This window comes from Gouania willdenowi, chromosome 5 (assembly GCF_900634775.1).
Source record: "Gouania willdenowi chromosome 5, fGouWil2.1, whole genome shotgun sequence".
NCBI lineage: Eukaryota > Metazoa > Chordata > Actinopteri > Blenniiformes > Gobiesocidae > Gouania > Gouania willdenowi.
Genome location: NC_041048.1, coordinates 10,889,186 through 11,021,148, shown reverse-complemented (window position 1 = coordinate 11,021,148; position 131,963 = coordinate 10,889,186). Strand labels below are relative to the sequence as shown.

At 37.4% G+C, this 131,963-nt stretch overlaps 5 protein-coding genes across 7 annotated transcripts; 3 read left to right on the top strand and 2 right to left on the bottom strand.

Annotated features, from left to right (window-relative positions):
• Positions 1-10,269: 10,269 nt before the first annotated feature.
• On the top strand, positions 10,270-22,323 carry LOC114463934 (protein CBFA2T2-like). The gene is made up of 10 exons (XM_028447831.1): positions 10,270-10,452; positions 10,542-10,783; positions 10,872-10,961; positions 13,243-13,430; positions 13,539-13,792; positions 15,743-15,828; positions 16,030-16,222; positions 20,049-20,123; positions 20,285-20,475; positions 21,660-22,323. Exons 1-10 carry the CDS (start codon positions 10,320-10,322, stop codon positions 21,984-21,986), a joined length of 1,779 nt encoding a protein of 592 aa, XP_028303632.1. The 5' UTR covers positions 10,270-10,319; the 3' UTR covers positions 21,987-22,323.
• Positions 22,324-26,508: 4,185 nt separating this feature from the next.
• On the bottom strand, positions 26,509-47,073 carry LOC114462763 (N-terminal EF-hand calcium-binding protein 1-like). The gene is made up of 13 exons (XM_028445735.1): positions 46,941-47,073; positions 44,000-44,024; positions 42,187-42,295; positions 40,768-40,793; positions 40,159-40,256; positions 36,653-36,792; positions 33,938-34,047; positions 33,741-33,817; positions 30,972-31,022; positions 30,305-30,417; positions 30,103-30,180; positions 29,100-29,191; positions 26,509-27,142 (listed from the first exon to the last, which is right to left on the bottom strand). The coding sequence occupies exons 1-13, from the start codon at positions 47,043-47,045 to the stop codon at positions 27,114-27,116; spliced, it is 1,053 nt and encodes a 350-aa protein (XP_028301536.1). The 5' UTR covers positions 47,046-47,073; the 3' UTR covers positions 26,509-27,113.
• A 2,516-nt stretch (positions 47,074-49,589) lies between these two features.
• Positions 49,590-65,503, top strand: LOC114463766 (ranBP-type and C3HC4-type zinc finger-containing protein 1-like). Its single transcript, XM_028447545.1, has 13 exons — positions 49,590-49,769; positions 49,845-49,898; positions 51,434-51,578; positions 52,610-52,706; positions 54,655-54,853; positions 56,843-56,985; positions 59,272-59,445; positions 60,323-60,483; positions 61,053-61,149; positions 61,588-61,767; positions 61,865-61,963; positions 63,935-64,078; positions 64,205-65,503. Exons 2-13 carry the CDS (start codon positions 49,853-49,855, stop codon positions 64,283-64,285), a joined length of 1,566 nt encoding a protein of 521 aa, XP_028303346.1. The 5' UTR covers positions 49,590-49,769; positions 49,845-49,852; the 3' UTR covers positions 64,286-65,503.
• Positions 65,504-69,335: 3,832 nt separating this feature from the next.
• LOC114463456 (TBC1 domain family member 20-like) lies at positions 69,336-76,739 on the bottom strand. Its single transcript, XM_028447012.1, has 8 exons — positions 76,354-76,739; positions 75,509-75,694; positions 74,773-74,853; positions 73,506-73,692; positions 73,297-73,398; positions 72,821-72,962; positions 72,447-72,625; positions 69,336-71,109 (listed from the first exon to the last, which is right to left on the bottom strand). Exons 1-8 carry the CDS (start codon positions 76,427-76,429, stop codon positions 70,845-70,847), a joined length of 1,218 nt encoding a protein of 405 aa, XP_028302813.1. The 5' UTR covers positions 76,430-76,739; the 3' UTR covers positions 69,336-70,844.
• Positions 76,740-78,204: 1,465 nt separating this feature from the next.
• On the top strand, positions 78,205-109,076 carry znfx1 (zinc finger, NFX1-type containing 1). Of its 3 annotated transcripts, none has more exons than XM_028447548.1 (18): positions 78,205-78,465; positions 82,670-83,617; positions 84,729-84,963; positions 86,004-86,356; positions 86,473-86,652; positions 90,034-90,140; positions 91,160-91,398; positions 92,306-92,437; positions 93,833-93,981; positions 94,093-94,236; positions 94,321-94,438; positions 95,271-95,503; positions 95,664-95,803; positions 96,832-96,964; positions 98,803-98,970; positions 104,913-105,023; positions 105,118-105,213; positions 106,284-109,076. In XM_028447548.1, the coding sequence occupies exons 2-18, from the start codon at positions 82,697-82,699 to the stop codon at positions 108,711-108,713; spliced, it is 5,889 nt and encodes a 1,962-aa protein (XP_028303349.1). In that variant the 5' UTR covers positions 78,205-78,465; positions 82,670-82,696; the 3' UTR covers positions 108,714-109,076. The 3 variants fall into 3 exon arrangements, with proteins under 3 accessions (XP_028303349.1, XP_028303347.1, XP_028303348.1); XM_028447546.1 differs by having other exon boundaries at positions 95,268-95,503; XM_028447547.1 differs by having other exon boundaries at positions 78,205-78,469; positions 95,268-95,503.
• The last annotated feature ends 22,887 nt before the right edge of the window (positions 109,077-131,963 follow it).

Below are 131,963 nucleotides of genomic sequence, written 5' to 3'. Positions count from 1 at the left end.
TTTGCCAGTCTATATAGCACTCGATACAATAGAGGTCAGTGAAAGGAGAAGAATGTTGAGGGAGAAACAGAAGGAGCAATCACAGAGACCTGGCCAGTGTCACACCAGGCCAATCCTGTCCATCAGGGAGATAGGAGAGAGAACTAGGGTCAGCTGCACAGTCTCAAATCAGAAATCTCTGTCTGCCCTCCTGGATTCTGTCTGACTGATAACAACCTTCACTGGCTTGTATCTGTGTGCTAATGAGTCTGTGTTTGTGCAGGAGAGCCGTTTTAGCTGATTGGAAATGCCTATCTATCTATACTATCTATACTACATGTTTATTCAGGCCTTACAATCAGTTGCATTTTCATCCCCCATGGCTTGGACGTTTCCTCTGCTTTACGCAGCAAGGATGAGTTTAAAGCGGTGAGTGTATTTCCGTGTGTGTACCAGATGTTTCGCAGCCATTGTGTCTGCTAAACTACAAGGTTGCTTGACTCAAAGTGTTATACAGCCTTTCTTTTTCTGACCTCAAACACAGCTATGAGTTTCACGTTACAGAAGGATTTGGTAAAACTTAGCAGTATACAAGGCTTACAGTGTGTTAGTAAATGAAAAACTATAATAAAATATAATTTAGAAAATACTTGACACTTGTATTTTATTTACTGACAGCCCTGGTTTGGGGTTGTTAGTATTTTTACAAAATGTTTTTGGATATTTCCGATAATTCCACTATATTTCAGACCATTTAAAGCAATGGCGTAAAGAAGGATTTGGTGAAATTTAGCAATACATAAGGCTTACAGTGTGACAGTAAATGGAAAAACTATAATGAAATATAATTTAGAATATACTAGACACTTGTGTTATGTTAACTAACCGCCCTGGTTTGGGGCTGTTAGTATTTTTCAGATATTACGATATATCGCAGCCATTGTGTCTGCTAAACTACAAGGTTGCTTGACTCAGTGTTATACAGCTTTCTTTTTCTGACCTCAAACACAGCTGTCAGTTTCTCTGCTGAAAGAGTTTTGATTTTAAAGCAAAAAGAAAAAAATGACCACCATGACCCTTGTTCACTATGCAATTATCTTAAACATTACATTCATCCTTTTTTGGGGGGATGTAGATATACAAAGTGTAGAGCAGCTGCCTGCTTTAAGGGTGTGCTACAGCAGGAAGTGCTCTATTAGTTATAGTAGTGTGGGAGCTGTGATATGTGGCCCCAGGGGTTAACCAAGAGCTTGTTGTGCATTTTCAATGTTTGTGGTTGTGGACTTGAAAGGGCCTTGGTCATTAATTATACAAAAACCACTAATTCACTTCAATAAAATGATTGGATCGTAATGGGGAAAGATGTTCTGACTGAGTGGAGTGTCTGCGTTATTGAATGAGCACCATCCACAGTTCTTGATCTCCTCTGTCACAAGCCTGTTGACATGGTGGCTGCTCTACTTGTGCTAAGTGCATAAGCCAGAGGTCTCGTACATGGGTCGATTGACCCTTTGTGGGCCAGAAAGACCCACTCCATGGGCCAACTCAAGCATGTCATCAACTCTTTTCAAGTTGCAACATGATATTAAAGACCCTCCAGGAATTTGCACTGTTGCAATCGCAACTATTAATGCAAATTCAGCCAATCCTTCGCAATTCTGTCCAATCACTGCAAATTTACGTAACCAACCTAAGCCCACAGTATATCAGGTGTTGTGATGCATTCCGTGACCCAACAAAATGTGATTCTGGTCTATTCGGCGGCACAAATTGGCCATCTGCCTTGTGTAAGCCACTATCAACTTTCGAAGCCGGCAGCCACCATCAGCCGCTGGGAGTTCCCTGGTACAACCGGAATCATCATCTAGTCTGGTTACAGACTGTATCGCAACAGCCATACTGACTCTTTTGAGTAAAATAGCTGGAAACGTGTTCCACGAACGCAAGTGTTTAATGATCTCCTGCTGCTCAAGAAGGACTTTTAAAGAAAATAACCTGATTAAACCTCTACTATTTTAAAATATCTTTAAGATATTGATAGAGCTTTATTGCAGGTACCGTCTAAAACGGTAGCAGTGGCCAATATCATGTGATGGAAATAATCTATATCTTGTTAAATTATTGCGAATCTGAGCTTTTTTCTGTATTGTTGTGAAATAATTCAAAGGCAATCCGTTTTTTGGGCAAATTGACCAGTTTAGGCAATGTTATAAAAAATAATAAAGCCTCAAAATGTCACAACTTTTGCCGCAGTTTTATGACAAAGCTGCCACAAAATCAGGCATTTTAGGCCACAACAATCACAAAAATTGGCCGTGAAATCCTGGAGGGACTGATATTAGTAGGAGCCAAAGTTAGCCAACACCTCCCACAAATGTTAATCTTGATTTAATTGTGCTATAGTTTGAGCAAACTGTATTTATATTCCACAGCAGTCAATGCTAATACAAAGTTGCAGAAATGTACTGTGCAAATGTAGCTTAGCACTAACTTTTTCAAAAGGGGCCACAAAACAAAACAGATGTGGTGTATTCTAACTTTTCATAGAAAAAAGATTTTCCCCCCAAAGCAGGCAGGAAGTGATATAATTTAAGAAACTTAAAAAAAGGACATCTGCTGTGTTGTGACTGTGTGGGTGTATATAGTCAGAAACTGTCCGACTCATATTCTATTAAAATGTAAAAAAGAACCGTAATTGGCTTCTTTTTTGTCTTAATTAAAAAAGATGTGGAGAAAAATTGGATCATACTTGCTAGAAACCTTCATTTCAGGAAATACAGAAAATGAACTGTGCTTGGTTAAAAGGAGATATTGTCCTTTTTCTTTCCCTTAAAGAATCCATAATCCTCTGTATTTCCAAACATTATGTGTGCTGCGATAACAGCCAACACACTCACCAACGTGCACTCATTCCTCCACATCTTCCTATAGCTCTGTTTCCCCAGATTGTCGGAAGCACAGCTGGCCTTTTGTTTGACTTTATCTGCTTCTCTCAGCATGTGTTTTCTTTTACGCTGCTTTTACTCAATGCATCACCAGAGTAGGACACAGATGCAAATGTGTCTCATCTTCTACTGCTTGGGAATTTCACTCTACTGGTAATTTAGTGTTTTCCAAATAGTGTTTTAATTAAATCCTTTTCAACTTTGATCAAGGACTGCTGTGTATATATGCGTCAGCATGAGTTTTGCTGCTGGTAACATCTGTTTTGGACCTAAACCCAAGGCCTGTTGCGTTGTAAAAAACCTCTGACCCTGGCATGTAGCAAGACAAGGCCCTAATGTTAGCTATAGCTTGGGTTTTCGTTTGAAAGAATACTGTTATTTTGAAAAAAACAGTGCATTCCCTTGCTTTAAGTTCATCGTCTAGAATGTATTCCTGGTTATATATACGAGACACCAAGTGATGCATGGTATATATTATTAAGATTCATAAAGGGGAACTATATAGGTCTTTTCCCCATGAGCAGAAAGGACCAGATTACTTTACGTCTGTTATACATCTATAAATGTGTCGCTAACGGTTTTCCACCTTGTGACTTTGCATTTACAGCAACATTAACTCATATTGATTGATGGGGGGGGGTGGCTAATCAATTAGTTACAGCAAGGTGAGAAAGGTTGTAACCAGATAGGCAGATAATCCGTTGACCACAGAGAAGGAGAGCGGGTGAGAAAGTCTGTCTTTTGTGATGGTAGATGACGTCTGACAGGTTTAATCTGCTGTGTTGTTTTCTGTGTGTGTATGCAAAGCCCCGGGCCAGGCCACTTCACAGGTGTGTGTGTGTGTGTAATAGGATATTTCAGGGATATGTAGTGTAGTGGTAGTGTGTGTCCTCGCTGTCTACTCAGCTGATGACAAACTCAACACCTGGTAAACGGGACCAAGCCATGATGACGTGCGTCCATTTGGAGCTGTAACCCAGCTGTTGTGTGACGGAGGCTAAGTGCCTGCCATACATTCCACACATTCATTCAAAACCCTTGACTTACTATTACATCAGTTTAATGTTAATAATTATATTAATGATAGATTCAATTTAAAAGTGCCTTTCATGTCACCCAATGACACTGTACAGAACAAGATAAAATACAAGTAGGATAAAAAATAAAAGACAGCAAACAATACAGAGGGTGATCGACACAATGATGGCGTTATAGTGAGTAGGATTTGTTTTTTATTCATAAAGAAACTCATGTTTTCTAAAGGGTTTTTTAGTTGCGGAATCATTTTTCTGGTAATTTTTATTTTATCATTAAAATTATTGTTATTTATTTGATATTCTGTATTTACTGAGGTACACTTTTTATTGGTTGATATTGGGAATGTTACATTCTTCTCTAATTATGGTCAGAGCTTGTCGTTAAGAGGTGATGGGAAGTTCAAAGAACGCACTAGTTAAGAACTGCCACATTGCTCTGAAGTAAACATGTAAAGTCATCAAACTCAGCTCCACCTGTTTGTGTTGCAGTCTATTGAGATCTTTTTTTTTTTTACCTACTTTATTGTGTCATATATTATGGTTTTACCTTTCTGTAAAGTGTCGGAAAAAGGTGCGTTTTAATAAAATGTGTTTAATGTTATTTACAGACTACAGAATAGGATATGTTTATTTCATTATATGTTGCTTTTTTTTAACTTACCATTCTTATGGGACATTTTTTTCTTGCACGTATGTTTATCCTTTACTCCTCTCAATTACTAAGTGCATGTCCAGACCTGCGCTTGCATTTTCCAATATGTGGCATGCTAGATTACGGTCGTGTTTTTGTAGTTATCTCACTGAGGAAGCGATGAGGTTATGCAAAAGGTATTTTCAGTTCTTGTTTTGTCATTCAGAGACACAACCTGAAGGACCACATTTGCTTCATAGTCAAAAATAATAACTTTGTTGTCCCTACTTCTCCAGTCTCGCCGCGTAGTAGGTATGAAACTCTTTCTCTCCCTAGTTTTGACAGTCCAAACCTTGCACCTCAACTAGTCTCCCCTTCCAAGGTGAATGTTGACATTGGTTTTTATCCAAATAGGTAGCCTAGGGAGCTCGAAGGTGGTAATGAGAGCCAAGAAAACAGCCTGGCCCTGAGTCCTGACACCAAGACGCCTTTCTCATGAAACTAAATGAAAGTTCTTTCTATCCATGTCTTTCTCCATCTAACGCCCCGCCTTTTTTCCCCCGATGCATTAAATTTTGCACAGTAATTTATTTTCCTGCATTTTTGCATAAAGCTCTTATATGATCTGTGAATGTGGTATAAGAAGAAATTGCATTGTGATCAGATTTTTTTTTTCTTTTCTAGTCATGAAAACAACCATTATGATGTAGAGGTTACCATCATTTCCTTCTTTATCAGAATGATGAAGTCATAAAAATAAATTGGAGAATGCCATGAACTCCACGAGAACGGCTTGACTTTGATCGCCATTTACCAGGGGCTAACGAAATAATCAGGACAACTATCAAATCCTGAAGAATTTGGTGAAATTTAGCAATATGCAAGGCTTACAGTGTGTTAGTAAATGAAAATATAATTTAGAAAATACTCAACACTTTTATTTTATTTACTGAAAGTCCTAGTTTGGGGCTGTTAGTATTTTTCCAAATTTTTTTCTGATATTTCTGATAATTCCAATATTTTTCAGACCATTCAAAGAAACGGCGTAAAAAGAAAGATTGGTCACATTTAGCATTATACAAGGCTTACATTGGCCACGGTTACCTGATGTTTTTTAATTCAAAATTAGTTATTCTGAATTAAATCATTCGGAATTAAAGTGTTCTGCTTCGTGTTTACATGGAAATTGTAATTCCGCTTTAGGTCTGGAGGTTGGGAAGGCTCGGATTGGCCAGGGGGCGAACATGACGTATCGCGCCAATCAAGTCTATCGGGAGAAACACACAACAAACATTTTATTGTTGGCTGTAACACAGAAGACCACACATGAGAACTGTTCTCACCTTATTTTGACATTTCAACACAACGTCAGAAATCGATTATCACACAAATCATAAACGCTCAAGTAATCGAAGCAGTACTTCAGCTGCGAGGTTACAACACTGATAAACCGTGCACTGTTGACTTGTCTGCTTTCAAAGTGTGTGTTTGTGTGTTTTGGTTAGAGTTCAGGAGGGATCGCAGGAAAGAGGAACAGATGTGCGCTGTATTGTGACTGTGTGCGTGGACGGACGGGGACCAGGTGCAGCCTTTGTCTCTTCAGCATTTAAGTCCACTCACTGGCTTTCAGCTGCCTCGTGCCTCCCCACCCCTCCCCTCTGTGCTCTACCCCCCGCCCCCTCCCTCTGGTTGGAGGGAAGGCATGTGTGTGTGTGTGTGTGTAAGCTGAGCTGCAATAGTTAGAGGAGGCTTCAGCAGTCCTCTCCCCCCGCCCCCACCCATCCATCCTCCCTCCTGTGCCTCACAGGTGACTGTTGTGGAGGTCCCAGCTGGCTAACTCTTGGCTGATTAAATCCGTATGGTGCAGGAGGACTGAAGAGAACCTGGTTCATGTTTCAGATTTGTCCATCTTTTATTATATCGTATACTGAGGATATCAGTGTTTTATACTCAGGCTTTAGTTTGGACCACTGGCTTTTATCAAAGTATTGGCGAGGGGGGCCGAGTTACGAGGTATTAGAAGCTCTTACGAAACGTAAAATTTAAGAGGAGTGTCTGCTGCTTGTTTTTCTTTGTTACATTAATTGAAAACAGTCACAAACAAAAGAATAATAGCAGCTCTGGGTTTTTTTTCCTTTCAACTTGGCATTATATGAACCTGTTTTTGTCTTTGTAAAAGCAATGTTGCTTTAAACTGCTAAACTCTGTCCAGAGGAATAAAACCACAATGGATTTAATCAGTGTACCAACATTAAATCACCTTTTAAAGAGTTAGTTGTCATGGCTAAACTTTAACTTCATCTTCTTTTAGGTCAAAGAAATAAATACATACAGCACCAGTCTGAAGTCACAGTAAATATTACCGCATGAACATATTAACACGTTAATATACAAAACTGTACAGGTACAATTTTAACAAACCTAAATATTTTCAGTTACAAATTAGAAAGTCACAGTCTGTTGGTATTGAGAAACCACAATTCAGGATTTTGTTTTTGCAAAGTTTTGTAAATTTTTTAATATACCGTAGATGTTTTTTTCTCAACAGTTTTTTTCCCTCCCTTCATTTAGAAAGTGTGAAAACACCTTTAGGTCAACATTTGTTAACATTTAAAGCACAGATATAGCTAAACAACAAAGAAAACTGTAAAAAAATAACGCATTTCTAAACTTTTATGCAGATAAGAGTTCAATGCCAAGTGACTTATTATTGTTATTGTTAATAAATGTAGTCCAAGCTCTTCAGAGCACAATAATTCCTTCAAAATAAAGCTCACATTTTAATTATCTTGGTTTTACTAAACTAAAATAAGCAAGCAGGCAAGTTTAAGAATCGCCGTTGTTGTTGGGTTGACTTGTCTTTTTGCAGCATTGGTTAAGAGTGTGGGAGTATTGCTCATGCTTTGAATTATCTTTTAGCTCAGTGATAAATATGTCGTGTCTGCGTTAGATCTTCTCTCACCTCATCTACAGTGACAAGGCAGAGATAGCACGAGTGCACACACATGTCTGCCCGACAGCTGCAAACTGTTGATTTAGAGTTTGGACCTTTAGAGTTAGCAGTTAACGCAATAATAATAACCTACAACACTGAACACTGTTGAATCCCATTCGTTAATTTGTGATTTAGTTGAATTTTTTTTATCGTAGAATGTCCATTTTAATTCTATTAAATGAGGTGTGAGTTGCAAAGTTTTCATTTTACTGTAAAAATTTGATTCAAGAAGAAAAACTCATCATTAGCAGCCATATTTTTGCTGCTCTATCAAATGCTTTTTCTGATTTTTTGAAACCTCATTCTGAAAGCTCACCTGCAGAGGTTGGGGTAATTAATACTGAATGGATTGTGTGATGCAGATGAGTGTCACCTGAAGCTAAACAAACAAGGAGCACCTGGTTGGCAACAAGCAAGGCATGAACACACACTGACTTATGGTGTCCTCTCTGACACTGTGATAACAAATGGTAAAGTAAGTGAATATGTAAAGTCAATGAAACATTTCTTTTGTCTTTTTGTGAAAGCGGATCATAATTTATTGAGAAGTAGGGCAATACTGCTATGTTTGCATTAGTGTATTCCAGTTTAATCTTGTTGATGTGGGATACTTGTGTACCTTTCCCTTGTTTCTTCTTCAGTCCAAGGGCGACAGGTGGCATCGAGAACTAGACAAACACATCCTCCACGACCGTATTCACCCTAGCTAACATTAAAGCACTTAGACCATGTACGTTACTTTTCATTGCTGCTAGGACAGCTGCCACCCCCTGGCAGTCGCAGTCCTTCTACCATGAACTCAGGTGTTTGGTGAGTCAGATTAAGCCATCCAGCTATGAGCAGTGTGTAATTGATAAATGCAATTCTCTGTGGGTTGGCAACAATACATGGCACATGCAGCTGAGGTCTCTTGTTGAGGCCATTACCTCTGGCACATGGAACAACAGAACATCTTAAGATGACAATGAACACAGCTGCAACCTAATTTCACAGATTCATTCAGAATCGGGTCGGAGATTGAGGCGAACATGGAAATTTGTCACCGTCTTGCGTGTTTATGCAATTTACCATTGCAGTGGTAAATTGTCAATTGGCTGTCAATTGGACAAGAAACCACTTAGTCCCAGTCTTACTGCCAGCAGAGAACTGTGATAGTGTGTAGACAAAACAGCAAAAAACCTTGTGAATGCATTTTCACACAAATTGTCCAAATCGCAGTTCATGTGAATCCATTCAGAAAGTTGTTTACATGGAAACAGTAATGACACAAAGGCCATATGTCCTGTGAATCTCATTATTGAGATGTCAGTGTAATTTCCTGGCTACGGGTGAAGTATTTGGAGTTTAAGTGTGTTTGCGTGTACGTGTGTGTGCGTGCGCGTGCGTGCGTGTAGGCTTTGAAGGCTCCTTCCTGTGGTGCAGTAGTAGACCATGCAATCCGGTGGGTATCAAATGCCCAAAATGTCTCAACGGATCCCTCCTCCCTTCTCCGTATTGTGAACAGGTGGAAAAGGAAGGAGATTAATTGCAAAACAGGCTGAGAATATGCTGAAGTAAAAACGTTCAAATGTGTTATTCAGTCGTTGTCTAAGAAAGCTTTTACTTGTTTCTTTTTTTTCACTCCATGGAAAAAAGTGTATTCATCCAACAGTCTTTTAGGTTTCCCGCCGACAGCTTAAATCTTCACACACAGGCCTTTATAAACTACGACCCGGTGGCTCAAGGCGGTGCAGAGTTCATAGCTGTGAAAAAGATATAAAGAGCGCTATTGAAGGTAAAGCCCTAAAACCATGAAACTGCATTTAAAAGGCTGCTCTCAGTTGACCCATGACCTGTGAGACTGCGCTTGTCTATTAATCGTCAATTCTCGAAGCAGTTAGAAGAGTCTGATCCACTCTAAATGGAGACGGGACCCGGGCGTCATGGATCTCCGGGAGACAAAGGCGGCTTCTGATCCCACATTTTGCCTTCACCACACCCCCCGTTGCACTCTCCATACCCCCTTATCTGGTGGTCTCATTCATCGTCAATAGCATATTGAGAAGTTGCGTTTAACATTCAAAAGCTTTGCCGATCTTGTTAGTAAAGCGTGAAATAGCCCCGTCCTTTTCTGTCTGTGTCTGTCCTTTCTTTTCTCTGCCCCCCATTTGCTGAGGAGCTCAATGAGAAGGCATTCTACTCCCACACAATAGACTTCTTCAGCATTTCTTCTGTTATTGATCTGAATGGGCGAGAGTGAGGGTCTAAACTTTAGACATCTGGTCCTTTTGAAGGGGGCCAGGGCAGTTGATGCCCTCTGCAGAATGTGCTGCGTGATGTAAGTGGAATGTGAATGGTGCTTTGTTTTTTTGTTTTGCTAGTTTTGAGCATTAGACATTAAGACACCGCACTGTTTTAAGTGCCGGGGTAAATGGGAAGGTTAGAGCAACCTTTCTGTGTTCTTTCTGTTTCTCATTTTCATCACATGAAAGCTTCGAAGACTGTTTGTTGTTTTGAATGGAGAAAAAAGTCTTCATTTCTATAGAAAAACATCTGCTGCTGTAATGACTCCATATACAGATTGTCTATCAGTACATGTGCGGTTGGATGTGAGCAGTAAAAACCTGGGTTGAATTATCCTTCTGTGATTTTGCACAGAGGACAACAACATTTTGAAATTGCTCTGGTTTCTGGCCCACAACTGACCTCTTTCAACTTCCTCTGCAGACAGTAGAGAGAAGAAGAGCCCTGCCATGCCCGGTTCTCCTGTGGATGCTAAGACTCATTCCAGATCAGCCCCCAGCAGCAGCGCCAGTTCCATGATGCCACCCCTGCCCTCCATCAACCCCAGTGGCCCTCGTCCGGCCTCATTTTCCTCCACCACACGTAAGTATTTTAATAGTTCTCTATGCATTGATCTTAAAGACTTCACATTTCTCATAAAATCCTCATGATTTGACACCTCTTCTCTCCAGTGACCAATGGGAATCATCATTCCCCGCCAACCCTGAACGCAGTCCCGTCTCCACCGCAGCGCTACAGCAACGGACCTTCGTCATCCTCGTCATCATCCTTGGCGAACCAGCAGCTGCCGGCCACCTGTGGGGCTCGCCAGCTGAGCAAGCTGAAGCGTTTCCTGACCACGCTGCAACAGTTTGGCAACGACATTTCTCCTGAGATGGGAGACAGCGTTCGAAGCCTCGTACTCGCCCTCGTGGTAAGTTCTTGGTTCGCCACGTGTTAGATGAGGAAAAGGATCAAATCTTGCAGACGCAGTTTTTTTAAGCATCATTTTCTCTTTGCAGAATTCCACAGTTACGATTGAGGAGTTTCACTCGCGGCTTCATGAGGCGACCAACTTTCCATTACGGCCTTTTGTTATTCCTTTTCTCAAGGTAAATGTCCTACTTGATATTATTGCAGTGTGTAATACTGAGCAGTCTTACATAATATGTAAGACCAGTTATTCATTGGTCAGTAATAAAACTTCAAAGTAAAAGGGATTGCCAAATAGGTTACCTAAAAGTCACCTAGGAATCTGAGTAATTGCAGCTTTAGATTTGAGGGAATACAAGTATCACTAAATTGCGTACTTTGCGCATTTCACATAAACTTAAGTGAGTGATGTAACTCAATAAATGGTGTGGAAAAAGTGTAAAGTAACTTCTAGTTGACAATCATAAGATGAGTGTATATTCAACAGTCTCCTGAGCTCCTTTGTAAGCAGGGGGGTCTGAAGGAGTTTACTTTTGAAGGAGCTTTCCACAGTAAAGTTGCTCATAAATCTTCAGTTGGTTGTAGCGCAGTACGGTACTTGTCAAAGAAGCTGAAATCTCTTTTTCCACTCTTGGCTCTGACACTGCTTTCTGACCCTCTAGTCTGTCTACCAGAGTTGAGACTCAAACTCCTGTCCCCTGCCCTTTCTACTTTTTGCGAAATTGTGTGGGGTGCCCACAATTTAAATGCTACTCTTGTTGAGAGTCAAGACGGAGAGGGACTGATGAGACTACATCTGCGAGGAAGTGGAAAATGAAGAGGAACAAAGGGAAAGTTAGAAGTCGGAAGTGTGAAACATGCCTATAAAGTGCTGCCTCCTCTTGTTTTTATGGTATACGGTGGACCATATGGAGCTGCTGTCCTGTTAAAAGAGCATTCAGCTGCCAGGGTGCCTCCGATCTTGCATCCGCCCCACTGAACCCCTGAAAGCTCTGTGCTCCACTGACACACACACACACACATACACAGCACATGTGTCCGCTAACTGGGGCCCCAGGGAACGAACGGATGCAGAGGAGCATAGGCAAACAGACTGTTAAAGCTGGAACTTCAGCATCTTTGGGGAAAAAACGTGTTTGCTTCAGCTAACAAAGACAATTGAAGAAAACGTCAATTGGAAACGAGTAGAGGTTTTTCAGATTTGGCTGGATGGATGTTAAAAGGTGTAAAAAACTAGGAACTTGCACGGTTAGTTGGGTAAAGAACTCAAAAGAGGCATAGAAGGAGTGTTGTAATTGCAAACACATTGAAGCCTGGTGTCGGTTAAGACGAGATGGAAAAGTTTGTTGGAGACGAACACAGATTTAGCAACAAAACAAGAACTAAGGACAACTTATTTTGTTTCTGTTCTTTTTTTAAAACCCATTTGGTATTCTGCATTTGTGGTGGCACTTACTCATGTCTTGTGGGTTGTAGTTGGTAAAAACAGCAGCACCAGGTTATAAACCCAGTCATTTTATTTGAGGCAGCCACAGAGCAACACCCACATTGATTCCAGAGCCAGACCTCCAGGAGTCATTACCCCCCTTCAAAACCTTCTGCACTGTCTCTTAGCTTGTCTCAGACACTTCTGGACTCTCCAGATTTCTCTCTTTGGTCTTCCAGGGCATACTGATTCACTTTCTGTCTGCCCCATCTCTCTAAACAATAATGTATAGCAGAGGTGGGCAACTTTTATTACAGTGGGGCAACAAAAGTGATTTTCTGATCCGAGGGCCACATTATCAACATTCATGTCAGCATTTAGAATAATGACCAATCTGAGCATTAATACAGGAAAGAACAACACGTTTGTGTTGTCATTTTATGTGTTTTTGGTGTAATTTATGGTTTTGATTTGTTTAGTTTTTTTTGTGGTTGTTTTGGGTCATTTTTGTTCTTATTTTACGCTTTCTGTTGTGTGTTTTTATGTGTTTTTTAAGTCACTTAGTGCATTGTCCTCTCATTTCCTTTGTTTTTTTGTTGTTTTGTGTGTTCATGAATCAATTTGTGTATTTTTGTTGTCATTTTGTGATTTTAGAGACATTTTTTGTGTATTTGTTTTGTGTTTTTGTTGTTGTTTTGGAATTTTATATATTTTCTCTCATTTGGTGTATGTTTTTGTTGTTGTTGTTGTTGCCGTTGTGTGTTTTTGGAGTCATTATGTGTATTTATGTTGTCTCGTGTATATTTCTGTAATTTTGTATGTTTTTTACTCATTTTGTGCATTTACTTTAGGGGCCACTCAAAATTAGAGCAAGGGCTGCCAGTTGCCCATGTCTAGTCTAAATCATAGCAAATATTCAACATATTCTAAGAACTGAAGTTTCTGTAAATCAGCACAAGTGAATATTTCTTCTGACTAGTGCTTTTCTGTGAATTGGTTTCGAAACTCACATGTAATGTTTTGTCTTTTGCCAGGCCAACTTACCACTCTTACAAAGAGAGCTGCTCCACTGTGCACGTGCAGCCAAACAGACCCCAGCCCAGTACCTGTCGCAGCACGAACACCTCCTGTTGAGCACCTCCACCCTGGCGTCCTCCCCGGACTCCTCGGAGCTGCTGATGGATCCTCCTGAAGCAGGAACCAAGAGACACAGTCCCAGCAGGTTAGTTAGAAGCGTATGTGTGTGTGTGCGCGCACGCGTGTGCTTCCTGTTTAACTGGGTGAAAATCAACATCATTAGAGAGATAACTGTCTGCTACGTCTTCCTTAGGGCCAAAGAGAACGGTGTACACGAGCGCCCACCGCCAGCCATGGAGCCTGCATCGAAGCGTATTTGCACCATAAGTCCCGCCCCGCGGCACAGCCCCGCCCACCCGCTGCCCCTCACTGCCCAGCTGCACCCCACGCCCCCACCTTTGCAACACTACGCTCTGGACGACATCGCAGCACCACACATCCTTCACCGCGAGCATAGCCAACGCGTGCTGGAGATCCGCGACCTCAAAGATCGACCCAGAGTACCTGGTATGTAACACAAATGTATGACTGGAAAGCTTCTGTTAGAGAAGTGGTTCCCGAGCTTTTCACAGTCCCGTACCCCTTTAGACATTAAACCTGAAGCCATGTGCCCCCTACTTCTGCATAGAATTGAGTAAAAAACTCGATTTAATGATCTTGAATCGATTTCATTGAAGTTTTCCAAAATCGATTCATACAGTAGGTGCTGAAATCAATATTTTTCGAATCAGACAATCACATTTTTGTGGCCCCGCTGTGATAAAACTTGCCCACCTCTGGTCTAAATGTTGATCTTGTCTCTGTGGTGCAAAGTGTTTAAATGATAAAATGTGAAGTAACTCTCTAACCTGAAACGGATCCATACAAACGGATGCATGCACACATCATGTTATTAAAGCAGTAATGGGTGGTCTGTGTGTTTGTATAGCTAAGCTCAGTATTTCCTTGGAATACACATGTGTGTGTATAAACAGAGCCACACTGTCCCTCGCTGGGGGAGGCCTGGATCTACTCTGGTGCATATCCAGCCGCCAATCGGGGCTTGTCAGCACTGGGTGGAAGCAGCAGTAGCTTGTGGACATTAAAACATAGACACACACACACGTACATGCATGCACAGCACCTTGATATGTTCATGGTAAGAGGTGCTGTGTTTACGAGGCCTCGGTCCCTTGTCTGACAGCCTCCCGCCCGCCTGCCGCCACTTAACTTACAGGCTCCCACACACACATAAACACACCAGTCACACACACACACACACACTCATGGCTTTGAACTGTTTGAAAGCTAATGAGAAGCAGAAGTTGAGATGATGCTGGTGAAAAGCAACGTGTGTGTGTGTGTGTGAGAGATTATTAGCATTCTATTCAGTGTGCAAGTGGCCTCTTGTTGGCTACTCCTTAGCCTGTTTAATGAGATAGTGGTTTGGTTCATTGTGGGATGTTTACAGAGTGCGTGTCTGTGTATGAACATCCTAATGCTGTGTGTTAGCATAGCGACAAATAGCAAGACGTTGTTGCATTGCTTCTAATTGTATCTTGTTTTTATTGCTAAAGATGTTCAATAATGCCAAAGATAACGTGTAATGATTGATCAGAACCGTGTGTGTGTGTGTGTGCGTGTGTATGGTTCACAGTGAGTGTCAGAGCGGCTGGTTATGTTTAAAAGTGGAGCCACTCCACTCAGCCTGAGTGTCTCCCTACTGGAATGCTGTGAGCTCCAGTAGGGGAGGTGTGTGTGTGTGTGTGTGTGTGTGTGTGTGTGTGTGTGTGTGTGTGTGTGTGTGTGTGTGTGTGTGTGTGTGTGTGTGTGTGTGTGTGTGTGTGTGTGTGTGTGTGTGTGTGTGTGTGTGTGTGTGTGTGTGTGTGTGTGTGTGTGTGTGTGTGTGTGTGTTGGTGTGTGTGTGTGTGTGTGGTGCGTGCGCGCGCGCGTGCGTGCGTGCGGTAGGGGGGTTTGACAGCTGACTTCCAGATGTGCGCCGTCTCTGGGTGCTCTGAGCATCTGTTTTGCGTCTTTGTTTTTTTCTTTTTCTTTTCCTCTCTTCACCTTTGTTCTCTCTACCCCTCCATCTCCTCTGTATCGTTGGTTATCGTCACGCTTTAGCTCAGTGTCTCCCCGTCACTCCTAATTCTTAATGTAGCCATGAATAGGCCTAACGTTTGGATAGCTTATCTGCTAGCATGTGAGGGAAATGTAAACAACGTAGTGCTGGGAGGTTCCCTCTCAAACTTACCATATAGACTTAAAAACACAACTTCATCTTTATTTCTTTTTTCCCCCTTTTTTATTTATTTATTTTTCTTCTTTGATTTTTTTTTTGTTAAAAATTCTCTTTTTCCCCCTCATTTTTTCTCTTTTTTTCATTAAAAAATTAATTTTTTCCCCTTTTTTTCTTATTCTTTTTTTCATCTTTACATTAGGTAAAATCTAAATCTAACTGTCTTGTATTTGATTCAGGCACTAACGGAGGGTACCGAGAGGAGCCAGTGGATCACAGACTGACAGACAGAGAGTGGGCTGACGAATGGAGGCATTTGGATCATGTAAGTTAGCCCAAAGACAGACTCTTCAGCTGCTGATTTGTGTGATACACAACATTTGTTGTTGTTTCACTGCATTCTTTGACAGAGGTGAAGGTACATCAGTACCACAGTATGAGTAGAAAATATGTACGTTTGCATTTTTCAAAAAAGTCTCCAGTTTGATATATTCACTGAAAAAGCTTCTTTTCCTGTTGTTTCCAGGTGTTGAACTGTATTGTCGACATGGTGGAGAAAACGCGGCGGTCTGTGAGCGTGCTCAGACGATGCCAGGAGTCGGACCGCGAGGAGCTGAACTACTGGAGGAGACGATCCAGCGAACAAGAAGACCCTCGTAAAGGAGGCTCGGGGTCTGCTCCTTTTTCCAAAGCACACAGTCCTCACTCAGCAGAGTCAGGTGAGTCACTACAGATGTTCAAACAGACAGAAAACATATCTATTAAAGTGATAGGTTTCATCATCTTTGTATCTTTTTTATTTGGAGCTCGAGCCATTGCTCCTCTTGCTGGAGTCCACACCCAATACAGTTGTCTCATTAGTGCAGTATACAATTACATGTAACACATCACAGAAACAAAGCAAACAACAACTAAAACTATTTACAAAACAAACCAAAAACAACATTCATACAGTCGGACCTATAGTAGTTCCAATTAACAATTCCTCCAACATGTGGCTTTTAACATCAGATGATTGATTATTTAGCCATATACATTGTACCAAACAGCTACAGTTGGTTCACAACGCTGCAACTCGGGTCTTAACCACAACAAAAAGGTCAGAACACATTACTCTAGTTTTAAATCTTTACACTTGCTCCCAGTCAGCCTCAGAATAGACTTTAAAGTTCTGTTGCTGGTGTATAAATCTGTGAATGGGTTTAGGTCCAGAATACATCAGTGAGATGTTAGTCAGATATGAGCCCAGCTGGTCTCTCAGATCTATAGACACAGATCAGATAGTGGAGCCTTGAGTTCACATCAAAGGATTTTAAAGTCCGTGTAAAGCAGAAATAAATTTGTGTTATGACTTTGTTACATCACAGAAACGTGTCATTGATCACTGAGCCAAATTTGAAAGATGAAAAAAATTGCTAAGTATATAAAATTAGGTCTCAAAATCATGGAAAAACAAGCACTTCTCTCTGCTCTGAGACACTGGGGGAGTGTCAGTTAGAGGCGCTGGAATGACGCCCACACGTGGGAAGGGCGCCGCCTCCTTACTATATATCTATAGGAGAGAGCAGTGTGAAAGCTGCTCCAGTGTCAATTGTGCATCCAAAAGTGCTCGGATCGGGCCAAACAAGATGTCAGCAGAAAGGTCTGCTTCGCCCGAGTCCTGATATGTGCATCCCTCCTGGGTAGAGTCAAAACTGCGCCCACTAGAGGCAAACAACAAAATCGTGGTGTTTAAACGTGCTCATTTTATAGAAAATGTGGCACCGGCGTTGTTTTCGGCTAGGGGCCGAATTATGTCCGCTGGAGGCCGTGGAAGTTTGGTGTGCTTCAGCAGCAGGATTAGGTTTATGCTAATGATGGCTCTGTTACGTGACGCGGCTAGGATTTCTGACCCGCCCATTAAATCCGGAACACAGAAATTGGAAATACAGTTTTTGAAGCCTGGCTCCACAATTACATTATAAATGATTGAATGGCTTTGTACATGTGTTAAGGAATATATTCATGACCTATTTAATGTGTCCAGAAGAAAATAGTGAATTTGCTTTACACGGTCTTTAAATGTTTTTTTGCTGCCGATTTTAATGTTCTAATGTTTTAATGTTCTGTTGAATGTTTTCTGTTGCACTTTTTGATCATGTAAAGCACATTGAGTTGCCTTGTGTATGAAATGCGTTATACAAATAGTTTTGCCTTGCCTTACATTTAAATATATATACATTTACAATATATCAATATACATTTACAGTTATTTATCAATATACATATACATCATCCAAGTAATGTTTTTTTGCTTATCAAAGAGGAGGATCATTCATCCTTATTTGTAGAGAACAAATAAAGGATTTTATTTGCAAGAGTCATAATCAAGCTAGAATTGAAAACAGATGAGTGTCTCAGACATGTAATCATTGGAAGTTGGCTCTGAGTCGAAGGTTAGATAAACAGTCCTCAGCCACGCCCACTTGTCTGGAGCCGTGTGTCTGCTCACGTCTCATGATAAACACGGAGGGAAGATGCATCTGTTTCATCCAGGTGATTTTATTATTGAACGTCCCTGCAGTAAAAGCCAAATCTCCATCCCTATCCAGTCTGCTGTGTACTAGCAGTGTTCCCTGTGTGTGCCAGCACTGCTATCCTCCTCCTGCTGCTCCACAGTCACAGACTGGTGCCAGCACTGGCCTCGGCCATATCGGCCACAGAAGGCCCGTCCTGCCGTCCTGCAGGCTCTGAGACCCAAAGCTGACAGAGTCGCCAGAGCCAGAGCGCCATCTGGGCCTCCAGCCGGAGAGCCAGGCTGCTCGCCTCGGCTTGAGCTGCTACAGTGGGAGTGGACTGAAGGCTTAGTGGGAGAGAAAATACAGGATGTAGTAACTGGAGTCAGTGATGGGAAGAAGAAAAGGAGCGAGAGCTACAGAATGTAGAGCAGGAATAAAAAGTCTAGGCTTGATCAACTGCACTGCATCATATTCAGTTCTCACACCATTAAACCAACATATACTGATATTCGGAGGTGAAAGTAACTGATTACAAGTACTCATGATACTGTAATTGAGTTGCTTTTACTTGTACATTTTTGAATATTTTTCTAAATAATTAATTTAACTTGAACTTAGGTGCAGTTTGCAACTTTCAGATCCCTCCCTCCCCGCTGGTCTCTTACCCTGCCTCCAAAGTCCCTCCATCAGAGGAGCTAACAAGCTAACGTGAAACCGACAGCAACATCACAGTCATGTAACATGCACTGACTAGTGCATATTATTGCAGCGCTTCTCTCTCTCAATGTGCACATACCAATCTAGCAGCAGCAGCAGCAACAACACAGTGTCACTCACAGCAGCCCACACAGAGGCTGCTGCGTGCACATGAACAACACATGCACTACAGAGTTTTAACAATTACAAATCAAATATCATGTAAATCAAGAAGCAGTAATTAGCTTTCAAGCAGAAAAGTCGCCTCCAAAAATATGGCGCTCCAGCCCCCGGAAAAGAGCAGGGTCTATGAGCAAAGGCTGTCAGACAGTCCATCAAACAGAATCCTGACTCTGATTAGTTCTTTTTGCTTGGTTGCGGTGCATTCTGGCAATCTGCCAAAGGCAGCAGGAGCAGCAGTTTTTTTTCACGCAAACTACTGGTTTCATGTAAGGCTGTCCTTACATAGTGACAGCTTTAGCAAATATGACAAAAAGTCACTTTTATAAGAGTTACGGACTGCACCTTTAAAGAGCAACTAAATCCCTGCTATCTCCTGACCTGCCACTAGGGAGGGTTTAGTTACTCTTTTAGTACGTTTTAAAAGAAGTAAAGTAATTTGTTACATTTCTACAACCAACTGTTACTAAGTAAACTATTATTATTATTTTTAAAATGATCAACGGACATTGTGAAACCACAAAAAAATTAAATGACCAGACAATAATTAAAAGCGTCACATCATAGCCGACCAGTCAGATTAAATGCAGTGCAGCGCGCCAAAACAGCATTAAATGCTGGTTATTTTCTAAGTTTTAGAGTTCATAAATTTAGCCTGAGAATTGTTTCATTTTGAATTGAACTCATTGGTCTATTTTTTTAAAGAATTGTACATTTTGACAAACTTTTTATTTTAAACTAAGGCCTTTGTGGAAAATAAATTAAGTTCCAATTGTGTAAGATTTGGTGTTTTTTTTTTTAAAGTTTATACATGAGATGTTTACTGTATGCAAGGGAAACGTGGCAAGATTTATTACCACAAATATAAACATGGGGGTGAAAGTAACTAGTAACTTTTACTTTGAGTATTATTTAATTGAGAAACTTTTTCTTCTTCATCTTTCTTGCTTATTGGCGTGTTGTAACCAACTTGAATAGGTGCATATCGCCACCTACTGTACATGTTTTATTTCATTATTTTCAACGACTACTAGTCCGAGCTACTTTTTACTTGTACTTGAGTATTTTATGTATGACGTACTTGTACTTTTTACACCTCAGCTGATAGTATTCATAACATATATCATTGTTAGTGTGAGCTAATGTGTCCTTTTTCCACTTTGTTCTACAGAGACACAAAGAGATTTTGCACCTCGTTCTGGTTCTGGTTCTGCATTCGTAACTGATGAGATTTGGAGAAAAGCAGGTAAGCTAATAATAAAAAAAAAAAAAAAAAACATAGTATCTGGTAGAACCTTTCAATAACTCTACAAAGCTACATGATTTTTGTTTAAATACTTTATGCGTGTGTATTCTATTCAACCAAAGTGAGCAAACCTTCCAATGTCATTCTCCTTTGATTCGCAGAAGAAGCAGTGAATGAAGTGAAGCGTCAGGCCATGGATGAGGTCCAGAAAGCCGTGGCCGAGGCAGAGCAGAAAGCCTTTGAGATGATCGCTGCTGAGAGGGCCAAGATGGATAAGACGCTGGCAGACGCAAAGAGGAAGGCAAAGGAGGACGCCATTATGGTCATTAATGAGCAGGAGGATTCCAGCGAGGTGAGAAGGAGAACTGGTGAAATGTTTTAAATGATGTTTTACATTTGATCTTTTAACTCACCATCTTAGCTGAATGACCATGTGGTGTTATATACATTAACCTTCTTATTTCTAAAGCACTTCAATTGTTTATCCACCACTTGGTTGTCTGAGAGACTTATTCACATATTTCCCATAAGAAAAGAAATCTAGGCATCTGGAAACATACACAATTACAAATAAAAAATGCACAAAAGGACAACAGAATGACACAAATAGTCTCCAAAAAACACATACTACATATATATATATATATATATATATATATATATATATATATATATATATATAAAAAATGACTGAAACACAAAATGACTCATAACATACAAAACGCAGAATGACAAGAAAATATTTAAAAAATACACATAATGATTCCAATACCACAAAAAATAAACACAAAATAATATATTTTGAACATATAACATTTGAAACACGAAAAATACACAGAATGACACAAAAATATACACAAAGCGACAACAGAAATATACAAAACAACAACCTGTGTTATTTTTTAGATTGGTCATTAGTCTAAACCAGTGTTTTTCAACCTTGGGGTTGACCCCATGTGTGGTCGCCTGGGGAAAAAAATGGGGTCGCCTGAAATGTCTACTAATAATAAGGTGAAATACTGGATAAAATTGTGTTTTTAAATTGTTTTAATTCATTACATTTTTATTTGTTAATTTTTATTTATCTATTTTGCACAATTTAAAAAACAATACCTAATATCACAGAAATGGAAACAGTGCAGGAAGAGGCAGAAAGTTCAAAGAGCTTAATTAACTGTTTTTCTCCAAATTAAAACACCACACACAATCTCAAACAACTGTATTGCTATACTTTCACTTTCTGCACTATAGATCTAGTTAAAATAAAATGCAGTATAAAAATATCTGAACTGGCATTTATTGTTACTTTGTGCACTGATACTGGCCACTCTGTATTTGTAACGCAAACACGATCAAAAAAACTCATTTTAGAGAAGAAAAAAAAGCGTCTGGGGCCGCCAGAAATTTGGAATATAGAAATTGGGTCACGACAAAAAAAAAGTTGGGAACCACTGGTCTAAACGTTGAGATGATGTTCTGATATTGTAGATGTTGGACGTATAGAATACTTACTGTCCACTCTATCTTCCCCTGCAGTGTTGCTGGAACTGTGGGCGTAAAGCTAGTGAGACGTGCAGCGGCTGCAACGCTGCTCGCTACTGCGGCTCCTTCTGCCAACACAAAGACTGGGAGAGACATCATCTTATCTGTAGTCCTGGACTTCAGGCTCAGCCCAAACCAGTTTCTGCAATCACTGCAAACAGATCCGCCACAGCTGGAGCGTCTCCTGTCGGTCTACCTGGGGCCAAAGCTACTGAATGTGGCCCTTTGGTCTCCAGTCCAGGTGCAGAGAAGACTTCAGTCCCGTCTCGTTCTTCCACACCGTCCACCCCTGCCTCGGCCCCAGAGACCAACGGACACTAAGAGAGGATTTAACTCTGCAGCATTAGGAAACTATTTGTGGGTTATGTTAGGATAACAGATTATTATTATTATTTTTTTATCCTACTCTTTGGCAGATAAAAGAAAAGGACATATTATGGAAGACTGTTTGAGTGATATGTCAACTGGGACTTTGGCTTTGGCAAGCAACAGAAGGACTCGTCTCAGATGCATCAGTTGGACGAACAGATCTCCCTAACAGATGGAAACGTGTTTCTCATCATCCAAAAAAGCCCAAAATCTGGGATCTGTGTGTGTGGGGAGAGGGAAACAAAAAAAAAACCACAACTAATGATGGATTTCAGTTCATCTTTGGCTACATGTAGAAAGTTATGAAAGGAAAGCGTTGAAACAAAGACTCTTCAGACTCTGATGTGTATACATTTTAGCTAAGGAGGTGGTGGGAAATGTAAACAGTGTAATAATAATTATAATAATAATAATAGTACCAGCTTCAAGCTTCACTTTTCATCCCGTAGAAAAGAACTGGTTCGATGTGTCGGCAGCTCCCCCCTTTGTAAAAAAAAAAAATAAATATTTGCTCTGCAACTTTTTTCGTCAGGATTTTATGTGTGTGTCTGTCGGTGAATAATTGTTGTTAACTATATTAATGTTTGTGTTAAAAAGCAATATGAAAAGGAAATGTTCAGGTATGTCACACGTTTCTGCGTCACCAAAGTGTTCCACATTCACTAAAGAAGAAGAGATTCATCGCCTGCAGTTGTTTGGTGAGAAAACTCGCTGAATAGACATAATAATAATAAGACGGTAACACGTTAGTCACTTTTTTACCTGATGTTTTTACCTCCAGGGTTGGTTTCCTGATCTGTGGTTACCGTGGTTACTGTTAATCAGAGAGCAGAGGAACCGGTGCAGATCATTAGCATCGAAGCATTAACTCTATAAATGCATTTGTTTACTTACCTCTGGATGTCAGGGTCAAAGGTCACTGCAAACTTTCTTTAAATAAAAAAAGAAGAGAAAATAGGGCTTTTTAAATATATCACCATTTAAAAAAAAATTAAAAATGTTGTTTTTCTACGTGTAAAAACATGTCTGTGCCATTGCCCTGTTACACTTTGTCTCACCGAGAATCTCAGGAGCAAAACTCTATTTGTATGTGTACAGATGTTGTGTCTCCGTTAGATTAAAGTTAGTGAGGATCTATGTTTTTTTAGTTCTCTGCGGTTACCATCGAATTGTTGTTGCTCTGTTTGCTGGACGAAGACTGTAAAATACTTTTGAGAGATTACTTTTATTTTTTGTGACCCACAGTTTTTTTTCCTCCCCCCCTCCTTTCATTCTTGTAACATGTTACTTTGTTAAGAGGCATAACTTTATCTGGAATACATATCTTTACCTAAAGTAAGAAATAAAGTAGTTGTGCTGGGTGAAGTTTTTTTTTTTCTTTTTTTTTTTCTGTGCTTCTATTTACAGGTAAAGCACGAGTCCAACTTGAATCATCATCATTGTGTAAATTAAACTCGATATTTGCAGGGGCTTAGAGTTTTTCCCAGTGCTTATATCACATGATTACAGTCATGTTTAAGAGTTGGGAAAACTTGAAATTATTACAAAATGTTTCTATTTTCCTGAAATTGTGACATATTTCCCTTCATTAAATAGAAATCAGTCACAAAATCGAGGAAATTTAAAGTGAAGACCCTGTTGGGACTGATATCTGTCACTTATTGCTTGGATATTGTCAGTTTCTCACATATTTTGTAATTTATGTATACGTAGAAGTGTAAATTAGGGCACAATAATGTTGAAATTACTAATTTTCCCACATAAAATCTATGGCCCACTTGAGATCAAACCACTCCATATTTGGCCCCTGGACTAAAATGAGTTTGACACCCCTGGGTCAAAGCTTGCAAGGATAATTTAGTTATCAATATTAAAAAATATCAATTGAAAAATGTTTAAATAAAAGGTTATTGGCTACTAAAAATGTAAAAAAAAAAAAAAAAACTCTTCAAACTAATAATGTAAACTGAGTATTGTATTTACAGTGTTTATGTTTTTTTTAAAAAATGAACACAACTCACTGGAACTAAAGTATTTCAAACATTTGTAGCAGTGCACATATTATGCATCCTTTTTTAAAAAAATAAAGTAACACAAATCATTCAGTGGCTCTTGATTAAAAATGTAGATGCATCTTTGACTTTAAATTAGATTAATAAGAAAGGCTTTGATGAGATTTTATCTAAAATAGAGTATTTTACTGTGTAATTTATGACGTGTTCCTTCTATCAATCAATAAAACAAACTTTATTTATATAACACCTTTAATACAAATTCAATTGTAGTCCAAAGTGCCGCTAAAGAGACAAAAAGTAAAACGATAAGAAGGTTTAGAGACTAATGCACGCAGAAGTAATTTAATAAAATAATCAAAAAGATGACTAGATAAAAATAAAGCAGAGAAGGGAGGAATTCACAAAATATAAAATATAAAACTAGCATTGAAACAGTACAAGTTAAATCTAATGTAAAAATTCTAGGCATAAAAAAAATCATAAAAACATTATATTGAATTATTCTGCCTAGTTTCACCGTTACTTTACCAAAGCAGAAAAATAATTATCAGGAAAAGTACAGTATAATATCAAACCTGTCCTACCGACAGACGCCGCATGGTGTCAGTGTTTGACAAATATTGAGTAGTGAGGTTCGTCCTTCATTTGAGACAAAGATTAGCAACAGTATCACGTTTAAAAGTCAACCTTTCTCGATATTGGTGTTGTTCAAACTGTCATATTTAACCTCTAATTACAGTAAAACCTTATGAACATTGACAAATGTGTGAAAATGTCAAAGGTGTTGCCTCACCCTGTCTGTTTGACCTCCTACTGCTGATATTTGAACACTATAATAAGGACTTTAAGATGAAACAAAAACTCATTTTCATTTTCACTAGATATGAAGCAATTTTAAATATATGTAATAAATAGTAATGATATGCAATAATATGTGGTTATATGTAATAATAAGTAATTATATGTAATAAACAGTAGTAATTTGTAATAAGCAGCAATTATATGTAATAATAAGTAATTATATAGAATAAGCAATAATACCATGTAATAAGCAGTAATAATGTCTAATAAACAATAATTATATGTAATAAGCAGTAACTATTTGTAATAAGCATTAACATGTAATAAGCAGTAATACTATGTAATTGTATGTAATAGGAAGTAATTATATATAATAAGCAGTAATAATATGTAATAAGCAGTAATAATATGTAATAAGCAGTAATGAAACAACCTGGAAAGGATTTTGACAAACTAATGTAACATAAAATATTTAATGTAACATAATATAACTTAACAAAAGTGCCAATAAACTGCAAAACGACCATTAACATAGGAGCTATTAACTCTATGAGTAGAATTAATTAATAAACTATTCTGACTTTATATAATATGGAAGAAAAAAAAATTGGTGATAGTTAAAGTTACAATAGGATGAATATTTTTTCCACATTTTCCAAGTTTTACTAAATTGTCATGAAAATGTCAGACCTAATGAGTAAACAATTCAACGCTTTCTAATTTGGTTTTCACACTGATACCGAAACAAAAAGGCAGCATCATGTTTAATACAGTAATTGGTCAGTTTTTCCCACGTGGACTTTTCTGATCCTTCCCTGCTTAAAACCCTAAAGTGAGTTACTGCTTCCACAGTATTATTTCTGACAAAAAAAAAAAAAAAAAGGATCAAGTGGGCTTAAACTCTTAATCCATTTATCCATGGGTGAATGGATAAAATGGTGCCATGCACCCTAGTTTTAGTGAAAGGGACAATCAAATACTGCAGAGCACAATAAAGCAATGCGGTGAAAGTGGAAAAATCAAACACATTATAAATCATTTGGGAGTGATTTGGGATAGTTTTTATTTAGGTTACAGTATAAGTCATGAGGTGGTGTACAACAACACTAAAACAAAGCACAACAGAAACAATCATCAAACTGGTTTGTAATCACAAAGACTTGTTTTTAACATTTTAAAATCAGCTTCCAATGATACAATAAACCAAGAAACTATTCGGTAAGCCTTTGTGCATCTGTCAATGGAGCTGGAGTTTAAAGCATTTCAAAAACAGAAATCTCATTCTGCAAACACAACCAACAACAAGACATATTAATAACATTACATTATATTGTACATTAAAATTAAAGCTAGGGTAGGCGATTTTCTCCAGATACACTTTTTAAGTTCTTGATTGAAATTGTCTTTATGTTCTGACAGAAAATAAGATCTGATGTGCTTTGAAAAAGGAACGGAGAAAATCTGTCAACTGTAGCAGCTGTAAATCTGTAAGAACTTCGACGAATGGAAAAAACATACCGTTTTTTTTTTTTTTTAACCAATCACGTCTCCCTGTCGACCCCTCGTATGCACAAGCTCACACTGAAAACGCGTCACCGCTGACAGAGTAAAAACAGAGTTTTTGGTCACGTTTTTTAACATATATAATGGTAAAGTTTATTGTTTACTTAGTGCTGAATGAGACATGAGACAACAAAGTTTCTACACAATACATGCGATGAGCTGAGCTCCTCTTCTGCAGCAGCTGTGCGCATGCATGTGAGTGAGACGGAGCACAGATGGGAGGGGCGAGAGGGGTAAAGTGGAGCCGTCGGGGAGGCTACATTCAAAATCATGCTAGCTTTTGAAAATCACCTACCCTACCTTTAAGGTTTAAGATGCAAATATGTTTTGTTAGTCCATGTTTAAGCACTACTTTCCCAATTAAAACTTTAAACCCAGTCCTGATTGGGGTTCGTCAGCTATTCTTTGCAATTGTCGAACAAATAGAGGAAAAATTGAATCCCTGGTGATCATAAATGTAAGGTCTGTTGGTTGGTTCAAATGTCAATTGCAACCCAAGACAGAAGCATTGAATGATGCTGCTGGAGAAAACTGGATGTGGGCGTTCCCTTCATCTCACATTGCTTTCAAACACATTCTTCTTCTTCCTCTCTCTGTGTGTGTGTGTGTGTGTGTGTGTGTACACTAATGGGTGAGTAGGTGGATAGATGCGTCATGTGCAACAGTGTGTGCACTATCTGTGAGATTCCAGCTTAAGTGACTAGTTGTATGTGTTAATCCACCAGGAAGCTGAGGAAACAAAAGTCAAAATAGTTTGGGTCACCTTCAAATTAAAGTACATAGTCAGCGTTAACAGCAATCCAATCAAAACAAGGGTTCTCAACTTTAAAAAAAAAAAAAAAAACAACAACTGGAAAATAACTGATGAAGGTATGACTTTTTTAATAGAGGTGAATAAAAAATGTTTTGCATGTACCGGTACATGTGACATGTTGTGTGTTTATTCTACTTCGAATTTAAATGAAAATGTGCATTTTCCAAAAATGATAAAGTAATAATAAAAAGTGAGTAAACTGATAGTGGTTCAATTAAAAAGGTTTAAACTTCATGATATTTTTTATTTTTGAGGGGCATCTTTTAAATTAGAAACTGATTTTGTTGCGCTTAATAAGCCACAATGTTTTTTATTTCTTGTTGTTTTTTATCGATTTTGTGTTTAAAGCGTCATTTACCACAAAGATAATATTACTGTCAGGTTCTGTTTAGTTTTGTTGCTCTTTCAGTTATTCTGTGTTTTTGTTTATTCTGTTTGAGTCTGGCCTCCTGTGTTTAACGCTTGTCTTTGTGTTTCAGGTATTCCTGCTTGTGGCTCCACCCCCCAGTGATGTCTGTGTGCTTGGTTTGTGACTGATTAGTGCCCTCATGTTTCCACCCAGGTGTGGCCCATTCCCAATCAGGCCTCCTTCAATATTTAGCTGAGTGGTTGAACACAGACTATTTGCTGGATCGTTGTGTATTGTCTACCTTCATCGTGTCTGGCTGCGTTTTGTATCCTGCTCCCAGTTTTCCATGTGCTTCCTTGTATGTTTTGGGATTTTATTAATAAAAATGGACGACTACCAACGCTACACCTGCCTGCAGTACCTGTATATACAGTATTTATATATACAGTACATTATTTATACTTATTACAGTGTTTCTGTTTTTGTTTTTTTCTGCATCGTTCACCAAGTCACATTACTTGTATTGTTTTTAAACTGTACTTGGCCAATAAAACATTCCTGTTTCTGTTTTTTTGTTAACTCTGATATAGGGTTTTCTATCTACTTATGTTATTGTTGGTTTTTGAGTCGGAGTGGTGATGTAGGGATGAATGTGTATTTATGTTTTACTTTGTATGTAAATTTTTTGATGTTCTGGAAGAATAGCTGCAGACGTGCAAATGCTAATTGGGATCCCAATAAACAATAAAACTCTGGGTCACAACCCAAACATTGCATGTTATAGGCATTTGTCTGAAATTTTAAAAATGAATAAATAAATCTGCGTTTTAAAACAACAAAAGAACAACTGAAATGAGAACTTTATATTACCAGAAAAAGAAAAGAAAGTAAAAAAAAACAATTGTCTTCCAGAGAATTGTTTGTTTCGGCCTGCGTTTGTATAAAAACTAAGCCAGGGTTTTATAATTTGCTTATAAACAGTGGTGTTGCATGTCTCAGTTTCATTGTCATTGCAGATGTGGAAATAAACAAGCATGTTGGTATCCTAGCAACTAGCACTGCCCATGCAGCCCACACACTCAGGTCCCCATCCAAACTGTAGTTAATGCTCCTGCTTTCAGTGGTCGGTTCTGGTGTTAATTACTTTGTTAAAATAAAATGCTTTAAAATGAACCTTTTGTTTCAGTCATCGTGAAATTCTTATTTTCTTGCTGCATCACAGATTGTGTTTGTCTTTCTGAGCTGAGCACATTTTTCTTCCTTTTCTTGTTCTGTGGGAACTTTGTTTTCCTCCTACATTCTAGTCTGTAAGTTGGACTGGAGAAGTAAATAATGTGTCTGGTTATGATTGCTTATGTGCCTGCTGGTCTTTCTCACTGTGGTAAACACACCACCTTAGAAAAGATCAAATAAAGTAAGAGCATGAATGTAAATTTAGGTTCATGTTAAATGAAGATATTTTAGATAAGTCTGAGAATTATGCAATGACGTATGCATTATTGAGGTATATTTTCAAAACAAACCTGGAAGCAACATTGTAGATACAAGCTCAGCTTCCTCCAGCATGTTGATGATGCAGTGCTGGAAATCTTTACTGCTGTTGGACTGGAGGTAGCTGCAAATAGAGACATCATTTCGAGGAACTTTCAGTATCAGCACTCAAGAATACAACAAAAAGAGACAAAATGAATGCAAAAGTACCCATAATTGTTCCAAAAAGACACAAAATGAAGGCAAAAAATACCCTCAATTGTTCCAAAAAGACACAAAATGAAGGCAAAAATACCCTCAATTGTTCCAAAAAGACACAAAATGAAGGCAAAAATACCCATAATTGTTCCAAAAATACCCATAATTGTTCCAAAAAGACACAAAATGAAGGCAAAAATACCCTCAATTCTTCCAAAAAGACACAAAATGAAGGCAAAAATACCCTCAATTTTTCCAAAAAGACACAAATTGAACACAAAACATACATAAGATGACCAAAATATATATATATAGAATATTATACAGAAACGACTCCAAAAACACACAAAATGAGTCTATACAGTTAAAACAACAACAAAAATACAAAAACAAACTTCATAAAACCTCCAAAAACAGTCAAAACAACAACAGAAAGACAAAAGATGAAAATAAATATACAAAAAACCAGTCCAGAAAACCACCAAAATGACAGAGAAACACAAAATAAGCTCAGCTGAATGCATCTTTGTATCCGTCGACAATTTACATTTTTGATACTTGTATTTCCACATCAAATATCAGTCTGAAAAAAAAAAAAATCAAACTGTATGTATTATAGGCTATATTGTGCCAATCTGTGCATGAGTCTTTTTTTTTTTTTTTTTTTAAACTCGCAGAATTTGTGTAGCTCTGCGTGCCATCTGCTTATCTTCACTGCTGATAAATTTTCTTTAAAAAAAAAAAAAACTTAGGGAATGCTAACAGAGGCATCTAATAGAGCTAATAGGGCTAATAGGGCTATTAGCTCTGACTCAGGCAGGTGGGTTGAGCACTCACCTCATCCAGGAGACTCGATCCTTCCAGAACTCATACACCATGAAACATGACTTGAAGGGGAGGCTCTGAACAGACATGCTGCAAATAAGATAGAAAAGAATGATAGTGTTGGACGATCAAACTGTATTTTACCCAACTTCACTCAGTCTGACGCAGCCTTTCAATAATATTCTGTTTTTCTGTGCCTGGAGGCTGTACTCACTGTAGGTTGTCAGGGTTGGCGGACGTGGCATCAATGTATCGCTTCAGAACTTTCTGGAAGTTTCCCAGATTCTCATCAGTCACTGTCATCTGTCTCTGAACCAGCAGGATGTTCTGTTGGGAACAAGTCAGAGACGATCAGAGACTCACTGTACCATCTGTTACACAAATCTACTAATATTATACTAATAAATAACGCAGCATTTCATCCGACAAATATACAAATACACTCTCTCATCCTGATTGCAGTGAAGGGAGTGATCATCAAGCACAAAGGCAGCATTTCCTGCCCTCATCATTTTTTTAGGAAACAAAAACAAAACACAACAAATTAGGAAAAGTAATATATTTCTGATATTTCGATTCCTGAAATTGTAATTAGTCATTTTTTAGGTAACAAGCTTAAACTTGAAAAAATGTTTAATAAATGTTCTCAAGAAAAAATGAAGGGTCTTGAATTTAAAGGAAATAATTTTCTGTTTACTTAGATGATTAACTGGAAGACATTGGATGATGTAGGGAAATCAATGGCTGATTATTTTCAGTTTTAGCTCCAGTTTAGCATAACATTATACTGTATGTTTTCAACCAGCAAGTGCAATTTCTTTAACATATGATCGGAACTAAAGTAAGTATAGAACCGCTAATAAAATTAAGTTCAATCTTACAGGTGTGCACGTGCTCAGTTGGTCGTCTTTACACGGCTCCAGCTTTGGACCCTGAGAGAAGAGTTTACAGAGAACAATTAGAGAAGGACTGATGCTCAAACTATATCATCCCTGCATTAGCAAAAGGAAATTACCAGTAGTAAGGTACCCCATCCCCAACAAAGATTAGGATTTTGTTGCATTTTGTTAAAAACTATCATATGGATTCTGTCAGATTACTGTGTATAGTGTAAGCTAAATGGTATTTACCAAAGTTTATTTAAAGTCATCCTAACTTGTGTTTAAATGTTGTGCTGTCATCTAACCTGATTCTCATTGGAAACTTTTTACTCTGGAAACAAAATTTAACCTGCAGCTTAAAGGCACACTGTGTAACTTTTGGCCACTAGGGGCACTAGAGCTGTAACTTTCACGTCAAGCGCCCCTAGTGGCCACAAGCGTTGCAGCACTGTCGCAAAAATCAAGAGTCAGTCAGTCGGGGCAGCCTTCTTTCGTCTGCTGATTGTGTATGCAGACAGTAGTTGACCTGTAACTTCAGGATAAGGATTGGCTCTAAGGGCTGGGGTGCGAAGCGGGGCTGGGCTCGCGGCGCGGCTGGAGGACCAGCCGCCGCCGCCGCCCTCCTTTTCCCGCCGCCAGAGGCCCGGAACTCGGCTCTCTTTGCTGAGTTGGTGGCGCTCCCCCCCTACTCCCTGGCCTCACCACTGTCGTCGCCCCCATTTGCCGGTGGTTGGCGCAGCAACCGGGGTCGGAGCGGACGGGGGACGGGTGACCTGCATGGCCGTGTCCAGCGCCAGGCGGAAGGAGGGTCGGCAGAGGGGGCTGGGTCTCGACGGCGTCTTTTTAGCGTCCTCAGAAGTAGTTTTGACCAGGAGTTGATCAAGCAGAAAAATACTAGCAAAAGCCTTAGCCTTAATGAGTATATCCGAGCCTGTGGTCACGTGACTGCCGTAAAGTGAAACGTTCTCCAGGTCACATGATCTGGCCAAAGACGGTCCGTCTCTTCAAACTGACATAGTCTGTATTTCAAGATGATGATTGAGAAAGTATAGACGAATGCAACATTTCAACCACGCCGTGTTGTGGGATCAGGTTGAAGGTCTCGTGAAACAAAATAAATATTGCAGGAAAAATAGCAGACACTAGAAAAATACAAAGTAGTGAGGATTTCAACCACCTGAAAGTGCAGCAGTTGGAAAAAAAAAAGTGTTGTAAACAAAGAGGATTTACAGCGTGTCTGATTTAACCTTCCAAAAAAGAGCAATACAAACGTTTCTATTTCCTGTGGCTATAGTATAGCTTACCATCACAATGACCGATGTCAATAAATAATGGTTTCTGTGATGCTCTTTGAGTCTAATAAAAAAAAGAGCGCTACATAAATCCAAGCTTATATTATTATTATTATTATTATAGATAGAGTTTGATTACAATGACCTATGACCAATTCTCACACAAATGCGTAGTTGAAATGTTAATTTAGTCGATTAGGTTTACATATGCATGCATAACTATAGGCCACATTTATGATATCACTGATACTTGAGGGGAGGAGGATTTCAAGCTAGTCATTGTTAAATAAACTGTAAAAAGTTATTATCTGCAATCGCATTTAGAGAAAGAAATAAAATTAAAAAAAACAAACAAAACACCCACAACTATACCTTCTTGTGTGTGTGTGTGTGTGTGTGTGTGTGTGTGTGTATATGTGTGTATGTGTGTGCAATCACAGAAAACACAACCTTTGATTCACTCAATAAAGCAACAAATGGAAACAAGATGGACAAATGCCATGTACAGCGGCTGTTGTGGAGTTATGGTGGGTGGGTGGGAGGGGGGGGGGGGGGGGGGGGGGGGTGATGGATATTGCGCCAGGGAAACACAGAGGTTATGAACTGCTTTGATATTGCTCCCTGCATCTCTCAAGGCTGGCAATAAGAAAAACGAGGAAGGGGAAGTTCTTTGAAGAGAAATGAGAAGAAAATAAATGAAAAGCAAAGAAAAAAAGGAGTAAACACGTAGAGGACATGGACAGGAGGGAGGAGGTGGAGCCTAAAAAAAAGCTTTGGTTTTTGCTGTTCATTTTAATGAAAAAGGTTCACTGATCCTAATCCTGACTGTTGAGACACAAGGAACACACAGCTGAGCAAAAGAATGACGTGAAAATGACCCAGTACAATTCTTTTCAGAATATGAGAATTAATAAACATAAGCACAGCCTTTATAATTAAATTGACAATACCTCAAAATATTTAGCACCAGAAAACAACAGATTTTACTTTGATTTCTTCTTTTTTTTTTTAAATTGCATTTTTGGCACAATTTATTGCAAATTCACACATTCACAGATAGTTTTCACCTCCTGTTTCCTGTGTCCTAACTTCATCTGTTATTCCTTTTATTGTCTATTTGAATGAACTATTAAAGTGGAAGCTGTTAACAAATCAGGATTAATGAGAAAGAAGACGACTGTTCTATCATGTCCCACCCTAACTCCCTCTTCCCTGTCCTTTTCCCCCTAACCAGAGTGTAGCACTGCCCTCTGTTTTTCATGTCTTTTCCTCTAGTAAAACTAATGTTTCCTCTTCCTTAGGGAAGGGCTGGTGATGGTTACAATCAAGCAACAAAATAAATGTATTTGTTTCATTGCAATTATAAAACAGGCAAAAAGGTTGCACTATATGTAGTGTTGACCTTTGATAGCATATGCAGACATGGTGGGAAAAAGGGGAAAAAAGAGCTTGTGTTTAAATATCATTAAATTCGTACGTGAAATTCCAGTTTGTCCAAGAGTTGCTGCAGCCTGTTGATCTGAGAATAATCCCTTTTGTCTCCGATGTTGAAACCTGTAGACAACACAACACAGGAAAGATCATAATAGAAACAGTATGATGGTATACGCATTAGAAACTCAAACTGTATGAATCATTGAAAGCGTAAGAAAAGAATTGTTATTCTCCTCCTACCTGAGGTCACAACACCGGAGCTGGAATCTGACAAGGACACAGCGAGGTTATGACGAACCCTGCTGTTATTTCTCTGAGCCGCTGACAGCTCACATCCCTTTGTCTCCGTTCTACAGGGTCAACAGTTGAGATCGAAGGAGACAAACAAACATCAGCTATAAAGACAAGATATGGCAGGCCACAGCAGTCTGACAGGGGAAAAGAAGAGGCTGTAGAATTAATAGGAAAAAGAGAGGGGCTGTGACTCAGGGGATGCAGGAACAAAAAGTGTGGACTGGACACACGTGGGTTAATCATTGGTTAAAATCAGAAATTGAAGTAGGCACAGATCAATGGTGTGCAGACACACCATTGCATTAAAATTCAAATATTCGCACACACTTTTCTGTTAGTAGGTGTTGTGTGTTCACCAGGGTAGGGCTCAATTATAATTGTAACCATGTAATTGATCATTAATTCAGATTATGACATATTTATATTTGTAATTGTAATTGGGGAAAAATATGTTGACGTTGTAGTCATAATTGAATTGTAATTGAGTTAGATAATGGACTTTATAATTGTAATTGTCATGGAAATTCTCAAAAAACTGTCTCATACAATTTAATTAAAGTCAGTTCTCTTGATTTAATTAAACACAACGTTTCCCACTACCTGTCAGTTCTCGTGAGGATCATTTTACTATTAAAAAAAAACCCAATTTAAATCTAGGGGTATACTGACAGAAAAAAGACTTAGAAGCCCACATCAAAAATACAACTACAAATTTTTTCATAGATAAGAAAGCCAAACAAGATAACCAAGAGATTAAAAACCAATTAAATGATAGAGCTAGAGATATAGCTGATATAAGACATAGGTCAAAACTGACCAGTTATCATAAGAGATGTTAACAGGAAGCTAACATAAGAGGAAAGTTATGTTTTATGGGGTTATTTATTAAAGACGTAGGCAAAGTTTGAGCAAAAATAAATCAGCTATCCTGGCACGGTGATAAACACAGGCACATTACGCTTATGTAGAAAAAGCTCCGGAAATGTATCTATAGTCCGGGGGCTATGGCTACGTTTAACGTACCTCCAGACACTTTCTATTTAATAATGCAAAAATGATTTGTAACATAATTGATAATGTTGACTACAAAAATCTGTATCAAAGCATCGTTTAATGTTGTAAAGTCACGATAAAATCAAGCCGGGGGCCACTACCATATATGAACTGCTGGGCGCAGTGTTGCTTCACCATTTACATTGTGAAGAAGAATTGCGCTGCAGAAGAAGAACCAACCTAAAGTCTCAAAGGTTTGGGACCATTTCACTGAAAACTTATACTACCCACTTGAGGTAGATATACATTTTGTACAGTCGCTGTGTTTTATGGTACTTAAAATGTTTGTATATCGTTCACATTATATTAAAAAAAGCATTTTTTTTAATTAATTTGGAAAAACTGTAATGAAAACTCCACATATGATTAAAGGCTCAGTAATTGTAACACTTCCACTATTGTACGTGCATAACAACTGTGTCCTGCTCAGACAGACTCTCTAACAGCCGGAATAAGAAGAAAAAAAATCATTTATTTGAGCAAACTTGTCAACTTAACTAGCGTATGTCCTTCATTTGTAGCAAGCAAAACAACTTTGCTAGCTTCAGTTCACTAAATCTTAAATTGGTGCCAGTAATTGAAATCTCCTTTTATTCCACATGAACAGGTAGGATTTTCAAACCACTTCCATTCCACTGTGTTTTGCACTGAAACGCTTCAACAAACGTCCCCCAATGATTGGTCTGACTTTCTCACTGCTCTGCTGCACACTTCACACAAAGCGTTTTACCTTTAATTGCTATCTGTTGGCTCATTTTATGCATCATTGACTTGTTTTTTTTTTTTTTTTTAACGAGGAAAATATAACTGCATTATTTATGACACTTCTTGTTTGGTGAGGATTTAAAAGTGTTTTTGAAATTACATTAGCTCGTAGCAGATTTAACAATCTTCACACATCTTCGTTGTTAAAAACATCTGGTTGTTTTTTAGGCTTTCACTTATATTTAATCTACTCCAATGTCAGTATATAAACAAAGGTATTTTCAAACTAAAAATAATGGTAGTTAGTTGAGATTCAGTTATTTTGGTCAATTCAGTTTTAATGTTTTTGTACAGCAGGGGTGTCACACTCATTTTAGTTCAGGGGCCAAATACGGAGCAGTTTTATTTCAAGTGGGCCACAGATTTGATCAGAATCAGAATCAGAAATACTTTAATAATCCCAGGGAGAAATTATTTATGCAAGAAAATTAGTAATTTCAACATTATTGTGCCATAGTTCGCACTTCTACGTATACATAAAATACAAAATATGTAAGAAACCGACCATATCCAAGTAATAAGTGACAGATGTCAGTCCCAACAGTATATTCACTTTAAAAGTCCTAGATCTTGTGACCAAATTCTATTTAATTAGGGAAATGTTATGTCATAATTTGAGGAAAATTGAAGGATTTTGAAGGAATTTTGAGTTTTTTTCCACTGTTTAACATTAGAAATTACTGCAATCATGCAATATAAGCACCGTAAAAAACTGTGACTTCATTTCATTCATAGTTTGACACATATTGTACAGCCTTCATGTTTATTGGGGCTCATTTTAAACTGCATACATAACATGCATTGAACAACATGAATCACACCGTCTCTTATTGTATCACTGACCGGGCAGGATCACAAGCTTGTTCATCCAAAGCCTCCATGGCACAGTGAAGGGATGTCTGCAGCGATAGCAGCTGATTGGACGTCTCCCTCAACATGAACCTGGTCACAAACTGGCCCAACACGCTTGAGTCCTCATACTCCTGACAGAGATAGTTACACACAGAAAATGATTGGCAAGTGTACAAATAACATTTATGGTTCTTTGAGGGAAGTCAGTGGATATAAATTAGATTTATAAATGGACTGCTGTTGCTAAATGGTTCAATGTCTACTGCATTGAATGTAAGACCAAGCTTGACTTGTCCCTCAGCTTGTAAGTTGTGGCAAACCAATGGCCTGTCCAGAATGTGAGCAGTACTTCTTGCGTTGAATCAGTTAGATTGAGCTCTAGCTACAACTGCAGAATGTGGGTTGAAGATAAATGATGACAGATCTCAACTTAAGGATTGTACGGTATACAAACACAAATCCAAATTTTGTTGTACTGAGGAAAGACAGCTAATGCCTCACCACCAAGCAAGCTATGGTGTCTCAAGAAATTCAGTTTGCCACACAGTTGAATTGGTCTCGCCTCATGATAACGATAATTTTCGGAAAGGAAAAAAAAAAAACATGCATTACTTTTGGACATATTTACACACTTATACTGGGTATGACCTTTTCAACTCAATAGGAATATAAAAAAATTTAATTAACAACAAAAATCTGGTATGTAGATTGTACAGATAACTCGTACCTTTAACGATACATCTTGTGACGTTTTAATATCGCAATATTTTGCCGCACACTACATCGTCCCACATTAATCAAATATTATCCTTAAGGTGCGTTCGGACTTTGGCGACTCTGGCGACTCTGGCGACTAGATTAAATTCAAAATCAATGTAAATGTCGCAACGTCAAGCGACCTTCCTTCAAGTGACGCAACTCGCGCGATTCCAGCAACTCAATCGCAGAATCTGAGTCACTGGAAGTCGCTCAAAGTTGAACATTCTAAACTTTTCAGGTGACTTCAAGTGACGCTGTGTCACGACTTCCAGTTGGCAATGAGTTTTGTCACTGGGGTAGATGAAGCAGGTATGAAGCGCAATTATGTTCAAGCGACTCATCGTGGCCGATTTAAGCAACTATAGTTGCTGAAGTCGTGTTCGGTGTGAACACACCTCTTTAGAATATGTATAATTTGGTTGGTTGAGTTTTTGTTAGCTGGAGTGTAAATAAATGGATGGATTACAGAATAGATGAAGAAGGTGGAGAGAAGATATTTCTTTGCTTAGGGCTACAAACACCTCATTATTTCTTCCCAAGCTGTCGGCAAAACAGACCTCGGGAAAATAGTGAGAGAATTAGATTTTTCTGTGCAGTGAAGAGGCCGAGTGTATCAGGGGAAGGTTGTTTGTTGTTCTGTGTCCGCGTAATATAATATCAAGAAAAATAATGACTGGAATTCAGCCATCAGTCATTGCCGACACATTATGATGTGAAAACATGGCAGCTATCAGATAAGCTTTTGTTTTTAAAACAAAATAAAATAAATGTGTGAAATAATTTGTTAAGGTTTCATTTATTCAGACAACTGTTCCTCAGTTCCTCAACTTTACTTCACTAAACTTGGCTCTCAGAGAGTTAAAAAATTTCCACACCAATGACGCTCGCTTGCGCCATGCTGCGGAAAATTCCCGAGAACCCTGACAAGTTCTACTACAAGCAAACGCTAATTGCCTCTCAGCTAAGGCTGTAGATTCAAACCTCTACCTTGATTTTTGTCAGCTTAGTTTACTCTGTATTGGATGGACGTCCTTGGTGCATATATGACACGACAGCCTAAGTAATTACTAATAAGCTCAGATAAAGCCTTCATCAAGATATTGGAACTCAGAAGATGAATAGTGTTTATTGTTTTATAGAGAACAAATTATTCTTTGCAAACTCTTGAATCATTGAACTTCACTTTTCTAATCTTTCAATGACTTTTTTCAATTGATTTTTTTTTTTGTTTTTTGTGGCTTTTAATTAAACAATAAAACACTCTTCTGGCCTGTGAAAAAGTATTGCTGTGGATATATTTTCAAAGAAGCTTCACACATTGCAGTGAAACAAAAGTCTGAAGACGACCTCACAGCAAACAAAAGACTCGGGCACAAAAATTACGGATGAATATTTATAGATTTCATAATCGTTATGATGCTGTTTTCAGGTTCAAAACCAATAGTGTGAAAAGAGGAAGAAAAAAAAAGTGATTTCCCCTGAGGTGCAAACACAGCCTGGCGATCTATCAGGCTCTTTGTGAGTGAATCATTTTTGAAAGTGAGAAAGAAAAATAAACCTATTTTAGGAGAAAAAAATGCCAACTTTCCTCAAAAGCGTTTATACATCTACTGAAGATTTTATAGCTTATTTAAGTAGAGTCAGAGCACAAAACTAATAACTGCTGAATGATGCTGTATAGGATGTAATAAACTCGTCACTTTTTCTTGTCACAAACTTTCCTTTTTAATGTACTTAATGTGTTAATGATGCGTATTAAGGATTTTAACTTAAGAATTTATGCCAAATATGGCATATATTTAGAGTCATTTTAAAGACGTGGCAGTTGCACCACATGATGTAAGACATATAAGTAATTAGTTTTATTTAATTCAAAGTGAGTGCATATACTGTATATGATAGGTACTACATGTACTGTATCTTTTTAAGCATTTTAACCTTTCTTTTTTTAACAAAATAAATTAAATGATATAAATATATTATTTTCAAAAGATATAGTGAGGACAATCTCTAACAGTACATTTCTATTTGTTTAAGTTATATTATTCTGGTGTTGTTTATTTGTAAAACTGTATTTTGGTATGTTGACTGTGAATTTGTGTTTTTTTAAAGCATTTGAAAGATTTTGTAAAGTGAAATGAAGAGTTTATTCTGTTCATTATTAAAATGAGAAGCCAGTTAATGAACAAAAAATGAATTTATGGACATGGGTTGGGATTTAAGTACAGTATGTACTTCTTCCCAATCCTTTTTGGAAATGTAGATTGAATTGCAAAATTGTGTTGACAATCTTTTTTGTTTTCTTTGTTTCTTATGATATTCTGGTTACATGTAAAAAAAAAAAAAAAAAAATCAAAAATCAAATCAAATCAAATACAGCTGGACAGAAAATACAGGCATCACGTCATTGACACTAATACATAATGAGGCACATTTAAGCAAAAACAATGCGTACACTGTCATAATCTATCACTAAACGAAGCTAAAGACATTTACATTACTTAATGTTTGATCAATTATTCTTTTTTTTTACTTATTAACATATTAAATTCTGAATTCAGGGTGCAGGAACTTTCAGGCAGGTAGAAAAGTTACGAAAGTGGATCCTCTAAATTGCAGGAGATATAAATGTGTAATGTCCATGTCTGGATAAGTCAAGTTGGTACAAATAATTTAACCACAGTAATTGTCTACAAAAACAATAGGACACAGGGATAGAAGCCATATTATTGTCTTACCTCTTTAGTTTTATCCACTGCCTTTGAAATGGCAACATTCAGGCTTTCCAGAGCTGAAAAGACATTCAGATACTCCCCGAGGTGCTGAGAAAAATAATCTAACCAGAAATAAAACCATATCAAATACTTGCATGCTATCATTGACAGATTAAAAACAATCACAAGGACAAGAAAAGTGAATAACCTCATGAAAAAGTACATTATGTAAATTAGACACTATTATCTGTAAAACAGTTTTTATTTGTTGATGGAGTAACTTACTGATGACAAAAATAATATAACTATAACATGATGGGCACATCCAAGGTTAGAGTTTTATTTGATACTCCTTTCACGGCCACATATTTTGCTCCTGCTATTATGGTGGTATCATGACATATGTGACCAAATATCAGAAATAGTTGAGAAAAAAAATCAGTATTTCAATTGAATAATTATACAAAAGATCAATTCTGGGTAAAACTGTTCCCTAGCTCTATCTGTTCCCACCGTTTATGTATCTAGGGTATTTGACGTGCGTGTTAATTGGAATGATGAAAATAGGTGAATTGGGTAAATGGAGCAGACTGTCATTTTTTTTCCTGTCCTAAGAAATTATTTTCCACCTACCTGAAAGCTTCTCAGTGTCCAGATTTCTAAAAACAAAGGGAAAGAGGAGGAAAGTTGGAGATTTACTGAGAAAGATCTGGAGTTCAACACAAACACACAACACTAGCTTACACACACATTTCTACAAGGCTGAATGATCTGAATAATTTTGTTACTGTAATAAAGATTAAAATGCTTCCTGATGGCAATAAATGAAATGTGACTTTGCTCAAAAAGTGTACCTGTAGTGAGCTTTGTTCAAAGATCATGTTGGGTTCATTTCTTTACTTTACTTATTTTCCTTGACTAAATGTCTGACCGACTAAGAAACAACTACATGTGAACGAAAACTATATCCAATTTAATGATAATTTTGTTAACTAATCAAAACTAAACTATAATTTTGTCACATGGAAGATTGAGATGACTTGTCTTGTCATTGGCGCTATATACATAAAGTTGAATTGAATTGGAACGGAATCCAATCAGAATCAGTGTATTTACATACATCGGGGAAGCTGAATGCTTGGCTTGCAAGTTAAAAGGCCACCTTATTGGATTACTGCTGGAGACCAGAACTCAAGGCTATCGAAATTGTGCTCGAAAACAAGTCGCTTATCATCATTGGCTCCCCCACAGCCAGCCGTCTAAGGCTGTCTCATCTATCCACCAGGATGTTGTGCAGAAAGACGCTCCGTCCTCCTCTTCCTCTCCCCCACTGCCACCTGGAACTTTGTTTCTGAACCAGATCGACTCAAGGTCGTCACATGTCATTTGACTGTATCAGAATGAAGTGAAGGGATTATATTTCAACGCCTTCATTGGCCCTCTCTCCGTGCAAGCTACAGGAGGGCGGGTGAAGCGCCCACAAGAGGCTGCTTACACGGCTGGCTGCAATCCTTTCCTTTTTTCCTGCCTAGCCCCTAACTAAGTAGAATTTTAGTAAAAAGACTATGGCTAAATCTAAATCAAAATTTCAGTTCCCCAATGTGTACTTCTTCAATGTCCTCCCAAACTCACAATAACAGTTCATACACATCTAAAGTAGCTTCAACACACATGCTTGTGTTTTCCATCTTAAAAAAATCAGACAACAACTGAAGAAAATGTGGAGATAATCACTACAAAAACTGGAAAAAAACACCTCGGCGTCACATCTGGTTGAACATGGCTACTCCCCATAGATTGTATTGTAAGATATTAAATTGTTAAAAAAAAAAAAAGTACCTCAAATGTGTCTTTTAAAATATATGTACACATATTTTGTTTATTGGTAATATATTAGCCATATTTCACGCTTTATACATGTCCAGTACAGGTACCCTTAAAAGCCTCTTTGAGTTTGGTTGCAGTAGTTTTACAGAGAAACATATTTTTCTGTTTTTCTGTCGTAGTGACACAAAACAGCTGACAGGAAAAAAAACAAAAAAACAAACATACTTGTTCTGTTGCTCATCGATGGAGTGGAAAAGCTCTTTTAACTCTTCAGTTGTCAGGACACCATCAGCAAAATAGGCATTAAACTCTTCAAATGACAACTTGCCATCATCTAAACACACAGAAAGTACACAACTTATTGCCTTTTTTTCATACAACAATTTCAGACAAAGAATGAGTAGAAACCATAAATACGTTTCAACAGGCAGATCTGGCTTTGATGAAAAGGTGTATCAAGAGACCTCTCATGTCTAATAACTTATGATTATGGCGTGATAATGCAATCATCCCAGAGCTCAGGAGCTCTGTAATACTTCTCATTTGATTTTCATGCCTTACAGATTCTCAAAAATATTATGAGTAATACCACTTTAAAGCTTAATCCAAATGCCCAGCCTTTGAGGCCTGTGTTTGTGAGGTGCGTGTTATTCTTTTGGGGCTTGGCATAAATGCATATTGGGACGAGTACCTGTGTGAAAGCTCCTAGAATCTAAGAAAACCAGCACTAACCAGCATTCACTCTTTGTACCTACATCTACACGCTGAGGTGAAATTAAAGGATTACAAGTACTCACCCACGTTACTGTAATTAAGTTGCTTTTATGGGTACTTAATTAGTTTTTTTTTTTAATGATATTTCTAAATCAGTAATTTTACTTATACTTAAGTACATTTTAAAAGAAGTAAAGTATTTCATTAAATTTCTACACCCAACTGTTACTGAGTAAATTATTATGTTTTTGTTTTAAAATGATCAACATTGTGAAACTACAAAAAATGAAATGACCAGACAACAATCAAATGCATCACATCATAGCTGACCAATCAGATTAAATGCAATGCACGGGGCCAAAACAGCATTAAATCCTGGTTATTATACCTGTTTTAGAGTTCATAAATGTAGCTTTGCTTAGAGGCTGAGAATGATTCTATTTTGAAATGAATCATTTGGTGTTATTTCATTTTTTTAAATAATTGTACATTTTGACAAATCTTTTATTTTAAACAGATGCTTTTGTGGAAAACAAATTCAGTTCCAACTGTGCAACATTTCATCTCTGCCTTTTTAAGTTTATACATGAGATATTTACTGCATTTGTCACGATGTGATAAGTGGGGGCTTGTCCAGGACACACAGCAAGCCTTTTTATTGGCACATTGTTGGCTATGAGAAATCACAATGTCCTTTAATTACTTTAAAAGTAATATAAAGATAAAAATGCAACACACCCACTTAAATGACACAACTACTTTGTGTGGTTTAATTAAAATTCTCAATTAATTCTTAATCCTTTTGTTACAGAAGTCCAAGGTACCAAACGAACAAACTTTCCACAAGTTATGATGACATTCATTCAGATACATAAATTGTGTGGATTTTCAATTAATCTTTTCAATGCTGTCATTGCAGAATTACTTTTTAACAGCTTATCACAATAGTTTTAGTGAAAGGTTTAATTTCTGAGAAATACCAAAAGAAACCCATCCATGCTTGATCTCCAGAATACAATTATTTCATTTATTTGGCTTCTTCTCACATGTATTCGTAAATAGCATTCAGTCATCTGTTAAAAATGGCTTTCTTTATTTTTGTGTTCATCCTGGAAACATTATCTCGGCACCCAGGATAGTTGGCTTAGAAAACGAGTGGCTCAAGCCTTAAAAAACAAAAAGTGCTTCACTCAAGGAGACGAATCAATTTTTTCTTATTCGGACAAAGTGTGTGAGATATTAAAATGATAAAGAATACAGTGTGAGAACAAGTAATATTTGTACCAAAATATTACCAAATAGCCAGTATTTACAGTTTACTCACCATTCTTGTCGGCTCTGCGGAATATCTGAGGAAAAAATTGCAAGTGATTGGAAACAATGACATTACTTGTAACAGAAATACTGTATGTATATCATCGGCTGCAGTTACAGTAGCACCTTTTCACCATTTCACTTAATGTGAATGGCAGCTTTAAAATGGATTCCCTAATTATCATCAGCAAACAGATAATATTTACATTGTAACAATTTCAAATGCATGTCAAACTAAATAAAATCAAACGTTCTGCTTTTGTTTGAAACTAAATAACATTTCACAGCTACAGATGTTTACAAGTTATTAAAACTTGCATACTTTTTAAAACCAACAGCAGAATCTGACATACAGTGGGGCAAAAAAGTATTTAGTCAGCCACCAATTGGGCAAGTAAACTTAAAAAGATGAGAGAGGCCTTTAAGTTTCACCATAGGTTTACCTAAACTATGAGAGACAAAATGAGAAAAAGAAATCCAGAGGATCACATTGTAGGATCTTTAATGAATTAACTGGTAAATTAATCTGGATTTTTTTTTCAGTTCATGTTCTGTATTAGAGGCCAAAGGAACCAACTATTATTCTACAGTCATCGAAGCATCAAAACGTGATACACAATAACTGCCATAAACATCATCATTCTCAAACCAATTTACCATTCCCCTAACTGGTAGAGGTGAAAGTAATGGTTTACAAGTACTCACATTACTGTAATTGAGTTACTTTTATGGGTACTTTTAGGTTTTTAGAGTATATTGCGAAATCAGTACTTAAATATGTTTAAAAATAAGTAAAGTCATTCGTTACATTTCTACACCAAACCGTTTGGGAGTAAATTAATAATTGTTGTTTTAAAATGATCAACGGACATTGTGAAACTACAAAAAATGTAATGACCAGACAACAATCAAATGCATCACATCATAGCCGACCAATCAGATAAAACGTAATGCACGGCGCCAGAATAGCCCTGAATTCTGGATATTTTCTCAGTTTCTTTCTTTTTTTTTTTTTTTTAATTGAATTTATTAGTGTTATTTTATCTAAAAAAAAAAGAAGTGTACATTTTGACAAACCTTTTATTTTATACAGACGCCTTTGTGAAAAATAAATTAGGTTCCAATTGTGCAAGATTTGGTCTCTTACTTTTTAAGTTTATACATGAGATGTTTACTGTACGCAATGGAACCGTGGCAAGATTTATTACCAACAAAAAAGGTGGGGGTGAAGGTTACTAATAACTTTTACTTGGAGTACTATTTAATTGAACTACTTTTTATTTGTACTTGAGTAATTTATGTATGACTTACTTGTACTTGAGTAGGATAAATTAGTACTCTTGACACCTCTGCTAACTGGTAAAGTGGTCTCCTTTTGTATTAGTAGTTCTCAGAACTATTTTAAGTTTGACACAAGATATGGAAAATACTACCGAGCAGCACATCTGCTACTTTGCTTTTTTTTTTTTTTTTTTTTTTTTTTTTTTACAACTGCATCCATTACAATCACCAGTACTTGTCCCTTCTTCTCATTGGTAAGCTTAGCTTGTTTATTATTCTGCAGTGTCTTTAGGCTCTTCACTGTCAGGATGCTAACGATAATGCATCATTTTCCTGGAAGGTCAGATTGTTCTGATGTGATGGTGGCAGATATTCCCACAAGAGCTGATCCCAGGATTACAATTCAGTGCTTTGAAAAGATTGCTAATGATCGTAGACTGAAATATTTATCAAATAGGTGTTTTTTTTTCCCCACTTATGAGATTTTCTTCACCGTTTCTATCACAGCATTGATCCCTAAACAAGAACAATGAGATGGGAGAGGATAATGACTGTGTAAAAGATGAGGAGAAAGCAAATTAGGGAAAGCAACAAATCTACAAAGGGTGTGAGATTGACTGAGCCGTAATACAATACTGCGAGAGTTTATTAATGCATCTGGTGTTTGAGAAGAAGCAGGCGGGATGCCTTAAAATGGCATCTCTAAAGATTCTGTCTATAAAAGATCAACACAGCTCTTTGTGATTTCTACATTAAATACCTTGTATTTAAGTAACTTAATTTCATTTCAGATTAAAACCTATGCTTCCTTTGAACGTTTTGATCATTGGAATAAATAAAATCTTCAAACTTTACCATGAGAGAGGGGGATTTCTATATAGGCAACAATATCCATCCATCCATTTTCATACCCGCTTATTCCCGTTTAACAGGGTCGCGGGGGTCTGCCGGTGATAGGCAACAATATATAAACACTTATTAGAATGAAATAGACATTGATGAGTACAGGGGAGAAAAGGGTTTGATGCAAAAAGGAATAGAACAGAATAAAAAGGAATAGAATGCTTTTTATTGTCATTATACACAAGGTACAACAAAATTAAGAGACAAATCTCGTGGTGCAAGATACAGAGACAAATAAAAAGAAAGATAGATACGTGTATTTACAAGCGGAGTCACTAAGACGATAAATAAACAAATAAACAGTGAGAACAACAAGGATATATACAACATTATCTAAAAAATATTATCTAAAAACCTTCGCTGGTGGTTTAGATTATTTGAATTAATTTCATCTTAATTTCAAATATTTTGAGTCAAGTTTCTATATCTGACTCTGATCACATCTGTGCACTGATCTGTAGCCTGTACATTGTACAATCGCATAAACACCTATTGATATTTTAAATAAATAGATTTTTGCTGTTACATGAAGCTTTTTAAAAGGTTTTTCCTTAAAATCAAATCAGGAGAATGCCCAAATCTGCAACAAGTTTCAGTCACCCAAACCTTTAACAGATAATGTCATTGAAAAGACAAGAATATCCCCTTTCTTTCCCTCTATCAGGGATGAAGAGCTGGAAAAACATTTAAATGCACAACAGTGGAGGGACGTGGACAGGATGGGGAATGTAAGGGTAGTGAAATGTGACAGAGTTTGATCCACTCACATCATGAAAGATATTTTGCTGCTCCTTCTGTTGATGCTGAAGCTGGAGATGCTTCTGTTTGGAGGACTGCAGACACATGGTGATCATCTTGGTGCAGGACAGCATCGTCACAGCAGAGCAGACAGCTTGTTCTGCTGAGGAGAGGCAGGCTGCAGGTGGACCAAATATCAGGAGACAGAAGGGGGAGGGGCATCAGAGTGCTGAGCAACTTTAGATCGAACACCAGCGCCACCTACTGGAGATATTGTTTGTTTGTTTTTTTATCTTTGAAGGCTGATTTTGTTCATAGAAGCAAATCAATAATAAAGTCAAAATAACTGATTACACAACACAATAAGCACAATATGCACAACCATAACACCACATTGCACTCTCCCCTTAAAATAGTCGACTCTTCTCCATCCCTTCCATTGTCCTACCCTGACTCCCTCTTCCCTGTTCCCTTCCCCCTCTCTCAAGGTGTAACACAGCCCTCTCTTATTTTCTCCCCATACCCATAAGCGGAGCTTGAGATCCATTCAAAAACGGTTAGTCACAACTGATAATGTTGACTACAAAAATTTGCGTCAACGCTTCGTTTAATGTTGTAAATTCATGATAAAATCAGGCCGGCAGCCACTTTCTACTTCATTTTTACTGCAGTACTGCAGTGTCGCGCCACCATTTACATTGTGAAGAAGAATTGCGCAATAGAAGAAGAACCAACCTAAAGTCTCAAAAGTTTGGGACCATTTTACTGAAAACTTATACCTGAGTAAGATTTTCTTATACCCTTCCTGAGGGAGGGCTGGTGATGGTCACAATTATGCAAAAAACTAAATTCACTTAGTTAGTTGCAATAATAAAACATGCATTGCTGTCACGCCTCGACAGCATGTGCAGACAAGGCGAAAAAAAAAAGAATAAAGTTGAAATGTTGAGAATAAAGTTAAAATATACTGTTGAGATTAAAGTCGCTTTTTGGAAAATAATCTCAAAATACAATATTGTGATAAAAGTTATCTAATTACTTATAAAGTCAAATCTTCTCTTTTGACTTCATTATTGAGAATTCAACATTAATCTCGTCTTTTTTTTTTTACTTTAATCTCGACATTATATTTCAACTTTAATCTAGAAATTGAAACTTTAATCTTGACATTTTGACTTTATTCTTGATTTGCCCAAAATCATTTTCTCCATCAAAATTGGCACTAATCTGCTTCCGTACAACAAAATGTCAAAAAAAAAAACAAAAAAAAAAAAAAAAGATCATGACCTCACGCTCCCCCAAGGGGGCATGCACCCCAGTTTGGGAACCTTTAGGTTATTGTTGTATTTCATCCCACAGGATACAGACAGTGATGCCAACAGATTCATGGAGCAAACTGTGATTGTGTGCATGTCATAAAGAATAAATACATATATTACCACATGGGAAAAAAGACAGGAGGACAATTGTGGGTTTATTGTCACAAATTATAGTTTTGATTGATTTTCATACTCATAATCTGTATAATGTTCCACCCACAAATATATATGTTGTTCGGATAACATAAGAGGGACTCAATCTCCTTATTTTTAGGGTATTTAAGGGTATTTTAAAAAACAACTCTTTTTAATGTTTTTTCTTCTTCTTGTTTTCACATACTGTTTAATGTTATTTATTTATTTATTTTCACCTTGTCTACACATGCTGTCAAAGGTCAACACTACAAGAAGTGCAATCTTTTAAAGATAGCAATGCATGTTTTGTTATTGCAATTAAATAAATGAATTTATTTTATTGCATAATTGTGACCATCACCAGCCCTCCCTAAGGAACGGTAAGAAATACTTTTTTTTAAAGGGAGGATGTAAAAAGTGAGGGCAGTGTTACACCTAGGTTTAATGTTATAATGTTTTTATTGCTGATTTTAAAACTGTGTTTAGTGTTTTTAATGTTTTCATTGTTTATTCTTAAACTCTGTTTATTGTGTTTTTCTAATTTCAAACTCTGTTTATAATCTTTTTATGTTTTTACTGTTGATTTCAAACTCTGTTTTATGTTTTAATCTTTTACTGTTGATTTTTAAGCTCTGTGTAATGTGTTCTAAATTCTGCACTTTTAATCATTTAAGCACTTGTGTTTAAATGCCTTATACAAATACATGTGCCTTGCTTGGTCAAGCACCGCCATCTGTTGGATACAGTTAGTTACTGCAAGAAGAGAGAGAAAAAAAAAAGTCCTACGTCCTAATGTGTTAAAGTTACTTGCGACGTAAAAACTTGTTTTTGTATTTAAACCTTGTATTTTTTTTTAATTGACTTTATTCTCTGTTTTATACATATTAAAATGATATAAATGTAATAATGTTTTTTCTTCTGTTAAATCTGGTAGGCCTACACTTAGTTTCCATTTAGCATAGAAATATTTATGTTAATGTACGCTGCTCTCTTTATTCACATATTTTAAAATAAAATATACATTTTTAATTTTTTATTTATTTATTTATTTTTTAGAATAAAGTGCCCCCCCTTCAAAAAAAAATAAATAAATAAATCGAATGAGATGTTTAATTTAAGATTTGATCTCAGTTTAATTTCTGTGTTATGTTTAAGTTGCAAAAACTTCCTGATAAATGTGACGACTGACAGTAGCCCCGCCCCTTTTAAAAAAAAAACTATCTTCCGTTCTTCTGTCGTTAGTTTCGTTTTCTACATTCAGAGATTCTGAGACAAGAACCACACTTTACGTCCCTTTTCGGTCTTTTTCTCTCTTTCTTTTTGCATTAAGCGACCTTTTAACTCCAGTTACATTCTTGCAGCTGTGTTGTTAATGTGTTCTGACGGACTGACCGAGCCTATGAGGTCTGTTATTAACCTGTGTTAAAAAGGTCTGTCGCTTCACTTTAAGCTCCTTTTTAATCTTGTCATTCTTTACAGGTGCGGTTATGGCTTCTGAAAGCACACAGACACAGAGGATCGACCTCAACGAGGGTGAGTTAAGTTTCCATTTGGTTTTAGTCGATCAAACCTACAAAAACACATTATTTCAACTGTTGTCTCTGTAAAAAAAAATGAAAAAAGGTTTTTCAACACTTTCTGTTATTGTCATTGTTCATGTTCGCGTTGTTTATGGTTTTTACGGAAACAGATCAAACATTCTTCCTTATATTGGGGCCCTTCAAAATAAGAGTAATAATAACCCAGCTACAGTTTTATATATATACTAGGGATGCACGATTAATCACATTTTAGCATCCTAACAAGATAATTGTGATTATAACCGTGATTACAATATTGATCAGAATAATTGTGATTATCATTTTGGCCATAATCGTGCATCGCTATGATATACATGTATATGTAAGGGTAAAGATTATTATTATTTTGACAAAATTCAAAGTTTATGACAAAGTATAACCAAAAAACATACATTGAAGCCTAATTTGAACATGTAAAACTAGGAAAAGTGAAATAATAATACATCTTATGTCATAGTTATGAGCTACTATCTAAGATGACTAAATGGTCTTCCATGTGATGCGCCAAAGCTACAGTTGGAAGGGGCAGAGAAATCTTTACAGCTCATCATTGAAGACTACTTTTCATCTTTATGAGATACTATCTCATAATTGTGTCTCATAATTATGACTTAAGTTTATTTTTTAATTTGACTTTTTCTATTTTTTTATTGTCAGGATGTGTTTTTTTTCATTTTGTTTTAGTTTTTTTACTGGCTTCCATACATTTCTGCCAGAAAAAAACAAAACAAAAAACTAGGAAAAGTGAAATAATAAAAACATATAAAAATGATGATACATATCATCACTGAAGACTACTTTTGACATGGATTGTAGTTGTTTTGGAGGAATCTCACATCAACATCAGTATCTCATAATTATGAGCTACTATCTCATAACTATGTCTCAGTATCTCATTCGTATGACTTAATTTTTATTATTATTTTACTTTTCCTAGTTGTTGTTGTTTTTTTTACTGGAGGGAATGGGCTTCCTTAGATACCTGAAATAGAACTTAAAAAAATAAATAAATAGTTTGTAATTTTCATCTTATTATTATATGTTGGGGAATATCATATTGTACAACTTTACTAGAATTATCACAATGCTGGCCCAAGTATAAGTTAGTAAATGTGTATTTTTTAATGTTGTAGGTACTTTTCTGCATAGAAATATTGTAATACGACACCCTTTAGACATTATTTAGAGTTTGGGATCAAGATTTATCTTGTTACACACACAGTTATCATTTTGGGTTTGCATGCCTACGATTCGAGTCAGTAATTTGGTATATAACTTGGTGTGTATATAACATATATATCAATTTTCTTTGGTATAATATCCTGACACTTCTTCCTCCACCAATGGGAAAGTCAGACCCACCTAATCTATTAATTAATTTTTGATTGATAACGTTTTAGATCAGTTAATATTTCTATTGTGATTAATCCAGTTTTTCTTTTTAATTATTTGATCAAAAACAATGATAAGTTTTCTTTGTACGTGCAGCTGAGGAACTTGCCTGTTCTCTGGGTGAAGCCCTGAGCAGTGGAGACTGTGAAGGAGCTGTGGAACTTTGCAGGAAGCTGTCCATACTCCATGCACCAGTGTGTGTCAGCATTAAGAATGAGGTCTACCCTCAGGACCCCATAAGGTGGGACACAACCATTAATGTTGTGTTTAAAGCTGCAAACCCTGAATTTACTGAATGTTTTAAATAAAGTGATCTGTTTTTAGTTGAATTAAATTTGTTCTTACTCCTTAGTGTATTAGAGAGCTGTGCACGTGTTGTTTATGTTGTATCCCTATGTCATATTCAGTTTGTATATATTTGTTGATGTTATATCCAGGGCTTTAAATGAACTTTTTAGATCACCAGCCAGCATGACTAGTAGATTCTTAAAGTTACCAGCCAACCAGATTTTCCACCAGACAAATTTTTTCCAGCGAAAATAAACAACATTGAGCGCCACAGAATAGATTTAAGCGCTCATGTTTCTTTAAATACTTTTTTTATTTTAGTTGATTGCAGAAATACATGAAAATGGTAAAAATATAAACATTTAATTTAAAAACAATATTGTACCAATGCCTAAAAGGTTCAATATGGAACTTTGGGTGTGTCAGAGAAGTTAAGCTTTTATAATGTATATTCTCATAACTTAATAAACAAACCTAATTCAGATGAAAATTGGATCCCTGGAACACTGTTTGAAGTTAGAAAGAATAGAAGTAATCAGTACTAAGAATTACATGTACTGTAGAGAAAACATGTTTTACTAACATGCATGCTCTTCAAATGTAAACAAACTGTATAGTGCATATATTAAAGGTGAACAAATGGTCGAATACCAGCCACTCACGACCCAACATCCATTTAGTAATAAAACTCCTCAATTTCTTTTTCTTTTCAGATCCTCTTTCATCTTCATTTTCCCCTGTGTCAGCGGCAGCCTTCTTTTTAACAGTTTCACCAGCCAAAATGGCTAGTGACGCTACAATGTTGCCGCCAAAGTAAATTTTTACCCGCAATTGGCGGGTGTTAATTTAAAGCCCTGGTTATATAGATATAAGGACATGAAATACAAATGTTTGTTAGTACGGTGACACAAATGAAAATACTGTGTCTTAGCTTAGCACAGATGAAAAGCCTGTGACACACTGGGAACTCTGTGTTCTGTGTAGATTGAAAGTGGGAGTGGAAGATGCTGAGTCCGATTGCTACGTCCCAACAACAGTTGTGGTTTCCGCTGCCATGACAATTGCACAGCTGAAGGAAAAGGTGAAATCACGACAGTAAACACTTTCATCTACTTGCTTGACTTAAAAGTGGAGTCTGCATTTTTAAGTATTCTGGGTTAAATAGTCCTTTCATCCTGAGAGAAGTCACTAAAAGGAAGGAAATGAGTCAGACCTGCTCTGTAAGCCTGTAAGAACTCTAAACCAATCCCTGCCATTTGGTCCGAATGGAAAGAACCAATCAGCGCTTAGAGGAGGTCCTGCTAGCTCAAATCATGCTAACTTTCCAGATTGCAAACGGGACCTTTAATCAGTGCTTTGTTTGCTGCATAAACTGAACTTTTGTAAGAAATTTTACATTTGATCATTTTCAAACATAAATATTGAGTTTACGAATACATAATGCTCAATCATCTTTTAAGGATTAATAAAAACGTAATGCTACTTAAGTATTATTCTGTCTCGGTAACACATTTTTTCTCCAATCAGCTATACATGCTTTTACTGCTTGGGCTTTTCTCAGCTGACTCAGGGAGAATGACGATACACAATTTTACTCATACTGTACATTAAAGTTACAATTTCCCCCTGGGGATCAATAAAGTCATTCTGATTCTGAGGATAAATATGTTGCTTATGCTTTAGGTCCAAATTCTGACCAGGTTAATCTCAAATGGGTTACAGATTATAGGTGGTGAAACGAGCAATTTTATCATTCTTTTGCCCTAGTTTGTATGTAAGGCACCAAAAATATCAGAGCAATAAAAGACAGATTTCAGCCCTTGCAGGATCTTAAATTTCCTTGATTTTCTGACCAATTTTTATTTAATTTGGGCAAATTTTGTTGAAAAATTTGAGAAAAATTGTTGGATTTTGGAAAAATTTACAACAATTTTAGATTAAAAATTAGTTCCATCATCTGATATAGGCATGGGAAAACTTAGCCCTGTAAAAATGATTGTAAAATTTCATTATATCTGTGTATTTGGAGGTACTGAGATATTTTAATCTAAATCAGTTGGTCATTTACACAATGAGTCATGTTTTCGCTGTCATTTTTAATTTTTCCTGCTGGCCAAATGGGGAGCTTTAAACGGCTGGATTTGGCCCTTGGGCCTTAAATTAGATATAGTTATAGATATTTCTAGCAGGGGCCAATAGAGCTTGAATCCACTAGCGCCTTTCACACACTATCACACACTGCACATTGAAAATTCAATTATTTTAGTGAATTCTCTGACCTCTAAGTATTTTTAGGTTTCTTATCTAGGGCTGGACAATGTATCGACTTTCAAGATCTATTGAGTTTTCTATTTTGGGTGATATGGACAATGACAATATATATATATTTCACAGCTTGTTTAGTATTAAAATACTCTTTTTAGGAGTCATTGCTATCACTACTTCTTAGAACAGCATGAAACGCACAGTTTGATGGATTTCTGAGTGTGTCCTAACCCAGACCTTCTACTAAACAAGCCACACTACACAGCTCACTCACACGTGCTGTCCCTTATAGGAGAAAAAGCCAAAAGTGGCACATATGTGCATATGTTTAATAAATGTTCCTGTGTGTCATTTTGCATCAGCAAATTCCACCCTGACTTGTAAAAATATTGAAATTTATATTGTATATTTCCATTTTGAGAAAAAATATTGAGATATGAGTTTTGGTCAATATCGTCCAGCCTTATTATAATCTTTATCAAAAGGTAATAAAGATACTCTACATCCATATATTATTTTTCTGCTCATGTGGATCTAATTGCAGTTTAAATGGTTGATGAACTTGGTTTAAGGTTAATATGGTGGAAATGAACTGCCAACCTCTCCAATAGCAGACAACCCATTCTCTACAAGAGCCACAAATTATTGAGGGCCCAGGCCAGACACAGTAAACTGTAATATACAGTAGGAACAGTGTTGTTGGATGATGAGGTGTTATTATTGTCTGTGAGCCACACACTGACAGTTTGTCTGTACGTGCGCAGATCTGTCACGACTTTGGGTTCCACCCGCTGCTGCAGCGCTGGGTGATCGGTAAGCGTTTGGCTCAGGACCAAAAGTCGCTGCACAGCTACGGCATCCGTAAAAGCGGGGATCAGGCTTTCCTTTTCATCCTTTCTGCCCACGCTGCTCATCTCACACGTCATCAACACAAGCTGGACCAGGAACAGCAACGCATTGAGAGTCAGTGGTACACACAGGCAAACGCACACAACTTTTAGAAATACGACAATCAACATTACAAGGGATGATTTATTGAGTATCAAAAATGCAAAAAATGGGTTAGTAACCTTTCTAATCTGACTATTAGTGAAGACATAATATTGTTGTGATGTTATTGTATATTGTATATTCTGCTGCCAGCACACACTATTAGTTCTGCCATATAAAATTATTTAATTAAACTTGATCAAATATGTGCAAAACATGTTTTATTGCCAATGTTTATCACTTTTGTGATTTTGATAGATTTTCGTTCTGCTAACAGAGACAGAGCTTTGGTTTTTTTCTACACTTTAGGCAGGCTCGTTTATTACTCCTTAATATCAGTATAATATTATATAATTGAATCTTTTTATTGTCATTGCAAAAAGTACAACAAAATTGCACATGCCTCTCCCAACAATATTCAAGTACACTTCAAAGATTCAAGCCAAAACAGACACAGTTATCATAAAAACAACATAAGGCACGGAATAAAAAGTTAATCAGTATAAAAGTTAATCCGAATAAAAGTACGTGCAGGTTTAAATCAGTTTAAAAGTGCATGAGGTATAGTAGTTAATACAATAGCCTGAGCTAAAAGGGCTCATTTCAATTATGGATCATTTTTACCCTTGTTTTTGTCAATTGTACTTTTTACACCAGACTAAAAAATAGGAATAAAACTCAATTAAGGCTAAAACAAAATTTGATAAAATGTCCAAATTCACACTGGTTGTGAAGTGTGTAATGGGTCAGAAAGAAAGGTAACTTTAGCCAACAATTAAGAATCATTACAAGACAATGGACAAAAGCAAACATTAATAAAATTAAAAGCAGTTTTTTGTTGAAATGTAACCAGATTTAATGACACCACAGACAAAAAAAATTGAAAAAAAATTAAAGTTGTTGTTTTATTAGGCCGGGCTACCGGACTCAAAACGCCGCTCACTTTGTTGTTGTTGTTGTGTACACTAGTTAAAATCGCTGCTACTGTTATTCGTGAACGGATCAGACTGAAATTTGGTATAATCTATGGATGTGTACGCATCAACGCTCAGGCCCTGATTTTCTATTTGGAGCTCCAAAGTTTAAAAAACACAAAGTTGATTTCTCATGTCTTTGCAAGTCAAATATGGTGGTGGTACCGAATCATTGGCACATACCAATATATAAAAGGGGTCCATTACCCCATATGTGTCACGGGGCTGCCAGGGGGACCCCCGGGGGCCCCATTTTTCAAATTACTACTCCTCCGTTAGTTCTTGTTAGGTCGGAATGCAGCTTGGTATGAACACTATTAATGAATATGATGAGATGCTCGGAGCCCTTTTTTGAAATGTAATTTCCAAATTTATGGGAACATAGTCTAGTGATATGTCGTATTAAAGGTAATTCAATGTAAATTACGATTGTGCCTTTCACAATTCTATTAGGGGCCCGGGGGACCACCCCCCTTTTTAGGCAATTTCCATTAAAGTTGTTTTCTCAATGATTCAGTACCACCAACTGTCGCAATGACACATACCAATATATGAATGGGGCCCATTACTCTGTACTGTATGTGCCATGGGGGCACCAGGGGTCCCCGGGGGCCCCATTTTTAAAATGACTACTCCTCTGGTAATGCTCATTGAATCGGGCTGTAATTTGACATAAATATTCCATGAGCAGATGTCAAGAGCCTCTCTGAGACCTTTTCAGGTCATTTCTAAATTTATCGGAACATAGTCATGTGATATATCGTTTCAAAGGCAATTCAACATAGATTACGATTTTATGTTGCACAATTTCATTTGTTTTACTCTGTGGAACCGAGTCATTTCACTAAATTCTCAGGAATGTGGTACGTGCTATAAGGCGAGGAGATGTTCCGCTGGCCTGGCTGTAGTTCATCAGAACTTGTTTATTCAAGCAAGAGGTCAACTGGTGTGTGAAAGTTTGATGGAATGGTTTGTTTCCTATGTTAAGGCATTGTGGAGTCGATGCAGCACGTGCACCTTTTACCTCGAGGGGCGGAAGGAGGCGGAGTTTCTGCTTCAGTAGCTGGAAAAACTCCTCCTCCTCCTCTTCTTCATCATCCTCCTAAACCTGTCGTTGCACCAAAACCTCAGGTAGGTAAATTATTAGAACACCAATGAGTGAAAACATTATGACCACTGATGGAATAAAGTAAATAACAAATGCATAAACACGTGTTTTTTTTATAAATTAGTATCTGTTAGAGAATTGTGTGAGAAAAGTGAGACTGACTATTAGATATAACTTTTACGAGTCAGAATGAGAGGTATATTTAAAAGCTGCAGATGCATGAAAAAGCACTTTAAACACACTTGTGGAAGTCGACATGTTTGACAAACTGTGATGTAGTGATTACTCAAGGAAGTGCTCCATTCACGTCATTCCAACTGGTTTGATGAGGTAACATTTCTGTGATGTTTATAGTAAGGTGGCTGATAGATAGTGGCATCCAAATGCTGCGCCAACTGGCAATTTTAAAGTCTTATTTCTCAAAAAAGGTAAAAGAAGTTTAAGCTTTTGAAAATAAATAAATAAATTGGACTGTTCTTCTTCAGCTCTCATAGAAATAACATAAAATTTATATTAACATATTTTAGAAAAGTAATAATAAAGCTCTTTATTAATCATCATGACGTCTCGCCCCCCAGTTTGGAAACCACTGCCATAGAGAATCATTAGGACCAGAAATATGAAGAGTAATCCTATTGTGAACATTTTATTTTATTTTGATTTTTGTACATTGTTTGTTTCTCTTGTGTTAAGTATGGAATAACTATTTTGTTTGAACAATGCTCCTGTTGTAATTTACTGTGTGGCAATTCTGAGAGTTTTAGTCCTGATCTGGTGCTTTGTTTTTTCAGTAATATTTTGTTATTTGTCATAACTGTTCTCTTTTGTCATATTGTATTCTCTCTGTATTTTAATACCTTTTACATTTTAGGTTGCCTTTTAAAATCTGGCCAGGGAGAACAGATGAAAACTAGCCTCTTTTGGCTAACTCTGGTCATTAACAGCATGTCTGTTTATTAATGTGCATTGTCCCTTTTAAATAATCAATAAATTCATCACAATATGTAAACGCCGATTGGCTGAGATTTCCAAAATGGCAATATCCACATACAATGGGAAATTACATGTGTTTGAAGGTTAAAACTTGATATAAACAAACACACATTAGTAAGTTGTATTATTTACCTTCAAACCAGTCATCAATAACATGTTTTGCGGCGTATAGAACGCTATATTTTTCCTTTAAAGTTGAGGATGCGGCGGTGCACTGTGTGTGTGGATTTTTCAGTTGGTCACACACGTGTCCGGTGAAAGCGGTTGTCGGGAGGCAGAACTGCGTACTCCCTTACAGTGGAATGACTGAACTGTAACAGCCACTGAACATCACGGTGAACTGAACGTTAAAAAACGAGCTGAGTGTGGGGAAAGTGAAAGCACTCACAGCTTTAATAACAGGCGTCATTGTCCGTGTGCAGGACAGTGTCTGAGTGTGGAGGGAAATTGCATGGGAGCGCATGACAGCAGAAGTCATACATCTGCTGAATATTTGATTTTATTTATATATAAAATAATATTTCTGATTATTTAAATAAAAATAAAATACCTGTAATAAATGGAAGTTTGTGGAGGGGTGCTAGCTCGTATGCATTTACCATGGGAGGGTTTAAAATCTCAGTTGTCAAATCACTGCGCTACGTTTATCAGGAGCGATCGCACACAGGACAGAGGCTGACAGCCGGTTATTGACACAAGAAACAAAAAACAGCATAAAGTTGCCAAATAACCACATTGCGTTTGTTCAAAAGCGATCGTGTCCAGATTCTGACTCAGAGTCCGATCAACTTGATTGCTGCTGAGGCGATGGTGGATGGAGCGGTACATCAGTCCAGTTTCAGTAAAAAGTGACCATAAAAAGCCGTAAATGGACTGATATGTAGATGCGGGGCAGTGAGGATGTGATTTCAGGGGGAGATGGAAACACGTCCGTTGAAACTGATCAGAATATATGGAAACATCCGTTAACAGGGGTACATCAGTCCACCTACCTGCCCGTTTTGATTGACCTAGTCATCCTCATCAATAGGGTGTAGCCTATGTGACGGAGTGGCCTTTCCGTGGATTTTTCTTGGAAAATTGCCAAATTATTGGAATGCGGCCAATACAGTACAGTGTGTTCAATAGCCCTGAAAATACGGTATAATGTTATTGTCATTTGACGAGTTGCATATCGCTTTAACCTCCAGATCCTCTGAAGGATCTGCTCTGAAACACTATTTCCAATTACTAGTCAATAGTCCAGTCCTGACTAATGTAAGTGTTTAGGAGGTGCAGGCATACAGTGACTGCTAACTCTGTGTCTGTGGCTGCAGCTGGGCTGGTCCTGCTTGGCCTGTACATTTGTGAACAAACCAACTCGTCCCGGCTGTGAGATGTGTGGAGATGAACGACCAGAAGATTACCAAGTGCCCAACATCTACCAACCCGACCAGGCAGAAGCTCTACGGCTGGAACAAGAGCAATTGGCCCTCCTACAGTATGAACAGGTAACACAGCTGCTGGAGATCTCCAATCCAAACAGAAAAACTTGGATCCTCTACTGTTTTTACAAATGTGGCTTAAAACCTTTGAAAAACAACTTATTAGAAGATCTATGCCTAACAAAGCACATTATTATGCACCATATTTGTTTTATTAACTTTTACAATTTGGGACTACTTTACCGTTTTAGAACCTGTGTTTCGCCATCTTGAAATCACGTGATTGATGATGTCACATGGCCCTATTTGCCTCTAAACATCCCATTGTTTTCCATTGGAGTGAAAGAATCAGCCTGCGGGGTGGTGTTTAGCTCAGTGGGTTGAGCGCCCGCCCCATGAACGGAGGCTGTAGTTCCTCACCTGCAGCAGGTCCCAGGTTCGATTCCCAGCCTGGGACCCTTTGCTGTGTGTCATTCCCTGCTCTCTCTGATCCCTTTCCTGTCAAGCAACTGTCATATAAAGGCCACTAGAGCCCAAAAAATCCTTTTAAAAAAAAAAAGAATCAGCCTGCTTTTCAGATCATTTAGTAGCTTTTGCGGTCAAAATGCCAATTTGTACTGATTTTGTTTGTTGCTCTAAACAATCAGGAAAGGTTCAAAGATATCGATGTAACCCACTTTGGTTTACCTAAAGAGGATAAAAACAGTTGTGATAATCTATCACAGTCCTATTTTCAAATGTCACCGTAATATGGTGCAAAATAATGCATTTCATTCGGCTTAGATCTTCTCATAAGTATATTTCAAAGATTTTGGGCCACATTTGTAAAAGCAGTGGCGGATCCCTTTAACAAACATATACGTATATTTGGATGATTATTTGAATAAATGGTGACGACCTATGTGAATCTGATTATTTGCATCACTTACCTTGTGTTTTTAAGGCTCAACGGGAGGAACGAGAGTTGAACTACTTGTACCTGCTGGAAACGGAAGAACTTAACATTATTCACAACAACATAGAGGCAGAATGTCCAATTTGCTTTGCTTCACTGCTGCCAAATGAGGGTATCGTGCTCAGAGAGTGTCTGCACACCTTCTGCAGGTTTGTGTGGCTTTATTTCTGTAGACATACACAGAGGTCAAAGGCATGAATGCAACAGCTACAGATGTAGCAGGTGACGAAACAAATGTTGCGTGTCAAAGATTTTGCTCTACAAGTTTATTTTTTCTTCTTTTTGAATATGTCATAGTTTCTTTTATTCAGACACCTTTTTTTTCCAGGAAATTTAATTTGATCTCCTGACTGTCAGTCTTCTTCAGAGGTGCCTGCCGATCGCTTTAATGTGTCTTAATGAGTCCTTTCTGGGAGGAGGGAACATCTTCACTCAGGCACACGTGGGACTCTCTTCTCCAGAGGCCATCAAGTAACAGGGGGCGTGGCCAGCCTGTCATTACTGTTAAGTTGGCCACGCCCAGAAATAACTCATTAGGACACTTCAAGGCGATCAGCAGATGCCTCTGAAGAAGACTTACAGTTGACAGTAAAAACATGTCAGGAGATCAAAGTACATTTCTTGAGAAAAAGAAACCTGACCATATTAAGTTGTTATACAAACCCAAGCAGCTGTTATTGATGCTATCTTGTCATGAAATGTATGTGCTCGTACTCAGGGACTGTTTAATCGGGACGATACAAAACAGTCGTGATGCTGAGGTGTCGTGTCCAGAAAACTGTGAGAGCAAACTGTTGGACCGAGAGATCAAAGAGGTGAGTCCAAGCCTGGAGTGAAAGTTAAAAAAAAATCAGCGCAACTTTCACTTACTGTAAATGTCTGTGGTCTGGATCTCTTTAAGAACTTGCACCTTACATGTCCCTTCATCTGTGTAAAGCAGGGTTTTTCAATCTTGGGGTCGCCTGGAATTAAATCCTGAAATGTCTAGTAATTGATACAAAATTTACTGATTAAATTATATATTTAGTTACTTTAGTTATTTTTTGTTATTCTTAAATTATTATTGTTTAATTATTCATCTCTACCACACACAATCTCAAACAAAAACAAGATGACAAAAAAACTAATTCTCGAGAAAAAACGTCTCTGTGGTCGCCAGATATTTGTGATATAACATTGGGGTCACGATCTGAAAAAAGGTTGTGAACCACAGGTGTAAAGGCTCCTCTCATTGTTCCTGTGCTTCGCTGCAGCTGCTTTCAGACGTTGATCACCAGCGGTTCTTGGAGATGCGTCTGAGCATCGCAGAAAGCCGCTCCGAGCACAGCTTCCACTGTCAGACCCCCAACTGTAGGGGGTGGTGCATCAACGAGGATGAAGTCAATGAGTTCCACTGTGACATCTGTGACGCAACAAACTGCATTCTCTGCAGGGTATCTCAGCTCCCTGATTGATAAATATTAATTTAACTCTACAATTTTCATCCTTTCTGTTTGCACCAAACATAACAGGCTCTGTCACTGTTTTCAGGCCATTCATCCCAACATGAACTGTAAGAACTACCAGGATGACCTGCGTATCCGAGCAGAGAATGACCAAGCAGCTCAGCAGACAAAGCAGATGTTGGAGGTACTTGTTTATTAATGTTTGGGTCATTACATCTACTAAAGTTCATGGTGCTTTGGTGACATAACAGGGTTTGAAATATTTTTCCTTTTCCTTAATAGCGTCTGCAATATTCAAATATTAAAAGAGGAGTTTAATCTGTTTTTCTGTATTTGCTGTTTAAACAGTAAATGCTAGATTATAAAAGTTGTGCACTCCTGGTGTTCAAGGCTATATAAAGTAAGGCTGGGATGATACCCTTTTGTCCTGATTGGATTTTAATCCCTATTCTTGGGTGCTGATGAGATTTAAATTTAACCCTTTCCTTATCCAAACACATAAGTTCAATTTTAATGTTACAGTTCCAAAAAACAATGCACATCACATTCAGTCATTCATTGATTATCATTATTTTACTAATTTATTATTATTTAGGCTGAAATAAATAACAAAATAAAACCTCCATCAGAAAGGAGATCAACATGTACAAAACAACAAATTTGTACAGAACTTTTTGAAGTTAGTCAACTGAAACTTTTAATGTTCGTCAAGCTAGTACTTTGGAGTGTCTAGGTTTTTGTGTAGGAACAGGAGCTGGTAGTTAGGCTGCTCCAATAGAGAAGTCCCAATGTATTGCAGTGTGAGGATCGGCCTCATTTTTCTGGAGCATACGGCAGGATTTGTGAAGAGGCATCTATTCTGCCGGAAATAAAGAAGAAGAAGAAAAAGAAGACAGTTTGGAGGCTAAAAGAAGACTAGCATGGTCGACCAAACAACTGTTTGGTTCCACGGAGGCATGCGCTGAGATCTTGCAGTTACCCCCAATTTCCACTGGATGCGGCTTCACTGCATTACGTCACCGCCGCGCCACCGGAGCTGATAGGTTTCCACTTTAGTCTGTATTAATTTCCACCGGGTCTGCTCCTTCCCAGCGCCAACATTCCGGTGCCCTCCGCAAGATATACGCAGGGCTTTTATTTTTGGCACCGGAGCACCACGCATCAATCAGCACAGAGCAAATGAAGCTAAACAGGACATTAAGCATGTATTCCGCAATAAAATATCGGGTTACTTTTCAAAATAAAATGCTTTGGATTGTATTTCAAGTAACTACGTCACCAAAACGTCATAATGTGTAAAAACAAAATCACATTCACTATATTGTTTCCTCTCATACTGTAACTGCACTGTAAACTGCAGAAACTTTGATTTAGTTCATGTTTTACTGGTGCAGTTTTATCTCTTCTCTGTTGGCTGTTGATAAAAAATATGTTTATGACAAATTCAGAGTCCAACCTTCTTGTTCTCCTTCGTTAGGAACACTGACCTGTTTATCTGTTTATTGTTGCATTTATAACACATGCCTTTAATTGCGTTCTTGCACGATTATATAAATATTGTGAGAACGCCTCTGTCTTGTGATGTCACAGTTGTCCAACCGGAGTGCACCGTGGTGCACTCAAAATGCAACCGGTGGGGATTACCGGACGGCGGACAGTGGGGAAAAACCGGATCTTTGCCGTGGCGCAGCGGAGACTTATCCAGTGGAAACCCCTAGTGCGGATCAGGCAGCACTTTTTTATCCGAGTCCGACTCGAACTCGACACGCATTCAGACATTTATATCCGAGACCAACCTGAAACCAACAGTTAAAACCTCATTTTTTTCGTAAAGAAATTACATTTATGTTTATTTTAGTGCTAAGCCTGCTTTTATTAACAAACAACTGTTAATGTCAACATCAAATCAGCACACGGGGAAACAAGCAAATGTCAAACACAAGCAGGTGCGCAAGAGACCCAGTGGATCTATTTACATGATTCACGTATCAAAGCTGAGGATGATCCATGTTCTTGTGCAGAAAAAGGATGGATTCAACAGTGGATACTTTAAGGCTGTCCTTCTTTGCTCCATGCTCCTCCACACACATTGCAGGAATGGAAACATCACACTGTGACTGAATATATATATATATATTGTTTTACTCTATCACAGAGGATGCTGCAGAATGGAGAGGCCATGAATTGTCCCCGATGTGACGTTGTTGTTCAGAAGAAGGACGGCTGTGATTGGATCTGCTGTTTGATGTGTAGGACCGAGATCTGTTGGGTCACTAAACAGGCTCGATGGGGGCCAAAGGTCAACACACACACACACACACACACTTTGAAATCTAGAAGTAAACCCTGCTTTTCTGCTCTTAATTTGAAAAGTGATAGAAGTAGAACATGCATTAAACTCGTTCCTCTTCCCTTTGCTCCACAGGGTAACGGTGACATATCCGGTGGCTGTAGGTGTCGGGTGAACAATATGCCTTGTCATCCAAACTGCCAAAACTGCCACTGAAGGATGATTGGATGAACATGGGTTTTCCTCCCACAACAATAGAAGTGATTCCATAGAGCATCTCAGTACTGACCAGACAAAGCAATATGAGCACCTTTGGGTTTGATGAACAATCATGTAAAATTGTTCTTGCAATGAAGCAAGTCTGTCTCCTCTGTGAATTCTGTTTTGTATCTATAAAGGAACTTCTTCCTTCTGTGTGAACATGGACCTTCTGCACTCCTTTCAATCTGGTTTGTTAGGCGTCTATTCAGCATCATTTCTTGCTTATTTTGATCATGGTGAACAAACATATCCCAGCTGACTGGAAGTACAAGACACAATCTCACACACCTAACATATATATTTTAATTAAACACTCCAAATAACACACACATGGTGCAGAAAGACATTCAAACTCCACACAGAGACTCAGGCCACAATCTCTGCACTGCTGTTAGGCATTATTGCATTATTACAACCGAGTGGCTGTTTGGGTCACCTCACATGCCCAATTTCTTCACTTATATTAAGCTATGCTGTGTCTAGCTTTAGACTATTTCTAAAGATCCTCTGTAATGTAAGAGGAACCAGCCTACAAATTGTAATGGGAACAAACCCTTAAAACATCCCTCAATAAAATTAAATTCCGTCTTCCATGATTGCTGCACTTATTTTGCACTTATTAAGACACTGTACTCCTAAAGCATTTTGTCTTACCTTTAAGAGCACGTAGGTATTACAAAGACCTCAGGAATTACAAGCTATGTGATGTATGTATTGGACATATGGGTGCCTTAAAAAAAAAACTGCCTCTGACTTTCTTTAAAGGTGGCTAGGGTATTGGTGTTAAAATAATGTACCAATTAATTTTTATGGATGCAATAAACACTAATAACTTGAGTCATTGGTAAGGTATCCAAAACCTGTACATAAATGATGAACTATGAACTTCAAGTTTTAATAACTAAGAAGATTTTCCCTTAAAAAAATATTTGCAATGTAATTGTTTCTGTTCATTAGAAAATGTGGTGCGGGAATGTTTACATTTGATGTGTTTACAGGAGAACGTACCATTTGGTGAAGTGTACCTGAAAGAATGAATCATAGGATGCATTTTCTTTATTTCTCAAGTAATAAATCTGGTGCCTGTGCATTACATAGACAGTTTGTTTTGTATATGTAAAGCTCTCGTTGCCTGTTTAAAAAAATTTTAAATAAATGAGGTTGTTAAATTTATCTGACTTTACTTTTTTCTGCCTGTTAAAAGTTCTCACAGGCCCACACTTTCTCTAGAACAGCAAATGTTTAAAAATGAATGCAGACAAAAAAAACTACACAATATGTTTTGAGATACATAGTACATGATTCTTTATGTTTCAGTTTAAAGATGAAAAAGTAAGTTCTATTTCATAATAAATCGTGAGATATCTCACTATGGGATGTTGCCTTTGCTACATTTCTCAGAATACCTATTTCACTTTGCCAATCTTGATTGGCCGTTGAAGCGCATCAGTTCGATAGGAGAACCTCCCACCTCCTATAAAAGTAGGGGACGAACAAGTGCCTCTTCTCCTCTCAGCTACCTCGTGTTTTTTAGATCTGACCAGTTTAACTGTTCACAGGTGGGATTTTCTTCTTTTCCTGCCGACCAAGGCTGGCAGGCTTGACTCAGCTTTTTAGACCACACCAGGCCAGAAGGTAAGGTTAAACAGCTCTTACCTCGCTCCCTGTTCACGGCTCCAGCTGGGGCTCTCAGCAGATATCGCCCCACTTGACGAGGATGTCCTCGTTATTGACTGTGGAGAATATGATGGGGACTCCTCTGACCTATCCCTCTCCAAGGTGAACGAAGGGGGCGAAGTGTTCATCACTCTGGCCCGAGATGGACTGTCTGCCTCCTTCGCTGCCTCTCTCATCCTCTGAGCCTGGAGACCGTGGAAATGTGCGAACGCGCTGCCACACGGCTGGCCATCCCATGGCCCGCCATTGCAGTAGAAACCACCAGGTCCCGCTACGAGGGGAAGAAGCTTCCTCTCACCAGAGGCACTCCAAGACAAACTCCCTCCTTCCCCGAGCTGCTCGAGGAAGTGGCTCATTCTTGGCAGGCCTGCCCGTTCACTGGGAAGTCCCCAGTTGCAGGCACCTCTATCCTTGACTGCGAAGCCATGGTGGCCCACGGACTGCTCAGGATGTCTCAGGTGGAACCGCTCGTCGCGGCGCACCTGCTCCCACGCCAGCCTGCTGTGTCTCCACAGAGACCCATGCTGCTGCCAAAACCAGACCATCTCCAATTAGACCTGTCCCACAGGAGTTATGCGGCTGCTGCCCTCTCGTTCAGGGCCATGAATGTCATCTCCTTCTTCGCCGCCTACCATGCTGAACTTTGTGAAGATATTGCTTCGTCCCAGGACCCAGCGATAATAGAGGAGATGTCCACAGTGATGGATGTGTGCCTCCGTATCCAAGCCTGCTCACTACAGACTATGGGGAATGTCATAGGCAATATGGTGATCCAGGACTGTGCTCGCTGGCTCAACCTTACGAAGCTCACGGATACTGAAAGATGTGACATCCTTGATGCTCCCATCGTTCCTGAGGGAACTTTTGGCTCCTTTCTATCTTCCATGCAGCTGCGCTGCGAAGTGAAGAAAAGGGTGGATGAGTCTCTGCGCCTATCCCTCCTAAGGAAGCCTCCGCCTAAGTCCCCAGCCCCAGCTGCTGCTGCACCGGCGCAGCAATCTCAGCATAGGCAGGCACGGAGAAAGAGAAAGACGACCTGGCTGCTTTTCTCTCTAACCCCAAAGCTGAAGCTGACTGTTCCTTGTTCGCCAGCTCCAGCTGTTCCGCTTCCACGGGCATTTCATGCCCCACTCTCCCCTCTGCCAGGGCTCGGCCCTCTGATGACCAGGAGGTCACGACGGGTGGCTGTACGCACCCACACAAGTTCAAAACAGAATGATATGCTCATTGCTCACGCCTCTAGGCCAAAGGCCAGAGGCAACCCAAAATGTGAAAGCGTCGTCTGCCACAATAAACAGGATGATAGCAGGACCCGTTATCGCCACTCGAAGGGAGGGTTCGGCCTCCGTTCCGGGCAAAGACGGCGCTCCTCCTGTGGTCACTCTGTTCCCCAGCGCCAGCAGTGCGTGCTTGCTCCGGGGAATATGGCACTGTCTTGCTGACACTGTGGGAGTAGTCCCTCTGGGGTCGTAGGGCCGGCCGCCAAAGGGAGGCTCCACCGCACTGTGGATGGATTTCCCCATCGTGTGCGGCCCACCACCTCCAGGGGTCTCTGCCACTATGTGAGCAAGCCACCTCAGGCTATGCAGACGCCCTCCAGCAGAGGGCGCCATCTCACCAGTCTTGGACTCTCTGGCTGCATGCACCCTTCCTCCGGGAGAGGGCGCCGCCGCACCGCTGATGGCGCCTTGCGCAGTGAGGTCACCGGAGTGCCTGCCCCGCTACAAAGGTGGTGCATTCTCTTGGCCACGTATCTGGACGATTGGCTGCTCCTGGCCCAGTCGGATATAGAGGTCAGGGCTCATATGCGCATCCTGCTGCATCACTTGTCTGATCTCGGATTCATGGTGAATGTGGAGAAGAGCGTGTTATCCCCTTCTCAGGAAATAGTCTTCCTGGGCCTGTCCCTGCACTCTGTGCCTTTTACCGTGCATCTGTCAGCAAAGTGAGTGAGGCCATTCATAGCGTGTCTTGCTCTGTTTTGACAGAGGAGCTCTGTTCGGTTCAGGTTATGTTTTCGGTTACTCGGGTTGATGGCTTCGGCCATCCTCGTGATCCGTGTGGGCCGCCTACACATGAGGGAATTCCAGCTGTGGGTGGACTCACTTGGGCTCAATTTTGTGCGTCATGGCGCATGGAGAGTTTTTGTCATGCCAGAGTGCAGCTTGGCACTGCGTCACTGGCACTGATTAAAAGGCAGCTCTCTTGGACGTAACCGTGCTATGCTGAACGCTATACGTAAGTTCACAGTGCATTAGTGAATTGATATCAAGTGACCACTGCTGCTACGTTCTCTCGCTCTAGCAAGTGGGCGGGATAACACATCAGGCAGGCTCTAGAGACGATAGAGAAACATTCTTTTGAGGAAAAACGACAGCTTTTAAAAGATGGGAGACCAACACCTGAGTTACCAGACCTTCAGCAAAGGTAAAGTCAGAAAATTGTTCGTATTTTTCACAGTGAATGGAAGGATTGACTTTGTGGATGCGCCTCACTGAGACTGTTCCAAGTTGTTGTCATTTTCTCCGTGTTTTTGTTTCCAACACAAACAACGAATGCGCTACCGTGTCATGAGATATATATTGTTGGGAGAGTAAGGAAGCTACATTAAATAATTGTTTTTCTTTAATGGTGTTTTACGATGTTGATTTTGTTAGATGGCTAAATACTTGTTCACGTGGCTCTTGTTGGGTTTTTTCTTATCAATTTTATAATTTGATAAGCGCATTGAGATGACTTTGTTGTAAATTTCTGTATACAAATAAAGTTGAATTGAACTGAATTAACACTTGCCAGCAGAAACATTGAATTGTCATTTTGTCATTGGTGGTCTCGATTTGCAACGCACTGCCTACCCAACCCTAGTGGTCACGGCACGTCACTGACTCTAGGATACGTTCAATAGCACAGATGTAAAACAATTACACCACAGCATATCTATGGAGCACACTCCCGTCCGTGTGATTTTTTTTTTTACTCTGTAACTGAATATTTTTCAAATGTAACGAAGTACTGTTACTTGAAACAGATTTTAAAAAGTACCCAAAGTACACAAAAAACTACTCAATTACAGTAACCAGAGTAAATTACATTCCACCCCTGTAAAAAAGATTGACAAAAATTGAAGCTGAAGGAAATGCCTCAAAATGTGACAGCATGAGTCAGCTCTCCTTCTTCCCATGTGGAATTTGGTGCCAGGTAAGAGGCCCCAGGCATGAGAAGTCAAAGAAAATTTTAAAAACTAATTGAAAGGTGGAAACGTGTCTGCATGGGAATACATCCAACTGGGAAACTGACTGCATGTTCTGTAACAAAGTAAAAAGACAAATTCACCATGACACACTTAATTTATTCATCACTATTATTTTGTACAACTTTACATTGGTATGCATTTTGTTATAACAAAATAAAAACAAATAAACCTGTATTATAGTGCAATAAAAATAAACCAATACCACTGAGGGCAGAGGGATGGAACCACGCTAATGTGTACCAAAACTCACATCAGGTTACTTCCATTCTTGTCATTGAGCAGGAAATCAATGTTTTATTACAAGAATACACAAATTATGATGCTCTGCTTTCTAAATTCCTGTACAAAAACAATGGCAACAAATACCTATTAGAATTTTTTATTATAATAAAATGAACCAATTTAGTGGACTTTTATTTTGGAGAAGACAAGACTAAAGTTGTTTGACAAAACTCTTGAATCCCAGTTTAAAAATGTGAATTAAGGAAAATGTCTCCAACATGTGAAAACGATAATCCTGCAATGTCATGTTGAAGGTTGAAGAATTGAAATGACTAACATTTTCAATCTAAAGAGGGCCTGTTAATGCACCACTCACTGACTGTAGCATACATCTAGGATAAAATCACTATGATCTAGTTCCACACCCTCACAATAGGATGCTTCTCTTTGAAATGGATTAATGGACTGGAATTGACATAAAAATAAAAACTCTTAATGAAGTCATGTTTACAAACTGAAAAGATTTCAATGAACAGTAGAAAGAAGAAAAGAAAAGAAAAAGTTGTGCTTCAAATTCAATAGATAGTGAGCTAAACAACACAACTAGACCTCATGTACTATCTTGGCCTGGGCCACAAAAGAGGACTTCAAAATAAAACGAGCTTCAAGTTAGTCAGTGTGACAGTAATAGTTATTATCTAGACTATTATGTCCTCAGGCTTATGACACTTTACCAAATATCTTCAAGTTAGCTACAATATATGCATATAATTATATAATCCATGAACAATACCCAAGTCAACAAACTAATCATCACCCATAAAAAACGAGATGGTGTCCAGAAAGTGCTTATGTGTCGTTTTTACCATATAGTTACTTCTTACATATTTAAAAATACTATTACATACAATAATTTATATACAAAGGATTTTCCTTTTGGTCTCTTTTTTAATATCAAATAGAAATTGAAAGGATTGCATCAGCACTCAAACAAAAAACACCTGTACATCCATTCCAGCTGTTCAAGTTGGAGAGTTTCAGGTGTAGCGGGACCAATCATCCAATCATCAATCAGCTTTTATTATTGGGGCAACACAACCCCAGTTCATCCTACTACCAAAAAAAAGTCCATAAAGACAACACAGTGAGATAAAGCACTATAGTCAACTGATGATTTATCTCGACACTGCTTCTTTCTGAGGAACTGTTAATAAAAAATAAAAAAAACCTTAAATAAACCAGGAGTGTTAAGTCTGCTAACTGGTTTAGAATGAGAGCAAAGCCTGCACTAATCATGTGCTTGAAGTCATTAAAGGGTTCTTTAAACGCACCCATTAGGTTACTGACTGTAAGAAGACCAGTTCAAGGAAACAGATCCAGTTTAGGGGCCCATTCCAGAGCAGTGTTGACCACAGCAAGAGCCGCCGCTCCCAGAGCCACCGTCAGCCCCATGACAGCCAATCGAACGAAGCGGCGCGCGGCTGAAGGCTGTGTCACAGACACCACCGAGTTCGCCATTTGCTTTTCCAGCGCTGCCTGTTTCTGTCTGCGTCTGCGACGGAGAACCGAGTCTGGACGTTGCTGAGTGGATGCCAGGTCAAAGTCTTTGAATGTTGATGCTGCCGTGCTGTGAGGGGAAAACAGAGGAAACAACAGATCAAAAACAGAAGGAAAAACCACAAAGATACTGTATAAAGGACATAACTTACTACTCTTGCTAAGTCTGAAATCAACATTAGTATGTAGTGCGTTCACAAAGAAATTATGGTAAGAAATACCTGCATGTATACTATATCTGGACATTTTTTAAGTATGCACGGAGGGCACACTAGTCATACTCAACCGCCCCATGATGCATTGCGAACAGAACGTAAAATCGTCTTGGGAGCGGCTTCAAGCTAAAAGTCAAACATCCCCTTTTCAAAACAAAAGCATCTCGTCTTGTCTTCCATTAGTTTTTTTTAACGCTTTTGTAAATAGGGATCTTGTTTTGAAGTTAAGTGGAAATATTGTCAGTAGCACAATGGAGAGTCTCTGAAAATATCCAAAATGTCGGCATGAATTGTGTTTCTGTGAGTTTTATGGATCAAATGTTGATATTCTACTTGGTCACTTGCTCACTTGAAAAATTTTCAGAACTTTCAAAGTTGGCGAATCAACAGAGATATTTAGCCTCAGTGTGCTTCAGGTTTTTGTCATAGGTTCGAAATGCATCTTGGGAAACTTCGAAGTAGACTTCAGTGGGAATGGTCATCATCCTAATTATACTTATAGTATATAGCAGACAGTAAATACTCATTGAGTTTGTAGTGCATAGTACAGCCATTTTGAACACAGCCAAAGAGTCGGTATACAAGTAGCCAAAGATGATAGCGTCCTCTTATTTAAAAAGAAACTCAAGCACTATTTTCTGCTGATGGGGCAAAATTAATATATCCTATTCCTGCTTCTAATATATAATAAGATGTGATTCTTCTCCTGAGATGTGCTTCAAGGTATTGATACCCTTAAGCCGCACAACGATCTTGGTTATCGTATCTTAAATGGTTTCTGAGATAAGCTGTCCCCTTTGAAGATGCCTCGAACCGAATAAAAAAAAATGGAAAGAGGGCAATAACTCGGGGAAAAAAATAATTGTGCGCTTCTCATTTTCAAACTCCATCAAGGTATTGATACCTTGAAGCCACACACCGAATTTGGTTATCCTATCTTAAACAGTTTCTGAGAAAAGCTGTCTCCTTTACCTTGGACAGACGGACACACAGAGCTCAAACATATATCCCTCTTCACACTTTGTGGCGGGGGATAATAAGAATTAAATAATATTAATAAATTAATTACTAGATATTTCAGGTAACCCCAAGGTTGAAAAACTCTGGTTTAGTTCATCTTTAAATGAATATAGATGTTTTACAAACCTGATAGCATATGTAAAAGTGACAGTGTGTCCATTGTGTTTATTACCTTTCATGTGAGGAGACCTCTCTAGCCAGCTCAGAGGGAGGAAACTGGACGAAGAGGTCTCCAGCTTGGCTGATGAGCATCTCATACGGCAGGTCCTGGGGAATCTGGGACAGCAGGTGATGAACCATGGCCATATCACACTCACAGTCCAACACTTCCTCCTCTCTGTAGAGCACAATCTGCAGAACAACAATTCATGGACATGAGTCTATCATGGGGCAATAATATAAAAGACCTGGGTGTGTCCCACAATGTGTATAAACTAATATTTTGATATGCATTTATCAGGGCAACATTCTGTTAATTACAAAAAGTAATTTATCAATTGTAAATGAAGACTTAAAGGAATTCTTAGTTTTGGAAGAGAAACTCACCACAGCAGCAAAGTAGATGGGCATCAATGGGTGGCAAGCCAGAAAAAAGTCATACAACCGAACTACGTGTCGGAAGTCTGAGAGGACGTGACCAAACCATGTGATCAGCCAGCTGAGGGCGAAGACTGTTCCCACCTCAGCTCTGAGAAACAATAGGTCACATGGTAGGAAATCACCTTCATCAGTGTGTATGCAAACCTAACTTTTTACTCACAACTTTAACAAACAATTACACTTAAAAGTAAAAAAATAAATAAACGCAAAAAAAATAATTTAAAAAAGGCAATTGTGGCTCAAGTTGTGTCATTGCTGTAGTTCAATTAATGAAGCATTAACATACACAGAACTATATGAATGTCCCATTCATATGACGTGCTTGGACTTTCCAAACCCTTTCAAACACAATTACAAAAAACAACTAAAGAAAAATCTAGATATATTGGGTTGTCCCCACAATGCCTGCATTGTTGTCTTACTGTTGCATGAAGTCGTGCACTTCAGGGTTGACCTTTTCAATGATTGGCATCAGATAGTTTAGAATGTGTTTGGTGTTGTCCATGGTAGGATCCATGAAGTCCCTGTGGCACAAAACAAAAAAACAACACTTTTGTTCAAAGCGCATATCCGTAAAAAGTCCAATAAACGGGAAAATAACTGGCTGCTGAATGTGTGTGTTAGTAGATACCTGAGGTGATGAGTGGAGAGCTTCTCCATGAGAGCGGTGGCGAGGCGTTCTCCAAGGACTAATAAAAAAGTGACCACTATGTCGTGGTATCCTTGGTAGTAGTGCAGCTGGGGATTATGTTTGAGAACTCTGAGGATGATGTTTATCAACTCCTCCTGAAGACCTTCTCTTTGCTCGTCGGGCATTCCTGCACAAAACCACCCAATAAAAAATGGGACGCTTTATTTAGTGCGTCTTTATTACGTTGTCAAACAGTCTCACAAATTATGAGATTTAAAAATAAATAAATTGGAAGATTTTATTCAACCTGCCTACAGATATACTGTACATTTGAGTATAAAACTTGACATGACATTTACCGGTTCAGTACCACATCAAAACTGAATTGTAAAGTGACAATAATTCTACTATTGCAGGGCAATGTGACTGTGGAGATAAAGAGTTTTAGTCATTCCATTCTAAATGGTAGAATTATCCACTGTTTTGATGGTAACAAACCCTGACCAACTAACAAACCCCACGGTCCACATGAAGCTGAAATATCTGAAAGAAAACACAGCAATTTCCAGTTGTGGATAAAGTGACTATTTATTCATCAATTGTAATATATCATCATCATCTGATCGACCCACCAAAACATACTTAAACTAAAGACTTCATAAGTTCTCATTTGGCCAGAGCTGATGGTAAGGCCAGTTACATTTATTTATTTAAATTGAACAAACAAATAAAAAAATAGATGAAAATAAATAAACAAATCTCAACAGAAATCTCTATAAAATAAAGGAAGCCAGTTTCAATATAATACACGTGACATGTTCAACAAGGAAGAAGCCTAGACTTGTCATGTCCTACCCCCATTCTTCACCATTCATTAACAAATGCAAAATCCAATGAAATAACCTAAATGGACAATACCAATAAACACTCCCATTGAGCTATAAAGAAAAACAGAATAAAACAAAATCAACATGCGCCATCAACATCTGTGAGATTTACATTCACCTTCCTCATTTCTGTACTTTTTAACGATATATATTTTGTACATTTTTTTAAACTGCATTATATTCATATGTTTCATTGTTTTATAAAGGTCGTTACACAAAACCACCCCACAAATGGAAATACACATTTTTAACCAAATTAAAGCTTAGAATGATCAAAAAATAGGGCTAGGCAATAAGGGGCTAAACTCAATATCTTTATATTTTTCTCTCAAAACTAAACTAGAAATGTCAATATATCATCAAAGCCTATATATACTGACCAGGTGGGAACCTCCGCAGCGATCGCTGAACATCAAGTAACACCTGATTGTAGTCTTTGTTATTTTCCCGTTCCACCATTTCTGTAAGACATGTTACATTTACAAACTGTACAATACTTTATCTATTAAGCCTCTGCTTCAAAGTAAATGTAGCTCAGGTCTTAACCAGAACAAAGAGGTCAGAACACAATACTCCAGTTTTGAAGTATTTACACTGGTTCCCAGTCAGCCTCAGAATAGACTTTAAAGTTCTGCTGCTGGTGTATAAATCTGTGAATGGGTTTGGTCCAGAATACATCAGTGACATGTTAGTCAGGTATGAACCTAGCAGGTCATTCAGATCTATGGACACAGGTCAGATAGTGGAGCCCAGAGCTCACAGTAAACATGGTGATGCTGCATTTAGTTGTTATGCTGCAAAGAAGTGGAACAAACTGCCAGCAGAGCTGAAGTCAGCATCCAATGTTTTAAATCAAAGTTAAAGGCACTTTTTTCTCTACTTCATATGATTGAGAGAGAGATTTTTTGTCATGTTGTTGATGTAATGTGTTTATTGATGATTTTAATTGATTTTACTGATGATTTTAAGCTGTTGAATGTTTTATCATGTAAAGCACATTGAGTTGCCTTGTGTATGAAATGCGCTATACAAATAAATTTGCCTTGCCTACAAGGTTTTTGCATACAGTCAAATAAAAAGAAAAGCACATGCTTCTGTCAGCAGCAGATAAAATACCTGGCTCTTTTTTCAGGTTGTCAGGGGGAACATTGAGAAGCCTGGGCCAGACCTGACAGCGTATCTCATCAGTCAGTAGACCGCCTTCACTGATGGCCATCCTTCTCAGAGCTGCAACATCCACGGGACTCGCGCTGAGAGCCTGAGAGATGTCTGAGATCTTTTTTCTTCGCCTGGAATCCCAGTCTGACACAAAACATAAAAAGAAATATACATTAAAAAAAACATTGGAAACCAATGTACTTGTACTTTGGTAACCGTACCAATGGCACCGTGGGTTGTCCGTACGGCAACCGTACAAATAGATACTTTCTTATTATTATGAAAGCGTCTATTTGTACTTTCACAAGTACAACATGTATACTTATGAAAGCCACTTACCAATAGAAAGTGTCTATTTGTACGGTTGCCATACGGACAACGCCCGGTGCTATTGGTACAGTTACCGAAGTACAAGTACGTAGCGTCTTAGGGTTAGGTTATAACCCAATATCGCAATCATTTTTAGGGTTAGGGTAAGGTTCGGTCTTAGTCACTCGACCTAAAATGGCCAATGACTGACCTATCACGTGACCTAAACTGGCCAAATAGGGGCGCTGCGTACGAATAGAATGTCAGTATATTGATACGGCAACCGTACGGCTAGCCACTACCAATTATTATTGGGGAATCAAATCGACATTAGATGTTTAAATATGACATAAATATAAAGGTGTGACAATGAGGTGGTAAAGTACAATTTAAAGATAATTATGCATATTTTCGCAAAAATGTAGGTTATGATTAAATGTATTAATTGACCAGATATATATATATATATATATATATATATATATATTTTTTACCTTTTTCATTGACAGACCACGGTACGTCCACGCACCGGGGTTTTTTAACGCTCTCCTCACTTGGCGGTGTCTCCATGTTAGCAGTCCGTCAGCGTCATCCTCTGTCGTCAGGTTAACTCCAACTAAACATCTCGAGACAACCAACAAGAAGCTAGCTTACTAGCTAGCTGTATAGTCAGCAAAGCTGATCTCATACAAACATAGCCCCAAAGTGTTCGCGAGCTACCGATACAGCTGTGCTGAGCCACACTGTCCTCATATTTGTGAACACCTATGAGCTCATTCCAGTAGTTAGAGAACATAACATTTCTTTACAGAAATAGTTTGTTTGCTGCTACATGTTTATGGTCACGGAAGCGAACAAGGATACAGATCCCTTGGCTATACTTCCTGTTACGACGGAAGTGACGTCATATCGTAGGAAGGAGATGACAAAAATTAAACTGGTATTTTTTTTTTTTTTTTTTTAAATCCGGCTAATATACATCTAAAAATACAATTAAGGTACAATAAAGGAACAACTTGGTATTAAAAAATCTCCAAGTTTTTATCAACAAAAAGCACCATTTTACTGATTTGTGTGTGTGTGTGTGTGTGTGTGTGTGTGATTTGCAGAGGTGAAAGAGTACTGATATATCCTACTAAGGTAGATCATGTTACTTGATTGAAATTGTACTCAAGTACAAGTAAGTCATTCATAAAAGTACAAGTAAAAAGTAGCTCAATTAATTAGTACGCAAAGTAAAAGTTACTAGTTATCAGTTCTCGGAAATCAGTACAGTACTGTAGTTTAAGGCATGGGTTCTTAAACTTTTCTGTCCACAACCCCCAAAATAAAGGTTCCAGAGACCGGGGACCCTCTATGTACCTGAAGTTGGTTGAACACAGACATGAACATTGAAGAACAGTCATGTGGAGACAGGGTCATCTATAAAGGGGAATAAAGGGGAGAGCTTTTTGGGGCCCATCCATAAAGTCAGCAAAATGATGGTTCATTGTTCTATGAATCTGTGATAACCACATTTATTTATTTGTCTGAACAATATCCACTGTTATCCAGGAAGTTTATTATTATTTACACCATAATATAAAGTTATCATAAAGATGTAAATCCTTGTTTTAATCAGTAATAAAATGGGTTAAAAGTGACCCAACTGGTGGAAAAACTGGTGAAATTGAGTTTTAAAAACCACAGATATTGGTTAAAAGTTGCAAATTAGAGTGGCCAATAATGGACAAAAACGTTTCAAAGTGTCAATATTGGCTTCAAAGTAGGAACAATGAATTTAAACTGGCAAATGATGGGCATGGTAAATCGTCAATGTGGTTAAATTTGTAAAAAAAAAATAAATAAATAAAAAAAATAAGCATGAAATGTGGTGAAAAGAGGTTAAAAGTGACAATAATGCATCAACATATGCATAATTTGGTGGGAAAAGTGATGGAAAGGGTTTATAAGTGCCAAAAATGTCTTGAAAGTGGAAAAAATGTGGAGAAAATGCAAAGGGCTCAAATTGTTAAAAAAAAATGTTCTTAATAGTTTCTTGAAGGCATCTGGCGACCCCCTCCCAGTGTCTTGCGACCCCAAATGGGGTCCTGACCCCAGTGTTTGGAGCCCCTGGTTAAAGGTGCCAATTAAAAAAAATAAAAAATAAAATAAATAAATAAATAAATAAATAAATAAAAAAATAAAAAAATAAATAATAATAATAATTTACTCAGTAACGGTTGGGTGTAGAAATGTAACAAAAATACTTTACTTCTTTCAAAACGTTCTTAAGTACAAGTTAAATTACTGAATTATTAAGAATATGCCCAAAAACTTAACTTTCACTTCCGGTAACTAGGGTGTTGTTTGTGATACTTAGTTTTCTAATTATTCTTACTGTTATATTACCTCTGAGAGACTTTGTATCTTGCTGTTGTAACAAGTATGGACGTGTAAATTATTAAAACGGTTCTGTTGCCTGGGTGTGACGTTGGAGGAAAGGAAAGCGAAACCATCAACAGAGCTCTTTAAAAGCTTCTCCATTGAGCTGCACCTTTACATCAACGCGGAACTACATTCATCCAAACCCGACGTGGAGAATCCATCAAGAAGAGCCTTTAACAGTAGGTAAACTATTTGTTAATATTTCAGTGGTTTGTGTGTGATTCTCAATACATTTATCGTTAAAAAAAAAAAATCCAAAAAAAAAACAACAACAACAACAAAGACAGCAGCTAGCCAAAAGGCTACATAAATAATCAAATTGAAAGAGATAATTATAGTTCATTTTCACAGCTGTGTAAAAAAAAAAAGAAAGAAGAAAAAAGAAAAAAAAAAACCCAAAACAAACACTTTAACTAGAATATTTGTTGAAGCTATAAAAAAATGTGTGGGGAAGTTATTCAGCATTTAATATTTATTAGCTCTATTGTATTTAACGCCGCTACCGTGAATAAGAGGAGCAAGCGGGTCAGAAAATGGATGGATGGATTTAACACGCTTTGAATAAACCCTGGCAACAAACTCATCATAAATGATAAAATACACAATATATACTTTTGTTCACTTGAGAAAGAGTTTCCATAACATGAGTCATCGATTAGTTTCTTGTAGAACCAAAACCATGGGGAGGGAAATTCATGAGTCATTTCCCAGGAAAAGGAAAGTTAAGTGCTTAGTCAATGCTTTCCAGCAGGGGGCACTCTTTTCACTGTAAATACTTATATTTTCAATAGGACTTAGGTAGCTCTTTTAGTTCTTTTAGTTCTGTTGTTCATTAATTATTATATGATTGGTTTTGTTGTTGGTAATAGCATTTCCATGGCCTTAAACACATTAAAACCTTGCTGATAACTTATTTTCCTATTTTTCATTGAATAATGTATGCCGAGTCATATTCAACACCCAAAAGTACGGAAGAGGATTAGGGCCACTGAAAAAACAAAAACAAAAACAAATACAAAAACAGGGGTGTTAGAGGAAGAAGAAATAATCACAATTGTGGAACACTTTTTCCTTTTTTTTTTAAATTTTTATTTATTTTTTTTAAATCGTATGATTATGTTTTCTTTTTTAATCTGGATTTTAATGGATTTATTTATTTTCTTGTTTTTTTTTTTTTTTTAATTATTATTTTTATCTGTTACTATATCCCCCCCACCCCACCCCGACCCTGCAAAATAGATAATTCTAGACTAAAAAACAAACTTAAAAAAACAAAACAAAAAGAAATCAGACCAAAAAAAAAAAAAAAAAAAATCACATGATCTTAAAAATGTGTTCTACAAATAGGATTGTTATTTTTGTCTTCTTTTATTTTACATGTATTACATGAGGCAAATTAGGGGTGTGTATTGCCTGGCATCTGGCGATACTAGTCGTATCCCGATACATATGTCACAATACGATACAATATATCCCGATATTAAAGTATAAGGCGATTATTGCGATTTTTTTTTTAAATGTTTGACTTAAGAAAACAACTAATCTGTAAATGTGTACACCTTCATGAGAACATTCTGTATGAAATATATTTTATTGGCATATTTTACACTCAGAACATTAGCTTTAACATGCCATGTGCCAACAACTTAAAATAATAAAAAAAAAATAACATACAATCTGCCTGTGGCTTTTAAACCAGCATGACTATAGTGCAACTTAACTGAGGTATATGCCTAGAACAACAAATAAATGCAGAAAGTTAGTACTTTCTTTTTAGATTTTATTGAAAAAACACAAGCTGGTCAACATGCTCAGGTTTTAGCACACTTCTTTGTGCAGTTACAATGATAAATTATTAAAAAAATAGATTATATAAAATAAAAATAAAAAAATCCATATGGATGCATTTTGAATCGATCCAAGAATCGCGCAACGTAACATCGCGATACATCACAGAATCAATTTTTTTTTTCAACACCCCTAGGGCAAATATATATTGTATGTTAAGATGCAAAGAGACTGGAAGTTGACTGAATTTTTATCCTTGAATGCTTTTAAAATGAAACTGAGAGAATTTGAGACTGCCTCAGTTGTCTGTAATTGTTTTATTTGATTCTTATGTTATCCTGTCATTTTAATGTAATGTAAATGTATTTCTGTTCAGTGTTGTAACTTTGCTGCCTCTTGGCCAGGACTCCCTTGAAAAAGAGGTTTTTATTCTCAATGGGATTTTTTTCCTGGTTAAATAAATAAAAATAAATAAGATCTTTGATGTGTTTTTGGTTCCACTGTTTTGCTTAGAAACAGGTCACATTAAGAATCGTAATAACCCTGTTGTCGACCAAGCAGCCAAGGAACAGGAAACAGGTTTGAAGTTAAAAAAAATGTGGGTTTTATTTTCCCCGAAAAAGAAACTTGACAGTTTTAACACAACTAACAGACAAGGGCTTGTTGTCACACAGGTACAGTAAGTTGTCATGTTGCAATTATCTTGTCCACCAGAGGGCGCAACTGAAGAGTAGAATACTAGTTTTCTTCCTTTACATGGTCACGTGTCATGTCCTGTCTGGGAACATTGTGAGGTGAGATGAACACCAATTAACCATTTTGCACAACCCAAAGTAAAAAATATCTTTATTTATTTCAAAATAAGCTTCTTTTGGATAATAATCCTAACAGTGACACGTGGACTTGCTAGTGGAGTGATTAAGGCCTTCTGTCATACCTAAGTCATTGTTTTGTTTTAAGTTCACTTTAAACTAGAGCTAGCGTTAGCAAACATGGCAGTTTGGGGCAACATGTCTCAGTCATTTTGGGGTTAATTGTCACATGTGAACCAATGCTTTTTTTTTTTTTTTTTTTAAATTCAATTCAATCTGGAATTCTGATCTTAAGAAAGGTAAAACAAGCATTTGAGGCTGAGAGCCATAGCCTGCGTGACAGCAGTTACTAAGGACTTTAATCCAGTGCATGTTGCATAATGTTTTATGTTAATTACTTTTTCAAGCTAAATGATAAACATTTTCTGTGCCTGACATCAATGTTCACTTTCAAGTGAAAAAAGACCAACAAACAATTTTGTCCATATTTTATTAGTTGCTAAATCCAGTGTGACGTCTTACTACATATTTTATTATTTTTTTTCCTATTTGCTCTCGGAGGAGACGGACACTGTTTTTCCATCTCCCTCATTTTCCCTGCTTGCTGCTCATTTGTCTTGTGTTTACGTTGCAATGTTTGCGGAAGAGTTTTTTCATGATCCCAAACTCCGCCCCTCTCTACGAGGGCCTAGTTTGGTTTTTGCCTTTTTTTTATCTCTTCTTTTTACCCATTGTTTCATATTTTTCATCTAAGAAACTGAGCGCTGCTCTTGCTGGCTGTTCCCCAGTACTCCCGTACCGGTTCCCCATGTGTTATTGTCTTTCATGTTTCTTGGTTGGGATGTAACTGAAACTGAATTTCCCCTCGGGGATTAATAAAGTATTATCATTTCAATCAATATAGTGAGACAACTTACCCGATTGTGGGGCAACATGTCACATGTTCACACTATTTGATTGCTCATAACTCTGCACTGACACAAGATATGAAAATGACAGGAATACAAAATATATACCTGAGACTTTGGTCTGTCATCAGTCCATCAGATAAACATCTATGTTTCCTATAGGATGTCATCAGTAAATGAAAGGATAAATGTTGTCTCTCCTGTCAGCGCCACATCAGATCCACACAGCGACGTGTTCACAGAATTATCCTTTTTTTATTGGACAGGTTGTTTTCCAAGAGAACTGATTGGTCAGGAGGCGGGACTTTAGTACTCGCTCAGATTCTAGCCAGAACAAAACCAGGTTAGTCTCTCAGCCTAAGTTACCATGGTGATTTAGCCCCGTAAGATGTTAGCCAGCTTCATAGTATAGCACACTCTGATTAAATCCCGGAAGTTAGCACAATAAGAGCAAATTTAGCTTTGTAGTACAGGCTCTATGTGATCAGCCCATCAAACACACACACACACGAGAGAACATAATAGACAGTAACTGAAATCTAACATAAAGAACTCCCAATTCCCCCATGAGGTCAATGAGCTTGGTCTGGTCCTATGGGCGTGGGCCTGTCAGCTCTGCCTTCTCTGCTATCTTTTGCCAGACCAGGGAGACATTCCACAGGTAACTCAAAGATAAAATCAGACTTAACATACGTTACATTATTTGAAATACAAATAAACAATATGATAAATGTGCACTAGTTTAACTTCAATGTATGGCTGTGGCTGTCACAAACCCCTTAAACATTTGTGTATCTTAATCTTATTGTGCATCTGTTTTTATTTACATCCTGCATTATTAAAATCACATTGCTCAACATGTTTTTTCTCAACAGCTGCTTCCTAAAGGCCCATAAAGGGCCATGGAAAGACGAAGCTTCCATGATGGAAGAAAATCTGTTCCTCAAGGTGAAGATGCAGATGAAAAATTGGGCAAAAGGATACATCATTGGGGAGACAGAGGCAGAGCGGGGAGTGTCCCTGCAGGAAGAGGAAGAAGTAGAGAAAGAGGTGTATGGGGACATGAAGGTGTAAATGGGAGAGGTAGAGGGGGGGATCGTGAGAGATCTGGTGTGAGGGGAAATGCAGAGGCTGAAAGACAAGGAGCCAGATGGAAGAACCCAGAAATTGGAGTTAGGACGCTACTGGAAAGACCAGGCAGAGCGAAAGGACCACATCATGGACACGGGTTGGGTTTTATAACTCCTGAAAATCTCCGTGGAGGAGGGAGGGGGGTGCGCTCCCCAGCAGGAAGAGGAAGAAGTACAGACAGAGGTGGAAGGGGATTTAACGCTGTAATGGGGAGAGGTAGAGGGGGGGATCGTGAGAGATCTGGTGTGAGGGGAAATGCAGAGGCTGAAAGACAAGGAGCCAGACGGAAGAACCCAGAAGTTGGAGTTAGGACGACTCGGGAAAGTCCAGGCACAGCGAATGGACCACACCATGGACACGGGCTGGGTTTTAAAACTCTGGAAAATCTCTCTGAAGAAGAGCCGTCTGTAGTAGCTATTACACTGTCCTCACACCCAGCCCTCAAAACTGTCCTGGCTGAGACCGCAATGAGAAAGGATCTTATCGAGCTCCTCTGCCTGGTTTTGAGTAAAGCTCTTAAATCACGGTCAGATAGAAGCATATTGCAGCGCCTAGCTGGAGTTGTGAAGGATTCAGGCTTTTTCTGCAACATTTTGCCTCACTGTCTTGGCGGCATGGGCGTCGACTTTGACCCAGCTCGTAGAGCACTTTATCCACAACACCTGGAAAACATCCTGGATATTATCTCAGAGGTAAAAAAAAAACCAAACAACAACAACAAATGACAACAACAGATCAAAGTAATGCTGTGCGATATAAAAATGTCTACCTTACTATATAACCCTCTATTGCAGTGGTTCCCAAACTTCAGACATTTAACCTGAAGCCATGTCCCCCCTACTACTGCACACTTATACAACATAATAATGTAATGCAGTGTTTTTCACCTTTGGGGTCATGACCCTATGTGGGGTCGACTGGAATTCAAATGCGGTCCGCTGAAATGTCTAGTAATTTATAATAATAAAAAAATACTGATTAAAAATGTATTTATTTATTTTTTTTAAATGTTTTAAATATTTCTAAATGTATAATGCCACACACAAAACAATGTTAAATAACTGTATTCTACACTTTTTAAAATATGAATCTAGTTCAAATAAAATGCATTCTAAAATTATCTGAGCTGGCACATCTTTGTGCACCAATCCTGGCAACTACAAACACTATATAAAGCTAAATCTAGAAAGAAAGAAAAAGCCTCTGGAGACGCCAAAAATGTGTGATACTGAAATAGGGCCACGACCCAAAAAGGATTGTAAACCACTGATGTCATATAAGTCATATGCATTGTAGCCCTACAGTGACATGTGTCTATGTGTACCTATTCTGTTGAGGGATAATAATAATAATAAAAAAGAATAATAATCTGTAAGAATGTAAATTAGTAAACCAACATAGTTCTCGTCATATTAGGATTTTTTGATGAGGTCGGCTAATATGTAATTTGTGGCAATGCATGGTGGCTCCTGACTGCTGGTTGATTTATATTCTAGTTTCCAATTTTCATTTTCTATTCATGTATCCCCTTTGACCATTTTTGTACATTTACCATTACGTACTTAATTTTTATATATATATAAAATATATGATATGCAGGATATTGTATAATTGTGTATATAATATATTGAATAGCAATGTCCATTCATTTCATGTAATTTTACAGAAGAAATGCTATATCAAGATATAAATCTATCTATATTGTGATATCAAATTTTCTCAATATCGCACAGCACAAATATTTTAAATACATAACTTGAAGATTAACCATACTTAGTTATTGTCCTATTGAAATGATTTCAGGTGCTCAACATGTACCCTGCTAGCTCTCTGGAGGCAGTGGGCGTGCTTCTGACTCTGCTTCAAGCTACTATTAATCGCCTGAGAGCATCAGGTGTGGACCTAAAGCATGAGTTGGAGGAAACGGTGGGAAGACTTCAGGCTTTGATCGGACACCTGCAGCAGCGAAGCTGGGAAGGCACACTGCGCTCAGACAGGGACACGTACGCACTCCTACCTGCTGCTGGTGATAACCCAGGTGATGAACGGCACAATGTGCAATGATACGATTACAGCTCCTGATTTCAATCACTTACATTCAAACACTGTTAGTTTTGACATTATTATGATGATGTTATATTATTATAATTAGATTTTTGTCATAGTTTTTTTTGTTAACAAAATGCCACTTCGTTTTAATAAAAATGTATTTACTATTTCAGTTGTAGTCAACTTTTAGTCGACTAAAGCGTGGGTTCTCAACCTTGGGGTCAGGACCTCATTTGGGGTCGCAAGACACTGGGAGGGTGTCGCCAGATGCCTTCAAGAAACTAGGATTGTTTTTTGAACAATTGAAGCCGATTTTTGCTTATTTTTACCCTTTTTCTGCCACTTGCCATATTTTAACCGATTTTCATCACTTTTTCTTACATATTTTTGCTCCTTATAATGCATTTTTGCTACATTATTCCCATTTTTGCCATTTCTCCATGAAATTTCAATGCCTTTTCTGCTCATTTTTCCCACTTTCAAAACATTTTTGACACTTTTAACCTCTTTCCACCACTTTTTTCCACCAAATGTTGCATATGTTGACCCATTGTTGACACTTTTAACCTCTTCACTATATTTCATGCTTATTTCGCCACATTAACCACATTCACGATTTGTCATGCCCATTGTTTGCCAGTTTAAAGTAATTGTTCCTACTTTTTAAATTATATTACTCCAACCTCTTCCACTTTTAAGCCAATATTGAGACTTTGAACCCTTTTCAACACTTTTTCTGTCTGTTTTTAGCCACTCTAATTTCCAACTTTGAACCAATTTCTGTGGTTTTTAAAATGCCACTTCACCCATTTTATTTCTAATGAAAACAAGGATTTACATCTTTAAGATAACATACAATGGCACAAATAATAATAAACTTCCTGAATAACAGTGGATATTATTCAGATAAATTAATAAATGTGGTTATCACAAATTCATATAACAGTGGACCATCATTTTATTGACTTTATTGATGGGCCCCAAGTGGCTCTATGTTGATTAAAATAATGAGCACTGCCTTCACCACAGATGAGGAAGAGCAGCAGAACTTTAGAACAATACCAATCTATCCGACTCCTGAGGAATTCCACCAAGACGAGAGGCCATTCCTTCGACCCAACCTCACCACCGAGCGCTACTCCAGCACCCACATCTACCTGGACACGCACTTCCGACTGCTCAGGGAGGATTTTGTACGTCCACTTCGTGAAGGGATCCAGCAACTGCTCAAGGTCCAAGCTGACATTGGGGGAGCTGATAAACCACTCAAAATGAAGCGCTTTGATGATATCCGAGTCTACTTTGATACAGAACTGATTACTCCAAAGTGCACAAACACTGGCCTGGCTTACATCGTGCAGTTTGACATTAAGCCACTTCAGGTTAGACACTAGATACTTTTGTCTTTTTTTATTCTTTGTTCTTTCATTTTCATTTTGACACTGAAGCAAACATTATAAAACATGACCTGCATGTGTTTTTCTGTATTTTCCCACAGTTTGTTCGCTGGGAGAACTCAAAGCGGCTGATCTACGGTTCCCTGCTCTGTTTGTCGTGTGATAACTTTGAAAGCTTCTTGTATGCCACAGTGTCGGATCGAGAACCAAAAGAGCTGAAAGAAGGACGAGTCCAGGTTACCTTTACAGAGGAAAGCAGGGCTAAGTTGGCCACAATTCAGGTGGGAAGGTTCTTCCAATAATGAATAAGAAACATGGATGGTCTATTCAAATTATTCTTTTAAGCAACAATCATATAATATACAGTATCTGATCTGGCAACATATCTGTGGATTCTCGTTATTCCAAAGTGAAAATGTTTCGACTAATAATACTAATAACGTCTGTTATTTAGTAGAAACTCACCTATTTAAGTAAAAGTAGAAGAAACATTATTAGAGGGTTAAAATGATAAAACAGCCAACAACAAAATACTAAGTTTGATAAAAACCTAAACAAAACACGTTTTCTTTATAAGGGCAAAATTTTCATTGGGGACACAAATGCAGAAAAAACATGTCCGGGTCCAATACTTTTTAACATATTGTTTCCAGGAAACATTTTACCCACTGAAATATCAAGTGTGTATTGCTAAATAAAGCAGACAAAATCCTGGCTTCCTAAGTTTTTTTGTAATGTAGGTTCGATTGACGATTTTCAGCGCTTTTCCTTTCCACTCTGTTATCATCAACCGTATCCATGGAAATATGAGAACCACTTTTTGATGTCAATTTTTAAAAAGGCAATGGAGGACATTAGGTACTAGAACAGGAACCATTGAGTTGTACCTCAGTGTGTGATGGCTGTAACTAAGGGTGTGTGATATGAAGATATTAGATCGTGCAGGTTAAAAAACATGATGACGATCTGCCTAATAACGGATATCGTAGAACCGTAGGTAGTGCATGTTGTCCCTTGTAGTGCCGTGTCTGTGCCATATGTCTGTGGCCCATACACAGCACATCCAAAGGGTTTTTCTCTGGCAAATCACACCATTTACTCACCATTTTGAGGAAAAATATAGAGATATTTATTTTTATTTATTTATTTATTCAGTTTATTTCCGACATGGTTACATTCACTTTGTTTACATTTTTTTTTTTTTTTTTTTTTTTTTACACGCCGAAAAAGGAGACGAGAGAAGCATTTTGCTTATCTGGGTCCCGTCCCCTGTTTTGTACATCAAAAATTTACATTGGTTTACATGTCTCTCTGGTCAAACATTCTTAGGTTGTTCTGAACAGTCCTTTTTTGTGTAGGATTTATTCTCATCAGTGTTGTCTTTTTTTTTTTTATTCCTCCTCCTCTCTATCGTTGTTTGTGTTGGCCTTGTTCCCTGTCAGACGTTGTTTGCATTCCTCCTGTTCAGGAAAAGTTAATCTTTTTTTTGAAGTTTTTCCCTTTTCATCCATGACGTCACCACTCCATGTCTCTTTTGGACACACAAGTTTGCAACTTGTTTTGTCTCTACCTCAATGTTGTTGTTAGTTCTATTGGCAGTGTTGTATTTGCCACTGTTATATTTAACCATTTCTTGTACAAACACATTAGTATATCTTAGTTCATAAGCAAGGTTAGTAATGTAATCCTTAATCACCCCACCACCTAGCAACTGAAATTAATAAATGACAGACCTTTTTTACTCTTGGTTTCCACATTGAATTCAGTGCCAATGTTTCCAGTGTTTATATAGATTTGGGTCCATGTCCGTGATTACCATCAGTAATGTTGTCGTTTAGGTGGATCCTTCGTATTTTCCCAAGTCTTCCATCGTTTTGATGAATATTGGTTTTCCGTTCTCTTCTCCCAGTGGTGTGATATAAATCCTGCAGTTTTTCGTCCACGTTTTTAGAATCTATCCTCCTTTTTTTATTTAGCGTGCCTTCCATGCAATGCTTGCATTTTTATTAGTCAGGTTTTCATTAATAAAAACCTTTGTTTCCTTCAGTTTTCTGCCTTGCTTCAGTAATTGTCCTTTGAATTTCACCTTCGTGAAAGTGATTTTTACAGCTCTGTTATCATTTCTCTTTGGCAGGAGATGGCAGGAGTTGATGTTGTCAGGGTTCAGGACAATGTCCTTCGACTCCAAGTAATGGAGTCAATGGCCTGTTGTTCAAACGATTTTGTTTCTTCGTCACTTGCGTAACTCCTGGGTTTTATCTTTAAGCCTGTGATGATGACATCTTTCTCTCTTTCCTTTTGTTCCAACTCTTCAACCCTCGTGTTTAGTAGTTTTATCTCTTCAGCATTTCTTTCATTCTCTTCTTTCAGTACCTTTGCTTCACTTTGAAGGGTTTCCAGTGACTTTTCCAGCGTCTTTTCCAACGACTTTATCTCGGCTGTGATCCGTGCAGATAGATCGTCTTTGATAGACGATAGATCGTCTTTGAGGTTTCGTATCATCTCCTTGACCTCTTCCAACCCCGGATCAGGTTCCGTAGGGCCTGCAGGCGGTTTTTTAAACATTTTTCTTTTCGTCTTGGGCCCAAGTTTTATTTCTCAGGCTGTCCAGCTGCAGCTGTAAGCTGTTAATCTTCCATGGTTGTGTTATCGGAGCGAGTGAACACACGTCCTTTCTTTCCGAAGACCAGAGACAGAGATATGATTATTGGTCCATATCACCCAGGCCTAATATAACCAAAGCAGTAACGTTTTATCTTCTAAATGAGATGATTGTCTAAACTGTGGGAAATGAGGTGTTGAAAAGACTGCTTTAAGTTGGATTTTATTAATATGAGTGTGTTATCTCAAAAACAAATGGAAATCACTAGACTGATCTGCTAGCTTGTTATGTAGCAAGTGTTGCTTATTCTACACCACTTTAGTTTAACAAAGTAAAAAAGAGTGTATGTGACAAAAATAACTTGTCAGCCTTTTTGTTTGATGTTAATTATACTTGGAACCAGTTTTAAAAATTGCTTACATACATTTTAAAAACTGCTTTAAAAGTATCCTGACTTAGATGATCTTTTATCCCTTTTTTCACTTTAGGGCGATGATTTTAAATAGGTGAATTGGTTCGTACTTTTAAATATTCTAAATGATCTGAATAAAAAAATTATTTTACAAAGAAAAAATTGTGATATGATTTTTTTTTTTTCCCCCCATATAGCCCACCTCAAGCTGTAACCACAAAAAGTTAACGGAGTGAAAAAACCCTCATCATTCAACCCCATGTTTAACAAAAATTAGGAAGAATTCAGCACTGCTGCTATTATGGTCATACAGCACATAGCAGCTGTACTTTACTAACATGGAAAATGAATTGAGCTACTGCAACCTTTGATTTCCATGATTTTCAACATCCCAAATGTGCCTATAATGTTTGATTCATTATCCCTTTTTGCCAGCATACTACCATATGTAATGCAATTAGACTACTTATATGACTACTTATACAACTATACTCTAACAACGGATTAAAGGTCAAAAGTTATAATGAATTAGTGCATCCCTATTTCAGGTTATACAGCGTTACATGTAACATGAGAAATTGATTCACTGTAATGAGCTTGTTTGTGTCTTAAAGAAATGTGAAGAAATACATATTTCATATCTTATAGGGGAAGAAGAAATTCCTGATGATTGAGACGACTGCCTACTTTGAAGCCTATCGTTATGTTCTGGAGGGTTTACAGGAGCAGGAAGACAACGACTTGCCCTTTGAGAAGTATGAATATCTATCTGTGTGTCACAAAGAAGTTTCAACTCTATTTTTTATGTACAAATTTAATTCAAAATTCACATTAAATTCAACAGCTTAGTACCAGGGTCCCCATGGTCATGAAATTCCTGGAAAACTTATAGAATTTGAAAAAAGGATTTTTTTAGTCTTGAAAAGTGATGTAATAATATTACTGTTTTGAAACATTTTGGAAATATTTTAATGTTTAAAATCCAACCTTTGCTATTACTATGGGACGTTAAGCAAGTCCCTTAACCCTAACACCTTGTGCTGTACATTGCTTTGGATAAAAGTTTCTGCTAATTGAAACTGTAATCCTATAATCATGTAATTAAACACGGTAACACTTCGTTAGTTGTTGTTTAATGTTGTATTTCATAGCGAATACATCGTTATTTAAAAAATATTGCAAAATGGATATCAAAGGCAATTGCACCATTGTACGATGCCATGATAGATAAGTCATGACACCACAGCTTTTCTCAGAAACTGTTTAAGATAGGATAACCAAATTTGGTGCGTGGCTTCAGGGTATCCAGGCCTTGATGGAGTTTGAAAATGAGAGGCGCGCAATTAATTTTTCCAGAGTTATTGCACTTTTTCTGTTCCTTTTTACTCACTTCGAGGCATCTTCAAAGGAGGCAGCTTTTTCAGAAACCGTTTAAGATACGATAACCAAATTTGGTGTGTGGCTTCAATATATCAATACTTTGATGGAGTTAGAAAATTAGAAGTACGCAATTATTTTTTCCGGAGTTATTGCCCTTGTGCCATTTTTTTTTACTCTGTTTGAGGTATCTTCAAAGGGGACAGCTTTTCTTAGAAACTGTTTATGATAGTTTGTAATTTTATATTCTGATGTGATAATATGTTCTTATGTATACATCTATGTTCTTAGATTTAGGACATTTAGGAAAAGGTTGTGAGTTATAATGACAACCAATCAGGCGGGGGATGTTGATGATTATGTCTTCTTGTTTAACATTTTACACATTGTTTTGCAGGTACATTGTAGAATGCAGCGAAAAAGTGGAGCCCCCAGCTTATCTGCAGAGGGACTCTAAGTATGATCTGTCATCTGTTGCTCATCGTGACTCCAAGCTAACCATGAAGCCCTTTGACTGCCTGATCCAAGGAGCGTGGCCAGCAATGGACAAGCTGGGACTCGATGAGTCTCAGATGAAGGCTTTTCAGCTGGCACTCACTAACGAGTTGGCCATCATACAAGGGCCACCAGGCACAGGTAAGAAAAAAAAATATCAACACAGGAACCAGGGTTGGGGTCAATTACATTTTTCAGTTACAATTACGTTTTCAATTACCCATGTTCAATTACAATTCAATTACGATTAAGATGACCAGCATTTTTTCCAATTACAATTTTTTTTTTATCCTCAGAAAGTCAATTACAATTATGTTCTTGATTATTAAAGTTCATTTACAGTTAATCACAATTAGTGAGCCTGAAATCAATCAATCAATCAATTTTTATTTATAAGAAAGCGACTTTCATACAACAAGTGTGAACTCAAAGCGCAAATAACCTACTGAAAGTTAACCTTCCTCTTGTGTTAGCTTTCTGTTAGCATCTCTTATGATAACAGGTCCTGTATCAGCTGTAAAATACACTAAAAACAAATAGAAAAAAAAAAAATTGATTTCTTTCTCATCTTTTGGCTACCTTGTTAGGGTTCTTAATCAATGAATGGTTTTAATATTTTTGGTGTGGGTGTCTGAGCCTTTTTTTTGTCAGTATAGCCCTCGATTTGATTTATTTTTTTAAATATTAAAATGTGGGAAAGTTTGATATGAAACCTATTTTAATAATTAACTGCATGTGTAGAACTGTCCATAGAATTGTAACTTAGTTCCCCAGTTTTGCATTGAATTATAATTGACAATTTTTAAAGAATTTTCATGGTAATTACAATTACAAAGTCAATTATCTGAAGACAATTACAATTTATTTACGATTAAGACAGCAACTGATTTGTAAAATTACAATTACATTTATGCCATAATTGTAATTAATGATTAATTACGCAATTCGAATTCTAATTGACCCCAACCCTGAGAATAACAGAATCCAAAATGCCCTATTATTATAATAACAATAATAATAATAATAATTATAATTTTATTTTCTAAAGGAAAAACCTATGTTGGACTGAAGATTGCTCAAGCTCTTTTGATGAACAGTAATCTTTGGAGCGATAATCCTAAAACAAGACCGATGCTGGTTGTGTGTTACACTAATCATGCCTTGGATCAGTTTCTTGAAGGTAAGTTTTCTTTTCACAATAACATCAGTCCCATTATTTATTTTTTTTTCCATAAAACGGTTGTTAGGATATTAAGTGATCTGTACACACTGGAATCAGGAAACTAGTGGTATGCAAATGTCACAATAAGCTGTGTTTACTCTGAAGAGGAATACAATTTATGAATAATTAAACTATTTTTCTACCCAATGGACTACAACTTTCACTAATGTGGAAAAAAATGCAATCATTTAGTTTTTAGAACGCTGTAAGGACAGGTATATTTTGGTGGTCATCAGAAAATCAAAAACAGAACAAACAAAACTCGATTGTCCAATTCTTCAACCCGAAAGGATGTAGGTTTAGGCAAAGCTTCGACGTCGAGATCAAAGTTCTTGTGTTTCAGTCTTTATCAGCAGGTAAGAGCAAAACAGTCAGTGTACGGCACAGGATGAGAAAAACAGAAGATTCAAAGACACGTGAAAAAGGGATTATATGAAGATCCACATGAATGTAATTTTGCCACAATACTAGAAAATTAGACACTACTAGATAATATCACACACACTACACTATTTTATATATACAGTTTATACATGCACATCAAACATACAGTATATATGTACGTATACACACATACCGGTGCACACAAATATACATGCAGACATGCGCATGACATGTATATAATATTAATATTATACTATTTCATATCTACGACACAAATTTAATCAATTAAATTTAGTGTGGCAATATATACAGTAGTTTATTAAGTATTAATATATGTTATACCATTATATACATATTATATATTATTGCTGTCCAGAGGTAAAATTCTTGCTCTTCTTTCTTATACTTACTAATGATATATGTCATAAAAAGCTTTTTAAACTGGTTTATGTTGGTGCTACAGGTTTTATTTCATCCGTTGGGCAGTTCCGTAATTTCAAAGTGTCAAAAGTTAAGGAATGTATGAATAAATGGGTTAAACACTTCACCACAGACAAATACGTCACAGAATAATTTTGTTAATGCTTCCAGAAAGTCAATTTTGTCTTTTTAAATAATATGTTAAGGTTTCATGAACATATTATTCAAAAAGAAGACAAAATACACGTGCTGGAATTATTACACGGAAGTCACGGACAAAACTATGTCCTGGAAAGAACTCGCAAGGACCATTCAAAGCGATCAGCAGACACCTCTGAGGAAGACTGGCAGTTGATAGTACGTTTCCTGAAAGAAGTTGTATGAAAAAATTGAACCTTATCATATTGTGTTAGTGCACTTTGGTTTATAGTGCAGGCCTATTTTTGATTAAAAAAGCTCATTTTCCCTGTTTGCATCAAAAAAACTTGGTTTTGTTGCCTGTTTTTCATCACTTTAACCAGTATGTTTGGTTTGGTTCTTCAATCTCAGGAATTCTTGAATTCCTGCCAAGGGGCATAGTGAGAGTAGGAGGACGCAGTAACAGTGAGAAGCTCAAACCGTTCTTTCTGAGAGAGCTGGCCCACTCCTACAACGTCAAACGCACTCTTCCATCTCAGCTGAGCACTGCATATAACCAGGTAAGTGATTCTCCATCAAGATGATCATTTCCAACTCTTGCAACTAACTATATATGCTATTAAGATGATAGCTTTTGGCAGATTTACTTATGATTTAATGTTTTTTACCAGATTTACGGGCAGCTGTGTGATGTGGAGAGGGACATAGAACAACACAGTGTCAGGCTGTTGTGTTCCGTTAAAGGCGTGCTGCGGGAAGCCGTGTTGGTAAAGTTCATTTCACAGAAACACTGGGACAGCTTGCACCAGAGACCTGTAAGTGTGATTCCACGAGGAGAAGAAGAGCGAACAATGACGATTTATGCAAATAAAAACTCATTTCTTTGAAATCTTTTGCAGACCCTGGATGAATTTGTTTTTTGGAATGACAGAAAGCCCAGCGTGATGAGGGAGTGGCTGGGTTTGAGTTCCATGGATTTCCTGCAGAGGGAGACAGAGAATGTGAATAGAAATGAAGGTTTGTGCTTTTCTTTTGTAGTTTTGCTTCTGTTTGCAATGCTCATAGTGTCAAAATAAAAGACCTGAACAGTTATGTAAAGGTTTCACAGATGGAAAACTGTTCTTACTGTATAGTCACAGCTTCACTTTAATTAGAGGGTAAGATAATAATGATGAAGGCTAGCATTAAATTAAAAAGGTAGGAAATAATTCCAGTAAGTTCTTTTTGTCTTCTTTGCGAATATTATGTAAGGTTTAATTTATTCAGACTACTGTTTTTCACATCAGAGCAATCAGCAGACACCTTTGAAGAAGACAGGCAGTAGACAGTTGAAACATGTCAGGAGATCAAAGTACATTTTCTGAAAAACAGTTGTCTGAATAAATGAAACCGTAGCATATTAAAGGTAGGAAATTTTGAGGTTTCAACATGAAATTATGCAATTGTTTCATTTTCATACCTTTTTATCGAAAATCCATTGTATATCATATTATATATATAAAATACCACTGACCAACAACAGATCTGCAACAGTTAAAACCATTTGTCACAAAGTTTCAATGAAAATAAACATTTAAAGACGGTTAATTTAATACTACAACTTTATCAGCAGTATTTAACTTTACTAAGTACTAAATATATCTCTCAAATGTCTTTATCTTTGTGAGTTTCAGTTGCTGGCCCTCACTGAGACCTTAAACTATTCACTTTCCGTATAGAAGGGCAACCAGTATGATTAAATTTTAAACACTTGAAGACTTAAAGAAAAATTAAAAAAAATGCATTTTTATTCACCTGCAGTGATTTTTTTCTTATATTAACTACTAATTAAATGTTCTACATTTAGCAGCAGCAAAAGCTGAGGAACTGGAAGAAGACGAGCTCATTGAAATTGCAGAAGAGGCTGATCTGATCCAAGCAGAGCGTATTGTGGAGGATTGGAGCTTTAATCCTCATCATGGTCGAGATGGCAAGAAGAAGAGAAACATGGAGGAGTCAGTTGAAGCAGTAGAGAAACTGATGTTTGCTGTGAATTTGAATGAAACACAGACGGCAACTGAGGAGAGCAACAATGAATGGCAGGTAAAAAGAAAGCAGAAATATTGTCATAAATCACTGAGAGGCGACAAACGTTACATCACTTTAACCCCCACTGGGTCTTCCCATTCCCCTTTAAGTACAAAAAGACCCTCAGATTGAAAAGAAAAGACTTTCTAAATGAGGTTTTGTTCTTTGTGCACAGATTTCAAGTGACATGAAGAAAAAGATGAAACGCTCAATCAAGAAAGAGTTGAGGAAGAGCTCAACCATGAGTGAAGAAGAGGAAGACAACGTGTTGAATGTGTGGACTCTGAGTTGGAAGGACAAATGGCGGCTTTATCGGTAGGCCTGCGTCATATCAGCTTCCGTCAGTCTGCCCCAGGGCATCTGTGGTTACTATTGTAGCTTACCACCACTAAGTGTGGAGTGAAAGAATAATGCCTTAGTTCTGTAAAGCGCTTTGAGTGTCTATGATAAAGCGCTATATAAAATCCAATGCATTATTATTATTTTTACTTATGTTAATAGGGGTGTGCATGGCCTACAATCTAACAATAAGATATATCCCAATACTGAACAAGACAACATGCATCGCGATATATCACAATATCAATAATTTTACAGTACATTTCATTTTTCTTAAACTTGCCAAAACAACTAACTGTAATTCAAGCACCATTATCAAAAACAGCTGGTATGTTTATCAAACTTGGCAAATTAAATTTTTCAAAAAAGTTTAACTTTTGCTTTTACAACAGATTCTGATTCTTAAATTTATTTATTTATTTGTTTATTTATTTATTTATTTATTTAATAACCACAAACATCTATTAAAGTTTCCAGTGTGTTTTCTGATGTGGTTCACTGACACCGAGTGACCAGTTGTTTACGTGCTATGCATATGTTAGTGCAATTACAATTTATTTATTTTTTGTAAAAAATATGATTAAAAAAATCAATTTGGACAATTTTTGGATCGATATGATAATTGTGCGGTGAAATATCGCAGAATCCATTTTTTTTCTTCTTACATTCTTATTTGTTAACGGTTGAACTCTTTTAGTACCTTATTGCTCTAACTTCCTTTATCGTTAACATTTCCACTCGTCATACATTGTGTACAAGTATTAGGATCATACATAGAATGTTTCTGAGTAATTATTCAGCTTTAAAGTTCCATCCTTGTAACAAACTGACATAAATTATCGATACTATATATAAGAAATATGAACATTCTGGTGTTTAAGTGAATGACCCTAAAGTTTACAAACTCGTCCAGGACACACACAGTATGTGTTCTCTGCAAATCAGCTGTTATAAATAGATTTTTTTTTTACCCCCGTAATGTTAAAAAACTGCTTTGTTTTCAGGTTGTGGTTGACACGCTACCAGATGGAGCTTCGCACCAAAGCCCTCAGATCTGAAGAAGAATATCAGAATACAGTGGAAAGGCTGGCCTTTGTGAAGGAACAGCAAAACCTGCATCTGCTGAAGCAGGCCACGGTACACAGTGTTTGGGAATGAAGTGTGAATTCAGGACAAAATCAGTTATTGATCCTTTTTACTAAACATTATTTACAATAACTTAGTCACAATATATCATAATTGATAAAAATACGAGAAAAAATTACTTTGCATTTGATTAGATATCATCATTTGAACATATATTACATTTATTTTGAGTATTTATGATGACCAGCATTTAGATTGAAAGCAGTGCATTTTTATGGCAGTTGTTTGGTTTGATAACTGGACCCACAGCTACTGTATCTGTTTATGAAAGCTACGACGCCATGGAAACCTTCTGCAGTATAGGTATCTGTGTTGTTTAATGTGGTGTGAGCATCAGCCAGCTTCTATAATATTTCTATATTATATTGTAATGCTGCCAAAATAATACGACACAATGAGAAACGCACAATTACACATTATTTTTACTCAGTATTTGATAAGACACATTTTATTTGTTTTGTAAACATTTCTTAACACCCCGACACCTCCTCCCCCTCTCTATTTATGTAAAATGGTTCAGTCCACCTGCTCACAGCCATGCAGAGTGCTAACTTTTCACTGACAGGAAGTGGAGGTACACAGGGTTCCTGCGGATCTTTAAAAAGTCTTAAAAGGCAATAAATTAATGAATCTAAAAATAAGGCCTTAATTGTCATTAAAATGTCTTAAATCAGTGTTTTAAAACTCTTAAATTTCAACACATAAGCATGATTTTATGATTGTAATTAGTCTCGCATAAAAAAAAAAAAAAAAAGTAATTTACCGTAACATTGTGTAATCATGACAGCGGAACCAACTACAAAACAGTGTTGTGTTTGCTGCGGGACTTTATGCAGATGTGCGTCATGCTTGTAGCAACTTTCAACAATTTTTCTTATTGGCATTTATTTTTTGTATCTTTGTTGTTGTTTTATAGATTTCTGGCTATTTTTGTAGTCATCTTGTGTGTTTTTGTTTATTTTAGTCTGTTATTTTTGTGTATTTTACTGACATTTTATGTATTTTCATGTGCTTACTTTGGGGACCACCAGTTGCACTTCTGCACGAGACCCTGGAAAAAAATTTACCCTAACCCAATGAAAATAATGTGGTGGTTTTTTTTTTTCTTTCTCCCAATTGTGTTTACTTTAAAGTTGGTCTTAAATTTAATTTCAAATGGAATCAAAAAGTCTTAAAAAGTCTTGAATTTAATTTGACTAAAGCTGTAGGAATCCATAATGCAGGATGCCTCAAAAGTCAGGTGATAATTTGTATTTATTTCAGAATGATTTGAACCCCTGAAGCCTAAAAACACAAAGTATAGCCAGAAAATTCTCTTTTTTTTTGGGAACTGAAATGTTTATTTCACTTTCTACTTGAATCCAAAAAAATAAATCAAAATTTACACAAAAGTTAAAATATATTATTTTTGTTTTTAAAGAAAGAGATCACTCTTGCAGTCAAATGCTAGTCAAGAATATCATTTAAATGCACAGTATCAACATTTCTTGCTGGCTGTGGGGGACCCAGTGAAATTTCTTTTCATGGGCCCCAAAAACCCTGGCAGAGCCCTTGAATCTAGGTGACATCTTGAAAGCTCATAACAAATGCATGTACCCACAGTGTTGCAGCATGCAGTCCAAGGGATGTGTGACAAAAAGACAAAAAAACTGTAAAATGAAATGTAACACCTTCTGCTGTCGGTAGATTGTGTTGACAAACCTGTAGTTAAACTAGTCTCAAGTTTCTCTTCACAATGTTGGCATGTGTTTCGTTATGTCCCTGTAAAAAAAAATAAAATGCAGGACTATGAATTGATATTATGTTTTTATCCTTCACCTTTTCATCAGGTTATTGGCATGACAACTACCGGAGCAGCCAAGTCCCGTAGAATGCTGCAGGAGCTCCGTCCTCGTGTTGTTATCGTAGAAGAGGCTGCAGAAGTCCTGGAGGCGCACATCATCACAACACTGAGCAAAGATTGCCAGCACCTCATTCTCATTGGAGATCATCAGCAGGTAAAGCTGAACACGCATTCATATCATAGCATCCTTAACATCAATTATGTTTTATGTATTTTTTCACTAAACGAAAGACGTGCATTTTCATTCACCATGACGGAGCAGTCACTTCATAGCAGGCGTCCTTTCATACCTGTCAAGTTTTGGCTTTTGAAATATAGGAAATTTTCTGGTGCCTGCCATGGGCTGTTCCACCACCCCAACCAAGCTCCAGTATCCCTTAAATTTTAAGACAGGTGGAAAAAGAAATGTAAAATAGACACTTTTCAACCACTTACTAAACACAATCTGGTAGGCCGACCTTCATTAACATTTAAATGAAGTCGGCATTCCTACTAGGGCTGCGCGATATGGACCAAAACTCATATCTCAACATTTTTTCTCAAAGTGGTGATATACAAGATAAATCTCAATAATTTTATTTCAAATTAAGTCTGACCAGAAAGACAATTCTGGGTTAATTTTGCTGATGCAAAATGTCCCACAGGCACATTTGTTAACAAACAGTTGCACAATATGTGCCATTTTTGGCTTTTTCCCTAAGGGACAGCACATGTGAGTAAGTTCTGTAGTGTGGCTTGTTTTGGGGAAGGTCTGGGTTAGGGTTAGGACGCTCTCAGGAATTAATCTAACTGAGCTTTATATGCTGTTCTGAGAGGTAAAAGCAGCGACTCCTAAAACGAGTATTTTGATGCAAAATAAGCTATAATATATATTGTACATATATATATATCAATACAGGCGATAGTGTAGTTTTCAATATCTTGAATCTCAATATATCGTCCTAATTCCTACATTATAGAACAGCCTAAATGAAAACATAAATGTGTATATGAAACACATTTGTTTATGTAACATACTCACAGTTCATATACAAGTCAACACATTGCATATTTACTGTTAATTTCACATTGCTTGTCTGTTAGTTACACATTTTATTTTCATTACATATTTTCTTTTAATTTCTCATGCTCACTTATGTGGTTCTCTGGCATTCACTAATGTCTCATTATACAGATTTAACAATTTTTTGGAAGGAGTGTATTTGTGGCTTGGTTGATTTTTCATGCTGACATAAGTTGTTCCATCCCCTGTGGGAGACGCTAAAATATCAGTTACTAATCTTACAGAATGCGTAACTGTGACCCATCCCGCTTCCGCTTTCATAAGGTAAATTTGTGTTCCCATTTTCCAAGGTATTTACACGACTTCTTTGTTTTTTTTTGCCGGTACGTCTTCTTACATCCATCCATCTGTCTCTCTTCTTAGTTGTTTCGGGGTTTGTTCCCGCTGTCGGCACCAATCTCACGAGAACTGCCATCCAGGCCACTGCAGGTTGCAGTTCCTGCCAGGCTAGTGACAGCTTTCAGTTTAGAGAGGCAGAGGAATGTTTTTATTTATTTATCTTTTAATCATTACATTATACTACAGTATGATACAAATACGGGAGGATGGCGAGAAAGAGGGGGTAAAATACTAGAGTTTCCTGGCCAAAACGGGAAACTTGACAGGTATGCATCCTTTAAGCACGGATACGTTTCATAACGTGAGAACTCTGTAAGTTTAGTGTCTCTATGTGTCTGTGATAGAACAGAAAAAGTATCAGTGACATACTGGATGTCTGACTATTACATAACTTTTCAGAGCCTGCCAAGGACATATGGCCAGGCAGGCTGTCCAATCTTCTGCAACATGTGATCACAAAGACACACTGTTCTTTCTTTCTTCCTTTCTTTCCATCACACTTCTCACTCCTCAACACCGTTGTTTCTTTGCCTGATTTGATCTCCTCTGAACAGTTATTTGCTTCTAGTATCGTCACTTTTCTGCAGAACCATGCATGCTGCTGACCACGGTTGGGAACACTTTCAATTGTAATTGATAATTCATTACAATTATGGTGTCATTTTAATCATAATTGAATTGTAATTGAGTTCAGATAATTTACTTTGTAATTGTAATTGGCATGGAAATTCTATAAAAACTACAATTTAATTAAAACACAAAACCATGTTACAGTTCTATGGCTTACACATATGTAATTAACAATTAATTAGCAATTAATTCCAATATTTTTATGGATAAGGAAGCCTAATCAGGAAAGCAAGAGAAGAGAAACAAATTGGATGAAAGATAATATTTTTTAGTGATGGATTTAAGACCAATATTGGTCCGATATGATAACAGCACGAATCATACATACTTTTAGAACTGATTTTGTAGTAGTGTGGAATGTTAGAAAAGGCTTGATCAAGTGATGTTACTCAAACAGAGAACAATAGTCATCAACAGTAGGGATGAGAAAAACTGACCCATTTATTATTAACCAATTGGTTACATACATTTTAACCTTCAACATAAGATCTACAGTGTTCTACAATTGAATAAAATAACTGAAAAATAAATTATTATAACAGTAATGATATCGGAGATTTTAGATGCAGTCCGATAAAATCCGATATTCGTTTTCTGGCTGATATCAGACTGATATCAATATCTACTTTTTCACGTTGTCATTATATGGTGTTTTGTGTGGAATTTTGATGAAAGATTAATTTTAATACAATTTTGAATGAGGCTGTGACATAACAAAATGTGGTAAAAGTGAAGCGTTGTGAATACTTTCCAGATGCACCGTAGGCCAATGTGTCATTTGTGGCAATGCATGGAGGCTCCTGACTGCTGGTCTGTTCATATTCTAGTTTCCAATGTTGTCACACTGTTTGTAAATTCTATTCACGTGCCCCAATAACAATTTGCATACCCCTGGGGGTACCTGTACCCCACTTTAGGAACCTACGGTCTAAGTTTTAAACTTGGGCTTTTTCAAACCAAAGTTTGGTAAGGAATTATAATATTTTGGATAACAGGTGTTTTATTTAAAGTTTCATTTTGATTGTGCTGTTGATGATGCACAGGTTTGGGCGACCGTGGTAGAGTGGGTCGTCCAATAACCGAAGGGTTGGGGGCTTGAATCCCGCTCTAGTCAAGTCATTGTCATTGTGTCCTTGGGCAAGGCACTTTACCCACATTGCCTAGTATGAATGTGGTGTGTGAGTGAGGGACTGATGGTTCACTATGACAGCCTCGCCTCCGTCAGTCTGTCCCAGGGCAGCTGTGGCTACAATAGTAGCTTACCACCAATGTGTTGAGTGAAAGAATAATGTATATCAATGTAAAGTGCTTAGAGTTTCTATGATAAAATGCTATATAAAATCCAATGCATTATTATTATTTCTCAATTTTAAGCTACAGTTTTACTCTGCATATTTCTGTTATCTGTCCATATAAACATGCACAAACTAATTCCATGTAATGTAATTTGTATTATTTCACCTCAAACAGCATAGCTAAATGTTTTGCCATTATATGAATGACTGCTTTGACTTATAGAATTTATGTTAATTAAGTATTGGTTTGTGGTCTTCATTTTTGGAGTTTCTTGGGTATTATGGACCTTTTAAATTAGATTTTGTAAAATCTAATTCCTCAGACAAACATTTTCAAGTTTTGACAAAAATGGTTCATCCTTTCTTTAAATTAAATTGACTTTCCTGCATCTCATTGGGAGATGGGTTCACAGAGATACAATTGAGAGCAAAGATATACAAATATATATATATATTTGTTTTTTTTGACAGGGTCAGAATTTTGGTCCAGTCATTGCACTGACGCTGCAACTGCTCAACCAATATCGACTTGAGGGGAAGTTTCTATTGCTCCCAGTCTCTGCAGAGCAGACCTCTGAACCCATTTTTTGACAAATTGGCTCAGTGTGTAAGAAATATTGTTGAAATGTTGCATGTCGTGTGTGGGAGGAAATGGTGGGTGGAAGATGTTGGCTCACAATCAAGAGACACTAGGACCCTGAAGTAGAAACACTAAATGCGAGCTGCTGCTTCTGCCACAGCTCTCTTGTATTCTTACGAGCCAAGACGATCATCAATATTTTCTTTTTCTCTGTGTTATCGGAGAAATAACTAAAACACTGCAGGAGCGCGGGCTGTGTTCATGCTTATCTCCATAGTCAGTTCTCATCATTTTGACATTTCTCCTTCCAAGGCTATGCGACCTAATGACTTGATGTTATTGCATAATGATGTGTGCCCTGCTACTCTTCAGCAGACCCTCGCATGGCAAAGCCTGAACCTGCCAAATCAGAGGTCTTTGTGAAGTTATGACATTTAAAGTTCCTATCTCATCATTTTTGACATCCTATATTTCACCGCCATGTAAAAATCCATGATATCATGAATTAAAGTGCCAAACGAGCTCTGTGGTGACCCAATAGTCATCGTCACTGCAGAGTAGAGGTGAGCAGTAACAAGGATGTTGCAACACGATACGTATCACGATACCTGGGTCTCAATACGATATCATCGCGATAATGTGATATTCTGCCCAGTTAATATCAAAATTAAACATAGAGATGAAAAATCAAGTTGCTGTATATGTTCATCAGAAGATATTGATCATTTAGAGGACAAATTGAGTCAAAACTATTTGCTTCAAAACATCCCATTTATTATTTATTATCAGTGTTTTTGCACATTTTCACTGAAAAAAAGAAAATGCAGTGTCATCATAAAATAAAGTGCAACAAGTTTCTTTTCACAGAAACTACTGTGTAGAAGTTTCAAAGTAACCATGACAACATAATGACGACATTGTAACCACTGTGAGAAAAATAAATCACCTGAGTTACTGACAATGCACAAAAATAGGAAAAATAATTTCTCCTATTGTATCAGTTTAAACACTGTTTTGAACACATTATATGAAAATAAATTGTCTGTGCATACATAAGTATTGCAGGCATTACACACTGCCATCATAAAATCAAGTGCATTAAAAAACCATTGCAACACATTGAATGCATTGTAACCACTGAAATATTGCACAGATACACAAAAGTATTGATTAGATATAAAATAATCAAGAGAATGCGTGGATCTGGAGTCCTGTGTGTTTCTCACACCCCTCATTTTGTTTGTGTGTCTGTTGATTTTTAGTTTTTTTTTTTTTTTAAGTATATCTGCCACTGTTGGATTTTTCAAAATAAATCTTTTGATTTCAACTAACCCTGGTTTCTGCATCAGGATGGTAACACTTTACAATAAGGGTCCCTGCCTTGGACCAAAAAAATCTCTTTACATAAGTATATATACTTTATTTATTTGTCATCATTATTATTATTTTTAATATTTTTGCACCTTATCTTTCATTTCCTTTTTTCTGCGTGTGTATAATTATTATTATTAGTCTTGTTTTTTTAATATGCCACTCTTTGCCGTTCTCATTACCCATCGAGGTTTAGTAAAGTCTTATATGATTCTGATTCTTAAGTAACATTAGTTCATGCATTATTACAGTTTAATTGTTTTATTAATCATTATGACATATAAGCTAACATTAATTAGCATGCCAGTTAATGCATCAATAAGCAGTCATTAATGTCTACTGCACAGAGTTAATTGAAACATTATTAAGCATTAATACGAGTTACATAATGTAATTGGATATCTTTATTTATGGATTACCTATTAATATATTTGTAAAATTGAATAACGCCTCTAGTGATAATTTACTTATGGTGTTTATTAAGTAAGGTGTTATTAGCAACCTGACAAAAACCTTATTAAATATTGGAGTGCGTCTCATAAGCATTACTTGCCTATAGTTATTCATTAGTCAATGCTTTTTGGTGCCATATTGTAAATTATTGCCATTTTGTTTTGTTTTTTTTAGACGTGGTTTAGAAGGTTTATTCCTAATTATAAGGCTTCTTATGGCACATTATTTTTGCACACAAAAGAAAATATAACCTTTTTTAACTCATCAAAGACATTGAATGTAGGCTTACTTCACGCCCTGGTTTTTAAGTGTTTAGAGGCTATGATATTTATGGAATTTATTATTTTTTTTTCTCATCTTTTTAGCTGCGCCCCAGTGCCACTGTTTACGAACTTGCAAAAAACTTCAGCCTGGAGATGTCGATGTTTGAGAGGCTGGTTAAGATGGGACTGCCTTTTGTCAGACTCAAATATCAGGTTTGTTTTTGTCATTTCTCTTGTGGATATTAATAGTTGTGCTCATTTTTTCAGTTTTTTAACGTGACTGCTATATTCATGTTTTTTTTTTCAGCATCGCATGAGGCCAGAAATTGCTCGTCTTCTAACTCCACACATCTACAATGAACTCCAGAACCACCCGTCTGTGTTGGTCTACGAAGACATCAAAGTACGAACTGCATCTGCTTTCCTGCTGCTATTATTTTATTTATCCTATGGTTTCTGTATTTTATCTTTCTGGTTTTGCTGATAGGAAAAAAAAAAGAATGACACTCTATGGTATTAATGGCAGAATAAACAGTAAAGACTGTCAAGTATTATTTTTTGTACGAGCTTAAATTTTGGCTTTAATAATAAATTGATTAAAATTTTTCATTTTGGTTGCGTCCTCCTACCTAGGTTGGGGTCAATTACATTTCTCAATTACAATTACGTCTTCAATTATCCATGTTCAGTTACAAGTCAAATTATGATTATGATGATTTTTTCCAATTACAATTAAAATTACATTTTTTTTTTTTTTACCCTGAAAGTCAATTAAAATTACATTTTCAATTTTTAAAATTCAAATTTAGTTATTCACAAATACTGTGCCTTTAATAAACAACCTCACAAAGCGTACTTAACCTTCCTCTTATGTTGGTTTTCTGTTAGCATCTCTTATAATGGCTCGGTTTTGACCCATGTCTTAGATCAGCTGTAAAATGCACTAAAAAATATTATTTATCATCCAATTTTGTTTTATTGTGGAGGTCTAAGCCTTTTTTGATTCCACTTATATATACTGTATATATATATATATATATATATATATTTTTTTTTTTTTTTATGGTAAAATTATTCTCAAGGGTAGTAAGAAAACTTGATATGAAAGATATTTTAACAATTACGTATTTGTAAGCCAAAAAACTGTAATATTGTTCCCCCAGTTTTGCATTTAATAAAGTTTAAATTGTCTGTTTTATCAAATGTTCATAGCAAATACAATTACAAAGTCGACTACGGTATATGAACTCAATTACAATTCAATTATGATTACAACAGCAACATATGTTTATATTATACTTATAAATATAATTGTCTTAATTGTAGTTAATTACCAATTACACGATTACAATTATAAATTACCCTGCATCCTACATTATGATTTAAACTATTTGAGAGTTTGTACAAATATATACACAATGTGATTTTTGGGCAACTGGCAATATTAAATTTGTTTAATCTGCTTTTTTGCAGGGTCTTAAAACCAACTTGTTCTTTGTGGAGCACAACCACCATGAGGAAGAAATCAAGGATGGAAAAAGCCATCAGAACCAACATGAGGCACATTTCATTGTATCTCTTTGTTCCTACCTTCTCCTTCAAGACTATAAACCTGAACAAATTAGCATTCTTACAACCTACACAGGTCAGCTGCATTGTTTAAGAAAATTAATGCCAGCCAAAAATTTTACAGGGGTCAAGGTTCATGTTGTCGACAAATACCAGGGAGAAGAAAATGACATTATATTGTTGTCTCTGGTTCGAAGCAATGCACAGAATAAAGTAGGCTTTTTGAACGTTCCCAATCGCGTGTGTGTCGCCTTGTCGCGTGCCAAGAAAGGTCTGTACATTATTGGAAATGGTCAGATGTTGAGCCAAGTCAAACTTTGGAGCAACATCTTTCACACTTTAAGGGAAAAGGACCAAGTCGGGAAAGCTCTGACCCTGTGCTGTCAGAATCACCCGGAAAAACAGGTGCAAGCATCGAGTGCCAATGACTTCAAACAAGCCCCTGAAGGCGGCTGCACCCAGCCATGCGAGTTTCGCCTGGATTGCGGTCACGTTTGCTCAAGGGTCTGTCATCCATATGACCCACAGCACAAAGAATACAAGTGTGACAAGCCATGCCAAAAGATTCTATGTGATCAGGGTCACAGATGTAAACGTTTGTGTCATAGCGCGTGTCCAGAGAAATGTTCGGTAAAGGTTGAGAAGATTGTGCCCCGGTGTCAACATACACAAATGGTTCCCTGCCATCAGGATCCAAAGACATTTGTTTGCCAGGAGCCTTGTCTGATGCTTCTCCAATGCGGACATCCATGTGCTTCCCACTGCGGAGAACCATGCAGCAGCTGTAAGTGCCAGGTGATCGTCACTTTGACACTTGAGTGTGGACACAGCCAGCAAAATGCTTGCTTTTATAAAACACAGAGAGAAGAGCCAGCATGCAAAAACCCATGCGAGCACCAACTTAAATGTGGTCACCCCTGTTCTGGCAGTTGTGGAAAGTGTTCCCAGGGACGCTTTCACGTCTCCTGCAGTCAATCATGTGATCGTCTTCTGATTTGCTCTCATAAATGCAGGGAGCCTTGCACTCGCGATTGCCCTCCCTGTGAGAGGCCTTGTGAGAACCGCTGCGTCCACAGTAAATGCATGAAACCATGCGGGCAGCCTTGTGCTCCTTGCTTGGAGCCCTGTGTTTGGCAGTGTCGTCATCACCGCTGCTCCAAGCTGTGCTGTGAGCCATGTGATCGTCCACCATGCAATCAACCCTGTGATAAGCAGCTGGAGTGTGGCCACAAATGCATTGGTCTTTGTGGAGACAAGTGTCCAAACAAATGTCGTGTCTGTGATCATGAAGAAGTCACTGAAATCTTCTTTGGCACTGAATGTGATCCAGATGCCCTCTTCATTCAGCTGCAAGACTGTGGCCATATCGTTGAGTACACTGGTATGGACACGTACATGGGTTTGGAAGAAGAAGCTTTAAAACTAAAAGAATGCCCCAAATGTCGAACTCCATTACGTAAGAATCTACGGTATGGATCTTACATCAACAAATGTCTTGCTGAGATAGAAATGGTAAAAGAGAAAATAAATGGGCAGCCAGGAGATATTGAAACACTCAGAAAAATCCTTCAAATTGAGTGGAAGGACATCCTTCGAGCCAATATCTTGCATCACCAAGCACCGGATTGGTATTTTACAAAAAGGCTTCAACAAACTTGCCTGACAAGAAATGATATTAGGATTCTGGAAAACCAAATTGATTTCCACAAAAGAATTGGGAAGTTGCTCAACGATTCAAAACTAAAAATGCTTCCCATGGATCGCTGCAGTTTTGAGAGGTACACAGAGCAGTTTGTGTTGTGGCTCAACTCCCATCATTTAAAATTCACAGACCAACAGGTCTTTGACTTGGAGAGAGAGCTACAAAAACTCAGATGCCTAGCTGCACTCAACGCTCGCTGCTATTTGGCAGAGCAGAGACAAAAAACTAACGAGATTCATGGCGATGTCCTAAAAATAAAAAATGTTTTGACAAAAAATGGACAGTTCACTGAGGCAGACCAAAAGAGTGTGAATCAGGCGATGGATGAGCTGGACAAAAAGGTTCCACCCACAGGTTTGGGTATCAGTGAAGACGAAAGAAAGATGATTGTCTCGGCAATAAAATTGCCAGCTGGTCACTGGCACAAGTGTCCTAATGGACATGTCTATCTCATAACCGAGTGTGGGGGGGCGATGGAGAGAAGAAGTTGCCCTGACTGTGGCGTCTCTATTGGAGGGGAAAGACACACACTAGATAGTGGCAATACAGTGGCATCAGAAATGGATGGGGCTCAACACAGTGCTTGGTCTGAGGTGAACAACCTTCTCAACTTTCACCATCTTGACTTATAAATGTGTTCTGAATGCTTCTTGGTATAAAGCTTGTAGCTTGACGGAAAGGAGAATCTGTAGTTAAAACACCTGTAATAGGTTTGTTTCATTAAACAAAGATGCTGATGCAAAGTTCTGGTTTATGACCTTTAGCACATAAAAGTTGTAAGGTTTGCTCTTTTAATTATAGCAAGCAGTGATTTTTGTTCCAAAAGTGCTGTACTGCAGATTTCTCTTGCCAAGGATCTATATTACATCTCAGAATATTTGATGGATGGTAGCTTTTAGTGTTAACGTGACAGTTTTACTTTGATTGATGACCTTAATCCTTTACTATGTTTAAAATGTTCCCAGCTGTGCAAGTGTCTGCTACTTTAACATTAGATGGCAGTAAAACACCATCAAATGCTTTTCTAAGTTTTATGATTGCTGTGTGCTTCCTTTTTGTTCCAAATGCTGTCAATAAAAAATAAATATTTTGAAACAACATTCTGATATTTCCAAACGTCTACCATGACTCTTAAAACAAAAAAAAATATCTAACAAATAACTTGAAAGTTTATGTTTACAATACAGTTTACAGACAAACCTTTTTTTAGCCCCTGTAGGCTCAATTTTTTGGAAATCAAAAATCAACATGGATCGTTTGCAAGTTTGGTGTCTATTAAGCAAAAAAACTGTGGGAGGAGATAGGTTTAATAAGTCTTACAGTTTTTGAGAAATATATATATATATACCAGAGTGATGGACTTCATAATTTGCATTCTAGCTTTAAAAATACAAAATTGTATTTGGTATTGGGGCTACATTTTGTTGTGAGTTTTCAAAAAAAGAAAAAAAAAGAAGCACTTATAGAGGCTTGGTCTGTTTTTGCTGTTCAGGTATTGGACTGGACCTTTGTGCATAATTAGTATATGTTGGTAAAATGTATGATTTCCTCGGAAGAAGACAAAGAAGAAACAATAGGTTTCCGGCAGCTTAGTCTGCCTGTTCCCTAACTAGGTTAGTTATGTCAGGTTATGAACACTGAATCTAGGAGCTAAGGTACTTTCAGAAGGAACACCAGCTAAACGATTAATAATAATAATAATAATAATAATACATTTTATTTGTTTGATGGCACCTTTCAAGTCACCCAAGGTCACCTTACACCACAGCATAAAACATCAACATCACAGAATATTAAAACTAAAAATTGAAAAAAATAAAAAAGTGGTGGGTCACACCCCACCCCCTTGGATTTTAAACTGTGGATGAAACACCATAAAAGGGGAACCACGATCGTGCTTGTAGATTTACATGTATCGAGGTCAGGGTTGGGGTGAATTACATTTTTCAGTTACAATTACATTTTTGATGATCAAAAAAAATTAAAAATTCCTCAGGCTCCAAGTATAGATACATTTATGTAAAATAGCATTGAACGCGGTGCATTAATCTGGTTGGTCGGCTATGATGTGATGCATTTCATTGTTGTCGGGTCTTTTTATTTTTTTGTAGTTTCATAATGTCCGTTGATCATATTGAAACAAAGGTGTAGAAATGTAACAAATTACTTTACTTCTTTTAAAACGTACTTAAGCACAAGTAAAATTACAGATTTACCCATAAAAGCAACTCAATTACAGTAACTTGAGTACTAATGACAGTAGAAATTTGTGAATAAAATTGAATGTCTCAAGCTTTACTAATTTATAACTTATGGCATCCTACATTTCACAATATTAATATCAGATGGATGGAAATTATCAGTGACAGCCGTCATCAAATATATCCCGTGATTATGACAGAAAACACCAAGCTAACAGTTTTGTCTTTTATGCAGGGACGATAACCAACTGCACATCTTTTATTGCATATAAACTTTTACCAAATAAAGGGAAGCAGAGAATTGGAGGGTGGGGCATCCTCTTAAAACTACATAGCATTATTTGCTTTGTGGTTGTGCTGGCATATGTTGATTAATATGCTTATTAGTGTTTCTGTGGAATCATTTCACTCATGAGTTTAGGTACGGTCTAAAGTAATTTTTGTTATCAAACAGGATATATGCACAACAGTGTCTTAGATTAACATATTTTTCAGCTGGAGAAAGAACTTAAGTCTTTGGTGTTATACTTTACCTTCAAGTCTATTTATCAGCTTTGAACCCGGTCGTAGCAGTAAGTTAAATAATAAATGTGAAGTTGTTTACATGGCTTTACTCCAGAGAAGTTGTCTTTTAACTATGTTGCTGCACTGCATGGGCGAATTGCAGCATATTTCTGCATGCAAATGATTACATACATCTTGCAAAAATATCACAAATTTTACCCAGATGTTAACTTTTAAGAAAGAAAACAAACAAAAAATTCAGACGCTGCTGCTACTTTATTTCATCTTTTGCGTGGGGTCAAAATCCACATAGATTTTAGTCATTAGGGCCTTCTGTTGCTGTGCTGTATGACCTGCATAGCAGCAGGGCGGAATTCCTCCCAATCTTTGTTAAACATGGGGTTGAATGATGTCCTTCATTGCCTTTTTGAAAATTAACATCAAAAAGTTGTTTTGGGGTTTCCATGGATACAGTTGATGATAAGGAAGTGGAAAAGAAAAGGAAAACTGCTGAAAATAAATCGTTAATCAAACCTACATTACAAAAAAAGTAGGAAGCTATAGGATTTTTCTGCTTCATCAAGCAATACACACTTGATATATCAGTGGGTCATTTTTTTCTGAAAACAATACGGTTTGCCGTATTAATATACCGACATTCTATCCATACGCAGCGCCCCTCATTGGCCAGTTTAGGTCACGTGACTAACACTAACCCTAACCCTAAGACGCTACGTACGTGTACTTCGGTAAATGTACCAATAAACGTATGGCAACCATACAAATAGACACTTTCGGGCCCGGACATTCTGTATTATTTCCACATTTGTATCTCTAATAAACATTTTGCCCATATTTCCACTCAACATTTTCCCTTCCCAGCTGCCTCTTGCAAATTCACTTCAACCCCCCCCCCCCCCCCCCCCCCCCCCCCGAACCCCCCACCGCCATCTTGGGGTCATTATTGCCACAGATACTAGGGTACTTGGGGCTCCCATTACATGCTTTTCAATTTGCACAGAATTTGAATGATCCCCATCTTCTAAATTTTATAAATTAGATGACACCACATGGCACAAAGTGTAAGACAGACAATGTGGTGGTGAGAGAGACAGTAAGACACAAGATAGAACAATCTAAAATACGGCTGAATAAAAGATACAGTGACCCTGTTTTGGAGATGAAATTGTTTGCACAATATACCATTGAATAAATAACTAAAATACACATTGTCATGCTTATTCCTGGGTAGAGGAAATAATTTGTTTTAATATTAAGTTCTTTTCATGACTAAGAGAGTATCTTATTACATGAAAAAATATGAATATGTATATTTTGTATGTTTTTCATAACTGGTGTTCATTTAATGTCAGAAAATCTCACATAAGATAAACCATAATCCCTTTAATGGTGTAGTATTATTCGTATCTAATGTTTTGCGAAAGAAATTGTTTTACTTTTCTAATTAGAAGTATAATCACTGCACTCACGACCAAATCTGCCAAGGTGCCAGAGCTTGAAGAAGAACTGTGTGAAAAAGAGATCTGCACACTTGGATCAATGCAAAAAAAAAAAAGCTTTCTTTCTGACTGAAAGCTTGGGAAATTATTATTATTTTTTTTTACTTGTATTGATCCAAGTGTGCAGATCTCCTTTTCACACAATTTTACTTTTCTAACTAAAATAAGAATTATTGCATTGTGTCGTTCTTTGCTTCGTTGTGGGAACAGAAGGGAAGCCCAGGCATTTCCCGCCCCACCATGCCCAATTCACCAGTTCCTCCAAAGGGATCCCAACGTGTTCCCATTCCAGCTGTGAGATATAATCTATACAGCATATGTCCTGTAATGGTAGAATGATATGCACATTATAATTCTGAGCTTATATAGATACTTATATATGTATATTTCTCCTTCCCTGCATGCTTAAAGCTCTGTTTCTCCAGTGTAATGTGTCTCTCAGACAAGTTCACAAAACATGTTGTGTTCTCACAGATGTTCTCTCATTCAATGTGAACATTTTTAAATCAAAGTTAAAGGCACTTTTTTTCTCTACTGCATATGATTGAGAGAGAGATTTTTTGTCATGTTGTTGATGTCATGATGATTTTACTGATGATTTTAATTGATTTTACTGATGTTCTTATTGATTTAAATGTTCTTATTGATTTTAAACAATTGAATGTTTTATCATGTAAAGCACATTGAGTTGCCTTGAGTATGAAATGCGCTATATAAATAAATTTGCCTTGCCTTGCCTTGCCTCTCTCAGTGTCAGACAATCTCAGAACAAAGTTCCTGCCGGTGTCCTGACTCGGAAAACCTTATTCCCGTCCTCGCTGTTATGTGATTAGCCAATAGCAGGCTTTCTGATCAGCTTTTCCTTTTCTATCCTATAAGAAATCTGTGCTGTTACTGGATGATTGACACTTTTCTTCATCTGTACCTTTTTGCTCATGCCAGAGTTCTGGAATAAACTCCACAAAATATCTTTTGGTAATTTTTTTTAACTTTATTTTATCAGTGTATCTGTATTTTGTCTTAATTTTAATTATTATTTCCTTAAGCTGGCAATTTCCATCCAAATAGCTACATTTTGCCCAATAAATAACACGTTTCCTTTTGTTCCTACATTTTGCCTCTTTTTCTCCACATTTTGGACCATTTTCACTATTGTTTGCCACAATTTGCTTATTTAAGCTACATTTTGCCATTACGTATCACCTGTTTCCTCTTTTTTGTCAATTTTTTGGCCACTCTTGACTGATTTTGGCCCATTTCAGTCATTTTTCACTCTTTTCTTGCCGCGTTTTTGCCACTTTTGGACCATCTTTTTTTGCCACCTGTTACTTAATTTTTATCACTTTACTTCGACTTTACTCATCATTGTTAACTCTTATGTTTACCCTCTCGGAACAGCGTCTTCGTCAAATGGCTGGCTGTGATTGGCTTGATCACCATTCATTCAATCTAAGTGGACCAATACATTTTCAACAATGAATCCCTCTGTAAAAAGTGTTGCATCCCCCACGGGTGAGACGCGCCTGGTAAAAACTCACTCAGAGCCTTAAGAAGCAATGTGTGTAATGTGTCAGACACACAGCCTGTGGCTTAAATTGGTGCTTAATTATACATTGGGCAGCACGTTCATACTCAATTACCTTGTGCACCTTATGAGATGCTTGCTGGGCAACTTGTCATGGGATTTGAGCCATCAAATGAAACTTTGATTAAGGCAGCAGGGGGAAGCACAGACCCTAATCACATTTTTGTTCACATTTCTGGCTAATTTAGATGTAAATTCAGCTTCAAATCATCTCCCACTGCTGCAGTCTTTGCGAGTGGCCATTAAAGAAAACGAAACATTCTGCCCAGGTAAGCATATTTACTTTTCCGTTAGGTTTGATTTTAAACTGATTTGGATAACTGTGAAAGCAAATTTGGTTTAATTGCACTCTGCTCTTCTGAAGATGTGGAACTCGATTAGTAACTGACATTAAGTTGTTTTGCTGCATCGGGGCCTCCAAGTTTTGCTCCTGCTGCTTCATAACTCCGGATTTACCTCCAAATTTTTTGATATAAGACCATATGTGCTTTGCAGAATATGCAATAAGCTTGGCTCGCTGTTTCCTCTGAGCTGCAGTGAAATATGGCCAAGAAAGGAAAAATAATACTCAGACTAATCCATTCTACTCTTCCATGCCTGAGTGCTGTGACAAAGATGGTTTATTACTATTACCATCAGTGTATGATTATCAATATGCATTAAAGCATCTTGCATCCAACAGAGCCTTAACAAGCCATGACAGGACTAAAACAAATTATTTTTCTACACCATCCAGGGGAAGCATTAAGGAAAGATGTGCAAACCCTGCAGCCATCTGGGGGTGCATCAGGCTCTGATGCACATACAAGGGTATGTGCATCGGACCTAACCATAAAAGTAAATAGCTGTGTTTGAGCGAGAGATAGACCAGCACACATGCTTTTACTTTAAATTTAGTCTGCTTACATGGTTCAGTGATATTACCCACTCAGCTCATCATTTCCATAATATTACTGCTGGCTGGAACCTGTGTTGTTGATTTGCTGCCCTGGATTAAAATGACTGCATGCCCTCATTGAGAAATGGCATTTTTTTTTAGCTATACAAACATCAAACAGTAACTGCCGTAAGTTTAAATGTTAAATGTGATAACTGGAGGCTGGGACTGGAATTAACAAGTGGGAGAAAAAATAGTTTGAGTAAAAGTGGGAAAAAGTCACCAAGTTTATCAGTGCGGGAAAAGTGTCAACTAACATTGTTTATACCATATAGAGTCATATATTTGTTATATTTTCAAACTGTATGGAAATGAATGGGATTATTTCTTTATTATGAAGCCACAAACAGTGCGACCGTGGCTCAGGTGGTAGTGGGTCGTCTTCTGATCGAGAGGTTGGGGGTTCGATCCCAGTACCTGACTATGTGTCGAAGTGTCCTTGGGCAAGACACTGAACCCTAAGTTGCTCCCAGTGGTCGACTAGCGCCTTGCATGGCAGTCCTGTCCCACTGGTGTGTGAATGTGAGAGTGATTGGGTGAATGAGCTGATATGTAAAGCGCTTTGAGACTGCTTCAGTGTGGTGATAAAGCGCTATATAAAATCAAGACCATTTACAAATATTTTACAAATGAATATACTTAATTTTTAATATGTGTGTGTGTGCGTGTGTGTGTGTGTGTGTGCGTGTGTGTGTGTGTGTGTGTGTGTTAGTTTGCACATTGTAAGATTTGATTCTATTTAAGACCCATGTACATATTGGCAGCTACAGTGTTACGGCTGGTGATCAGGTGGAGAGGGAGATGGAAGCTGTGAGGACCAGAAAAAGGAAGGCACGACTGCACCATTGACCAGCAGCAGACATTTTAGTTTGAACTGAAGATTACTGGTATATCATTAGTTTTTTATTTTTTCTAAAGTGTTTTTCTATTTGTTTTATTTTATACTATTATTCTTTACTCCTTTTATTCTTTATGGGCTTAACAGGGAATTTGGGGACATTAATTCATTATGTACATGTTCATGTGCCCTGTCCAGGGTGTACCCCCGCCTAACACCATATGAGAGTTGGAGACAGGCACCAGCAGACGCCCGCGACCCTGAAAAAAGTGGCAAGCAGCCCAAGCAGGTCAGAAAATGGATGGATGGGTTTGTATGCGGAGCTCAAACAGTGTCCAAACATTGTTTTGAATGTTTAACTGTCACATGATCACTCTGATATGATATTTATTTATTTTACAATTTAGTTTTACTATTATTATTTATTTTTTTATTTTTTTCTTGTTTCTATTAATTTATTGTTTTTGCTAGAAACAAATGCAACATAATTTATTTTTCTGGAGGTATATATTACATATTTAAAAATAAAGTGACAAAGACTTTTCATCACCTCCCCCACAAAAAATAGAATAAATAAATAAATAAATAAAAGTTCTGATTTAGCTTGTACGTGTTTTACAGAATGTTTTATTTCAGTCAATTTTTTTGTATGTTGTACGTCGATCAGTCTTAAAGCTGATATTCGGAGTTTCTAAGAAATCTACGTTTATGTATGATTCTTTTGAAATGCAAAAAAATACCTAACTAGTCTTTAACTATGGTTTACTGCCGGTGGTTATTCATATACATTAATGAATATAAGCCCCTCCTTCATCCTATAGACCCCTATACAAATGGAAACGAGCGCCGACTGCGCCCAGCCAATAGGCTTCAACTTCCTGTTTTAAGACTGTCAATCAAAGTGAATGTGGAACTGTGCATGGAAACAAGGTAAACAGGTAAATATGATTTTGGCTCTTACCTGACCCATAGACCTATATCAATGTGACCCGATGCGACCTTGTTATGTTCTGCGATGCGCGTGCAGAAAAGTAGGGGGTGTGGCTTCTGGTAGATTGGCAGAGGCAGTGGGAGGAAGTGATACTGTTTAGGGCGGGACATTGAGACGTTTCTCAGAAACTCCGGATATCAGCTTTAATGCAGTTTTTGTCTGGTTAATAAAGGTGATAAACAACAAAAGAAAATGAATCATAAACTGGTTTAGGAAACCCTCTGGACAAAATCTGCCTTTACAAAGGATAATTTGATCTCCAAACACAGTTTGAGTAATATATCAGGTCCTCACATCTGATTCAGAAACTCAATGGCCTGCAGGATGAATTCAAAATCTGTTCTCTCATCCGCAAATATAAAGATATTAAACTGATCAAGCAACAAATTGATGTTTTTGAGTGAACACATTTTAATAGTCGAGCACTCACGGCTCGGTCACACAATAAAGTGGTGAAATTGTGTGGCTACTGTTTTCAGGGTTAGAGAAATGGCTCGTTTTAAAGTCTTTAGTGTTGGGGTCTGGCTACAAGCATGTGTTTGAAGATGCTTCAATAGTTTCTCTTTTCTGTTCTCTGGATAAACACAGAGTACGGTAATTGTTGTGTCCTTTGAACACAGTGCGAGCAGCAAGAATACATTTGGACAGCTCTCAGAACAGAGATATACACATGGTTCCACCACAGCGACGCAGGATTCAGGAGAGAAGCCAGTCAGTGATGTTAGTGGCACACGGTTGTTCACACTGGCAGGAGACGCTACTCACCTGATTGCTGTTCATTATAGATACACTTTTAATTCTTTTTTAATTTCCCATTTAGGAAAAGTAAACATTTATTTATGTTTTTATGTATTTGTGTTAGGTGACAATGATGCGTGTAAACAGAAACCACAATCCCTACAAAACCATGTGAACCCAAAATGTATAAATGTATATATATATATACAGTATTTTATCTCCAGCCCTTTCATTTCCTCCCCTTCACTGAGGTTCTGTGTGGGCCTGGCTGAGTGGCTGATTGCCTACACCTAGGTCCTGGACTAATTGGAGCCATCTACCTGCAGTATTCCCAGAGACCATTTAAAAGCAGTCACAGCACTGGGAAGGGAGGCCCTCTTCACCTCTGCTTCTGTCATACTGGACGTGGTGCAAAAATTCTGTGATGCATGTGAGGCACAGCACGAAAGCGTCCGCAGGGTTCAAAACAATTTCTTCCCCATATGCGCGTCTGAAGCGAATATAAAAAAGGCGCCAACCAGATTACCTTTCTTTTCACCATCAACTATGGAGGACCCCAGTGAAATCGCTGCTCTTTACCTTTTGTGGAAGCTGAAGAGCCGTCACAACGCTCAAAGCCGGCATTCCTGGATTCACCAGGTCAACCAACTCGGTGAGTTTCACTTTTTTCTTCGAGAGCTGCGCCAAATCCTTCCTGGTCCAGTCCTGGTAAAAAAATAAATACAAAATGGCCGTGTCGTAGAGCTCTGGGTGGTCATACCACCACGATGTTCTCGTCCATGCTGAAATGGGTGAAAAGACCGGTGCCCTGACGTCATTGACAACAAGGACTCTGATTGGCAAAACATTTGCTATTTCCGACTCAAGCGAAAAACAAATGTCACGGAAAATCGGGAGTGCGCATGCCCCAGCCAGCTCTCTTGCTGCGCGAATCAAACCGCGTCGACCAACGGGAGAAGAATTTGTCCTTTACCGTGTCTCACTATTGCTTTTGTGTGTAATCTGGCCGCGCAAAAAAAATTGTGCCGCATCCGGTGTGAACGCAGCATTAAGGCGTGTTCACACCAAACACGACTGAATCGACTCTGGGGACTAGATGACGTTCAACATCAATGTAAATGATGCAACGTGACTTCCAACGACTATGTTGTGCCTTTTCAAACTCCCACTGGCCGTCAGGACTACAAACGTTCCAGTCGTGTTCGGTGTGAATGCACCTTTAGGGACTTATGTTCTTTTTTTTATTTATATTGCAACATACAAGACACAACAAACTATTTATACACATGATACAAAGGCATAATACAGTACATACACACTACAATAGGTGAGGAGTGGATATTTACACATTTAGTGTGTGTGTGGGAAAGGATCCCATTCATTTTAAATTATGCCATGGAACATTAGAGGGACTGGCCAACGGGTTGATTCTCTAGAAAGTGTGAGTGTGGTTTGAAATTGAGGATTGTCTATTGCCACGAACATGTAGTCCAAGTTTTTTTCCATTGTGAGATATTATGAGCTTTTGATTTTCAGTTTGAGTATAAAAAAGCAAAACATGCCAAATTGAAAAACTTAAACTAAAATGTTGTGAGTTGGACCAGGATCAACCAACAGCACTACTTAATACCCAAATACATGTATTCAGCAGAAAAAAGGGGTTTTGGGCTTTGGTTACTCTTTAAAGATTAAAATTTAATATCAACATTTCATATTTGTGACAAAGAGGTAAGAAAGAATCATGGGCTACTCTCGTAGCTTTAAGGTTATTCTCAAGGTACTGAGCTCCTATTTAACCGAGGCAATTGTTTGTATAGCCCATTTTATACACAATGAAATCCAATGTGCTTTACATGATTAAAAAATCTAAATATGTTGGCATAAAACACAAATGTTTGGTTTATCGAAGTCTCAACTTTGCATATGAACTTCATAGAAGAAACGGGTACAATTTGCCCGTTGCTACGATTGAAATTTTTAACGATACTAGGTTATCTGGTTCATCTCATGAACATTTGTATAATAGTACATTTTAAAAATAAAAAAAATATTATTTAGAGTTTTTAAATATTAATCAGGGCATGTGTTTGCAAATGTTTTTCCTGGTACAAATGACACCTGTGTTTTCCCCCATTGGGGTGAAAAATAAAATTCATGGCATCCTTTGACGTTTGCAGTACTATCGCTCGAGTTTTTACCTTAAAAATCGTCGCAGTCTGAAGCTAGAGTTACAGCTTCCACCTTTTCACTTACTCCTAATCCATGTGCTTATACTCGTTCTAAATTTGATACTCAGCACACTCTGTTTCATCAGCACTTTAGCACTCAGCGCTGCTCGTCAGATATCACACCCCGATCGTCCTCTAAAGTCTTGTTGGCAAAAATGATAAATGCCCCCACTAGTGTAGCAACACAAAGCTGCGTGCTGTAGTTAAAAACATGGCAGCCCTTGTTATTTGACAACCCAATAGGATCGTAGTGATTGTAAAATGGTCAGTTATTAGTGATGAGGTACGTTTGAAACAGGGAAGGTATCCTCCAAACAGGCTGTGCAATAATCATGAAAGTCAGTTGGAAACATAAGAAAAAGGTTGGAGGGATTTTGTGAGGGTCTGGGCTGCCAGTAAAAGGGTGATTGATGACGCTGGAGATAAAAGTAGTTCCTTATTTCAGGGGCTGCAAACCAGCTCATGGTTAGGAACCACAACAGTATCCATCAGGGTCGTGGTCAATTATACTTTTAACTGTAATTTAAAAAATCTGCTGCTGTCATAATTGAGTTCAAATAAACAACATTGTAATTGTAATTCTCATGAAAATTGTCAATTATAATTTAAAGCAAACACACACACATATATATATATATATATATATATATATATATATATAGTCAACAATTATTAAAATGTGTTTCATATGAAGCTTTCACACATTTGACCAATTAAAAAAAAAAAATAAATGAATCGATTGATTAGGAAGCAATAGATGGGAAAGAAATTGGATGATAAATATTTGTTTTTTGTGTATCTTACAGCTGATTTAGGACCCGTGTTATCATAAGAGATGCTAACGCAAGAGGAAGGTTAACTTTAATTAGGTTATTTATTTCAGGCTCTGTAATTGTGATTAATTGTAATTGAGAACGTAATTGACTTTTTGTAGATAAATAATGATTTAATTGTAATCGGAAAAAATGCTGGTCACTGTAATCGTAATTGAACATGGATAATTAAAGTCGTAATTGTAACTGAAAAATGTAATTGACCTCGACCCTGGTATCCATAAGTCAAAAAGGCTCAGAACAAAACATTTATTACTATACCTGAACATATTTTATTTACATTGTAATATTTTGCCAGGTGCTTTATTAATTACAGAGTTGAAAGTAACTGTAATTGAGGTACTTTTATGGGTATTTGTACTTTTTTGAGTACATTTCTAAATCAGTCATTTGACTTGTACATAATTACGTTTTAAAAGTATAGTAATTTGTTACATTTTTTTAAATGACCCTTGAACAAAAAAATGAAATGACCAGACAACAATCAAATGCATCACATCATAGCCAACCAATCAGATTAAACTTAACGCACCACAACCTAAACAGCATTGAATGTTGGTTTATTTTCTCAGTTTTAGAGTTCATAAATGTACTTGGAGCATGAGAATTTAATTGAATTAAGTGGTGTTATTTTATTTGGAAAATAATTTTGACAAACCTTTTATTTTATACAGATGCCTTTGTAGAAAATAATTGTGCAAGATTTGGTCTCTTCCTTTTTAAGTTTATACATGAGATGTTTACTGTATGCAAGGGAACAGTGGCAATATTTATTACCAAAAATAATCATGGGTGTGAAAGTAACTAGTAACTTTTACTTTGAATACTATTTAATTGAGCTACTTTTTACTTGTACTTGAGTATTCCAGTATGACTGACTTTACTTGAGTACATTTTCAATAAAGTAATACTACTTCTACCTGAGTAGGATATATATCAGTACTCTTTACACCTCTGACTAATTAACATTCCAACACGTTTTCGTGGTGCTTGTTTAGTTCAGTTTTGAAATTCCCTTTTCTATGTCAATATTGAAGTGTCGCTGCAGATTTACATGAATTAATGCTTGGTATTTCTTTCCGTGGCATTAATTGTGTCACACACTACGCTTGAATTGAAATGTAAGTACTTGGTCTTCAACTGAAAATGTATTTTTTTTAAAATGAAGTTTTGAATTATTTTTTTTTTCTTTATTTAACTGATGGGTTAAATAAACAATTTCTATAAAAAAGCACTTGCTTCCTTTCAAAGACAATGATTGCTGAAGGTTTGGAGAAGCATGACAATACAAATCTAACAAATCACGAGAGATATGAACTCTGTAAATATAAATTATATTTTTTTCTCTTTTTTTTCTTGAAAAACCAATTACACCAGGCAAAATATACACTTAAAAAAAAAAAAGCCACCGCTTTGTGTACTAATGTGATTTCTTACATGAAAGCTAAATATTCTGTTTTTTCTTCTGCTTCAACTAAATTCATAAGTGAGTATTCCGTGGTTATTTGGGGCAGTGGCATCATCAAAGTTGTGGAGCTGATTGATAATGACTCAGACTGGCCTGTCTGCACATGGGGTTAATTGTGATGTGTATTAAAAAAAGTAACAGGTTTATTTGAGTACAAAAGGAGCCCTGGATGAATGTGTTCCACCTTGAATGAACTGTAATTTTCTCTCTTGATTGATGTTTCCCCCATGAGGGAGTAGCCCTTTTGTATCTTTTTTTTTTTTTGCTGCAGCAATCCACATCTGTATTTAACAATTAAAATAAGAAGTTAAAAAGGAAAGTTTTTCTTTCTTTTTTTGCCTCCTGATGCTTCATTTAAAGGTCATAGTTTAAGAGAGTAATGATTTGTAGAATATAAATCTTCACATTGCAAATCGAGACCACCAATGACAATTCCATATGTTTCTGCTGGCAAGCGTTAATTCAATTCAAATCAATTTCATTTGTATAAAGCAATTTCCAACAGTCATCTCAATGCGCTTATCAAAATATAAAATTCATAATAAGAAAGAAAAAACCCAACAAGATCCACTAGAACAAGTATTTAGCCATCTAACAAAATCAACATCATAAACACCATTAAAGAAACAATTATTTAATATAGCCTCCATACTCTCCCAACAAGAAATATCTCATGACATTGTCAAGCAGAATGGTTATGTGATATTATCAAAGTGTTTACTTGAATTTTTTTGACTTATTGGATAATCAAAATAATAGTACAGTATAACACATATTTGAAAAAAACAAATGCATTTCATTTTTTTTCCTTTAAAAACTACTGCCATAAACTACTGTGATACATAAATAAGTCCCTTCAAAGCCAAGAAAATGCCCAAAACTTCTGAAAACAGGTTGATAGGGTCTCATTCCACATGTAGCACACTTTTATTTCTAATTTAAACCAACCAAATGGTTTTTTTCCTCAAGCTACAAGAAGGTAATTGGTTAATAGTATCCATCCATCCGTGCATGCATAAAAAGAGCTAAATAAAAGGTAAATTTTCTTTACCCTATGCGAGCAAATAGATTCTCTTTCATTTTTATTGTCTGTCTGGTGAAATTGTAAATTTCAGGAGGATTAAAGTTATTACACTCTTGACTCTCTTGGCCTGGTGCTTATCCTTTAAGTTCATCCTCTCTTTGTCTCTTTCTCTCTCTTCAGGAACTTGTGTTTAACTGCCATTTTTGCTACTCCAATGTCCTTTTCTCTGCTTGTACCCCAAACTGTATATACTCACCTCTTCATTGCTGCTATCTTTCCATTTTCACCTTATTGCTCAGTGACATGATCCAATTTCTACTGCACCATCTTATTTTGTGACACAAGAGTCACCAAACAACACTTAGCAGTTCAGCATGACTGGTCTAGTTCCCTGTGAGTCTTGTTGACTATACAGTGCTCAGTAAAGAGAAGAAATGACTTTAGGTCCCTGTAATCCTCAAGATCTATTACAGATAACGTGGCTGACACTTGCGACAGAGATTATAGGGGGCACATACTGACTGTATTGATTATCCATTCCATCCAGCTCTTTGCTCGTGTAATAGCATGCTGTAATGAAATTCAGCCACTATGTCACAGCCAGCAGTCCTAAATGCATAACGACTGGAGTGAAGGCAGGTATACTAACAGTGTCCCACTGTGAGGTTGGCACTGCTTCAGCTCCCTAAGTGTATGACGGTCCACTGAGGTCTAAAGCTCCTCAAGAGAGAGAAAAAAAAAAAAAACGAACTAAATCAAATACACAGAAACATTGTTTAAAGCCAAAATTAGATCAATACTATATACTTAGACTAAAGATTGATATGGATTTTCTTTTTTTTTTTTTTTTTTTTTGCAAGATGTGTGAAAAAATATGGATTAATTTACTTGATTTGAAACAAATGCAAGGCAGATTATTGCAAAAGCTGTTGTTGACTATGTTGCCAATGCTTTAGAAATCATCAGCATTAAGAAAAAAAGATAGATCATTCCAAACTTTAACACCGTTAACAGAAATACATCTTTTAACATTTCTTGTTAAATTTCCTTTTTTCAAAAATATAAACCACTAACACTTTTTAACCTCACTGTATCCATACGTTTTATTGTTTTTCAGTTTGTTAGTAGATGCCTTAAATTCCACTTTACATATTATTTTCAATGCTTTCTTTTGTAATTGAATGAACGGCTCTACATATGTTTGTGAGCAATAGGCCATGTAAGGCAATACAAGTGATGAATAAATCATCAATCAATTTCTGTTCCATTCAGACCCAATTTTAAGGTACAATCTGTTTTACACGATCTACAACACATCCATTTTGTTTTCTTTTCATTTAGGGATAGTTTGTTTTTCTTAAACCATTATTCTAATTTTGTCAATTTATTTTTAATAAAATTTAATTATTAATACCTCGCCCAGAACAAAACATGTTTGTGTCGTCGGCAAACATAATTAACTTCAGAATTTGGGGCACTTTGCAAATATCTTAAATATTTTATAAGCAAAAGCAGTATTAACTGATTTTTGAATGAGAGAACAGAACAGAACACAAAGTTAACAAAATCCACATGAGAACATAAAATGACTGCTGCACACTGCTGTAAATATTAACACCCCAAAAAACAGTAAAATAAATAAATGTGTAGCGACAATTTGATTTCTGTTTATTTTTATGTTGTAGAAGCTTGCAAATTGCAGGCCCTGCAGGCCTATTTTATCATTAAATGGCAATAATGATCACCATAATTTGACATGTATTTTCAGTTTAGATAAGAAATAAACATAACTGAAAGCAGCATAACCAGGAATAAACACATTATGATAAAATAACAACCAAAGTTTAAAAAAAAAAATTATCGATCTGAAGAAGAGAAACAGCCCTAGAAACTCAAACAACATTATGGTCTTGTGTCATTTACTCACATGTAGAAATTCATTAAGTGTGAGCCACTAATGAGCCATGCATATTTGGCACCAAAGTACAAGACAGAAGAATTGACACTGTGTGCACTGCGGGGAGGCTTTTATTGAAATAAATATGCTGCCATGTTCTCTCACTGTCCCATTTTTGTTTGGTCATGAACCCTCCCTCTACAATATACGCCTTTAACCCTTCTGTTCAACTGTATTAGCGAGAACTATCCTGGCAATGTCAAAAGCTCAGGTGCAACATGAATAAAGAACATTTCCCAACATCTAAAAATCTGAGTTACAGCTTCAAGTGTCTATATGCACAATTCATTTGTCCTTCTACAGTTTTATACTGGCACACAGCTGTGTTGTCATGTCTCACGCAGGCTGTCCTTGTGGAAGTTGCTTTTTGTCTTTTTGTAATTCATTTGGTATTTTGCAAGAAATTATTTAACCTTCAACTGTGGCTAATGAGATTGACTGAAAACCAGTGGAAATTCATCCACTTTTGGCATTTCTACAAATGATGCCCTTTTCAACAGAGTTTTAAATGTACTGTATAATCTTGGATGGCAGACACATTTTTGCTGTTTTTTTTTTTTTCGAGTTTCACTTGTATTACCATCAGATTGATAAATGCTAATTAAATTTATTTTTTATTTTTTAAATTGTAACTCTTCGGCTTCATATTTTGGTCGACTATATCTGTAATAGATTTAGTCGACTAAAATCTTAATGTCATATAGTTGAAAACTATGACTAAAACTGAATTAAATCTTTTTTTTTTTTTCCGATTCTGTCAGTCTAACACAAAGATGCTGATGCACGTAAGTTATAACACTCTTCTGGTCACTAATAACATTTATCACAAGGTTGCTATTATTGTTGTTCTCTAAACATTTGTAAAAACATTGTCAGTTAATGTTGTACTAGTAGTGGTGATCCTACTGGGCTTTGTGGTAAGTGGGTATAAACCTCTATTATAGAATGCATCCAAAAAAAACCCGTCAAATTTGTTTGACTATTTAAGCCATCCATTAATCAATATCCCTAAATATTTCCATATTTGACCCTGGTTTCCTGTAAACACACACTCCTTCATTCTAATTTGCTTTTCTCATGCAATCTACATTTTAAGTCACTGTCAATACAGAAATCAACACTACCTCCACTCTCATTAGCTCTATTGGTGACGCATCAATCAAAACTATTAATGCACAAATATGCCTTTCTTTATGTATTTGAGTCTTTGATATGGCTTTCAACTTATTTTTCATTGTGTCCAAAAAGTCATAGATTTGAATAAAACCTTGAGGTCAACTTCTACAGTTAATGTGTATTAATAAAAAATGGATTATCAAGCTCAACACTCAGAGTTGCTCCTATTTATGATGTTTACAGGAGTCATTGATGTGATTAAAATCACACATTTCTGGATTCATGTCATTTTCAATATCATAACCGTACTTTTGTGTATTAATTCAGAAGATTTAAAGACAAGTCAGTCATTTAACAAAAATAATACTTTTTATTTCATCATTTTTCTTTAAAGAATTTGATTTTTCCATTGTGACATCTGGGCTCAGAAATGTCTTACCACCAGCTCCTTAGCTTGCTCTTCACTTCCAGGTTGTTTGAATTTTTCTCTTGCTTTGTGAGGATAAATCTATTCTGTGCTACTTCAGCATTTTTCTTCCGTCAGATTTATATGGGGGCTTTATTTTGTTATCCTCGCAAAGAAAAGTGTGATATGCTAAGATTTGTCAACTCTCCAGATATATTTTTACTAGACAGGAATTGAACGATATGCTGTTGGAAAGTGTGAGTGGTGCATCCTTGTATGAAAATTGGAACTTACAATTTGTTTGCAAGGCTCGACTTTAATACAAGACACATCTTCGCTGCCTCTTCCTGTCTACGCACAAAGCACTCCAGATATGTTTCTGGCCTTGTCAGGCTACACCAGTGCACTTTATCAACTTTATTATATAGAAAGGATTTTTTTCAAATATCACAATGATCTAGAACTACATGAATAAAAGAATGAGCCTTAATAGATTAAAACTGTAATTGCATTACAACTCCAAACACTACTGCTTGTTTCTTTCCAATGCCTTTGTCCTTCGCTCACCATGCTAGAGTGAGCAACACACCCAGTCTCCCCTGGGTTCAGCTGAACACAATGGATTTCCACCTACACGCCATGGCTACAAGGCCTCTGCTAATCGCATTATTGATCTTCTAATACCACCCTTTAGCTTGGTGTGCTATCAATGAACAAAGTCTAAGTCTCTGTTGTGGCACTAAGGCACCTGAGGTCCCAGGGGAGGAGACTGCATGAGGACTGTGCACCTGCTCCCCTTCTTTTTAGTATTCGGTATCCGCACAAGTCCACACCATAGTCTGACTTATTGAGAACAAATGCTTTAACGCTGAAGACTGTTTAACTGCTAATGATGTTCGCATCTGTTGTGTTGTGTTGGTTATTCATTCACAAAGTTGCATTGTGCTACATTGAGATATTTACGGTAGGTTGCGTTGGTTAGCTTACAGTGCGGCACGGTGCTTCTCAGGGTGACACTAAAATCCGGAAAGATCTGTAAACATCTCGGAGACAGATTAAATTCTGCCCCGTACTGTGTGCACAGGTTGTAATATCACCAAGTTTATCATTTTACCAGTGAGCAAATATTTATTCCTGGTTATTGTTTTCCAGAGTTTTATTTGGCTTAATTTACCGGCGATTAGTTCCTTCTGCTCAGAAACGCATTAAAAGCTGTTGTATTTTTTATACTTTTTTTAATTTATTTAATCATTATGACTTAAAAGGTTATCTCATTCAGATGTAGCCTACGTATATGTTCATAACAGGAACTATGCACAATAATAAAATAATATTGAAAAACTTAAACATGGTTATATTATAGCCTGTGCATGCAGTACGGAACTCAGTATACTCTGTCTCCCGTAGCCTTTTTCTTCTAAATGTTTCTGTGTTTAAGTATCTCCCTGCTTCTCATTCTCACACACCAGATACTGCAGTTTTATTTCAACTCAGCTCTTGGTGGAAGAACATTGAAGATAACACCATGGCCAGTTCACTGGCCTCAACTTCTTTGGGGAATCTCTCAGTTGCGTGATTAGTGTTTGTTTTTGTTTTGGAGTGTATTATAGGAAGATGTTTTATTTCCTCTATACCTCTTGATACACCATGTAGCCTTTGGAAATTTCTTAGCTGGCAAACCTTTCTTCACATCCCCTTTATATTGGCCTCTAGCCAAATCTTCCATTGAGAGCACCATGCTTATCTTGTATTCAAGTATGATTACTCTTGCTTTTCTGGGAATCAACTTGTTGATCTTAGGTAGGTTACTTTCATTATAACGATTGAAACAGCTATGGGGTTGTTGGGTTGACGCAAAGTAATGCACATATTTTGCTACTGCCCTCAACTGGCTGCTCCCTTCAGACACTTTGAGGCCTGATTTCTCAATAAACTACTTTGGAGACTGCCAACATTCCATGGCCATAACTTCGTCAAATAATATTTGTTTTTCATGTGTATAACATCATTGTAGACGACTGTGGCTCAGAGTCGAAGGTTGGGGGGTTCGAGCCCAGTCTATACCTGCATATGTGTTGAAGTGTCCTTGGGCAAGACCTTAAACACTAAGTTGCTCCCAATGGTTGATTAGCGCCTTATGTGACAGCTCAGTCCCATTGGTGGGTGAATGAGCTGAAGTTGTGAAGTGCTTTGAGACTACCTCAGTGGTTATAAAGCGCTTTATGAATCAAGTCCATGGACCATTTACCATTGCAAAGCTTAGAATCCACACTTTCAGAATCTGTAAATAACTCAAAATGTACCCTGGTTGACTTGCTCATGGTTTTCTCGTGGCACGTCACATTTACTAATCACGACTAAACACTTATTGACCATAAACTACTTTTGCAAGCTAATAAGACGAGGCCCCAACTGAGAAAGTCTTTAGAGGTTAAGTATTGTGTCAAACTTTCATCAAAATCTCTTTAGGTAACATACCAGGTCAATGTGTGCCAAAATGTCAAGAAGAATAAATCAATTACAGTTTTCATCCCCATCCAGGTGACAGCAAGCCGTTGTGTCACAGCTGCTTTTCAAGGTCAAGACAGTTTAAATCGAGTTTTATAGATCCACGACAAACCAAGTGGAACAGCTCCTCATGCTGTTTTGACAGTTTATTAGTAAGTAATTTGAAATTCGTGACCACCTTTTCTCAATACTTCACCCCAAGCCTTCCAACAGACTTTTCATCCATCCAGCTATTATTAGCTTCACTAACTCACGCAGACCTCTGGACGATGAGGGACTGCTATTGTTCACACTTTGGTGCTGTGGTTCAATGTGCTGCTTCCTTTTCATTTTGGTCCATAGAGATAATGCCATTCCACAAACCCACAGTGTTCCTCCTTTCATTTGCTTTCATAACTATCAAAAATAGTAATTGCGGCACCACTCCCTCCCTTTCCTCGCCCTCAACTCACCCTCATTCCTTGTTAAAAGGAGCTCACTTTGCACTTAGCCACAGGCCATTAAAGTTGTCCCACAGCAATAAGCCTTTTTTTCTCTGTGACCAAACAGTTGATGTTTGATAAACGTAATCCTAGCCAGTGTTTTAGTCCTCTGAATGGTTTTGTGTGGGCTGCAAGGTCCTTCACAAAGTGGCTAGCATAAAATTGCTGGCCTTTTGTCTGTGGATTTGTGGAACACTTTGAGCTGCTTTCCAGTTGTGAGGGCATCAGCCCCTGTGGGATGGAGTTTACGAAGGATCATGTTGTGTTGAACTGACCACACAGAACTACTACACAAGTTGGAGTAGTGTGGTTTTACTTCCAAACAAGCATTAGCTTGATTTTACACAACATGGTGTAAAAAGATGATTTTTAGCATGATAATGTCATGTGAAGTTGTGTACGCTTATCTAAAGTGAGCTGCCAAATAGATTCCTCTCTCACAGTGGATGATGCAGATATGTATGTATGTTTTCTTCTCTCTTTTTTTTTACTTACTGTTTAAGGGTCTGAAAAGTAGTTTTAATTTATTTCTAGCTCTATTAAAACATGCACTTTCTCCTTTTGCAGGAGTCTCCGGCATCCTACTGGCTTTGGTCACAATCCCATTAATTGCATTAGCACTTAAAGGGGAAGCAGCCAAGTTGGATTAATTGGCCTGCACTATGCAAAGCAGGCACAATGTTACAGGAATTCAATACTAAGAAAGGGAGATTAGTGATCACCAGAACGTTTCTCTTCTTAACCAAAGTTCATCATGTTTGAGTCCTGTTTTTGAGTATGCATTGACACCATCTGCTGCCGACTGTCGCCTAAATGCCAATGCCTTGTTTCGTCGGTGTCCAAGATGTCAAATTATTTCAACATTTTCTGCAATCAATCACTTCCTGTTTATGAGACTTTGTGCTTCAATTTGTCCCCTCTGGGCTCCTATACATCAGGCCTTGACCTCCAGCAGAGGTTCATGAACAAGGGCTCATTTATTATTGAAATGTCCAAAGGTATGGACATTGCCAGGAGGTATATTTCTTCCTGAGTGCACCAGGACATCTATGGTAATGCATCTATCAATAAATCTTCAGACAAATAAAAAAAAAAAAAGTCTTCGCTTTGAGTGAAGGAGATGGTTCAGATTATCTTGTACAATCCTCAACCATCCATTCATCCATCAATTTTTTGACCCACTTGCTCCTTTTTCCAGGCTCACAAGGATCCTTGACCAACATGAAGCAAAAATTAAAAAGTGCCTGTGTCAACAAATAGTTCAAATGTACAGGCTTTTTCTCCCTTTTTTTTTTCAACCTTGTCTGCCCATGCTGTTGAAGCTCAACACTACATGGAGTGCAATCTTTTTACGACAGTAATGCATGTTTTATTATTGCATAATTGTTATTATTGTGACCATTATTAGAGGGATAATATAAAAAGAGAGGGCAGTGTTTAATTTGATGATGGGGAAAGTAACAGGGAAGAGAGAGTTAGGGTGGGACAGTGGAAGGTGTGGGTAAAGTTAAATGTACTGGATTTTTTTTTAAAGGGCTGTTTTTACTTTCAGCCCTCACCGCATGCGACTGGGACAAAAATTAAGCCTTGGCATTTTCTGTCCAAACCAGCCCACTACATTATCAGCGGATGCAATGAAGCCGTTAAGTCAGTGATGCTCAACATGTGGCTTTTTTATGGAATCAGAACAGTGTCATAATGAATGAACTCTTGCAGGGTTTTTCACGAATGCACATGCTTTGTTTCACAGTTGTATTTGAGATTCACAAATGCACGCGATCTGTTTCGCAAAGATATATTTTTATGCAAACTTGAAATATAAATTCTGAAATGCACACGCTCTACTTCACAAATATCATTTTGAGGCACACTTGTAATATAAATCCACAGATAATGTGAATTGCTGAATGTGCATTTACAAACTGCTTCTGTGCTGTGAAACCTCTGCGCATTTGTGAGAGAAATCTGTGCGGTGAATTTTGAGACTGCCCTTACGTCGCGGGTCAACGAACGTCACCATTGGCTGATAAAAGTGATTGGCTGAAACAAACACACCCGATTGGCTGATGAATCTGTCAATCATATGGCTTCTTACATTTTCTCCACACTCTTGTTTGAATACTGCGCATGCGCACACATCAGTAGCGCTGCAATTGGTTTAAAAGTGTGGAGACACACCTGATTATTGCATTGCATTATCTGTGAATACATATTACAAGTGTGCCTCAAAATAATATTTGTGAAGTACAACATGTGCATTTCAGAATTTATATTACAAGTTTGCATAAAATATATATTTGCGAACCAGAGTGTGTGCATTTGTGAATCTGAAATACATCTGCGAAACAAAGCATCTGCATTCGTGAAAAACCCTGCAAGAGTTCATTCATCATGATACTGTTCTGATTTCATACTTTCTATGTATTATTTAACTTTAAAAGGGGGAAACTTTTTAACCCCTTTTTACCGAGTTCCTTTGGCCATTTTTCAACTTCCTTTGTCCCATTTAGGCCCCTTTTCAAAAGGTTCTGACACTTTTTTCAGAC

Excerpts from the sequence above, each read along its gene's own strand:
- LOC114463934 (XM_028447831.1), top strand. The coding sequence starts at position 10,320 with ATGCCCGGTTCTCCTGTGGATGCTAAGACTCATTCCAGATCAGCCCCC. Across the intron at positions 10,453-10,541 it reads CTCATTTTCCTCCACCACAC|TGACCAATGGGAATCATCAT; the intron begins GTAAGTATTTTA and ends TCTTCTCTCCAG. Across the intron at positions 20,476-21,659 it reads AGCAGGAGGATTCCAGCGAG|TGTTGCTGGAACTGTGGGCG; the intron begins GTGAGAAGGAGA and ends CTTCCCCTGCAG.
- LOC114462763 (XM_028445735.1), bottom strand. The coding sequence starts at position 47,045 with ATGCTGTCCTGCACCAAGATGATCACCATGTGTCTGCAGTCCTCCAAA. Across the intron at positions 30,181-30,304 it reads GCCAACCCTGACAACCTACA|CATGTCTGTTCAGAGCCTCC; the intron begins GTGAGTACAGCC and ends TCTTATTTGCAG. Across the intron at positions 29,192-30,102 it reads GATCGAGTCTCCTGGATGAG|CTACCTCCAGTCCAACAGCA; the intron begins GTGAGTGCTCAA and ends CTCTATTTGCAG.
- LOC114463766 (XM_028447545.1), top strand. The coding sequence starts at position 49,853 with ATGGCTTCTGAAAGCACACAGACACAGAGGATCGACCTCAACGAGG. Across the intron at positions 49,899-51,433 it reads GAGGATCGACCTCAACGAGG|CTGAGGAACTTGCCTGTTCT; the intron begins GTGAGTTAAGTT and ends TTGTACGTGCAG. Across the intron at positions 59,446-60,322 it reads CCCTCCTACAGTATGAACAG|GCTCAACGGGAGGAACGAGA; the intron begins GTAACACAGCTG and ends TGTGTTTTTAAG.
- LOC114463456 (XM_028447012.1), bottom strand. The coding sequence starts at position 76,429 with ATGGAGACACCGCCAAGTGAGGAGAGCGTTAAAAAACCCCGGTGCGTG. Across the intron at positions 73,693-74,772 it reads GCTGCGGAGGTTCCCACCTG|GAATGCCCGACGAGCAAAGA; the intron begins GTCAGTATATAT and ends GGTTTTGTGCAG. Across the intron at positions 72,963-73,296 it reads GTGCACGACTTCATGCAACA|AGCTGAGGTGGGAACAGTCT; the intron begins GTAAGACAACAA and ends ATTGTTTCTCAG.
- znfx1 (XM_028447546.1), top strand. The coding sequence starts at position 82,697 with ATGGAAAGACGAAGCTTCCATGATGGAAGAAAATCTGTTCCTCAAGGT. Across the intron at positions 98,971-104,912 it reads TCATTGGAGATCATCAGCAG|CTGCGCCCCAGTGCCACTGT; the intron begins GTAAAGCTGAAC and ends TCATCTTTTTAG. Across the intron at positions 105,024-105,117 it reads TTGTCAGACTCAAATATCAG|CATCGCATGAGGCCAGAAAT; the intron begins GTTTGTTTTTGT and ends TTTTTTTTTCAG.